The sequence below is a fragment of the Salmo salar genome, chromosome ssa22 (genome assembly GCF_905237065.1).
Source record: "Salmo salar chromosome ssa22, Ssal_v3.1, whole genome shotgun sequence".
NCBI classification, from domain to species: domain Eukaryota; kingdom Metazoa; phylum Chordata; class Actinopteri; order Salmoniformes; family Salmonidae; genus Salmo; species Salmo salar.
The window spans coordinates 40,340,669-40,484,847 of record NC_059463.1 but is presented as its reverse complement, the minus strand read 5'-3'; the positions used below and the strand labels follow the sequence as shown (position 1 = coordinate 40,484,847).

The window sequence follows — 144,179 nt, the reverse complement described above, 5'->3', positions numbered from 1 at the left end:
GTGTGTGGGGGGTTGAGGGTGTGTGTGGGGGGGGTGTTGGGGGGGATTGAGGGGTATGTGTTTCTGTGTGGGGGGGGGTTGAAGGGTGTTGGTGTCTGTGGGGGGTTGAGGGGTGTGTGTGTGTCTGTTTGTGTGTCCTGATGGGGGGTCCCTAGTAAGGGCTGTAATCTGAACAATCACCTCCTCACACACACATGAACACACAGAGACACACACACTACACAAACACACATCGATACACACATACCAGAAGCTGAGGTAGGTTCACTATACACCACACACACACAGACTGAGAGATAGAGACATGGAATGGAAAAGGGAGGAGATGGTGATTGATTGGTTGTGAGGTCTGGGGTCTGTTTACCAACCAAGAATTCACAAAATGGGACAAACACCAAATTGAGACTCTGCATGCAGAATTCTGTAAAAATATCCTCCGTGTACAACGTAGAACACCAAATAATGCATGCAGAGCAGAATTAGGCCGATACCCGCTAATTTCAAAATCTAGAAAAGAGCCGTTAAATTCTACAACCACCTAAAAGGAAGTGATTCCCAAACCTTCCATAACAAAGCCATCACCTACAGAGAGATGAACATGGAGAAGAGTCCCCTAAGCAAGCTGGTCCTGGCCCCACAGAGCCCCAGGACAGCAACACAATTAGACCCAACCAAATCATGAGAAAACAAAAAGACAATTACTTGACATATTGGAAAGAATTAACAAAAAAAACAGAGCTAACTAGAATGCTATTTGGCCCTAAACAGAGAGTACACTGTGGCAGAATACCTGGCCACTGTGACTGACCCAAACTTAAGGAAAGCTTTGACTATGTACAGACTCAGTGAGCATAGCCTTGCTATTGAGAAAGGCCGCCATAGGCAGACATGGCTCTCAAGAGAAGACAGGCTATGTGCACATTGCCCACAAAATGAGGTGGAAACTGAGCTGCACTTCCTAACCTACTGCCCAATGTATGACCATATTAGAGACACATATTTCCCTCAGATTACACAGATCCACAAAGAATTCGAAAACAAACCCAATTTTGATAAACTCCCATATCTACTGGGTGAAATACCACAGTGTGCCATCACAGCAGCAAGATTTGTGACCTGTTGCCACAAGAAAAGGGCAACCAGTGAAGAACAAACACCATTGTAAATACAACCCATATTTATGCTTATTTATTTTCCCTTTTGTACAGTAACCATTTGTACATTGTTACAACACTGTATATATAAATAATATGACATTTGTAATGTCTTTATTCTTTTGAAACTTCCGTATGTGTAATGTTTACTGTTCATTTTTATTGTTTATTTCACTTTTGTGTATTATCTACCTCACTTGCTTTGGCAATGTTAACACATCTTTCCCATGCCAATAAAGACCCTTGAATTGAATTGAATTGATTGAGAAAGGGAGAAAGAAAGATGGGATGGAGAGATTGTGAGCTAATAGATACAATAGAGACAACTAGACAAATAGAGAGGGAGAGACCAAATAAACATACTGTACTGCATACTAATGCAGAGAGAGAGAGAGAGAGAGAGAGAGAGAGAGAGAGAGAGAGAGAGAGAGAGAGAGAGAGAGAGAGAGAGAGAGCGAGAGAGACACGCAAAAACACACACACACACACACATGTGCACACGCATGATCAGTTAAATCTCTAGCAGACACATTTGGCTTTAGTGAGAAGAATACCTTAAAACAGCCAACTCATCTCCTGTTGCCTGACAGTAATCTGGTCATACCTTGTCAAAACTCTGTCCGCAGTCAACATATTCATCTCACTAACTCTCTCTTAGCTCACCCTCTCCATTCCATCTTTCTCTCCCCTTTCTCACTCTCCATCTTCAAGTAATGTTTAGACCCAGATTAACGATAAAGCAGTTGGAAGTGCAACATCCTTCTTTGACAGCCTCTCCGCTCCACTCCTCTCCCCTTCCCTCTCCGCTCCACTCCTCTCCCCTTCCCTCTCCGCTCCACTCCTCTCCCCTTCCCTCTCTGCTCCACTCCCCTCCTCTCCTCTCCCCTTCCCGCTCCACTCCCCTCCTCTCCTCTCCCCTCCTCTCCTCTCCTCTCCTCTCCTCTCCTCTCCTCTCCTCTCCTCTCCTCTCCTCTCCTCTCCTCTCCTCTCCTCTCCCCTTCCCTCTCCACTCCTCTCCCCTTCCCTCTCTGCTCCACACCCCTCTTCTCCACCCCTCGCCTCTCCCATTCCCTCTCCGCTCCACTCCTCTCCCCTTCCCTCTCTGTTCCACTCCCCTCCTCTCCTCTCCCCTTCCCTCTCCGCTCCACTCCTCTCCCCTTCCCTCTCCGCTCCACTCCAGTCCTCTCCCCTTCCCTCTCTGCTCCACTCCCCTCCTCTCCCCTTCCCTCTCTGCTCCACTCCCCTCCTCTCCTCTCCTCTCCCCTTCCCTCTCTGCTCCACTCCCCTCCTCTCCCCTTCCCTCTCTGCTCCACTCCCCTCCTCTCCTCTCCCCTTCCCTCTCTGCTCCACTCCTCTCCCCTTCCCTCTCTGCTCCTCTCCTCACCCATTCCCTCTCTGCTCTTCTCCTCACCAATTCCCTCTCTGCTCTTCTCCTCACCACTTCCCTCTCTGCCTTCCCTCTTATATCTTTAAGAGTTAATTTGGAAAATGGTAACTCGTTATACAAACTTTTTCCAAACTTTTCCCCTTCCCTCTCTGCTCCACTTCTCTCCCCTTCCCTCTCTGCTCCACTCCTCTCCGCTCTTCTCCTCTCCCCTTCCCTCTCTGCTCCACTCCTCTCCGCTCTTCTCCTCTCCCCTCCCCTCTCTAATCCTCTCCTCACCCATTCCCTCTCTGCTCTTCTCCTCTCCTCACCACTTCCCTCTCTGCCTTCCCTCTTATATCTTTAAGAGTTAATTTGGAAAATGGTAACTCGTTATACAAACTTTTTCCATGGTGCCCCAAGATTGCTAATGAGTTGCTTGTTACAGGATTAATTGAATCATCGTAATAATTAAACATAGTTAATCGATTTGATAAAGCAATCGTCATCACATTAATGATAGCCAAGACACGACATCCTTTCCCTCTCTTCTCCGCTCCTCTCCTCTCCCCTTCCCTCTCTGCTCCGCTCCTCTCCCCTTCCCTCTCTTCTCCGCTCCCCTCCTCTCCCCTTCCCTCTCCGCTCCTCTCCTCTCCCCTCCCCTTCCCTCTCTGCTCCTCTCCTCTCCCCTTCCCTCTCTGCTCCGCTCCTCTCCTCTCCCCTTCCCTCTCTGCTCCTCTCCCATTCCCTCTCCGCTCCTCTCCTCTCCCCTTCCCTCTCTAATCCTCTCCTCACCCATTCCCTCTCTGCTCTTCTCCTCTCCTCACCCCTTCCCTCTCTGATCTGCTCCGCTCCTCTCCCCTATCTGCTCCTCTCCTCTCCTACCTTCAGGAGTGATCTGTTCTGTTATGTCTCTCTCAGACAGAAAGCCGTGCTGTTTCATAACGATGGATCTCTTCCTGGCTCCAGGTATAATGAATCCAGACTAGTGAGGCTCTGTTGGTAGAGCATGGTGTTTGCCATGCCAGGGTTGTGGGTTCGATTCCCACGGGGGACCAGTACGGACATAATGTATGAAATGTATGCATTCACTACTGTAAGTCGCTCTAGATAAGAGAGTCTGCTAAATTACTAAAATGTAAATGTATTAGGGCCCGCGTCGCTAATGGAAACTATTAGCGTTAACTTCTAGCATTACATCAATATTTGTTCTCCACTGTTTCTACATGACTATATTACATCAATATCTGTTCTCCACTGTTTCTACATGACTATATTACATATCTGTTCCCCACTGTTTCTACATGACTATATTACATCAATATCTGTTCTCTACTGTTTCTACATGACTATATTACATCAATATCTGTTCTCCACTGTTTCTACATGACTATATTACATCAATATCTGTTCTCTACTGTTTCTACATGACTATATTACATCAATATCTGTTCTCCACTGTTTCTACATGACTATATTACATCAATATCTGTTCTCCACTGATTCTACATGACTATATTACATCCATATCTGTTCTCCACTGTTTCTACATGACTATATTACATCAATATCTGTTCTCCACTGTTTCTACATGACTATATTACATCCATATCTGTTCTCTACTGTTTCTACATGACTATATTACATCAATATCTGTTCTCCACTGTTTCTACATGACTATATTACATCAATATCTGTTCTCCACTGTTTCTACATGACTATATTACATAAATATCTGTTCTCCACTGTTTCTACATGACTATATTACATCAATATCTGTTCTCCACTGATTCTACATGACTATATTACATCAATATCTGTTCTCTACTGTTTCTACATGACTATATTACATCAATATCTGGTGCCATATTCTCATCTCTTTGAAGCCTTTTCTTGTTGTGGTAATCCCCCACCCCTCCCTGGGTCCCATGCTTCGACTTGTGTCCATGTAGATCTTGGGGATTAGGATTAGACCATATGAAAGGAGGTGTGTATTGTGTTTTATCAGTCAAAGAGGCTGTGTGTGATTAGGCTCCTCATGCTCCCATCGAAACAGTTCGGAACAGTTGGTAAATATTATTCTGACATTTTATGATGTTTTTCTTTGTTTTGGTCTAAGGAAAGGGTTTTTCCGGCTGTTCGTGCACAAATGTTTTCTCGAGGCAAGCCGAAGTCGGTAGCCTAAGTCTATGCTCCTTTGTCGGTGATTGGTCAACAGTAAGGATTCTTCAATGGAGTGTTTATTGTCATTCAATGAGAGATGAATTGTTTTCATGCACATTTTTTCCACTTGAGAAATACTGCCCCAAACATATTAGCTAGATGTAAAAATTAATAACAGATTTATTGAGTTATTTTAGATTAATTCTGATTATTCTGAGAAAGTGTATACTGGCTACGGTGTCTCAAGATGGACAAACAGTACAATTGCCGTTAAAAAATTTTTTTAGCGAAGGTCTTTTAAAGGAATATGTGAGCACACTCGTTCCGTTCGCCTAGACAAGTTCAGCTAGGCACCAGTTTTCTTTGCATGTTACACTAATGATGAAGTAGAAGTGTCTCGTTATCAAATTAAAGACATGTGAGACTCAATTCAGGAAAACACTACTCCTCTTCACACAGCTATGATGAATGTGTCTGAGAGTAAAATAATCCATCTATGGGCCAGTACATTGAGATAAGGCCAGACGCTGGGGCTTTCTGACTGGGTTTAGACGTAGTCCTGGGTGCAGCTGTGACAGACTGCCATCTAAAACAGGGGAGGAGCCAATAGAGAAAAGTGACAAACGAGTATTTGACTATTAAAGAGTCCTTAGAGACACAAGAGAGGAAAAGAAAGGTAGGAGTCTACTGGCACGATGCCCATACTACATCTGACCATGTCTTACCCAAGTCTGTCCTGATTAGATAAACCCCGAAGCCCAGCACAACCCAGGACCACTCGGGACAAGAGACTAGGGAGTCTGGAGAGTCTGTTGACTGTGACTCTATAGGGCTTTCTGGATCGAGCCAGGGGACACATCGGACAAGCTAATGAGAAGACTAATTGTGTGTGTGTGTGTGTGTGTGTGTGTGTGTGTGTGTGTGTGTGTGTGTGTGTGTGTGTGTGTGTGTGTGTGTGTGTGTGTGTGTGTGTGTGTGTGTGTGTGTGTGTGTGTGTGTGTGTGCGTGCGGCCGTGCGTGTGTGCGTGCGTGCGTGCGTGCGTGCGTGCGAGATCATTTTTTTATTTCACCTTTATTTAACCAGGTAGGAAAGTTGAGAACAAGTTCTCATTTACAATTGCGACCTGGCCAAGATAAAGCAAAGCAGTTCGACACATACAACAACACAGAGTTACACATGGAGTAAAACAAACAGTCAATAATACAGTAGAAAAATAAGTCTATATACAATGTGAGCAAATGAGCTGAGATAAGGGAGGTAAAGGCAAAAAAGTCCATGGTGGCGAAGTAAATACAATATAGCAAGTAAAACACTGGAATGGTAGATTTGTAGTGGAAGAAAGTGCAAAGTAGAAATAGAAATAATGGGGAAAGAGAAAAAGAAAGAGAACGAGAGAGAAATAAATAAATAATAGTTATAATCCTAGTTAGTGTGAGTTCTGTGAACCCTCTCCATCCTAGTTACAGTGTGAGTTCTGTGAACCCTCTCCATCCTAGTTAGTGTGATTTCTGTGAACCCTCTCCATCCTAGTGACAGTGTGAGTTCTGTGAACCCTCTCCATCCTAGTTAGTGTGAGTTCTGTGAACCCTCTCCATCCTAGTGACAGTGTTAGTTCTGTGAACCCTCTCCATCCTAGTGACAGTGTGAGTTCTGTGAACCCTCTCCACCCTAGTTAGTGTGAGTTCTGTGAACTCTCTCCATCCTAGTTACAGTGTGAGTTCTGTGAACCCTCTCCATCCTAGTTACAGTGTGAGTTCTGTGAACCCTCTCCATCCTAGTGACAGTGTGAGTTCTGTGAACCCTCTCCATCCTAGTGACAGTGTGAGTTCTGTGAACCCTCTCCATCCTAGTCAGTGTGAGTTCTGTGAACCCTCTCCATCCTAGTGACAGTGTGAGTTCTGTGAACTCTCCATCCTAGTGACAGTGTGAGTTCTGTGAACCCTCTTCATCCTAGTGACAGTGTGAGTTCTGTGAACCCTCTCCATCCTAGTTACAGTGTGAGTTCTGTGAACCCTCTCCATCCTAGTTAGTGTGAGTTCTGTGAACCCTCTCCATCCTAGTGACAGTGTGAGTTCTGTGAACCCTCTCCATCCTAGTTAGTGTGAGTTCTGTGAACCCTCTCCATCCTAGTTAGTGTGAGTTCTGTGAACCCTCTCCATCCTAGTTAGTGTGAGTTCTGTGAACCCTCTCCATCCTAGTTACAGTGTGAGTTCTGTGAACCCTCTCCATCCTAGTGACAGTGTGAGTTCTGTGAACCCTCTCCATCCTAGTTAGTGTGAGTTCTGTGAACCCTCTCCATCCTAGTTAGTGTGAGTTCTGTGAACCCTCTCCATCCTAGTTAGTGTGAGTTCTGTGAACCCTCTCCATCCTAGTTACAGTGTGAGTTCTGTGAACCCTCTCCATCCTAGTGACAGTGTGAGTTCTGTGAACCCTCTCCATCCTAGTTAGTGTGAGTTCTGTGAACCCTCTCCATCCTAGTTAGTGTGAGTTCTGTGAACCCTCTCCATCCTAGTGACAGTGTGAGTTCTGTGAACCCTCTCCATCCTAGTTAGTGTGAGTTCTGTGAACCCTCTCCATCCTAGTGACAGTGTGAGTTCTGTGAACCCTCTCCATCCTAGTTAGTGTGAGTTCTGTGAACCCTCTCCATCCTAGTTACAGTGTGAGTTCTGTGAACCCTCTCCATCCTAGTTACAATGTGAGTTCTGTGAACTCTCCATCCTAGTGACAGTGTGAGTTCTGTGAACCCTCTTCATCCTAGTGACAGTGTGAGTTCTGTGAACCCTCTCCATCCTAGTTACAGTGTGAGTTCTGTGAACCCTCTCCATCCTAGTTAGTGTGATTTCTGTGAACCCTCTCCATCCTAGTGACAGTGTGAGTTCTGTGAACCCTCTCCACCCTAGTTAGTGTGAGTTCTGTGAACCCTCTCCATCCTAGTGACAGTGTTAGTTCTGTGAACCCTCTCCATCCTAGTGACAGTGTGAGTTCTGTGAACCCTCTCCATCCTAGTTACAGTGTGAGTTCTGTGAACCCTCTCCATCCTAGTGACAGTGTGAGTTCTGTGAACCCTCTCCACCCTAGTTAGTGTGAGTTCTGTGAACCCTCTCCATCCTAGTTACAGTGTGAGTTCTGTGAACCCTCTCCATCCTAGTTACAGTGTGAGTTCTGTGAACCCTCTCCATCCTAGTGACAGTGTGAGTTCTGTGAACCCTCTCCACCCTAGTTAGTGTGAGTTCTGTGAACCCTCTCCATCCTAGTGACAGTGTTAGTTCTGTGAACCCTCTCCATCCTAGTTACAGTGTGAGTTCTGTGAACCCTCTCCATCCTAGTTACAGTGTGAGTTCTGTGAACCCTCTCCATCCTAGTTACAGCTCTCACAGTCTCACGTCAGAATTAGACATTCATCCATGTATCTCAAATGTCAAATTTCAAAAAGTTGTTCAAAATGTCAAATATGAAACTTTAAGTTTAAGATTAGGTATGTCGAATACTGACTTGTATCAAGGGTGACCTGGCTTGATTGAACTCAAAACGCTGATCTAACTACAATACGTCCTCCACATCAAAGGGATGGGTCTAATCCACTGCATCAAAGATGTGCCTATCCAACCCCATTATGAACATATCTGCTGGAGTCAGGGCCTTTGGCAGGATTATACTGAGCTCTAAACCTCAGCGCCTGCTGACGTGACATGATGTGGCTTTGAAATCCTCCTCAGAAACGGCACAGCATAAATTGCCACAGTCATTAAACGTCTACAGTCATTAAACGTCTACAGTCATTAAACGTCTACAGTCATTAAACGTCTACAGTCATTAAACTGCTACAGTCATTAAACTGCTACAGTCATTAAACTGCTACAGTCATTAAACTGCTACAGTCATTAAACTGCTAGTCATTAAACTGCTACAGTCATTAAACTGCTACAGTCATTAAACTGCAACAGCCGGAGGCGGGCAACATCAACCTGCCTCCATTCTACCACAATGTGACTATTCACTGTGGGCTTATTCACTGTGTACTTATTCACTATGCAAATAAGCTTAGGGTTAAGAAGGCTGGGGAAATCAAAGAGTGTTTGTACGAGCCCTCGCCACCCAGAAACTCAGAGGGAGCAGGCTTGTCAATGCCTCCCTATCTCCTAACCCACTCCCCTCTCTGGACAGACAGATGAAAGAGAGAGAAAGACTTTTCTCAGTGAAGACTGCAGCAGATTGTCTTCTACACACCCCGTCATTTACACACACACACACACACACACACACACACACACACACACACACACACACACACACACACACACACACACACACACACACACACACACACACAATACTCTCCTCGACTCGTCTCCTTCCTCTGCACTGTCTGAAAATATATGAAAGGTGCGTGTAATGCTTATCAATCTAATGATCGTTGAAATTGAATAATATAATATTAGTTTCATACCAGAGCAGATGAAGGAGGGGAGACAAGGATACACTTTTGAAATGCATTCTAGGTGGTGTCTTACTCTATTTTAGAGGTGTATATCCTGAGACTAGACTCTTGTGTAAAAACGAGAGAGGAAGGTGAGAGATGAACATACACAAGTACACACACTTTCTGTGTGCAGCCCGCTTCGCACTTGGCAGGTCCCCTGAAATACCACCCGCTCTGTCGCCGCACACCCCATTTCTTTCTCACTCACTCACTCACACACACACACACACACACACACACACACACACACACACACACACACACACACACACACACACACACACACACACACACACACACACACACACACACACACACACACACACACACACACACACACACACACAGAGCCTGCAGTCTGTTCCAGAATGAATAACACACACACAGCACATGGGAGGAGCAGACAAAAGACATGGATATAGACATACAGTAAACAAAGACACACACACACACACACACAGAGTGCATTGTGAGGGTCTAATTTCTCTCAGTAGGATGTATGGGGGGGGGGGCTTAACCCTCCAGAGTCTAAGCCCTGGGGGGGGGGGCAAAACTACTAAACTAACATATGGAATTGTTTTATGATGGTCATACCAAGGATTATTTAGCTATTTTATTTCTAATTTTAAGACCCCTTAATAATTAAAAAATTTGATGAAACATTGAATATGGCCTTACTGCTATTAGCCCATAGAAACACATTGAATAACAGATTTACTACATGGAACAACATATAGTCCTCCCAAAAAATCTTAAGGAAGTTTGTTCTGAAGTGTCTGTCCTATATCTGAGAGATATAAGAAAGATCAGGAAGCAAATGTATTTATTTTCTAAATGTATTTAGGCACAGAACCATCTCCATATACAGTACCAGTTAAAGTTTGGACACAGCTACTCATTCCAGGGTTTTTCTTTATTTTTACTATTTTCTTCTATTTTACTATTTTTACTAGTTTCTTCAAGTGCAGTCACAAAAACCATCAAGCGCTATGATTGAACTTTGCCATAACAAAGAGGTTTAATATTTATTGAATCAAGACATTTCAGCTTTTCATTTTTAATTAATTTGTAAAAACTTAGAAAAACATAATTCCACTTTGACATTATGGGGTATTCTGTGTAGGCCAGTGACAAAAAAAATCTACATTTATTCTATTTTAAATTCAGGCTGTAACACAACAAAATGTAGGGAAAAAGTCAAGTGGTGTAAATACTTAGTGAAGGTGCTGTATCTACCTCAATTACCTTGTACCGCTGCACATCGACTTGGTACTGCTACCCCGTGTATATAGCAAAGTTACCATTACTCATTGTGTATTTACTACTCCTGTTATTATTTTTCAATTATTTCTCTGCATTGTTGGGAAGGGCATGTAAGTAAGAATGTCACTGTTAGTCTACACCGATTGTTTACAAAGAATGTGACAAATATAATTTCATTGGTTTGGATGATCAACCCCTTCATCCCTCCCTCTATCTCGCTTCCTTTATCCCTCCCGTGGGGAAACCTTCCTTCTATCCTTATTCTTTCTTCATCTACGTCTTTATCTCTCTTCCCCCACAGGGGATATCTTCCCCATCTCTCATTTTTCTCTTTGCTCCTCACTCACCCTCCCCCATCCCCACTGTCCAGACACCTTCCCTCTCTCTTCACCTCTCCTTCTCTTTCCCTCTCTCTCTCTTCCCTGTCTCTTTTGTCCTTCCTTCCTCTCCCAAGATGGAGGGTTTGCCCGGCGTCACTTACTTAAAGGGTTGCTATGGTAACACCCGGGGGGGCTTCAGGTGAAGGATGAGGCTTAACCAACCCTTTAATCCCTACCGCCTGCTCGGAATTCATCAGAGAAATTAGATTCACACTTAACACACACACACACACACACACACACACACACACACACACACACACACACACACACACACACACACACACACACACACACACACACACACACACACACACACACACACACACACACACACACACAAAGATGTACAGATCTAGGAAGACATAAGTAGAATGCAGATTAATTAATTACATTAAGAGATATACCTTGACTCAGACACACACAGTCTAATGACATTAGATAGGAGGGGTGCTGACTGATAAGGACAGTAAATGTAAAGTTCACCAGACAGCTCCACTCAGACAGACGCCTGCTGGTGTGGATAACACATGCACACCAGTGGCGGTTGGTGCCGTTTAAGATTAGGGAGGACCTTATTTCTATTGCAGCATTAGATTAATATATTATTAGTAGATTTGGATAGAAAACACTCTGAAGTTTCTAAAACTGTTTGAATGATGTCTGTGAGTATAACAGAACTCATATGGCAGGCAAAAACCTGAGAAAAATCCAACCAGGAAGTGGGAAATCTGAGAATTGTAGTTCTTCTTTTGAATCCCTATCGAAACTACAGTGTCTGTGGGGTCACGTTGCACTTCCTAAGGCTTCCATTGGCTGTCAACAGCCTTTAGAAACGTGTTTCATCCTTCTCCTGTTACTGGGCAGAAAATAGGAGCTCAGTCAATGAGTGGACTGCCTATGGACAAAGGACTTGGTGATGTGTGAGCCCGCCAGCACGCCGTTCCTTCTTTTTCTTCTTGAATGAATACGCTATTGTCCGGATGGAATATTATCGACATTTTAGGTTAAAAAGACCCTAAGGATTGATTGTAAACAACGTTTGACATGTTTCTACGAACGGTAATGGAACTATTTGACTTTTCGTGTCTGGATTTATGCTCGCACGTTATGCCTTTGGATAGTGATCTGAACGCATGAACAAAACGGAGGTATTTGGACATAAATATGGAGTATTTCGAACAAAAATAACATTTCTTGTGGAAGTAGCAGTCCTGGGAGTGCATTCTGACGAAGATCAGCAAAGGTAAGAGAATATTTATAATACTAATTCTGAGTTTAGTTGACCCCAGAACTTGGCGGGTATCTGTATAGCTTGCTTTGATGGCGAGCTATGTACTCAGAATATTGAAAAATGTGCTTTCTCCGTAAAGCTATTTTAAAATCTGACACAGCGGTTGCATTAAAGAGAAGTATATCTATAATTCTTTCAATAACTGTTGTAAATTATATCAATGTTTATGATGAGTATTTTTGTAAATTGATGTGCACATTCACCGGAAGTTTTTGTGGGAATACATTTTCTGAACATCACGCGCCAATGTAAAATGGGGTTTTTGGATATAAATATGAACTTTATCGAACTAAACATACATGTATTGTGTAACATGAAGTCCTATGAGTGCCATCTGATGAAGATCATCAAAGGTTAGTGAATATTTTAGCTGTATTTTTGGTTTTTGTGATGCATGTCCTTGCTTGGAAAATGGCTGTGTGGTTTTTCTTGTGAAGTTTATGTCCTAACATAATCTAATGTTATGCTCTCGCCGTAAAGCCTTTTTGAAATCGGACAATGTGGTTAGATTAATGAGAAGTTTATCTTTAAAATGGTGTAAAATAGTTGATTGTTTGAGAAATTGAAATTATGACATTTTTGTTGTTTTGTATTTCGCACCATGCTATTTCACTGGCTGTTGAATAGTGTGTCCTGCAGAGGAGGACGGAAGCTAGCTGTCCTCCGGCTACACCATGGTGCTACCCTAGAGAGTGCTGTTGAGGCTACACACAATACCCCATGATGATAAAAGTGAAAACATATTTTTCGACATTTTCGCAAATGTATTAAAAATGAAATACAGAAATATCTCCTTTGCATAACTAATCACACCCCTGAGTCAATACTTTCTAGATGCACCTTCAGAAGTGATTACAGCTGTGTCTTTCTGGGTAAGTCTCTAAGAGCTTTGCACACCTGGATTGTACAATATATGCACATTATTATTTTCAAGCTCTGTCAAATTGATTGATGATCATTGCTAGACAATCATTTTCAGGTCTTGCCATAGATTTTCACAAAGATTAAGTCAACACTGTAACTCGGCCACTCAGGGACATTCACTGTATTCTTGGTAAGCAACTCTAGTGTAGATTTGGCCTTGCGTTTTCGGTTATTGTCCTGCTGAAAGGTGAATTCATCTCCCGAAGTCTGGTGGAAAGCAGACAACCAGGTTTTCCTCTAGGATTTTGCCTGTGCTTAGCTTTATTCCATAACATTTTTTATCCTGAAAAAGTCCCCAGTCCTTTACGATTACAAGCATACCTATAACATGATGCAGCCACCACTCTGCTTGAAAACATGCAGAGTGGTACTCAATAATGTGTTTTACTGGATTTGCCCCAAACATAACACTTTGTATTCAGGACTAAACATGTATTGCTTTACCAAATGTTTTGCTTTAGGATGCATGTTTTGGAATATGTTTATGCTGTACAGGCTTCCTTAGGTTAGTATTGTGGAGAAACTACAATGTTGTTGATCCATCCTTAGTTTTCTCCTATCACAGCCATTAAACTTTGTAATTGTTTTAAAGTCACCCTGAGCGCTTTCCTTTCTCTCTGATAACTGAGTTAGGAAGGACGCAAGTATCTTTGTAGTGACTGGGTGTATTGATACACCATTCAAAAGTGAAATTAATAACTTCATCATGCTCTAAGGGATATTCAATGTCTGCTTTTTTATTTTTACCCATCTACCAATAGGTCCCCTTCATTGCGAGGCATTGGAAAACCACCCTGGTCTTTGTGGTTGAATCTGTGTTTGAAATTCACTGCTCAACATAGGGACCAAATAATTGAACCACAACCATGAAACTCTGTAACTGTTTTAAAGTCACCATTGGCCTCATGGAGACATCTTTGAGCGGTTTCCTTCCCTTTCCGGCATTAGAAAAACATGATTCCAATTTGGCATTATGGGGTATAGTGTGTAGGCCAGTGACAAAAATCAATTGTAAATTCAGGTTGCGACAATGTAACGATGTGCGCTGAGAGTCGTGAAGCAAGTTCAGGGAGTGAGTGTTGTAATAAATAAACGTAACATAATATAAAACACAAACAACGCACGGACATGACACAGAAACAGAAACAATGATGCCTGGGGAAGGAACCAAAGGGAGTGGCATATATAGGGAAGTGATGGAGTCCAGGTGAGTCTGGTGACGCGCAGGTGCCCGTAACGATGGTGACAGGTGTGCGCCATAACGAGTAGCCTGGTGACCTAGAGGCCAGAGAGGGAGCACACGTGACATACAACAAAATGTGGAAAAAGTCAATATATATATATATATATATATAAGGAAGAGACCTACTTGGGCCAAGAAACACGAGCAATGGACACTAGACCAGCGGAAATCTGTCCTTTGGTGTGATGAGTCCAAATTGGACATTTTTGACTCCAACCGCCGTGTCTTTGTGAGACGCAGAGTAGGTGAACGGATGATCTCTGCATGTGTGGTTCCCACCGTGAAGCATGGAGGAGGAGGTGTGATGATGTGGGGGTGCTTTGCTGGTGACACTGTCAGTGATTTATTTAGAATTCATGGCACACGTAACCAGCATGGCTACCACAGCATTCTGCAGCGATTCGCCATCCCATCTGGTTTGCGCTTAATGCGACTATCATTTGTTTTTTAATAGCACAATGACCCTCCAGGCTGTGTAAGGGCTATATGACCAAGAAGGAGTGTGATGGAGTACTGCATCAGATGACCTGGCCTCCACAATCACCCAACCTCAACCCAATTGAGATGGTTTGGGATGAGTTGGACTGCAGAGTGAAGGAAAAGCAGCCAACAAGTGCTCAGCATATGTGGGACCTCCTTCAAAACTGTTGGAAAACATTACAGGAGAAGCTGGTTGAGAGAATGCCAAGAGTGTGCAAAGCAGTCATCAAGGCAAAGGGTGGCTACTTTGAAAAATATAAAATATGAAATATATTTTGAATTGTTTAAATTAATTTTGCTTACTTCATGATTCCATATGTGTTATTTCATAGTTCTGAAGTCCTCACTATTATTCTAATGTAGAAAACAGTCAAAATAAAGACACACACACACAAACTACACTACGTATGTGGACACCTACTCGTCGAACATCTCATTCCAAAATCATGGGCATTGATATGGAGTTGGTCCCCCCTGTTGCTACTATAACAGCCTCCACTCTTCTGGAACACTGCTGTGGGGATTTGCTTCCATTCAGCAACAAGAGCATTAGTGAGGTTGGTCACTGATGTTGGGCGATTAGGCCTCGTTTACAGTTGGCGTTCCAATTCATCCCAAAGGTGTTCAATGGGGTTGAGGTTATGGCTCTGTGCAGGGCAGTCAAGTTCTTCCACACCGATCTCGAACAAACAATTTCTGTATGGACCTCGCTTTGAGCACGGGGGTGAAATAGGGAAGGGCCTTCCCCAAACTGTTGCCACAAAGTTGAAAGCACAGAATTGTCTAGAATGTCATTGTATTCTGTAACGCTATGATTTCCCTTCACTGGAACTAAGGCACCTAGTCCGAAACATGAAAAACGGACCCAGACCATTATTCCTCCTCCACTAAACTTTACAGTTGGCACTATGCATTCAGACATTTAAAGTTCTTCTGGCATCCGCCAAACCCAGATTAGTCCGTCAGACTACCAAATGGTGAATCGTGATTCATCACTCCAGAGAACGCGTTTCCACTGCTCCAGAGTCCAATGACGGGGAGCTTTACACCACTCCATTAGACACTTGGCATTGTGCATGGTGATCTTAGGCTTGTGTCTGGCTGCTCAGCCATGGAAACCCATTTCATGAAGCTCCTGACGAACAGTTCTTGTGCTGACGTTGCTTCCAGAGGCAGTCTCGGTATTGCGTGTTGCTATGCGCTTCAGCACACAGCGGTCCCGTTCTGTGAGTTTGTGTGGCCTACCACTTCGTGACTGAACCGTTGTTGCTCCTAGACGTTTCCACATCACAATAACAGCACTTACAATTGACCGGGGCAGCTCTAGCAGGGCAGAAATGTGATGAATTGACTTGTTGGAAAGATGGCATCCTATGATGGTGCCACATTGAAAGTCACTGAGCTCTTCAGTATGGGACATTCTACTGCCAATGTTTGTCTATGGAGATTGCATGGTTGTGTGGTCTATCTTATACACCTGTAAGCAATGGGTGTGGCTGAAACAGCCATATCTACTAATTTGAGGGGGTGTCCACATACTTTTGTAAATACAATAATGTATATCCCACATCCCTCCAAACACATATACCACAACCTCTCAAATACATATACCACATCCCTCTCAAACACATAGACCACATCCCTCTCAAACACATAGACCACATCCCTCTCAAACACATAAACCACATCCCTCTCAAACACATAAACCACATCCCTCTCAAACACATAAACCACATCCCTCTCAAACACATATACCACAACCTCTCAAACACATATACCACAACCTCTCAAACACATATACCACAACCTCTCAAACACATATACCACAACCTCTCAAACACATATACCACATCGCTCAAACACAGAGAGAGAGAAAGAGAGAGAGGGAGAGAGGGGGAGAGAGGGTGAGGTAGCTGGCATTGTAGTTCTGCAGCAGTGCTCTGCAGAGAAACACTGTATTCACTCCACCCTGCTCAGTATTCTACTGAAACACTACAAACACGCAGTATGTGTGTGCATGTGCCTGCCTGTGTGTGTGTGTGTGTGTGTGTGTGTACACTGATACGTGCTTACATTTCTGATCACACCCTCTGCCAGTCTCCTTAGCTTAGCTCACTCTCCAAATCGGGTGCAGAAAGCAAGCACTGCGGCAATAACCCCACTCCCTGCTTAAACACACACACACGCACTCACAGTTCAGAACAACCATAACAAACAACATCTTGCAGTCATCATAGGGAAACAACACTCGGTCAACCAATAGGGATGCAGGATAACAGTTATATTTATCTACAAACCAATCAACACACAGCAAACAGCACACAGTAGGAGAGATAGAGGGAATGAAACAGTGAGAGGAGAGAGAGAGAGAGAGAGAGTGCAAGAGAGAGAGCAAGAGAGAGAGAGAGAAAGATAGATACAGTTGAAGTCGGAAGTTTACATACACCTTAGCCAAATACATTTAAACTCCGTTTTTCACAATTCCTGACATTTAATCCTAGTAAACATTCCTTGTCTTAGGTCAGTTAGGATCACCACTTTATTTTAAGAATGTATAGTAGAGAGAATGATTTATTTATTTCAGCGTTTATTTCTTTCATCACATTCCCAGTGGGTCAGAAGTTTACATACACTTAATTAGCATTTAGTAGCATTACCTTTAAATTGTTTAACTTGGGTCAAACATTTCGGGTAGCCTTCCACAAGCTTCCCACAATAAGTTTGGTGAATTTTGGCCCATTCCTCCTGACAGAGCTGGTGTAACTGAGTCAGGTTTGTAGGCCTCCTTGCACGCACATGCTTTTTCAGTCCTGCCAACACATTTTCTATGGGATTGAGGTCAGGGCTTTGTGATGGCTACTCCAATACCTTGACTTTGTTGTCCTTAAGCCATTTTGCCACAACTTTGGAAGTATGCTTGGGGTCATTGTCCATTTGGAAGACCCATTTGCGACCAAGCTTTAACTTCCTGACTGATGTCTTGAGATGTTGCTTCAATATATCTACATCATTTTCCTCATGATACCATCTATTTTGTGAAGTGCACCAGTCCCTCCTGCAGCAAGCTCCCCTAAAACATGATGCTGCCACCCCGTGCTTCACGGTTGGGATGGTGTTCTTCAGCTTGCAAGCCTCCCCCTGTTTCCTCCAAACATAACAATGGCCATTATGGCCAAACAGTTGTATTTTTTTTCATCAGACCAGAGGACATTTCTTCAAAAAGTACGATCTTTGTCCACATGTGCAGTTGCAAACCATAGTCTGGCTTTTTTATGGCGGTTTTGGAGCAGTGGCTTCTTCCGTGCTGATATAGGACTCGTTTGACTGTGGATATAGATACTTTGAACCTGTTCCTCCAGCATCTTCACAAGGTCCTTTGCTGTTGTTCTGGGATTGATTTGCACTTTTCGCACCAAAGAACGTTCATCTCTAAGAGACAGAATGCTTCTCATTCCTGAGCGGTATGATGGCGCCGTGGTCCCGTGATGTTTATACTTGGGTACTATTGTTTGTACAGATGAACGTGATACCTTCAGGCTTTTGGAAATTGCTCCCAAGGATGAACCAGACTTGTGGAGGTCTACAATTTTTTTCTGAGGTCTTGGCTGATTTCTTTTGTTTCAAGCAAAGTTTGAAGGTAGGCCTTGAAATACATCCACAGGTACACCTCCAATTGACTCAAATGATGTCAATTAGCCTATCAGAAGCTTCTAAAGCCATGACATAATTTACTGGAATTTCCCAAGCTGTTTAAAGGCACAGTCAACTTAGTGTATGTAAACTTCAGTCCCACTGGAATTGTGATACAGTGAATTATAAGTTAAATAATCTGTCTGTAAACAATTGTTGGAAATATTACTTGTGTCATGCACAAAGTAGATGTCCTAACCGACTTGCCAAAACTATAGTTTGTTAACAAGAAATTTGTGGTGGTTGAAAAACGATTTTTAATGACTCCAACCTAAGTGTATGTAAACTTCCGACTTCAACTGCAGATAGATAGATAGATAGATAGATAGATAGATAGATAGATAGATAGATAGATAGATAGATAGATAGATAGATAGATAGATAGATAGATAGATAGATAGATAGATAGATAGATAGATAGATAGATAGATAGATAGATAGATGAGTGAAGGGAAAGCCAAACAGAGGAGAGGGACATCAATCAAAATCATGGCTCTATTCTGGGCATCATTTCAGGCCACATGCTGGCAGAGGGCTAGGAATCACCCTCAGAACATAGTGTGACCTGCCAAGAGACAGGAAGACGTGTGTGTGAGTGTGTGTGTGATGACGTGTTTAACTATTCTTGTGGGGACCAGAATTCCCCACCAGAATAGTAACAAATAAAAATTTGACCAACTGGGGACATTTTGTTAGTCCCCACAAGGTTTTGGGGTTGGGGATAGGGTTCAGGTTAGGGTTCAGGTTAGGGTTAGAGTTCAGGTTAGGGTTACGGTTCAGGTTAAGGTTAGTGTTCAGGTTAAGGTAAGAGTACGGGTTAGGTTTAGGGTTAAGAGTTACGAAAAATAGGATTTTGAATTGTGTGAATTGTGTGTCCCCTCACGGTTAGCTGTACAAGACTGTGTGTGTACAGTCTGTGTGTGTGCGTGTGTGTGTGTTTGTGTGTGCGTGTGTGTGTGTGCGTGAGCATGTGTGTGTGTGTCCACATGCATTTATAGAAAAGCAAATCCAGTTTAATGCTTTAATCGGAAGCACCTCAATTGCCGGCAACTGCCAGGGTCTCATAAACAAAACACACACTACAATACCCTAACGCTAAGACAGGCATTACCGGGTCAGTCTAATTCCTCAGTCACTGTCAGGGTGTATTAATGCCAATGTTAATCAGACACCTGGAGCCTCACACACACACACACACACACACACACACACACACACACACACACACACACACACACACACACACACACACACACACACACACACACACACAGGAGGGACGCCTGTTGAAGTCAATCACGCTTATCCTCTGAATCAAAGTCCACCTCATCCCTCCTGCTTTGGCTCAGATTGGCCCTGCCTGGCTTGGTTGGGATTGGATGGGCTTAGTCCTGCCATGAGGCATTTAACATACAGCATAGCACTGCTAAATACCACATATTAACATATCAACATGCTGGAGACTGGTGGGAATCAGTACTGTGTTGTTGTTGGAGTGTTTAAGTATTTTGCATGTGTAAATGCATGTGCAGGTGTGTGTGTGTGTGTGTGTGTGTGTGTGTGTGTGTGTGTTTGTTAGCTAGCGTCCCTGACTGACAGACTATGCCCATCTGCAGTGGGGCTCCAACACTGGGACCAACAACCTGGCAACTGGCGCCACCCCAAAACATCTGAGCACCCAAACCTAGCCACAACCATAACTCAACCTCCACCCAACCACTACTTCAACCACCAGCCAACCTCTGCCCTCTCTGACCCAACCCTCTCTCTGCAATATGAGAGAGCATCGGTCTGTGTGCAGGAATAGAAACACAGTCAATGAACATCAACATTAACAAACAGCAACTGCACTGTATACTTAAAGGCAAATACACACAGACACACAGTCATACTAACACAGTCACAGGAACACAGTCACAATAACACAGACACTAGTGCTCCCTCTAACGTGCTTATTTACATAAAGTCAAGACATGTTGGAAATGCACTGGTGGTGCCTGCACATAGACACTATGAATCTGCGTGTCCCTTACCAGCCACCTGCTGAATTGATGTTTGCGGTGTCCTTCCTCCTTCCTCTTCTGTAGTCAGCCAGTCAACGAGGGTGTTAGACAGCCAAGCTAGAACCATGTACATCTATCTATCCATTCATCCATCTAGGAGACAGCAGAGAGCAGCAGACGGTCAGTCAGTCCGGTTAGACATCAGGAGATGGGAGAGAAACGAGGAATAACATACTGTCCATCTATCCCTCCACACCCTCACAGTACAGGGTAAAGACAGCTCTCTGTCAGCCAGAGAACCATAGAGAGAAAGAAACAGAGAGACAGCTAGAGACAGTAGCCCCAGTAACTACAGGCTCCAGTGTGACTGAGCAGGGATACAGGACAATAATAGGCATCCTCTCCTCAGGAAAGGATGAATAAAGGAGGGACAGATAGAGGGAGGAGTTGAAGAGGAGGAGGGGAAGCGGCCAAGTAATACAATGGAGCATGCCCAGTTGAAAATCCCAGGGTATTTAAATGTCACATGACCCCATCCAGGCTGGCAGTAATTCTGTATGCAGTGATGATGGAGAGAGAGGGAGATGATGGAGAGAGAGGGAGATGAAGAGAGAGCGAGGGAGGGGGAGAGAGAGGAAGGGGGGGAGGGAGGGGAGAGAGTGCTCTTTGGATTGGTGGTGGGTGGCAACGTCACAGCTGTTCAATTCCCCTTTCATTAGAGAGAGACATGCCTTTAATCTCCTCCTAGGCACCACCTCCAGGCATTCCATTCAGCCAATGAGATGACAGCATTGGCCAGTCCCAGATTCATTTTCCATGACCAGGACGTACCTGCAGGCGGAGGCCCGAATATCAGGAGAGGAATAGAGTTCTCAGACTTTGATCAGACTTTGCCACACAGGTCACATAAATGAGAAAATATAGACTAATCTCAACTGAACTGTTTGAGATTTGACTGGTTCTTCATATTTTTTATAATGCAACCACAAAAACTGTGAAAGCCACACACTGATTATATGGATTAAATCTGCATCCAGCAATCAACATTTGGTCCTATCCTACACCTTTTCAGTTTTCTACAAATAATAAATGTAACCACATCCTGTATGCTACTTGGTTTGCAAAAAGGCTACTGCAATGCATGTCAATTCATTAATAAGCAAATATCTCATGTTGTAACGCAGCAAATCGCAATTCTGATCATTTTGAGCAGAAAGCAGTTGCACAGTCCTCGGGAAGATCTCCTCGCGTCCTCTCTCCTCCTCAAAACTCATTACAGGAGAAGGTCGGAGGGGACGGATCTGACTTTCTCATCCAATAGGTTTTAAGGAGACGAGGGCGTGAGCAGTATGCAATTGAGATCTCCACCATCTCAGTCGATCGACTGGTCCGCTCCTGCTATGATAAGCAAGAGCGACCTCTATTGGTTGATAATGGAACATAAAAAAACGATGGGAATCAGATGACTGAATGTAATGTCAATGTTGAGCGGCTTCACTGTAGATTGTGTTTCAATATTCAATTAAAAAAAAATGTATTTTTACAAAAAATATATAACTTATAATATAGCTCCCTCTTGTGGGCATAAGTATCTTCAACAAATACCACTGACAAATCCAAGTGTTTGTATACGTATATCATTGGCTTTATCCTATTAAAATTATTGCCATGTATCCACTATCCATAATGATCTGTAGAAGAATTTGTTTATCGCTATATATTTAGCCACTCATCTCTTACCCGATTTTGAGTGCCTCTAGGATTGAGGCTGAAATCCCCCCAAAATAGGCTAATCTTTCTATAATCCTTTCTAGGCTGAGTATGCCTGTGGTGTTCTGGGGAGGCAGACCTGTTGGTCTCTGACAGCTGTTTGCATCTGTGCATGTTTTGACCTCCTACTGCACATTCACATTGCTGACTGGCTCCAGTGGCTAAGAACCGCTAGTAGAAAAGGTTTCCACTAGAGAGCACAGCCACAAAGTCCAAATTGGCTATATTGTAAAAATCAACAAATAAAAAAAGTGCTTTTTGGTCTTCATTTAAGGTTAGTGTTAGTGTTAAGGTTCAAATCTGATTTTAGGAAGATAAATTGTAGAAATAGGTGTTTTATAACTTTGTGTTTGGGGTAGCTAGTGAGGAACCTAGCTACACTGAGTGTACAAAACATTAGGAGCACCTGCTCTTTCCATGACAGACTGACCAGGTGAAAGCAATGATCCATTATTGATGCCACTTGTTAAATCCACTCCCATCAGTGTAGATGAAGGGGGAGGAGACCGGTTAAAGAAGGATTCATAAGCCTTGAGACATGGATTATGTATGTGTGTCATTCAGAGGGTGAATGTGTTTTTATTTAACAAGGCAAGCCAGTTAAGAATAAATTATTATTCACAATGACGGCCTACCAAAAGGCCTCCTGCGGGGACAGTGGCTGGGATTTAAAAATATAAATATAGGACAAAACAGACATCACAATAAGAGACACACCATAACACTACATAAAGAAACCTAAGACAACAGCATAGCATGGCGACAAGACAAAAGATTCAGCGTCTTTGAACGGGGTATTGTAGGTGCCAGGCACACCGGTTTGTGTCAACTGCAACTCCCCTGTTTCTGTTTTTGTATTTTTACGCTCAACAGTTTCCTGTTGATATCGAGAGAGAATAGTCCACCACCCAAAGTACATCCAACCACCTTGACACAACAGTGGGACGCATTGGAGCCAACATGGGCCAGCATCCTTGTAGAATGCTTTTAACGCCTTGTGGAGTCCATGCCGTCATGAATTGAGGCTGTTCTGAGGGCAAAAGAAAGGTGTTCTTAATGTTTTGTACACTGTTTAATGGTGCAGTACCAGTTTGGGGACAAGTGCCCTTTTATGACGATCATCACAACCCTCCCTCCAGTCCGGTGTTGCGCCCGAACCAGATTAAAAGAGATCATGAACAGTCAAACAAATTAAGACCTGTCAATTATTTGCTGGGAAATGTGGGGCAAGAAACAAGACAAACCTCATTCATAATTCAATATTGATTTATTTCCAATGAATATGAATTCAAAATGTATAAGTTATGCAGAGCAACTAACTCATCCTAAAATGTTTTACAAAAATAAAACAATTTCATGTTAATTGTACTGACTAAAATAACACCAAGTTAAAGAGTTCCATTCTTCAGATCCGAGCACAGCTTTCATATTGGATTTTTTTCATTCTGAGAATCACTTCAGAATAACGTGTGTTTCACATCCCTGCTTTCTTTCCACCTGGTCACAACAGAGGTTAACCCTTTATCCACAGCAGGGACACTAACCCCTCAACAATAGATACACAACACTGGGGCCGTACAAGCGTCACAGGGTTAAATAGTAGGGGTAAGAGGTTTATAAGTTCAGTGACTTTGGGTCTCACGAAAAGCACTTAAAATGTAAAATAACTAGAGGTCTTAGCTTCCTTAACACATCTCCTTTCCAAGATGACCATTGATGGATGCAAGCTTTACATTTGAGAAAGCATTATTGAAGGTCTATTGGTGCAAATTGTAGATAGATTAAAGCAATTGTTTATTCTAGGAACCACAATGAGGGAAGTAGATAGAGGAAAGGAGGCCATTTAAGACAAGGATCATGCACATACTTCCACTTAATCCTTATAGCCTTCACTTCAGCCCAGAAATAGTCAGAGGATCTCTACTGACTGTTCACTGGAAATACCTGCTTGTTTGGCAATAAATACCTGTAAGTCACTCTCAATAAGAGCGACTGCTCAATCAGGCTTTCCCAAACTCGGTCCTGCGAAATGATTGAAACCAGGAAGACACTACACCTACACAACACAAACACAGGCTTAGTTTTAACACTAACCACCAATACAGTTGAGGAGTGTTTTACACATCATACTGTAGGTTTACAACCCCTGCTTAGGATCAAATCAAATACAACACTGTCAATGTGTACTCTGCATGTCATGGTTTACAGGAAGATAACATATAAAAAAAAAAAAGGAGACAAAAAAACATTAAAAATAAAAGTTTGCTTTCCAAACAAAAGCTCTTAAACCCAATCCAGCTCCGGAGAGCAGTGTGAGATTTGGCTGTGGGTGCTGAGTAGGACTATACTGAACCTCTTAAATACTGACCATTCCTGGGTTCAGGAACTGAGAACACTACTGAGAGCAGAGACCCAGATGGATGTGTCAGAGAGAAGGACGGAGCAACACCAAAAGTGCAGTTTAAATCAACGGGACAAAATAATAAAACCAATTTTAAAATGAAATATAAAGACACTTTTGGCTGAAGTGTCTTGTGTAGAGTTCTGTTTTCCAGTCAGGTTACTGAGCAAACAGCTCAGCAGAATCGCTGCTCTGTGTTAGACTGGGTTTGTCCCACTGGAACCAGTAAGCCCTTCTACCTTTACCTGTATACCTCCTAGTTAGCAATATGCAGTCGCCCTTAATCATATCCTAAATTAGGTAATCACTCCACTGTGATTCAAACAAAACAGCAAACGATCAGGAAGCGGGCAGGAAGAAACTCTGTATTACCAGGTCTTCAACACCCCAGACTGACAGTAAGGGGTCAGGAGAGAGAGGGGTGTGAGGGGATGTCATCTAGTCCAGGGGTTCCCAAACTTTTACTTCCACAAATTGAGGTGTCTTGAACGGTGAAAAAAAACATGCACAGACCAAAGTAGAAGTAAAAATGTTGCAGTTTTAAAGCTTATTTCCTGTAACTACACATTTTTTTACTGAAGCTGAAATTCAAAATGATATTTCAAGCTAATTTATGAGAAGAAAAAAAATATAGGACCATTATCTTTTGTACGCACTTTCTATTTAGTTGTTTAAGGAAGAAAGCTTTTTTCCATCCCAAAAACACATCTAAAAAGTATATTTTTTTGTAACGCACAAGCAACCCACCTGAACCCCTGGTCCCGACCCACAGTTTGGAAACCACTGGTCTAGTCAACAGCTCTGATGTGGTCTTTCCTACACATCCAGTCTGAAGGTTTGGGAGTTGGGGGGGGGGTCACTGGGTAGGGGAGAAGACTAAGAAGTTCTGATGCAGTCTGTTGAAAATAGGATTTAGGGACAGTGAGGGCTGTTCGAGGGTCACAGAGAAACAGGATTTATGATCAGTTGTGTTGTAGGGGTCAGAGGTTAGGGGTCAGCTGTGGTGTTGTTGTCTCTGGCAGACAGTGAGGCGGAAGGTGGAGCTGAACACGTAGCCGATGCGCTCCTCCACCTCCTGAACACGGCGGAGGAAGCGACAGCGGTCTCTGGCTAGCTCCTCCCACGGCCCACGCCTGTCCTCATCGTCCTCGCTGGCGTAGAACTCATCCACCTCATCACGGAAACCCACCTGGAGAGAGAGAGAGAACTACATACATCACCAGGCTAGAACCTTCTCACTGAAACACCTGCAGGCCAGATGTAAAGTTCACTTCTGTGTACATTCTAACTCACAAGACTACATTTCAGCTTGACAAAACTAGGTCAACTCAATATTACCTCAATATTCTGAAAGGAGAAACTGCAGTGTATAAAGCATCCAAAATCAAACCTACAATTATGTCAAAAAAAAAAAGACTTCTATTTTAAACGGTAGTCCTAACCCTGACATTCACACACACAATGAAAAACACTTGCTCCACAGCTCTCTGCATTTTTCCCAAATTTCACTCAATCCATTGAAGAAACTCAACTAGGCCCTCTAAGCCTAATGATTGAGATTTATACCCATCGCTCATCACTGGGAGGCAACACTACACGTCTAGAGCTGCAACCGTTTGGGCAGAGACAAGCAGAGGCAAAGTAAAAAAAGAGGGGGGAAAATCAGCTGTGTGATGGATCATCACAGAGACAATAAATCTCCATAAGCAGCAGCATACTGAGGTTACCAGTACCATCATACACTATCAGAGTGGAGGTTATTACAGACGGAAGACACTGAAATCTGCTCAGCATGGGCAGAAGGGTTAGGAGAACGTTGTGGAAGCGTTGCAAGAACGTTATGAGCCAGCGCACCGAGCCAGAGAAATAAAAATATATAAGGCCTTCAGAGAAATTCGATTTCCTTCTCGCTCAGTTATCACCGTTGCTAAGTAACATGGTAGTTGTGTGCTCCTAATGGGGGATAATGTAATACAAAGGGCATGGAAAATACAGCTGGACTATATCAAAGACAGCCGTGGGATTGTGCTCATGGATGACTAGGTCTACACTCATAGTGATTATCTTCCATTCCACTGACTGGGACAGGCACGAGTCACAGCTCTAGCTGACAGCAATGTACTGCTACTGTATTACCACTGCTTTAGCTACAGCCTTCACTCACATCTGTCTAACAGCAGTCAATATGCTGCTTTAGCTACAGCCTTCACTCACATCTGTCTAACAGCAGTCAATATGCTGCTTTAGCTACAGCCTTCACTCACATCTGTCTAACAGCAGTCAATATGCTGCTTTAGCTACAGCCTTCACTCACATCTGTCTAACAGCGGTCAATATGCTGCTTTAGCTACAGCCCAATGAATGACTGGTCAGTCATAGCATTACAGCACATTTCAATGGGAATGTCTATAATGAAAAATGTTTTATTACATTATACAGAGCTGTAGAGGTTCACTAAGTGCACTCAGCCTCACAGACTCTGGTCTCCCTGGTACAAATATGGGACTCTAACACCAGCTGATCAAAGGAGAGTGGGGGAAAGGGTTGTTGCATAGGTTTCCATCACTCGCACAGTCAGACAGTAATAGTAACGCATAAAAACAGAACAGCTAATGCAAAGTCAGTCCCTCTTCCCCTTTCAGTACGCTGAGTGAGTAAGTAATAGACTCCAAAGTTCAAAATCCATCAGTTAGAGAACGTGGTAGAGTATGAATTTTCCCACAACAACCCAACTCAAAGATTGTGTGATAACCACGTCGGATAAGAAGTTTGAACGATGAGCTCCAATTATTATTGATTTTTTAATGAATGTACATGTCTTTCCAGACCACGTGAGCCGAAGTGATGTAGAAAAACTCTGGTCACATCCCGTCAGTCATGGGGTCAGGAAAACCCGCTGGCCCCGTCAGACTATGTCGATGCAGTATGTAAGTACACCACAGGAGAAAAAACAATGCTTCCTCTTCAGCTACTCATTAACAAACAGCCTCCAGCAGTTAACTGCTGAGTGGGAAGAGCAATCATTTTAGGGGTCATTGCCAGGTTCTCACATTTTACCACAGTCAGGTGAGTGACCAATGCCCATGGATGACAATGTGACTGATACTATGTAAGAATAGACCTACCATTTTAAAAAACAGAATGAGGAACATATGAATAACAAGGTGTGTGGCGCTTTCTTTAGGCCTACCAGAAAGTCGCCAATACTGACCTTTTTGACTGTGACGCAGCCCGTGGTGGTGATCTCTGGGGTGGGAAGGATCTCTGAGAAGCCACTGTCCAGTCTCTCCTCTGCCTCCTCCTTCCTGTACTGGGGGGGTGAGTGGCTCTGTCCCTGGCCCTGTCCATGACGGGGGGTTGTCTTGCTGCTCTTCTTACAGCGCGCCCCTGTCCCTGCTTTTGCCCTGGTCCAGACTGGTTCTCTAGTCCTGAGCAGGGCCTGGAAGTTGAATGGGCTGTAGGGGTCTGATGAGGTGCTGAAGGAGTCCCACAGCCTCAGGCTCTCAGCCTCATCCACCTCACTGCTGCTGGACTCTGAGCCAAACTCCTCCGCAGGAGAGGGGGAAGAAGAGGAGAGGGGAGAGGTAGGTTGCTCTGGGGGTGAGGTGTGAGGGGAGCAGGCTGTGGTGGCTGTAGAGGTGGAGGGGATGGTCCTGGGGGTGGTGTTAAGGAGGGCGGTGAAGTTTTGGGGGTTGTAGGGGTCCCTGTTTTGGCACAGTGAGTTCCACAGTCTCTCAGTCTCAGAGTCATCCTCCTCTTCATCGTCATCCAACAACTCGGAATTGGAGAATTCTGACGAGCCCTCGCTGTCGAAACCATCGTCATCCTCCTCGCTGAGTGAGTCGTCTGATTGGCTGTCGTCGCTGCAGGGGCTGCCCATGATGTAGGCGATGGCCTTGTTACTGCACTGGGGGGTGGAAGGGGGCAGAGCGGTGGTAGACACTGATGGACCCTCAGCCGCCGTTTCCTCTTCCTCAGAGTCCTCAATCTCTTCCTCCTCTAATTCCATCCCTCCAGTGGCAGCAGTCTCACCCACTTCTCTCTGATTGGATGCATCCCTCTCTGGCCCACTCTCTCCAGAGCTCCCCTGTGTTGGTGTGTCAGACGTGATCGTCTCTTCCTTCATCTCTGTGATCCCTTGTAGCTCTTCAATGGGAGGCCTTAACATGTACAGTCTGGAGGTGGAGTGTTCTTCTTCCAGACTGGAATAGCCATTATCCTGGTCAGGGGTAAAAACTGCCACCTCACTGCAGGCAGTGACAGCTCTAACTCTGACAAGATGATCACTGATACCGACTGTTTCCCGGTGAACTAAGGAGAGACTGTCAGGGAAAGAGAGAGACTCTGGCCAGGTGGCAGTTTGAAGGCTTCCATTGTCCTTTGGCTCCTCTTTGTTGCAGGAGGCGCCAGTGCTTTTGCCATCCATTGATTCGCCATCATCACACTGTACAAACAGCCCTGTTGGCTTGGTAACTGTAGCCTTTGTACCACACTCCGGTTGAAAACAATGACCATTACTGTTGTTTGCCCCAGTGCCCTCTTTCCTCCAAGACAAATTTGACAGCCACCCTTGAGCGCTACTGCTTCCCCAAAGCCCACCCCACCAGTTACCAGCGGTACTATTTTCCCTGGCTGATACCGCGTCAGATGACCAACCGTTCCCACCGAGGACATGCCCTTGCTCGGTGTGATTCATTTCCTGAGCCGACGCTGCGTTCAACAAAACATGACTGAGAAAACCTCTCGCGATTGCGAGGTATCCTACCGGAGTTTGTTGCCTTATATTTAAGTCCATTTCAGCAGCATTTTGAATCCCTAACTCGTAAAGAGAATCTGCTGTCAACCAACTCGGAGTACTATTACCTGACGTTGCTAGCCCAGGGCTACCATGCTGGTATTGCAGGTACGATAGGTGATGTGCATGGTTTTGAGTTCCAGGCAAGACGTCGTCCAGTTGTCCTAAAAATGTGCTTTCTGCCTCTACAAAGTTATCTTTGAAATCCCCACTGACCCACCCTGTCACATTGTCAGGCAGGGCAGGAGTACTTGGGCGCCATGGTATATACTTTTGCAGAAATGACAGGGCAGGCCTAGAAACCGCGGAGAACATGCCCATCCACGAGCGCTCCTGGTTTGGTAGCCGGAGAGAGGCCACTCCATGCCCGGCGGGAGTGGATGGAGGCGTCTTCACACCAGAGAAGTGTTCCTCGCGATTCATGTTTCTAAACATTCTCAATACTGGCTTGTGGCTAACAAATAGTCACTATGCAAGATACATTAGTAAAGTTTCGATCAAGAATACCGCTTGCTGCTGGGAAGTTTGTTAAAGCTTTTTGGTTAGTTAGCTAGCTAACGTACACGTGTAGGACAATTTAACACGCTGACATATAGTAGCTAGTTTACAATATATTAATAACTCGTATTAACTAGACTGCCAAAATAAAATATGCCAATCAAACTTTAGTCTGGCAATAAAGGATTACAAGAACTAACATTAGTTATCTAGCTAACTAGTGCTAATAATGCTAGTTTGAACAGCTGTTACCTGGCTAGCTAACGTAATCTTGATTTTGAGAGCTGTTCGTTTCGCTGGAAGTTGCTAGCGACACATTTGAGAATAACTTGGTGTGCACTCCAGAGCACTGTCCATAGTTGCAGGTGAAACATCCATTACTGTTGTCCCTTATCCATCATCTTACACCGAAAGGCTAGCAATAGCATACATACCGGTTAGCTCTCCTGTTCAAGCGAATACCATCGTCCATGTTGTCCGTGGTATGGGAGACATTTTCCTGAGAGTGGTGGTTAGACTTATTTCGCGCGGTAAGCATCGTACAAACAGGGGTAGTGAAGGTAGAAAGCGAGCAAAGCCTTGGCGAGTCATAGCATGTGGAGAAATCCAGGATAAACGAAGATATGCAATCCATTTTGGTCTTGGTTGGAGAAAAAAACGGGTTAGATTCTCGCACGTAGCACCCGGCGACAGCGCAGTTGCAAACCTTGATCCGAGACTTCAACGAAGCTCAACAATTCATTACAATAAAATCATGGAATGCAACCGCATGATAAATATAGTATTCAATAGAGAAGCTTGTTATAATACTTCAGTGCGATACTTCTCAGTTTTTTACAATCATGGTTGCGTTTCCTTGTACGGTCGGTCGACTACTCTGCCCACTTTTCAGAAGAGGATTTCATCAGAAAATGAAGGGGGCGTCGTGAAAGAGGTCTTGTAGAAATGTTTAGGGACCGTCGCAGAGTTACCATCGTCAGTAATCCACATGGCGATTATGCATGACATGACACAAAATGTCCCTGTCATATAATGAAAGTAAATATCTTGACTCCTGCAGCATACTGCAGTGTATGGAAAAAGCTCAGTGTGTCAGGTGTTGAGATGTTGATAGTTCACACAAAATAATATCACAATACTGGGTTTCAAGATAAACTCTCAATAGTTAGAAATATACATTTACATTTACGTCATTTAGCTATTGCAGTAGTCAATGAATGCATTTGGCAGTTTTTCTAAATACATATACATTATTAACCCTTGGGATCATATAGGCCTACTAGTGTGTTGAGAATCAAGTTCATGTTCCACTCTGTGTTGCTCTCCAGTTACAGGTTTTTGCATGGCTACCAGTGGTGGAAAAAGTACCCAATTGTCATACTTGAGTAAAAGTAAAGATGCGTGCTCAGTCCCCTCCTGTACTCCCTGTTCACGCATGACAGCACGTCCAAGCACGACTCCAACACCATCATTACGTTTGCTGATGACAACAGTGGTAGGCCTGATCACCAACAACGATGAGACAGCCTATAGGGAGGAGGTCAGAGACCTGACCGTGTGGCGCAAGGACAACAACCTCTCCCTCAATGTGATCAAGACAAAGGAGATGATTGTGGACTACAGGAAAAGGAGGACCGCGCACACCCCCATTCTCATCGATAGGGCTGCAGTGGAGCAGGTTGAGAGATTCAAGTTCCTTGGCGGCCACATCAACAAACTAACATGGTCCAAGCATACCAAGACAGTCGTGAAGAGGGCACGACAAAACCTATTCCCCCTCAGGAGACAAAGTATTTGGCATGGGTCCTCAAAAGGTTCTACAGCTGCACCATCGAGAGCATCCTGACGGGTTGCATCACTGCCTGGTATGGCAACTGCTCGGTCTCCGACCGCAAGGCACTACTTAGGGTAGTGCGTACGGCCCAGTACATCACCGGGGCCAAGCTTCCTGCCACCTCTATACCAGGCGGTGTCAGAGGAAGGCCCTAAAAATTGTCAAAGACTCCAGCCACCCTAGTCATAGACTGTTCTCTCTGCTACCGCACGGCAAGCGGTACTGGAGCACCAAGTCTAGGTCTAAGAGGTTCCTAAATAGCTTCTACCCCCAAGCCATAAGACTGCTGAACAGCTAATCAAATGGCTACCCACTATTTGCATTGTCCCCCTCCTCTGAAATGCTGCTGCTACTCTCTGTTATTATCTATGCATAGTCCCTTTAATAACTCTACCTACATGTACATATTACCTCAATTACCTCGACACCGGTACCCTCTGTATATAGCCCCGCTATTGTTATTTTACTGCTGCTCTTGAATTATTTGTTATTTTCATCTCTTACTTTTTTTAGGTATTTTCTTTAAACTACGTTGTTGGTTAAGGACTTGTAAGTAAGCATTTTTGTACCTGTTGTATTCGGCACATGTGACAAATTTCATCAATGGAAAAAGGATGCATCTCATCTTAATTACGAGTCTCATAGCAAAGGATCTGAATACTTATGTAAATAAGGCATTTTTTAAAATTTATTTTAATACACTTGCAAAATTGTCTAAAAACCTGTTTTTCGCATTGTCATTATGGGTTATTGCATGTTGATTGATGAGGAAAACGTTTTATTTAATCCATTTTAGAAAAAGGCTGTAACGTATCAAAATGTGGAAAAAGTCACGGGGTCTGAATACTTTCCGAATGCACTGTATACAGCAAAATTGTTGTGAGAGACTGTCCCTTTTGCTCCTGATTCCCCAAATACTTATGTTGTTAGTCATGATGTATAACATACAATGCCGCAGGTACTGTATGGACGTCCTTAAATTTCACTGTGCAATATTGTCCATATGATAACACAGACACTCCGTCTCCAAACATAGCTAACAGTAATAGCCTACGTACAGTGGCATGCGAAAGTACTCACCCCCTTGGCATTTTTACTATTTTGTTGCCTTACAACCTGTAATTAAAATAGATTTTTGGGGGGTTTGTATCATTTGATTTACACAACATGCCTACCACTTTGAAGATGCAAAATATTTTTTGTGAAACAAACAAGAAATAAGACAAAAAAAACAGAACTTGAGGGTGCAAAACTATTCACTCCCCCAAAGTCAATACTTTGTAGAGCCAACTTTTACAGCTATTACAGCTTGGGGTATGTCTCTATAAGCTTTGCACATCTAGCCACTGGGATTTTTGCCCATTCTTCAAGGCAAAACTGCTCCAGCTCCTTCAAGTTGGATGGGTTCCGCTGGTGTACAGCAATCTTTAAGTCATACCACAGATTCTCAATTGGATTGAGGTCTGGGCTTTGACTAGGCCATTCCAAGACATTTAAATGTTTCCCCTTAAACCACTCAAGTGTTGCTTTAGCAGTATGCTTAGGGCCATTGTCCTGCTGGAAGGTGAACCTCCATCATCAAATCTCTGGAAGACTGAAACAGGTTTCCCCTAAGAATTTCCCTGTATTTAGCGCCATCCATCATTCCTTCAATTCTGACCAGTTTCCCAGTGCATGCTGATGAAAAACAACCCGACAGCATGACGCTGCCACCACCATGCTTCACTGTGGAGATGGTGTTCTCGGGGTGATGAGAGGTGTTGGGTTTGCGCCAGACATAGCGTTTTCCTTGATGGCCAAAAAGCTCAATTTTAGTCTTATCTGACCAGAGTACCTTGTTCCATATGTTTGAGGAGTCTCCCACATGCCTTTTGGCGAACACCAAACGTGTTTGCAATTTTTTTTATTTAAGCGATGGCTTTTTTCTGGCCACTCTTCCGTTAAGCTCAGCTCTTTGGAGTGTACGGCTTAAAGTGGTCCTATGGACAGATACTCCAATCTCCCCTGTGGCGGCTTTGCAACTCCTTCAGGGTTATCTTTGGTCTCTTTGTTGCCTCTCTGATTAATGCCCTCCTTGCCTGGTCCGTGAGTTTTGGTGGGTGGCCCTCTCTTGGCAGGTTTGTTGTGGTGCCATATTCTTTCCATTTTTAATAATAGATTTAATTGTGCTCCGTGGGATGTTCAAAGTTTTGGATATTTTTTTATAACCCAACCCTAATCTGTACTTCTCCACAACTTTGTCCTTGACCTGTTTGGCGAGCTCCTTGATCTTCATGGTGCCGCTTACTTAGTGGTGTTGCAGACTGGGGCCTTTCAGAACAGGTATATATATACTGAAATCATGTGCCAATTATATTGCACACAGGTGGACTTTATTTAACTAATTATGTGACTTCTGAAGGTAATTGGTTGCACCAGATCTTATTTAGGGGCTTCATAGCAAAGGGAGTGAAAACACATGCACGTACCACTTTTCCATGTATTTATTTTTTGAATTTTTTGAAACAAGTAACTTTTTTCATTTCACTTCACCAATTTGGACTATTTTGTGTATGTCCATTACATTTTACACTGTATATCGTATAATGCATGGTTCAAATCGAAGGAGGTTGGTGGAACCTTAATTGGGGAGGACAGGCTTGTGGTAATGGCTGGAGTGAAATTAGTGGAATGGTATGAAATACATCAAAACACATGGTTTCCATGTGTTGATACCATTATGAGCCATCATCCCCTCAGCAGCCCCCACTGGTTCAAATGCACAACTCATGGGAATGTCTTAAGAATAGAAGATTGGACCAACTTGATTGTCAATGCTTTTGTGTGTGCCTCGTGCCTGGATTGAGCTTTTAATACTTATGAGAGTGTCTCATGCTAGGTTGTGTCATGACGTGGTCCTTTCTGGGTATAAATCATGGCTCCCCCCTCACTCTCTCCTACACCCAGGTTCTGTTATCTCAGGTCGTAAATTCCTGGAGGAGACTCTCTCCCCCTTTTCATGTAGAGAGACCACAGAGTGAACATAGGATTTCACATGGCCGAACTCCTATATCCCCAAAATGGGAAAATGATAGAAAATGTCCACTTGTGAGAAGGTGGGAATGGTCCGTGGACACTTAAGGGACGGGTATAACGAGCGTTTCATTTAGTGACCTCAGAGAGGACAGGAAACACACATAACTATATCTCTGAATGGGTACATTTCTCAATTATGAGGTTTGTTTCTAATTCTTGTATACAATCAATGAGTAAAGATCAAACTATTTGTGAAATGGTGTAATGTGATGTTGAACCTTTAATTTGAGAGAATTGTATTCCCTTTAAAGTTGAACTAAGTCATTGGCCCGCCTCCGTGAGCACAGACATGATCAGGCGTCATAGACCCACCTTTTCTACTGTTACGAATAAAAGCCCCTCCTGAGGAAATCCTCTTCAGACCACGCATACCTCGGCGTAAACTGAGGTAGCACAGGTTTGAGTTTAGACTAAGCAAACCAACAGCGTGAGCTGTGATTGTGAATAGTTATTGAATTCCTAACCATACCACATGGAGCATTGGCTACACGGCTGGAAATGGTTAAACTCTGAGACTATCGATCCCTTCAGAATAAGAGCAAATCTTAGATACTAATTACTAGTCTGCAGCTAGAAATTATGTAAACCTGAGACGAGATTACAGACAACTGCTGAAACATCTATTCTATGAGATCATTTCTGAATGGTAGTATCCATTCTCACCATGAAAAACTTTGATCTTCAGGGAAACAGAAAGAGAGAGAGAGACTCGGATGAACTGACTCTCCAGCAGACGGACCGGATTCCAACAGGAAAGATTAAGACACATGGGCGTAAATATATATTGGTTGCAATTATTCCCGAATGAGTGGGTGTTCATGTGCATAGGATTAGCATTTCAACTAATATAATTATCAACTGTGTGTAGTGATCCCTTTTGTCTTTCCCACTCTTTCTCAGTCCACACCCACTTCCCTTTGTCCACCAAGCCGTCATATCGGCTTAGCCCACTAGGGAATCTTACCTATCATTTGTTAGTAACATATCTGTTTGTTTGTTTATGCATTTCTGTGACTATTTAGTTAGTCAGTAAATAAATGATTAAGCCAATTGGTGTACGATTTATAGTAAAAGGCTGGGTTCAAGCAGACCAACAATTTACGACATTTGGAATGAGACTGACGTGAGGTAAAGAATAATTCAATAATAGAAGCCTAATTGATCAAATATTAAAATATCTGAATTTATATTCTGAAAATTATAACTTTGTAATCTGAAGATTTTCCGTGGTGCCCCGACTTCCTAGTTAATTACATTTACATGATTATTTTAATCACGTAATAATAATTACAGAGAATTGATTTCATAAAATAACAGTCTTCACTTTTAATGATGCCAAAGACACAACAGTTGGTTGGTTGGTTGGTTCAGTTGGGGGGCCCTAGTTTGTTATAAGAGTGCCTGGATACCAGACTGTAATTTGAATCTTTCACATATGTAGTATAACACTGGTATGAGGCATTGACTCCTAGTGGTCGAATTCCATACAGATGTAGGATCTTAATTTGACCACCCTGTTGCAGGAGAACTTTCCTGCAATGCAGGACATTTAAAACTTGTAGTGTATTTGAGGTTTATAATTAAAAGGCTTCTGAAGTTTGATTTTCCCTTACGAAAATATATCAACCCATACAAAAATGTCCATTAATTATAATCCACATAATTCATGTTTCCTGTTGATACAGGATCATTTTCCTGCTGTAGCTCAAATTAATATTCTACTTCTGTAGATTCTCATCATCCTATACTTATGTTTCTATGTGGTCATCTGTGGTCTCTCAGCTTTAGCCAGCAGATCTTGTCTGAGCAACACTCCTGTAATGATGAGCCTTGTTTCCCCACATAGAGGTTAACCCAGGGTGATTCACACTTAGCCTGATCTAATATAATTGTTACCTCAGTATGGGGACAGGATAGAGACCTGGGTGGATAGGTGTGATGGGACACAGAGGTACGCAGACTGACTGAGATAAATCAAAGTAAACATGATTATCAGGGTTCGGCCATTGAGCTACACTGAGATGAACAGATAAACCAAATAGTTAGGTTTCCATTGTAATTAGACATATTTCAATGTTATTTACATACAAACAAGATGGTGCAATGATTTGGAATGTTACTGACAAAAGCTTCTGAGTCAGTGGCTGTTTATTCTTACATGGTGCTTTCATCAAATGAAACACGCATCGGCTATGCTCACAAAAATACACAAACATCTTTTCAATTCAAGTTTATTTTGTTATTTAGTGCAAATTATATTACATAACATGGTCAAAAATTAAGAAAACAACAACTAGAACTATATACTGAATTAAAGAAATAGGTCACATTAATGATATTCTCAGTATTTACAGTACACAAGATCCAGTTCATTTTAAAAACGTACATTCTGTCCCATTGACCTGGAAGGATCCAGGTAAAACCCTTACCCAGTCCCAAATAGACCCCTACCCCTAGCCCCTACCAGATAGGCACTTCACATAGATCTAAAAGATCTAGACAGGTACCTCCTGGTAAACTTGGTGAAATGATCACCATATTGCTTCATGTCCTTTCAGATCTACACTTAGTATATAGCAGCTAGGTGCTAGGGGCTAGGTTTGGGAGTCCCAATGCCTTCAAATGAACCCCTGTCCCAGTCTCCTTCCATTCATAATCACTGGTCTGTATTTAAACATGAGAGGCAAGAGCAATATTTTTGATCCGATCCCTTTTACCCAGAGTACTTTACTGTATAGAGATCCAGAGCTATACGACTCTCCTCTTAGCTACAGTATCAAGACCAGAAAGGAAAAGAGACAAGGAGGAAGCTTCCTTTACCCCAAAGTGGTACAACTGACACACATAAAATAAATCAGACACTTTCACTTCAATGTCTGTCATCAGCTTTATAGCACACAACAAACACCTACACTCTCAACATGGAGAAGTAATCTTTCAATCATATAGTTTTCCTTGTAACTTCACACTGCAGAGCCTAAAGCTACAGTGCAGCCATCCAGACTGCTGTGAAACTCAGAGGAAATGTTGTTCATGTTCTAGAAATCAAACAGAAAGAGGCAGATATCCACCAGACACATTCAAAAGGCAGTCAAATAAAGTGTTGTTTTTGAATGAGTTCAGTGGTTAAACTGGTTGTTCCGGGTTAGGCGTATCAGTGCTCTTTGATTACTGCTCTTTAGCCCCAGAGAGGCTAACCTCTAGTCATTCAACACACACCTGTTCAGACTACCTATCCCTGTTTCTAAAACTGTGCTCTTTATGAATCATGAATGAACTGGAAAATAAACATGTTCAGAGATATCAATTCTTCATGTGCTAAATCAGACAAATTCATAAATAACTGTACAGGGCTGGTGAACTGGTCAGTAACTCCTAGGCAGAGTATGCTGAACAGTATGTGACGTTAAAGGAAACCAAACCAAATAGTATCTAAATATTCAATTTTACGTGTTACATTTCAGCACCTATGAAAGCCAGCCTTAACTTGTATTAGCCTGTCTGTAATTGTATTGTGATCTGAAAACATCAGACACCAAGATGTTATGATATCTTACCAATAACTGCTCTATTTGAAAAACTTCCTTCACAGCCATATATGACCAGAAGTTGTTTTTTTTCCCAGAACAAGTGACTTGGACCTGGAATAAACCTGGTCCTAGGTATTGGCAATTTTTCATGGTCAGGTCATTTCTTGGTCAGGTCAAAACTCCTAGCCCTAATTCATGAATTGATCTTGATCTTTCCCTCTCATCAGTGAATTAAGACATTGATTATGTGTGGATATAGTACGCTGCCCACAAGCAGTTTACTCCAATGAAAATTGACTCTTTACATTGCGAGAGGTCACAGTGTCTGTCTGCCAGAGTGAAACAGGGCCAGTGTGTAAGCCTCTTACAGAAGAAAATGAGAAATCACTGCCAAAAAAAAGACTGTGCAGCACACCCCAACATTTCCCAAAGACAAGATACAAATGGGTAGAGCGATGCTGCTGTAGGTGCATGTTGTTGAGTTTTTTTCCCCCTGGTATGTATGAAATCACACACACAATCCTTATTTTGCACTTATCCTGTGTGCTGTTGTGTTTTCTATTATAGCTACAGTACTGGATAATACATAGGCAGGATCCCTTTGTAGTTTGAAACAACATGAAAGTCCAATGTAAGTGAAAAATGGATGAGAAATAAATCCAAGTGCAATATGTCCACTGGATTCAGTTGAATGGTGCAGTTAAATGGTGTTTCAGTTTTGTGTTTGAAAGAGCATTTTCTTTGTGATATACAGTGCATCTCTGGCCCCAGCAAACAGTTAGATTCTCCCAACATCCACGTATGTGTTGTGTAGAAGCACTAATGCAAAAACATATTTGTGAAGGCATTGATAAAAGCAAAAAATAGAAACAAGCGATTCATATGAGGTTTCTCTCAATAAGAAATTTGAAATGCAAATAGCGATTATCAAATAGGCAAATGAAGCTTAGGTACAGCTTGGATAACAACAGCTATTCAACAATGGAAGACACAAACACACAGCGCACAGTCCTACAAGTTCTACAGCAGAGTAGCTACAGTCACTGACTGAGTGGACTAAAAAGAGTCTTTCATGTGTCTGGGTAGACCCATACCGTAATGTGCCAGGGTAGCCCCATACCGTAATGTGCCAGGGTAGTCCCATACCGTAATGTGCCAGGGTAGACCCATACCGTAATGTGCCAGGGTAGACCCATACCGTAATGTGCCAGGGCAGGTCCAGTGGGTACTGTACATCTTTACACCACAACAGTACAAAAGCATTCATTCCCTCTCTCAAATCAGAAAGAGTGACCCAACATAATTCACATATCACAATTTACATAAATCTGGGGTACACAGAAATGAAAATATACATATACCACACAACCAAACAGAGCTCAAAATGGAGCTGCATTAACAGAAGGGTCCCATTTGAAAAATAAATAACTTAGGGTTTTCTTTTAAAAGACATGACTTCCAAGGGAACTAAACCTGTTTCAAAGTCTTTTTCATCAGGCGATAAGACAGACGTCTATCTGTTGGCCCTAGATAAAGATGTGGTCCATGGGAGAATATCGATTGCATATTCCTCGCGTCCTCTTTCCTCACCTCCTTCTCAAAACCCATTGCAGGAGAAGGTCAGAGGGGTGGGACCTCTGGCTCTCTCATCCAATGGGTTTAGAGAAGGAGATGAGGAGAGAGGACAAGGAGTATGCAATTGAGATTCTCCCCATGTTTTCAATGAGTAGTAATGCCTTCTGCTTCCTCCCATGGTCCTTGTGACCTGGTCTTGGGAGGCCATGTTGTTACCAGAGAAAGGTATTCTGGTAGTCAGAGTCACCAGAGATACAGATTGGTAATCTTCCCTTCTGGTCACATGGTCCGTAGTTATCCCTTTTTATGGTGGTCAGAGGCCAGCCTGGCTAACAATAGGTCCATATAGTACAGTCCCATGGATACAGTGTCCAGTGATGATTGACCGTCGGTGAGTCTACAGACACCCACACAAACACACACCCCCACTGGGCATGATAGGGGTCAACACACACCCCCACTGGGCGTGATAGAGGTCAACACACACCCCCACTGGGCATGACAGGGGTCAACACACACCCCCACTGGGCATGACAGGGGTCAACACACACCCCCACTGGGCATGACAGGGGTCAACACACACACACCACCCCCCGGGCATGATAGAGGTCAACACACACCCCCCACTGGGGGAATAAACCAGACCAACTCTCACAACTGAACACACCTATGCGCGTGCACACACACATACACACCAACCTGATTAGTAATTTCTCGCCCTCTTTCTCACCCTCCACCTCTCTCTCACTTAGTGTGTGGAGTCGGTGCTGGGCGTGCCCAGTTGGTGCCAGTCTGCCCAGCACTGTCCGGGTGTCAGAGTCTTCAGAGGGATGAAGGCCTCGCCCAGCAGGGTGTTTTCCCAGAATGCACCATCCCCCAGTACCCGTAGGTGGATAACCCTCTGCTGCAGGTCTCCACGAGGGATGCGGTCATATACCAACTACAGGGAAAGAGAAGACACACAGAGTTATATACCAGCTACAGAGAGACAGACAGAGAGACAGAGTTATACACCAGCTACAGGGACAGTAGAGATACACAAAGTTACATGCACAGTCACATATCAACTAAGTCTCACCATCTCATTGTAGGTGGGATTGCAAGTGCGGCGCGCGGCCTTGGTCTTCCTCTTGCTGGTTTTCTGGGGGTCTGGGAGGAGGTACAGCTTGACATAGGGGTCAGGGTCTGTCCCTTCCTGCAAGGGTTGCTAGGAAATACACAAAAGGAAGGATAGTCAGTATATATCTAAAATAACAGTCTACAGTAGAAGTCTTCAACACCATTACATTCTCACCATTACATTCTCAAAGTACACATGCACACACAGAATGCATGCACACGCGCACACACACTCACCAGGCCTCGTATGTGCATGACCATAATGAAGAGCTTGTCACTCTTGTAGGAGATGGAGAGCTTGACCTCTCCTACCACTTTGCCTGAGACCGGAGCCCAACAGATCTCTGCAGGTGGGGAAAAATGACAAACAGAGACAGAACATGTGGTTATAGCAGAATTATTGTCTCAATGTAGGATTTTAATAAGGCTATACAGTATGAGTGTGTGTGTGTGTTTATAGTGGCAGGAGGTGTGTGTACATGTATTGTGTTTATGTGTGTGACGGCCCAGGGAGCAAGGAGGGCTGGATCTACAGAGATCGGTGACTGTATACCTATATACTATATGTGCAGTAGATACATCTTCATTAGAACACCAGTCAGCCAGATTGAAAGCTGGAGTTCCATTAACCGCTAAGCCCTAACTCATGAACGTTGCTAAATGACTAAAATGTAAAATGTCTATGATTGGTTACGTTATCACATCGGCTACTATTCCTGTGACCAAGGACACAGAGTGTGTCATGGACTCTGCTTGGTGTGGCTGTTTGTTTTAGAAAGTGATAAAGTTAACCCTGTAGCTATATGCTATGCATTACATCTCGTTAAAATCAGGCTTCCGATAGATAACCATCTCCTCTCAGCGAGTCACCTGATGCATCACACACTGTGGGTGGGTGGGTGGGTGGGTGTACCTGCAGGTTTGCTCTGCAGTGTGTTCACCACTGTTCCAGGTTTCTCGTCTCTTTGCAGAGGATGGAAGAAAGTGTAGATGAGGTCACACTGAGATAAAGAGAGACAGAAAGACAGAGAGAGACAAAAATAGACACAGAGACAGAAAGAGAGAGAAAGAGAGAGAGAAAGGGGAAGAGAGGAGGTACATTCAGTCAATGACAGAAAACAACATGACACCTCCACGAGACCCAATTCATTCCTAGGTGGAACGTCAACTCACACCAACGCTGTGGGCGGTATTTCCAAACTGAAAAACAGAAATGGGCGTGGTAGCAGTTCTAGCTTGTGTTTAAGTTTGACATGGAAGTTGAGCTGTGTGTGTGATGTCAAACTGTTCTATTACAGATACAGTAGAGGGAAGTTTGCCAGCAATCAGAGGCAGGACAGTTCTGGTAAGTGACTACAGTACCCGCCCTGACAGACTGTGTGTGTGTCTAAGGCTGTAACACTGATATGCGGCTTCTTCTAAAAGGGGCTGATTTCTAAGAAACTCTCCAGTCATACTGAAACCACAACCACGTTCAGTGACTCCACACAGATCATTCTGCCTCCACTTTAATGAGCCTGTGTCAGTGCACATAAATAACTGGCAGTTATATAAATAATACACTAACAATTACAGCAGTTTCACATACAGTTGAAGTCGGAAGTTTACATACACCTTAGCCAAATACATTTAAACACAGTTTCACAATCCCTGACATTTAATCCTAGGAAAAGTTCCCTGTTGTAGGCCAGTTAGGATCACCACTTTATTTTAAGAATGTGAAATGTCAGAATAATAGTAGAGAATTATTTATTTCAGCTTTTATTTCTTTCATCACATTCCCAGTGGGTCAGAAGTTTACGTACACTCAATTAGTATTTGGTAGCATTGCCTTTAAATTGTTCAACTTGGGTCAAACGTTTCGGGTGGCCTTCCACAACCTTCCCACAATAAGTTGGGTGAATTTTGGCCCATTCCTCCTGACAGAGCTGGTGTAACTGAGTCAGGTTTGTAGGCCTCCCTGCTCGCACACGCGTTTTCAGTTCTGCAGACAAATGTTCTATGGGATTGAGGTCAGGACTTTGTGATGGCCACTCCAATACCTTGACTTTGTTGTCCTTAAGCCATTTTGCCACAACTTTGGAAGTACACTTGGGGTCATTGTCCATTTGGAAGACCCATTTGCGACCAAGCTTTAACTTCCTGACTGATGTCTTGAGATGTTGCTTCAATATATTCACGTAATTTTCCTTTCTCATGATGCCATCTATTTTGTGAAGTGCACCAGTCCCTCCTGCAGCAAAGCACCCCCACAACAGGATGTTGCCACCCCCGTGCTTCAAGGTTGGGATGGTGTTCTTCGGCTTGCAAGCATCCCCCTGTTTCCTCCAAACATGATGATGGTCATTATGGTGAAACAGTTCTATTTTTGTTTAATCAGACCAGAGGACATTTCTCCAAAATGTATGCTCTTTGTCCCCATTTGCAGTTGCAAACCATAGTCTGGCTTTTTTTAATTGAAGTTTTGGAGCAGTGGCTTCTTCCTTGCTGAGCAGCCTTTCAGGTTATGTTGATATAGGACTCCTTTTACTGTGGATATAGATACTTTTGTACCCGTTTCCTCCAGCATCTTCACAATGTCCTTTGCTGTTGTTCTGGGATTGATTTGTACTTTTTGCACCAAGGTACATTCATCTCTAGGCGACAGAACGCGTCTCCTTCCTGAGCGGTATGACGGCTGCGTGGTCCCATTGTGTTTATACTTGCGTAATATTGTTTGTACAGATGAACGTGGTACCTTCAGGCGTTTGGAAATTGTTCCCAAGGATGAACCAGACCTGAGGTCTACCATTTTTCCCCCCCTGAGGTCTTGACTGATTTCTTTTGATTTTCCCATGATGTCAAGCAAAGAGGCACTGAGTTTGAAGGTAGGCCTTGAAATACATCCACAGGTATACCTCCAATTGACTCAAATGATGTCAATTAGCCTATCAGAAGCTTCTAAAGCCATGACATCATTTTCTGGAATTTTCCAAGCTGTTTAAAGGCACAGTCAACTTAGTAAACTTCTCACCCACTGGAATTGTGATACAGTGAATTATAAGTGAAATCATCTGTCTGTAAACAATTGTTGGAAAAATGACTTGTGTCATGCACAAAGTAGATGTCCTAACAGACTTGCCAAAACTATAGTTTGTTAACAAGAAGTTTGTAGAGTGGTTGAAAAACGAGTTTTAATGAGTCCAACCAGAGTGTATGTAAACTTCTGACTTCAACTGTAGTCATTTGCATTAACAATGAACTGTTAATATAGAATTAGGATGACATTCATGGTCAGTCTAGTGATTTTCAAACCTGTACTCTGGGACACCCAGTCATTCCATGTATTTGATCTATTCCAGAGTTAGCACACCTGATTGAACCGAGTCAACACCTGACGAGGTAAATCAGGTAAGGGAATCACGTCTGAGGGAACCAAGAGGTTTGAGAACCACTGGTCTAGTGAATATAGTGATAACACAGTGCTTTAAATAGACCTTTAAATAGAATGGCAGACACACAACAGGGGTCACTATGTGCCTGAACCAAAGGTCGGAGGTGACTGGTTACCTGGGCGACTTCGGGTGCAGCGTGCACCAGATGCCAGACGTATCCGTTGAGCTCGTCTTTTCTCCTATCAGCCATCGCCTCTCCCCGAGACCGCCCAATCAAAAACCGGCTGGGGAAACTGGAAGGGGCATCAAAGGCAGTGGTGTAAAGTAAGGAAAATACTTTAAAGTACTACTTAATTAAGTAATTTTTGGGGGTATCTGTACTTTACTCAACTATTTATATTTTTTATAACTTTTACTTCACTGCATTGCTAAAGAAGATAATGTACTTTTTACTACATACATTTTCCCTAACACCCAAAAGTACTCGTTACTTTTTGAATGCTTAGCAGGACAGGAAAATGGTAAAAATCCCTACTTCCTCTGATCAAGCGGATTTACTAAACACACATGCTTCATTTGTAAATGATGTCTGAGTGTTGGAGTGTGCCCCTGGCTATTCGTAAATGTAAAAAAATACAAGAGGGGCTCCCGGGTGGCACAGCGGTCTAAGGCATCACTACAGACCCTGGTTCTTTCCTGGGCTGTATCACAACCGGCCGTGATCAGGAGTCCCATAGGGCGGCGCACAATTGGCCCAGTATCGTCCGGATTAGGGGAGAGCTTGGCTAGAGGGGCTTTACTTGGCTCATGGCGCTCTAGTGACTCCTTGTGGTGACCCGGGAGCCTGTAGGCTGACCTTGTTTGTCAGGTGAACAGTGTTTCTTCTGACACATTGATGCGGCTGGCTTCCGGGTTAAGTAGGCACGGTTTGGCGGGTCATGTTTCGGGAAGACCCATGAGACAATATCGAAAATTGGGGAGAAAAAATTTAAATACAAGAAAATTGTGCCGTCTGGTTTGCTTAATATAAGGAATTTGAAATTATTTATACTTTTGACACTTAAGTATATTTTAGCAATTACATTTCCTTTTGATACTTAAGTATATTTAAAACCAAAACCAAATACTTTCACTTTTATTTGACTAATTTTCTATTAAGGTAACTTGCCAGCAGCATACCACCCTACGTCCCACTGCTGGCTTGCTTCCTTCTGAAGCTAAGCAAGGTAGGTCCTGGTCAGTCCCTGGATGGGAGACCAGATGCTACTGGAAGTGGTGTTGGATGGCCAGTAGGAGGCACCCTTTCCTCTGGTCTAAAAATAAATATCCCAACGCCCCAGGGCAGTGATTTGGGACATTGCCCTGTGTAGGGTGCTGTCCATCGGATGGGACGTTAAACGAGTGTCCTGACTCTCTGTGGTCACTAAAGAGCCCATGGCACTTATCGTAAGAGTAGGGGTGTTAACCCCAGTGTCCTGGCGAAATTCCCAATATGGCCCTCATACCATCATGGTTGTTAATGGGCATAATGCCAACCCAGAGATGGCACTAGTGGGGCACCTATCTAGGATATATAAACAGGTGCATTATGAGTGTCTGATTAGAATGTCGTGACCTGTAACATGTTATACCTGAGTAAAGGATTATGCTTGAACTTTACCAAACTCTCCGATGTGAGTTATTCACATAAAAACAACGGTCACCTAATAATCCCCAGCTTACAATTGGCACATTCATCTCCCATGTAACTATTCCCCAGGTCGTTGCTGTAAATGAGAATGTGTTCTCAGCCAACTTGCCTGGTAAAATAAGGGATAAATGAAATCTTTAAGTATGACAATTGGGTACGTTTTCCACCACTGATCAAAGGACATTGCTATGATTTCACTTTACAGTTACTACAGTTAGTATCCACCTCATTTTCAAACATTTCTATGGGCACAGCCAAATAACGGAAGTGATGGATTTCACTTCCGGTTTACTTCCCTACTGCAGCGCGCCGGTGGAAAACTTGCCAGAGGAAATGATTTGAAAGTCAATTCCTTTAGTATAAAAATAAAATAAACAAGTATAAGTGTAATTTGATTTAATTTAAGATCGCTATCGTTTGCTAGTCCTACTGGTAGGCTAGTTCTGTTGTGATAATAACGTTAGTTATATTGTCAGAGTTAAGGCCCGGGCAATACACCAAGCCAATAACTATAACCATAATTGTAATGATAAACTATAGGCTACATAACTATAAAACGCTGGTGAGCATCCACACAAGAGGAAATGTCATAGTTGATCATTCTGCAGTCCTACACCTGTCAATCAACTGATCCACACATGCCACTGCTTATAATAAGGTGGTAACAAGACCATTCATGGAGTCTCTAACAGAGAGATACAGGTTCAGACAATTCCGTGTGTTCATTGTCATAGTCATAGTGAATTTTTCTATGCTGTAGGCCTGTTCTACATTCAGCAAGACCAAGCCTGCTTCTTTCCCCAAATAGGCTATTAGGCCTAGCATAAAAAATGAAATGTCCTACTGTATCTTTTGTAGCTATTCCTGAGATTTTACGAGAAGAGAAATGGCCTATTGTGGAGAGGCTTGCATAGCCAATAGCCTGTTGTACACGGAAATAGCTGGAAGAGAGTCTAGTGATGTGTAGCCAAAGTAAGAAGCTAAATATTAGGGCTATAGGCTAAATATTTACCTGTCAAAGTGCAAGACAAATAATTTGACAGATTATGAAATGGCAGATCTGTAGTGGGTTCCTCCAGGCTGTGCTCTGTGGCCTACGTTTTTAGACAATACAATTATTATACCTGGGCTACAACAACACAGTGCAATGAGGAACGTATTATTGTTATCAAGTGAGTACACAATTATTGTCCATATGCTGTAAACTGATGTGATGTAGGCTAATTTGAATAACTGCTCATGCCGAAATAACTGCATAGGCCAACAGCCTAGGCCTGAGTATGCAACTATTTGGGTCTATTCTTGACAGTTTAGAAGGTCTAGAAAGGTACATTAGCAGGTGACTCATACGGTGTATTTTGTCAGGATGTAGCCTGGTGTTAAGATAGGCCTACTGTAGTAAAATATGAACTTCTCCTTTCCAACTCCCTACCCGTGAATGCTGTAGCCTATTTTACAGTCAGCCAGCAAGAGTGCATCTCTCCTCCAACAGACTATTAGTAGGCTAAAGAAAATACGTTGAAATGTGTCCAACAAGCTTTTGTAGTCTGGCTTTTCCTGGGACTCTACAATAATTCAAAGGAATAGCTGTGGCAGTGAAAAGGCCAGGTGCATAATTGCACAGCAAAACAGTGAAGACAGACAGGCTGTAGACTAAGTTAGAAGTGGATGCATATTAGCCAATAATTCATTAGCTCAATGTTAGGCTTCACACTGCAAGTGAATATATCCAGTCAATTTACACAGCGAAAGTAAAAAAGGTTTATCAGATAAAGAAATCCTAGGTAGCTGCCTATACTATGTGTGCTCCTGAGGCTGTGCTGAGCGCTCCTTCCCAGTCCCCAGCTAACGGCTAGAAAACACACCATATTGTTTCAGTTTTTTAAGGGACAAGAAATGTATCCTACTGAGGCTACAACACAATGTAATGAAGAATGTTATTATTGTTCTCAAGTGAGTAACAAAACTCTAGTCTAGGATGTAAACGGCAGTGAATAGCCTGTCATTTGAACAACTGCTCAAAAGCCTGGCTTTTTGAATTGTGGTGGAAATTCTAACCAAGTGAGAGAGACTTTGTTATTTCTTCAAACAATCAACCTTTATTATCGATTAAGAATTGCAATAATTGAGCTGGTCAACGACCACCCATGGATAATCGTTGAGAGCCCAACGAGCAGATTTGGGTTACAGCTCTTTATAGCAAAGTGCATCCTCCTGAATGTTCATGACAAACAACATGTGTAGAATTATACAAAGGTTCATTATGCTATCAAGCAACAGACAGCAAGATTTACATTGTGCCAGGTTTCTGTCTCTAGGTCATTTACTGCTTGTTTATACAGGGTTATTTTCTCAGTTTCACACTCCTTAACACACAGATACTAATGCAACAAGTCCAGTGTTCATCTGCATGTGAGAGAAACTGGAGGGAGGGTTCACCTGGTCCTGGCACACAGGCCAGCATTTCACAGACACTAATCATTCAATGGACTGCAGGCTGTAGGTTCTATCACCAAGCCATCATAAATCAATTGCTAGCGCCACCCCCAGAGGCCCAACTCAGTCCCACAGACACAGATGAGACAGTACTGAGAAACCTTATTCCATGTATAAACAGTATTAAAACATCATCTTGCCATTTTCTACCATAGAATGCATGTTCATTTAGAAATAACTCCATCTAGCCTGCCTGATTGGAAAAACCATTTGGATCAGTTCTGGGTTTTTTCGCTGCAGTTTACAAGGTCCAGACACATTAGCAGGACAATAATATGGTGTATTCTGTCATGATGTATCAGCTAACAGAAACAGGTAAATACAGGGATTTCTAGTGGCGCACATATGAATTACGATAATGTGCGAGCGCAGAGGAAGTTGTATCCATAGTTGCCGCGTTTGGCTTCCGTGTTTTAAAAGTGTTGGAAAATGAGGTGGATAGTTACAGATAGATACCAGTGACATTTCCTACAGTCATTTAGATTCCAATGATTATCACTAAAATTACTATTCCTCTATTACTAGTTACTGTTGTTGTTGTTGTTTCAAGAGAAGGGTGATGTTCTGTACATGATCAATGTGTGTGTGTGTGGTGTGTGTTACCTGGGTAGTTTGGATGAGGGGAAGACGAGGCGTAGTTTACTGTGTAGTTCATAGAACTCCTCAAAGCTCCTCTGGACCAACACTGACCCCTGCTGGCCCTCTCGCTCCACCTTCACCACAAACGCCTGGGGGGAGAGACACACACACTATACAGTTGATCTTACATGACTCCAGCTTTACGTGATGCATCCTTTACAGGCTGTGGGTTAGGATTTGGGAGAGACAGTTTGTCTTTTGTATTTGTTGCTGGGCTTATACTAAAGTGTAGGTGCATGTGTGTGTAGCTAACTGTAGACTTACATAGCATTCATTTTCTGGGGCTGTGTGTGTATACGTAGTATATTGTATGACTAGACTTATGTATTCTTGTATCATTTGCTGGGGCTGTATGTGCGTATGTAGTATAGTGGACATATCACTTGCTGGGCCTATATGAACATGTAACTGTAGATATTCACATAGGTTTAATTTACGAGGACTGTAGGTGTATATGACTGTAGACTTACGTATCCTTTGCTGGAGCTGTACGTTCGTATGTGTCGGCAGACAAAGAGGTTGCGGATGAGTCCATCCGTCTTGAGGGTGTAAACCCGAGGGGCAAAGGAGAGGACAGGATGCTCCTCGGATGAGGCAAACTTCATCTGGGCCAAGTTATGGATGAAGAAGTTCAACTTAGTTGCAACACTGCCCAGACTGGACTCTATCAACCTAGAGAGGGACAGAGGAGGGACAGAGAGAAAGTGAGAGATGAGTCAGACAAGAGACCAGTCTATGACTGTACGGTTTATACTGTAAGTCTATATAGGGGCAGCGGGTAGCCAAGTGGTTAGAGCGTTGGGCCAGTAATCCCCGAGCTGACAAGGTAAAAATCTGTCTAACAAGGCAGTTAACCCACTGTTCCTAGGCTGTCATTATAAATAAGAATTTGTTCTTAACTGACTTGCCTAATTAAAGAAAAAAACTATAGAATATACTGTGTGCGTGTACCTGGTGAAGTACATTGTAGCGTCAGCCTCAGACTCGTGAGGTCTCAAGGCGTCGTAGACATACTTCAGATCATCCAGGTCTGACAGCTCAGGAATGCCACACGACAACATCTATACAGGACACAAAGGAAGACATCAGTGTGTGTGCGTTCATACACACACACACGTGTGTGTGTGTGTGTGTGTGTGTGTGTGTGTGTGTGTGTGTGTATGTATACGTACCAGTCCCAGTAGATTGAGGAAGAGGTGTGTGTGTTTGCGGATGAGGTTGTAGGCCTCACAGCACAGGTCCACAAAGTCATGGAAACGACTGGAAGGTTTGTCTCCTCCGTTGATGACATAGGCCATGTCAGAGGTGAACACAAACGGAGCACGGTCCCTGCCAATCACAAATACACACAGATAAATACCAATCAGAACACAGGGCCATTGGTCTCTTCCAACAGGAACAGAACCAGCTGTCTGCCTGCCAATCAGAAAAAGACTAAACCAAAACCAAAGACAGTGGTAAAAGTTGCGTTCCTCTGTCCTCGCAATAGGGACTACATCTAGATTAGAAATTGAAGTTGGGCATACATTTCCTAGGGCCCTCCCGGGCTCACCGTTTGATGTTGCCAAACATCTGGGCGTGTCCTAAAAACTTGCCAAAGTCAATGTGGAACATGTGACCGCTGGTTTTTAGCATGATGTTGTCGTTGTGGCGGTCACAGATACCCAGGATGTAGGTGGCCACGCAGCAGCCTGCGCACGAGTAGATAAAGTTCTCAACAGCCTAGCAGGACACAGCACAGGGTCAGAGGTTACAGGTCAAAGTGTGTACGACGAGAGAGTGTTGGTGTGAGGTTGAGAGAGTGGGCGAGTGGGTGTGTGTGCATGAGTGAGTGAAAGCTTGTGCATGCGTGCACATGTGTCTGACCTTCTCATACTCGTCCTCTGTGGGGTTGTGTTTCTGTAGCCAGTCAGCCAGGGGGCGGTCCTTAAAGGAACCAGTCACTCCATGTTCCCCCTGGATCTTCCTCAGAGTCTCAGCCTGGGGAATCATCTCCACCATACCTGAGAGAGAGAGAGGAGAGAAGAGAGAGACGAGAAAGAGAGAGAGCGAGAGAGGAGAAAGAGGGCGAGAGAGACACATACGCTACATAACCAAAAAGTATGTGGACACCTGCTCGTCGAACTTCTCATTTCAAAATCATGGGCATTGATATGGAGTTGGTTATCCCTATGCTGCTATAACAGCCTCCACTCTTCTGGGAAGGCTTTCCACTAGATGTTGGAATATTGCTGCGGGGACTTGCTTCCATTTAGCCACTAGTGAGGTCAGGGACTGATGTTGGCCGAGTAATCCTGGCTCGCAGTCGGTGTTCCAATTCATCCCAAAAGTGATCAATGGGGTTGAGGTCAGAGCTCAATGCAGGCCAATCAAGTTCTTCCACACCGACAAACCATTTCTCTATGGACCTCGCTTTGTGGAAAAGGGGCATTGTCATGCTGAAGCAAGAAAGGGCCTTCCCCAAACTTTTGCCACAAAGTTGGAAGCACAGAATCACCTAGAATGTCATTGTACGCTATAACGTTAAGATTTCCTTTCACTGGCACAAAGGGGCCTAGCCTGAACTATGAAAAACAGCCCCAGACCATTATTCCTCCTCCACCAAACTTTACAGTTGGCACCATGCATTGGTGCAGGTAGCGTTCTCCTGGCATCTGCCAAACCGAGATTCGTCAGTCGGACTGCCAAATGGTGAATCGTGATTCATCACTCCAGAGAACGTGTTTCCATTGATACAGAGTCCAATGGTGGCAAGCTTTACACCACTCCAGCTAACGCTTGGCATTGCGCAAGGTGATCTTAGGCTTGTGTGCGGCTGCTCGGCCATGGAAACCCATTTTATGAAGCTCCCAACGAACAGTTATTGTGCTGACTTTGCTTCCAGAGGCAGTTTGGAACTTGGTAGTGAGTGTTGCAAACGAGGACAGACGATTTTTTACACGCTACTCGCTTCAGCACTCGGGGCTCCCGTTCTGTGAGCTTGTGTGGCCTACCACTTTGTGGCTGAGCAATTGTTGCTCCTAGGCGTTTCCACTTCCCAATAACAGCACTTACAGTTGACCGGAGCAGCTCTAGCAGGGCAGAAATTTAACGAACTGACTTGGTGCCACGTTGAAAGTCACTGAGCTCTTCAGTAATGCCATTCTATCTATTAGGATTGCATGGCTGTGTGCTCGATTTTATACACACCTATCAGGTGTGGCTGAAATAGACAAACCCACTAATTTGAAGGCATGTCCACATACCTTTGTATATATAGTGTATTTCCCCACAGATCAAACATACCCACAAAGAACTTGAAAACAAATCAAACATTGATAAACTACTGCAGTGTGCAGTCACATCAGCTAGATGTGTGGCCCGTTGCCATGAGAAAAGGGCAAGCAGAGGAGCACAAACATTGTAAATACAACCTATATTTATCGGTTTATTTATTTTCCCTTTCATACTTCAACTACTTGCACATTACAACACTGTACATAGCCAATAATACAACATTTGAAATGTCAAAAAACTTTTGAGAGTGTAATGTTTCCCTTTGTTTATTGTCAATTTCATTTGCGTTGGCAATGTAAACACATGTTTCCCATGCCAATAAATCCCTTTGAATTGAGAGAGAGAGACTTTTTCAGATTTTTTTTTTTTTTTACAAAGAGATAGATTTAGAGTTGGATAAACTTTGATTTTTTCACAAGGACATAAACAGGTTACTACCCTCCACAACATAACCTTCACTCCAAATCAAAACTCCAAACCTACAACCTGATTTTGGACCAAATTACAACCAAAGATTCTTATCGCAAGGACTATACAGCAAATGCTCTGGCAAACTAATGACCAGCAAAAGAAGAACAACAGAAACCTGAAAATAATGTTTAGCCTGAAGATAATTTTTCTTCTTGGCTTTAAAAGTAATTATAAATAAATTATACAAAAATAAATCTGAGCACCAACTCTGGTCAACCAGCCACATAATCTCAATCGCACTCCACACTGCCCTTTCTCACCTGGACAAAAGGAATACCTATGTGAGAATGCTGTTCATTGACTACAACTCAGCGTTCAACACCATAGTGCCCACAAAGCTCATCACTAAGCTAAGGACTCTGGGACTAAACACTTCCCTCTGCAACTGGATCCTGGACTTCCTGACAGGCCGCCCCCAGGTGGTAAGAGTACGCAACAACACGTCTGCCACGCTGATCCTTAACACTGGGATCCCTCAGGGGTGTGTACTTAGTCCCCTCCTGTAATCCCTGTTCACCCACGACTGTGTGGCCAAACACAACTCCAACACCATCATTAAATTCACTGACGACCAACAACAATGAGACAGCTATTTTTTTATTTATTCATTATTTTACCAGGTAAGTTGACTGAAAACACATTCTCACTTACAGCAACAACCTGGGGAATAGTTACAGGGGAGAAATGAGCCAATTGTAAACTGGGGATTATTAGGTGACCGTGATGGTTTTGAGGGCCAGATTGAGAATTTAGCCAGGACACCAAGGTTAACACCCCTACTCTTACAATAAGTGCCATGGGATCTTTAATGACCTCAGAGAGTCAGGACACCCGTTTAACATCCCATCCGAAAGACGGCACCCTACACAGGGCAGTGTCCTGGGGCATTGGGATATTTTTTAGACCAGAGGAAAGAGTGCCTCCTGCTGGCCCTCCGACACCACCTCCAGCAGCATCTGGTCTCCCATCCAGGGACTGACCAGGACTAACCCTGCTTAGCTTCAGAAGCAAGCCAGCAGTGGTATGCAGGGTGGTATGCATGGTGGTATGCTGCTCCTATAGGGAGGTGGTCAGAGAACTGGCAGTGTGGTGCCAGGACAACAACCTCTCCCTCAATGTGAGCAAGACAAAGGAGCTGATCGTGGACTACAGCAAAAGGTGGGCCGAACAACCCCATTAACATCGACGGGGCTGTAGTGGAGCAGGTCGAGAGTTTCAAGTTCCTTGGTGTCCATATCACTAACGAACTATCATGGTCAAAACATACCAAGACAGTCGTGAAGAGGGCACGACAAAACCTTTTCCCCCTCAGGAGACTGAAAAGATTTGGCATGGGTTCCCAGATCCTCAAAAGGTTCTACAGCTGCACCACTGAGAGGATCCTGACCGGTTGTATCACTGCCTGGTATGGTGTTAGAAGTTCACCTACGGGTCATGATTGGGGCTGTACCAAATGATTGATGTATTAGAATAATTGATTATGCTTATGTTGTATTAATAGAAGGGGAGGGCTAATAAGACCCCTCCCTCTTTACATGTATAGGGTCCTAGACCACAGATTAACAATATATATACATTATGAGGTTTTAATATTGTTCCACAGTTGTTTTCTAGTTCTCTCTCTCTCTCTCATAAAGAGACCCCTCTGAGAAATGTGTGACTGAGACAGAACTCTGCAGGGGAGTGTAGGAGATAAGACTACTCAGACAATCCACTATAAATCACTTTGGACATTTACTGCTAAGCTTTTAGATAACACACTAAGAGCCTTGTTTATATAGCTGTGTAGGCATGGTTTTGGTCTCATGAGTAAAAGATAATGACGTAGGCAATGTCATCACGAGGGCTGGATTTTGGGTTTGATAAAATAACATGGGACCTTTTCATTGATGCAGAACTTACTTGGAAACATGCGTTATGTTTCTGTTGTCAACTTCTGTCTGCAATTGCATTAATCAAGGTTTTTGAATTATTTAATTAAAGATATTGTCATAATGCTAATTTCACCAATGATTGACAAGGATCAAGGAAATGAACCCCAACAATGGCAACTGCTCGGCATCTGACAGTAAGGCGCTACAGAGGATAGTGCAATTGGCCCAATACATCACTGGGGCCTAGCTTCCTGCCATCCAAGACCTACAGTTGAAGTCGGAAGTTTACATACACTTAGGTTGGAGTCATTAAAACTCTTTTTTCAACCACTCCACACATTTCTTGTTAACAAACTATAGTTTTGGCAAGTCAGTTAAGACATCTACTTTGTGCATGACACAAGTAATCTTTCCAACAATTGCTTACAGACAGATTATTTCACTTAATCACAATTCCAGTGGATCAGAAGTTTACATACACTAAGTTGACTGTGCCTTTGAACAACTGGGAAAATTCCAGAAAATGATGTCATGGCTTTAGAAGCTTCTTCTGAGGCTAATTGACATAATTTGAGTCAATTGGAGGTGTACCTGTTGATGTATTTCAAGGCCTACCTCAAGGCCTACCAAACTCAGTGCCTCTCTGCTTGACATAATGGGAAACTCAAAAGAAATCAGCCAAGACCTCAGAAAAAAAAATTGTAGACCTCCATAAGTCTGGTACATCCTTGGGAGCAATTTCGCCTGAAGGTACCACGTTCATCTGTACAAACAATAGTACGCAAGTATAAACACCATGGGACCACGCAGCCGTCATACCGCTCAGGAAGGAGACGCGTTCTGTCTCCTAGAGATGAACGTACCTTGGTGCAAATAGTGCAAATCAATCCCAGAACAACAGCAAAGGACATTGTGAAGATGCTGGAGGAAACAGGTACAAAAGTATCTATATCCACAGTAAAACGAGTCCTATATCGACATAACCTGAAAGGCTGCTCAGCAAGGAAGAAGCCACTGCTCTAAAACCACCATAAAAAAGCCAGACTATGGTTTGCAACTGCACATGGGGACAAAGACTGTACTTTCTGGAGAAATGTCCTCTGGTCTGATGAAACAAAAATAGAACTGTTTGGCCATAATGACCATCGTTATGTTAGAAGGAAAAATGGGAGGCTTGCAAGCCAAAGAACACCATCCCAACCGTGAAGCACAGGGGTGGCAGCATCATGTTGTGGGGGTGCTTTGCTGCAGGAGGGACTGGTGCACTTCACAAAATAGATGGCATCATGAGAAAGGAAAATGACGTGGATATATTGAAGCAACATCTCAAGACATCAGTCAGGAAGTTAAAGCTTAGTCGCAAATGGGTCTTCCACATGGACAATGACCCCAAGCATACTTCCAAAGTTGTGGCAAAATGGCTTAAGGACAACAAAGTCAAGGTATTGGAGTGGCCATCACAAAGCCCTGACCTCAATCCTATAGAAAATGTGTGGGCAGAACTGAAAAGGTGTGTGCGAGCAAGGAGGCCTACAAACCTGAGTCAGTTACACCAGCTCTGTCAGGAGGAATGGGCCAAAATTCACCCAACTTATTGTGGGAAGGTTGTGGAAGGCTACCTGAAACGTTTGACCCAAATTAAACAATGTAAAGTCAATGCTACCAACTACTAATTGAGAGTATGTACATTTCTGACCCACTGGGAATGTGATGAAAGAAATAAAAGCTGAAATAAATCATTCTCTCTACTATTATTCTGACATTTCACATTCTTAAAATAAAAGTGGTGATCCTAACTGACCTAAGACAGGGAATGTTTACTAGGATTAAATGTCAGGAATTGTGAATAAATGTTTTAAATGTATTTATATAAATGTATTTGGCTAAGGTGTATGTAAACTTCCGACTTCAACTGTATATAATAGGCGGTGTCAGAGGAAAGCCCATAAAATTGTCACAGACTCCAGTCACCCAAGTTATAGACTGTTTTCTCTGCTACCGCACGGCAAGCTGTACCGGAGCGCCAAGTCTAGGACCAAAAGGCTCCTCAACAACTTCTACCCGCAAGCCATAAGACTGCTGAACAATTAATAAAATCGCCACCAGAAAATGTACATTGACACCCCCCCCCTCCCTTTTGTACACTCGCTGTTTGTTACCTATGCATAGTCACTTCGCCCCCACCTACACACAGATTACCTCAACTAGCCTGTACCCCCGCACAATGACTCGGTACCAGTGCCCCCTGTATATAACCTCATTATTCTTACTGTGTTACTTTTATTATGACTTTTTATTTTAGTCTACTTGGTAAATATTTTATTTTTGAACTGCACTGTTGTTTAAGGGCTTGTAAGTAAACATTTCACGGTAAAGTCTACACTTGTTGTATTCGACGCATGTGACAAATAAAATTTGATTTGATAATAATACACACAGGCAAAAATGACGTGAGAGCACAGCAGGAAAGGCAGGCCACAGCACTCAATGAGGTGACTGAAAAAGCTTCTTCTACTTTCCCCAAAGAAATCAGAAATACACACATTGTCATCCTATAGACATTGTCAACCTACAAGAAACATGGTAAAGAGGATATGTAAGTCGCTCTGGATAAGAGCGTCTGCTAAATGACGTAAATGTAAATGTAATATGGACCCACTGGTTGCCCTCTAAGTTACAGAGAGCTAGTAGTCCCATCCACCAAACTACCAGAGGTAAAACAGGGAAGAGACTCAGGGGGTATGCTAATTTGGTATAGAGCAGACGTAAATCACTTTATTAAATCAATCAAAACAAGAACCTCTCGCTCTCTCCCCCTCCCTCCTTACCTCTGCCTCGTCCGGTAGAAAAACATCTGAAGATCACCATCCTCATGTCCAGCCCCTCCTGGATCCAGATCTTGTTCATGATGCGGATGATCTGCAGGGTCAGCATGTCCTGGCGCAGGTCGTCACCTGACTTGAGAGCAGAGGTCAGAAGATACAGCAGTCAGAGGTCAAAGGTCAACAAGGTTTCAGAAAGGCACATTTAAGTGGTTTGTTGATTCAGTAGAGTAAAATGTGCACAACTGTGGCTGCATCTCAGTAGTCTTAAGTGGCTCTCTGATTCAGCGGTGTTTGAAATGTTTACCTTGAAGATGACATTGATGTTGTCTCCCAGAGGATCCAGGTTCTGGAAGGACAGTTTGAGGGGCACGGCGTTGGAGTTGAAGTAGGAACACAACTGCAGACAAAGATCGCACACAGACAGGAATAAAACACACACACACACACACACACACACACACACACACACACACACACACACACACACACACACACACACACACACACACACACACACCTGTATGTTGATGGCTTTGACCAGCATGCCAGGGTTGAGGGGGAGACGGCAGCTGCTACTGACTGAGAAGAACTGCCCGACCTCCTCCAGTCCCTCCCGAAGGATGGCCTGTCTGCTGGAGGGAGAGGTGTCCCGGACACGTTGGGCTACTTTAGCCAGGATGGTGACCAGCCAGCACTGTCTGTCAAACTCCTCTCGGAAACCCCGACCCACACAGCACAGCAGGCCTGCTAACAGGTGCTGGTACCTCCCACTGAACTGACTGTCCTGCAGAGTGTCCTTCAACAACCTGGGAGAGAGAGGAAATGTATTTGACTATTGTTCATGTGGTCCACTGTGCAGTACTGTGTACATTTATAAATGTGAGTATTTAACAAAGGTGTACTTTGTGTTCAGGGCCCGTATTCATGAAGCATCTCAGAGTACTCCTCTAGCATCAGTTTAGCCTTTAAATCATAATGGTTAACAGGGTGGACCTGATCCTAGATCAGCAATCCTACTTCTTATGAATATGGGCCCTGATGTAATCGTGTTAACTCATTTTTAAGAATATTTGTTTATGCATCATCCAGTAAGTTTGTTTAAGTATTTCCCAATCTGTCCAGCAGGTGGAAACATGTTTTACCTACTGAAGACAACGCATCAATGACATTGTCCTACATTACAGCATTGTCATGTATGGAATGCTGTACTTCACTTTTTATTGGGTGTTTCTGTGAGCGAATGTGAGTGATGAATTGCCTCATGTCTATGTTAAGAGGTGGTGTGTCTGTGAGCCTACATCAGGTTGTGTGTGTCTGTGAGCCTACATCAGGTTGTGTGTCTGTGAGCCTACATCAGGTTGTGTGTGTCTGTGAGCCTACATCAGGTTGTGTGTGTCTGTGAGCCTACATCAGGTTGTGTGTGTCTGTGAGCCTACATCAGGTTGTGTGTGAAGACAAAAGGAAGGCCGAGTGTGTCTTGATGCATGAGCTGATATGTGTGTAAGTTTCACCAGAAGAGATAGTGTGCGATGCGCATGTCCCCTATGGCTCTCCGTAGCAGGAAACGCACCAACGGGCTGTCCAGGTAACACTCATATTTCAGAGCCTGCGAGAGAGCGAGAGAGACCGATTGAGAGAGTTGGTTAGATGCTCCACATAGCCCTCTAATGAGGTGTTTGTATGGTAATCATAAGGCATTGGTACAGTGTTACCTGCACCAGCTGTGGTAGGAAGTCCAGCAGCTCAGGGTCAGAGATAGAGTCCATCCACTGTACTGCAGTATGCCTCAGCTCCTGATCAGGGAACCTAATACACATTCAATACATTTGGCATTATATTGTTTCAATCCAAAATAAATAAATATTTCAGAGATCAAACAAATGCTTGGACCTCATTAATCATTGAACTGTCATGTTTAAAAGAGGATGATGCATGTGATGTCATGCATGTTGCCCTGCTGGTTGTGAACTCATGGTATTTATGTTCCAGAACAGGATTCTAAGCCTGTCAGGTCCACTCCCATCTCTGACCATGACCCCAAACTGACAGCATGTCTGTGGTCCACACGAACACCTCCAGTCTGAACACATCACGACAAGGTTGAATTGTGACCACAGGTCTTCTGGCGACAATTGCCCAGTGACTGTTTCCCTGGCAAGTGTTGCCCCAGAAACCATTGCCTGGCAACCACATACACACATGCAAACACACCGTCCCCTTACGCGGCATGCAGCAGGCCCAGTGCGTGGTGGTGGTTGAGACATGCCCACTGGCGGAGCAGGGCATAGATGTCTGACAGACATGCCCACTCCCAGCAGGGGGCACTAGCCAGCACCAGGGGCAGGGCACCACTCTCTGACTGGCAGAACGAACGCTTCTCCCACAACAGACGCTTGTCCTCTGGAGTCAACCTGGACACACAGAGACAGAAAGAGACAAAGAGACACAGAGAGAGAGACAGCGAGAATAAATATAAGCTCACATAATATTTAGCTTGAGAGTGGGGGAAAGAGGGGGATATGGAGAGAAGGGAGGGGTAAAAGGTTGGAAATAAAGGGGGAAATACTGGGTATTTTGGTGTTGATCTCAGCAGCATTAGATGGCCTCTCTCCACTGTAATAAAGAGATAGATAATCTTGGTTACCCAGAAGTAAAATTATTTTGCGAAAGTTTGTAATTTCCTGTTTAACTTCTGGGGGAATACTGTTAACAATTGTGATTACCTTTGTGTGAATAAAGGAAGTGAAGTCTCCTCTCTCGTGAACGGAAACTATCGGCCAAACCCCTCTGTTTCGCTAATTTCACCCGTGTTTATCATGGCCAAAGTTTATGCTTTCAGGAATTTTTACAATACAGCCTATTTTGACTTCGTGGCTGTGGAATCTAGTGGAAAGCGTTTATCATCCGCACACAGGCTTGAAAATCACCGCACCAGTTTAAGCACAGCCTTCTCCCAATCCTGATTTTCCAAATGATCAACGACGAAATCCAAAAACCAGGAACTACTGCTGCTTGTAATCACATTCTACGTGGGCCTTGGCATATTCTTACCGTTTCATCAATCCTATCTACTACAGATTAAGAGATAGATAACCCTCGTATAAATGTGGCCAACACGTATCAATGCCCTCTTTGTTCTGTCACGATAACACTGCTCTGTTTCTCTTTGCTTTGGCAATACTCACTCTAACATGGTTACGCCAATAAAGAACAATCGTTAAATTTGAAATAGGCAAACACAAAAAAAGACAATGTTTGGAAGGTGTGTAAGGGAGAGAGTGACAGACAGTAAAAAGGGAGTAAAGGAGAGGGAGAGAGAGAGAGAGAGAGAGAGAGAGAGAGATAAAGGGAGTAAAGGAGAGAGAGAGAGAGAGAGAGAGAGAGAGAGAGAGAGAGAGAGATAAAGGGAGTAAAGGAGAGAGAGAGAGAGAGAGAGAGAGAGAGAGAGATAAAGGGAGTAAAGGAGAGAGAGAGAGAGAGAGAGAGGCAGAAAAAGGGAGTAAAGGAGAGAGAGAGAGAGAGACAGAAAAAGGGAGTAAAGGAGAGAGAGTGACAGACAGAAAAGGGGAGTAAAGGAGAGAGAGATAATGAGGGAGAAAAATAAAGGGAGATCAAGTGACTGGTAGAAGGGAGAATAAACAGTATCAATTCATATAGTAGATTCATAGTCATCACATACACGCACAGGTTCATATGTGTATGTTTGTATCCCTGTCTCAATCAACAGACACATGTTCATATGTGTATGTTTGTATCCCTGTCTCAATCAACAGACACATGTTCATATGTGTATGTTTGTATCCCTGTCTCAATCAACAGACACAGGTTCATATGTGTATGTTTGTATCCCTGTCTCAATCAACAGACACAAGTGCATATGTGTATGTTTGTATCCCTGTCTCAATCAACAGACAGGTTCATATGTGTATGTTTGTATCCCTGTCTCAATCAACAGACAGGTTCATATGTGTATGTTTGTATCCCTGTCTCAATCAACAGACAGGTTCATATGTGTATGTTTGAATCCCTGGCTCAATCAACAGACTCAGTCTGTTCTCTAACAGACACACACAGAGCAGAGGGCTGGAAAAAGATTTGTCTTTGTTACTATTGGATGGGTTATCCTTGGTACGGTTGTTTCCATTGGCTGAATATACTGTGTCACTGTCGGGATTGGTTGATCCAGCTGGACAACAGTTGTTGCTATTGGATGAGCTCATCTGATCAACTTCCCACTTGGAGCCTGATATTGGAAGGTACTGAAGCCAGTACACTTATGTGGAAATACTTTTCTTTAATGAATTATTCATCAACAATGATAAATCTAGTGTTTTTCCATGTAATATTAAACTGATCCTGACCATTAATCATCATTTGTTGAAGTTTTGAATGTGTGCACATTGGGGCTGGGAGGTATACCGGATTTTCCTTTATACCGGTATTGATGCAGGGACCAGTTTTGGTTTTTACTTTGCCTTCTATAACGGTATTTGAATGTTTCACTTGTTAAATGTGATACGCTGTGTGGAATGTCCATTTTTATAGCTTACTCCGCTACTTAAGTCACCTCTCTCTGCCCTCTCTCTCACGCTCCATGCCGCTTTTGACCTAGTCCCGCCCCACAGGCCTAGTCCCGCCCCACAGGCCTAGTCCCGCCCCACAGGCTAACACTATTAGTTTGTGTTTCTTACATCTGCAAACAGTTAGTTTGTCTTTTGTAAGCAAATTGTGGCTAAACTGCAACATTTGGTAAAAAATAAGACCTAGATTTTTAGCCCATATCGCACAGCCCTACGTGGCAGTGTGGAAATGATCTTAAGTTAGCGTAGGAAATGCAGAAATTTATGAAAATGCTGAAAAAGTTGGTTGAAGTTTAATTGAACAGTATAAAACAACCAGAATGGAGAAATACATTTTAAGTGATATCGATGGGTCTGTGTTGCCACCCTTGGGTCACACACAAGCACATTTAAAACTTGTATTATTCAAAAACATGAAAAACTGTGAAAAATACTGTGATATGATATTTTGGCCATATCGTCCAGCCCTAGTGCACATTCTAGTCAAAAGCCTCATAGGTTGACATTAAGACATTCCTGGTTATTTAGAGGTCAAGAGAGTGGAGGGAAAGGCACAAGGTAAACATTGAACAAACATCAAAACACAAACAGCACATTCCCCCTTCCTTCCATCTTTCAAAGGCACGCTCCAAAGCCCCATTTACAGAATCCTGCTTGGAAGTAAACATCAAAACCCACTCTGGTCCAAGATAAACATGCTTCTGCTCATCTCTTTTACAACACACAAGAAAGATCATAAACTATGACAACGTCTAATGGACTAAACACTATACTGTGGGGACCAAACAACTGATTCCCATTCAAAATCCTATTTCCCTAACCCTTAACCCTAACCTTAAACCCAAACCCATAACTTAAACAGAACTCCTAACTCGAATTGTAACCCTAAAATAGCTTTTTTCCTTGTGGGGACTGGCAAAATATCCCCACTTCTGTTTTTTCCTTGTGGGGACTGGCAAAATATCCCCACTTCTGTTTCTTCCTTGTGGGGACTGGCAAAATATCCCCACTTCTGTTTCTTCCTTGTGGGGACTGGCAAAATATCCCCACTTCTGTTTCTTCCTTGTGGGGACTGGCGAAATATCCCCACTTCTGTTTCTTCCTTGTGGGGACTGGCAAAATATCCCCACTTCTGTTTCTTCCTTGTGGGGACTGGCAAAATATCCCCACTTCTGTTTCTTCCTTGTGGGGACTGGCAAAATATCCCCACTTCTGTTTCTTCCTTGTGGGGACTGGCAAAATATCCCCACTTCTGTTTCTTCCTTGTGGGGACTGGCGAAATATCCCCACTTCTGTTTTTTCCTTGTTTTCTATCCTTTTAAGGACTCTGATACCCACAAGGATAGTAAACCCCCCCCCCAAAACAAACCCACACAGACACACATGGAAAAGAGAGGAAAAGGGGGGAGAGAATAGAGGGGAGAGGAAAAAGGATGGGGGTATAATATCATCTGGGGCAGATTCACCACCAGCTGCTGCTATGACATCAACTAAAATCCACTCCTCTCTTTCCCCATCCCCCCTCCCAATACCATCCCCAGAGCACCACACTGCCCATATATCTCCTGTCTCTCTTCCTGTTCTGTCCACTACCAACCCATTAACACCCTTTAAGAACTTATACAGCTGAACGCTACGATGCTGGGTTTGTACACTTGCACAGGAACATACAGTACACAACAACTCTTACTGCTCTAATGCAGTGTAAGAGTGACTTTATAATGATGCAGTGGATGACTATGTTAGTCTGACAGGGCTGTTCTGTCATCCCATGGAGAGAATGAGTAGAAAGGTAGTGTGATAGAGAGCGAGACTGATGGACAGACAGCCAGTCAGCCAAACAGACAGCCAGACAGCCAACCATTCAGACAGACGGCCAGCCAGAATAATTGTCTCACCAGAAAAGTGACTTCTTGTGCAGAACGTCCTGTAGTTGTCTCTGGCTGTGCTGGTCCAGTCTGGAGAAGTCATACTGGGGGCTGAACTCTGCAGGAGGGGGGGTACTGAAGCCCACCTCAAATGACGACGTTGGGAAGTCCACCTAGAGAAAGAGGTCAGAGGTCACACTAACAACAACACCAAGAATCTGCATGAAGTGTTGTGATGAGGCAAACGTACTTCAATAACTAAATATGGTTTGATTTATAATCATTGTTACTCTCACAGATATGTATACACAATACACACTCATCGAGTATGGAGAGTAAAAATACTGACTGTTATAGAGCAACTGGACAAGGTAACGGGTGTATGGAGAGTAAAAATACTGACTGTTATAGAGCAACTGGACAAGGTAACGGGTGTATGGAGAGTAAAAATACTGACTGTTATAGAGCAACTGGACAAGGTAACGGGTGTATGGAGAGTAAAAATACTGTTAGCAACGGACAGGGAGGGGAGGAGGTACTGTTATAGAGCAACTGGACAAGGTAATGGGTGTATGGAGAGTAAAAATACTGTTATAGAGCAACTGGACAAGGTAACGGGTGTATGGAGAGTAAAAATACTGACTGTTATAGAGCAACTGGACAAGGTAACGGGTGTATGGAGAGTAAAAATACTGACTGTTATAGAGCAACTGGACAAGGTAACGGGTGTATGGAGAGTAAAAATACTGTTATAGAGCAACTGGACAAGGTAATGGGTGTATGGAGAGTAAAAATACTGTTATAGAGCAACTGGACAAGGTAATGGGTGTATGGGAGAAATGGAAGGGGGGATTGGGGGAGAGGAGAGGAACAGAATTAAGTGAGGAATTAACAAGGAAAGTAGGAGGGGAAAAAATAACATGAAAAGCCAAGAGAGAAGAAATGTAAAGTCATGGCAGGCCACTGAGGGAAAGCCTTTAGGAAGAAGGAAGACAGAGGAATATAACCAAAATTAGGTCAGATAGAAAATCAATTCTTATGTATTATCGAGTCAGTTTGTTTTGGCATTGAAATGTTTGACGGTGTGCAGAAGAAAATGTGTGTGTGAGAAAGAGGGGGTTACATTTGGATTAATGAGTGACAGATGAATGCCAGGCCCCAGATGTGTCTTATGTGATGTTGGGGCAGTGGGTGTGTGTGAGAGTGAGTGAGTGAGTGAGTGAGTGAGTGAGTGAGTGAGTGAGTGAGTGAGTGAGTGAGTGAGTGAGTGAGTGAGTGAGTGAGAGAGAGAGATTCGGATTAATGAGTGACAGATGTATGCCAGGCCCCAGATATGTCTTATGCGATGCTGGGGGAGTGTGTGTGTGTGTGTAAGCATATGTTGTTCTGCCATCAGTGATGAAGTATGAAGCCTCAAATGATGTCGCCACATTAACGAGGAGACCGATTGCAATAGAACACACACACAGATCCCATTTTAACGCAGCCCACAGCACTGAGACAAAGAGCCACTGGGAACCAGCGTCACAGGCCAACTGGCACTGCCACACACTGGGCTGGCACTGCCACCCACTGGGCTGGCACTGCCACACACTGGGCTGGCACTGCCACACACTGGGCTGGCACTGCATGAGGGAATGGGTTTACAATACAATACTGCTGGGAAGAAACACTGTGTCTACGTGCATGAGAGAGAGAGAGAGAGAATGAGTGAGTGAGAGCGAGGAGAACGTGTGTGTCAGAAAGGAGGGCAGACAGCAGGGCACTAATATCCAGGGTGAGTTTTTTGGCCAGAGCAGATCCAACTGACCTACTTTCAGGTCCCTTCTGCAGATAGCAGTTGTAGTGTGTGTGTGTGTGTGTGTGTGTGTGTGTGTGTACTACATGCATGACTACCAATGTGTGTGAGAGTCCCTCTGCCTATGCTTTAACATGTGTGGAGAGTATTCTGGTCATAGAGACAGACAGAGCACTTTGGAAGTCCAAACCCCCATCTGCTCCACAGCTCTAAAACGGGTCAAAAGACAGCCAACGTTCATGTTACACACGGAGGCAGGAAACCTACTGTACCTGTAGCGTGTGAATAAGCCTTTTATAGGCTGGTCTTTTGACCAGGAGCAACGGTGTATGTTTTATTGAAACAGGCCAGTCTGGAGAGGAAAGAGGGCGGAGAGAGTGAGGAAGAGGGAGGGCGGAGAGGAAAGGAAGGAAAGCTGTAAAAGAGGGATATAGAGAAAAAGAGAGGGAGCGAAAAAGGAGGACACTAAGGTAATAGGGAACTACACCTTGTGTGTGTGTGTGTGTGTGTGTGTGTGTGTGTGTGTGTGTGAGTGAGTGAGTGAGTGAGTGAGTGAGTGAGTGAGTGAGTGAGGAGTGAGTGAGTGAGTGTGTGAGAGAGAGAGAGAGAGAGAGAGAGAGACTAGGTCAGTTACCTGCAGGATGACGCTGTCAGGCTGGCTGAAGTTGGGGAAGCTGGAGCGAGCGTTACTTCCTGGGGTGGAAGGCCACAGGCCCAGTAGCTTCCTCCCACATGTCAGGATGCTGAGGGAGAGGGTGATGGTCATAATCTCAGACACACGCACCCACCCACCCTCCTGTGGACTAATACTCACTGTCTGAAGTTGAAGAGGGGCATGGTGACCCAGCCCAGGGATTCGATGCTGCGCCGCTGCTTACTACCCTTCTCTTCCACTCCTCCAGGGGGTGGTAGAGCACTGGCATACAGAGTCACTGTCAGCTGGGTCTCCCTTGGCAACTGGTTGATCTGCACTGGGAAACACACCCTGCAGGGTAGAGAGAGGAAGGAAGGAAGGAAGGAAGGAAGGAAGGAAGGAAGGAAGGAAGGAAGGAAGGAAGGAAGGAAGGAAGGAAGGAAGGAAGGAAGGAAGGAAGGAAGGAAGGAAGGAAGGAAGGAAGGAAGGAAGGAAGGAAGGAGAAATGCAATGAGAGAGGAGGATATAGAGAAGGATTGAAGGGGAAGAGAGGAATAGAGAAGGAAAGAAAGCGTGGGGGGTTGAGAGAGTGGGAGAGAGCGATTCAGTTGTAGTTGAATTGTGAAATGCAGTAGCTATAATATAAATACAAATTGTCCTAGAAGAGAGAAGTCTGGGAGTGGCACTGTAACTGCTAGTGAACAGCAGAATACTGTTATAGAGCTAGTAAACGATCCCTCACTGTAACTGAACAGCAGAATACTGTTATAGAGCTAGTAAACTATCCCTCACTGTAACTGAACAGCAGAGTAAAGTTAGAGCTAGTAAACTATCCCTCACTGTAACTGAACAGCAGAATACTGTTATAGAGCTAGTAAACTATCCCTCACTGTAACTGAACAGCAGAATACTGTTATAGAGCTAGTAAACTATCCCTCACTGTAAATGAACAGCAGAATACTGTTATAGAGCTAGTAAACTATCCCTCACTGTAACTGAACAGCAGAATACTGTTATAGAGCTAGTAAACGATCCCTCACTGTAACTGAACAGCAGAGTAAAGTTAGAGCTAGTAAAGGAGCCCTCCATTTATATTTAGCCCTCTGCTTTCAACACGTCTCCCACATGAAAGAGAATAACACATTAAGAACTCTGTTGGAATCCTAAAACTTCAAAGACTTGTTAGCATGAAAGAAGCTAGCATCGAGCCAACTAAAAATAGTAGTGTGATGAACAAACACCATTGGTTCTGAGTTAAACCCCACTGGTGGATCTGCTAGCATGCTTCGCTAACTAAGACAACATGTTCAGTTACGGGGTCTGTATGTACACTATGGGCGGAAGTCCCGGAATAGATACTTGAGGAACAATAGAGAACAAAAGAGGAATGGCTCACCCCCCAACTTGTGCCATGTCATTTTTTTGAACCTTCATTTAACTAGGCAAGTCAGTTAAGAACAAATTCTTATTTACAATGAAGGGGTACCCTGGCCAAACCCTAACGACGCTGGGCCAATTGTGCGCCACCATATGGGACTCCCAATCACGGCCGGTTGTGATACAGCCTGGAATCGAACCAAGGTCTGTAGTGACGCCTCTAGCACTGACATGCAGTGCCTTAGACCTCTGTGCCACTTGGGAGCCCAAAGGACACATGAGGTTATGAGGACACATGGACCACCTATTGAGAAGTGCCTTTTGTTAAAGAAATCAGGTGATAAATTAGGTGAAAAGGAGAATGGAGTAGGACTTTAAGATGAGTCGTCCAGCCAAAAAGACAAAAATGTACATTGAAGACTTACACACAACCAACAAACCAAGAACAGTTCGAGGAAGGCTACCTTACAAGGCTGTAGCCTGCTGCACTCCCTGTCCAAACTCCAATGTACTCCAACCATAATGAAACATGACCTATTTGGTATTTGTGCCAGGCCTATGTGTTTATTCCATCTCAAGAAGCTTCAACAAGCTGGACACTGTCAAGCAGTCTTCTCGGGAAGTGGTGTTTTAGGGTCAAGGTTTTGCAAAATTGTTGTCACATCTGAAGGAACCATTAGGCAGGCCTACACGGGTTGACAAAATCATGTTTCTCTACAACACTTTATAAATCCACCCGGATACCGGAGGACTAAAAATATTATTACAATAGAGGCAAAAATAATATTGCAACAATAGTATCTTTAAAATAACCCCAGGGACAACACATCAAGAACAGGAGGTACAGAGATCAGTAAATAGATACCGGATGCTGCATACATAGCCAAGGATACTAGTTACAACCCACAAATAACAACACAATGTAAACACTTTCCATCTGCTTCAATAAGTACACACATGTCCACCCACATGCATGACCAACAGCTCTTTCCAGTAGACACATATAGGGGAAAGTAGGTGGACAAACAGAACACCTGGTACTAGAATGGGATGGCTTGAACACTAACATGCTTTAGGAAGCCTATGTGTATGTTATGAGTACATGTTGTTAGAAGTGGTTGTTTGGATAGCAAATATCTATATTGCTTTTAAATGATAAGCATCAAGTAATATAAGGATACATAGACTCACTGAGTGGTGAACATCTCTGTGAGGTTGGTTAAGGTGCCTATAAGGTCTGTTGTGACAGGCTGTGATTGGGTACATACCTCTGGTCCCAGACTACCAGGTGAAACAGGTACTTGCTGACCTGCTGTTTGCTGGTGTGCTGGGGGGCACAAAGCTCCGCCCCTCCATGGGTCAGAGAGCACGACAGGAAAAAGCCCTCGTAGCTGATAGGAAGAGGAAGTGGAAATCAGCCAATGGGATAACAGGGTGACAAGGTGAATCTAGGTGAAAGCTATGATCCTTTAGTGGCGTCACTTGTTAAATCTACTTAAATCAGTGTAGATGAAGGGGAGGAGACCGGTTAAATGCAAACTCAATATTATGAAGGTGTTTTTAATGTTTTGTACACTCAGTGTAGATGATAGGCCAATGGGGTTTCATAATGACTACGCCTGGAAATGCTAATGTTACAAGTAACTGAGTACCGAGTCAAGTGAACTGAAAAACAAGTAAAGACATTTCTTCATTGGTCTTCTGACCGTATATTCTGATGTGAGTGTGTGTTAGTGTGTATGTTGAATAGCATGTATTAGTCGCTCTCTCAACCTCTGAATGCTCGGCTAAGAAAAGCCAAAAGGTGCTCACATAACATTTTGTAACAATGTTACCGTGTAATTTGTCTTACAGTAGAGTGCTATTGCTACTAGGGAAGTAACGATTACCCGACCCCCATCAGCGCCCGTTCTAAATGTTTAAGACAGGACTCCATCGGACCCTAAACTGATTAAAATTTTGCGCATATGACTTTTTTTCTACCTTCCAAAAATACCTCATAGTTTGACAACTGATGTGGCCTTTCCTTCAGTGTGGAACTAAGCATGTAACTGTGTTGAGTCATTGATCTACAAGTCATTTTGCATGCCGAACAACCCTAGGGAATATCAGTAGCCTAGTCAAACTGAGCACTGTGCACAGCTTTGCGCACTGACCAACGCAAGGTAGGCGGCCTGCTCCAGATCTTGCGCATCTGCACCTTCAGCATTCAAATGCAAAAATGGCTTGCGTGATATTAGGCTTATTAGGTTATTGTTATCTCTGCCATGTTGAAAATGGTGTTTTACCGGAATAAAAGTTAAGCTACTGGAAACAACTCTGATCTGGCTATAGCCTGTGAGTGTGGGGGAATGGGTAGGGTAAGGACTTATGTAAAATGAATGTGTTTATGCAAAAAAAACGTTAGTGCATCGAATCGTATCAAACAACATTGCATTGATTCATTCTGTAATCAAACCAAATTGCACTGAATCGATTCAAACTAAAACGTATCGTTCCTGTATCGTGTCGGAGCCCATGTATCTAGATACATATCGAATCGTCTTGAAAGGGAAATATGCACATTCCTAACTGCTACCTAAATCCCTATCTGAAAACCTTATCAATACAGAGGATATCTATTGTGTGGGAGATTAGCTGATATTTTGGTATCAATTGATCTGTCTTCCTGCATACAAAGACACACCTTCACACACACAGATGGCATGTGAAACCGCCAGACAGGTGCCGAGTGACCAGCCAGAGCTCTGCCCCGCCCCTTCGGGTCAAAGGTTAGGCAGGGTTCCCAGGCTGTCAATCAATCACGTGCCAGCATCAGTTTCAGGGGGAGACAAAGGAGTCAGCCAACTGGGGTCTGGAGAGGGGAGTGGGTGGAGCAGAGCGGACCATTCATGTGGCTGGAAGGGGGTGGGGGAGTGAAGGAGGGCCATAGACGGCGGTGGGGATAGGGAGGGTACAGGGGAAAGTCTAGGAGCAGAGACAATGGTAATGGCAATAGGGCTGCAGGGTGAGTGTGGGGGAATGGGTAGGGTAAGGAGTAAAGTATAGAATGTATGGGAATGGTGGGATGGCAGTGCATATACCCCTGCATATGTGGCAGTGCCAGAGGAGAATTGAGGAAAGGGCAGGTGCTGAGAGAAGACAGATTCATGGAGATTCAGGGGGAGGGTTTGGCCTGAACTGAATTCACTCAGGTCAATATAGAGGGAGGGATGTGATGGGTAGGGAAAAGGGAGGAAAAAGGGTAGAAGATGGAAGAGAGGATGGGAAAAGTAAGAGAAGTGAAAATGGGATGGAGGGTGATGGAAAGAGAGAAGGAGAAGAGGATATGGAGAAGGGGAGAGGATATGGAGAAGGGGAGAGGGAGAAGGGGATGGAGAGAGAGAAGGGAAAGAGAATGAGATAGAAAGTGGAGAGGGAATGGGAGGGAGAAGGAAAGAGAAATAGAAGGACAGAGAATGAGAGAGGGAGAATAAGAGAGAGAGGGAGAGGGATAAGGAGAAGCAGTGGTGTAAAGTACTTAAGTCGTTTTTTGGAGTATCTGTACTTTACTATTTATATTTGACACCTTTTACTTCACTACATTCCGAAAGAAAATGATGTACTTTTTACTTCATACATTTTCCCTGACACCCTAAAGTACTCGTTACACTTTGGATGCTTAGCAGGACAATTTTTTTTTATTATTCACACACTTATCAGAACATCCCTGGTCATCCCTACTTCCTCTTATCTGGTGGACTTACTAAACACATGCTTAGTGTTGGACCATGCCCCTGGCTATCCGTAAATTTAAAAAACAAGAAAATGATGCCATCTGGTTTGCTTTATATAAGGAATTTAAAATGATTTATACTTCTACTTTTGATACTTAAGTATATTTAAGCAATTACATTTATTTAAAACCAAATACTTTTAGACTTGTACTCAAGTAGTATTTTACTGGGTGACTTTCCTTTTACTTCTCTTCTCTTTCACTTTTACTTCTCTTCTCTTTCACTTTTACTTCTCTTCTCTTTCACTTTTACTTCTCTAAGGTATGTTTACTTTCACTCAAGTATGAAAATTGGGTACTTTTTCCACCACTGGGGAGAATGAGAGGGAGGGAGAAGGAGAGGGATAACACAATGGTCCATAACACAATGGCATCCTCATAGATTATACTAGGGAAATCCAGCCTGAACAGCTGCCTGTGTGTGTGTGTGTGTGTTACCTGGCCGCCCATGTGATGGGGATGCGGTGAGCAGCGTAGACACTAAAGGATAGGACGGTGGTGACCAGGCCTGCTTCCTGTGTGGGCGCCGTGTGCTGGTTGCTCTGCACCGTGGTGTGGAAGTTAGCGTTGAATGTGCTGCAGTACAGCTCCACCAGATCTAAAATGGCCACCGTCAGCTTCTCCACCACTTTCTCTGCAACATTTTCAGAAAACATTTAGATTCACATCACCTTCATTTAGCAGACGCTCTTATCCAGACAGACTTATACTAAGTGCATTCAATTAAGGATGGCTAAACAACCACTTAACACAAGCATTAAAAGTTAAACTTTCTGAATGTTAGTAATAATCAGGGTGCAGAATTGAGCACCCATGACTGCGCGGTCACACACGTCTCCAAATCATTCATCAAGTTTGCTGATGACAACAGAGTGGTGCCAGGAAAATAACCTCTCCCTCAACGTCAACTCATTGTATATACTGTATTCTAGTCATGGTTCATCCTATATAAAACTTATTTTTTGGATTATGTATGTATTGTTTTGTATTGCAAGGCCATCAGGCCATCAGACTTAAATAGCCATCACTAGCCGGCTTCCACCTGGTTACGCAACCCTGCACCTTAGAGACTGCTGCCCTATTTACATACTCTACCGTTTAAAAGTTTGGGGTCACTTAGAAAGGTCCTTGTTTTTGAAAGAAAAGCACATTTTTTTCTCCATTAAAATAACATCAAATTGATCAGAAATACAGTGTAGACATTGTTAATGTTTTAAATGACTATTGTAGCTGGAAACGGCTGATTTTTTATGGAATATCTACATAGGCGTACAGAGGCCCATTATCAGCAACCATCACTCCTGTGTTCCAACGGCACGTTGTGTTAGCTAATCCAAGTTTATAATTTTAAAAGGCTAATTTATGATTAGAAAACCCTTTGCAATTATGTTAGCACAGCTGAAAACTGTTGTGCTGATTAAAGAGACAATAAAACTGGCCTTCTTTAAACTAGTTGAGTATCTGGAGCATCAGCATTTGTGGGTTCGATTACAGGCTCGAAATGGCTAGAAACAAATAACTTTCTTCTGAAACTGTCTATTCTTGTTCTGAGAAATAAAGGCTATTCCATGCGAGAAATTTCCAAGAAACTGAAGCTCTCGTACAACGCGGTGTACTACTCCCCTCACAGAACAGCGCAAACTGGCTCTAACCAGAATAGAAAGAGTGGGAGGCCCCGGTGCACAACTGAGCAAGAGGACAAGTACATTAGAGTGTCTAGTTTGAGAAACAGACGCCTCACAAGTCCTCAACTGACAGCTTCATTAAATAGTACCCGCAAAACACCAGTCTCAACATCAACAGTGAAGAGGCGATTCCGGGATGCTGACCTTCTAGGCAGAGTTGCAAAGAAAAAGCCATATCTCAGACTAGCCAATAAAAATGTAATATTAAGATGGTGAAAAGAACACAGACACTGGACAGAGGAACTCTGCCTAGAAGGCCAGCAGCCCGGAGTCGCCTCTTCACTGTTGACGTTGAGACTGGTGTTTTGCGGGTACTATTTTAATGAAGCTGCCAATTGAGGACTTGTGAGGCGTCTGTTTCTCAAACCAGAGGAATGTCAAACATCAAACATTAGTTATTGTCATCATTCCATGGTTGTGCCCCAAATGGCACCCTATTCCCTATATACTGCACTACTTTTGACCAAGGCTCTTAGGGGTGCCATTTGGGACACAGAACATGGCTGCTCCATGTCAACACAGCTCAGCTGACTGGGCTCCACTGTTTACATTGTGTCTCTTTCTACATCCAGTGGAGCAGCAGCTCAGCCCTACACGGGAAACAACATCCCAACTCTCTGAAATGTTATCCCTCTCTTTTCAAGGGCGGACGGACAGATAGAGCACGGCGGATGGATGGAGGTGGTGCTTGCTGTATCCTGTACGAAGCTAGCCATCCTTCTTGTTTGTTTGAGTGTGACAGGGAGGTAGAGAGTGGGGATATCCTCTATCACGGATGTGCTTCACAACAAGTCAAGGACACTTCCGCTCTGACATGAGGTAGTGCTACTGTGACGGACCAGTGTGCCTGCTTAGCAGTATAGCTTCCTCCCTATCCGGGTACACTGTACAATGGCTCGACCCAGGTTCCTCTGCCTTGCAAACACACGTGACCGCCCACTTGACAACGTACTAGTCAGTTGTGCCGCCGAAAAGCTAGCAACTCAGCTGTGGAGCTTACGGTAGGATCTTTATTGCGTTACACTACTGTACAGACCTGACCTGGACCCCATAACCAAGTGTCCCTCCTCTCTCACTTCTCTCCATCTGTACTCTTATAGTATCTCATCACACCTCTTTTTCTATCCTCAGTTCTCTTCTGTCCTGTCCTTTCTGTCTGTCTGTCTGTCTCCTATCCTCCTTCCCCTCTTCTGTCTGTCCTCTCTGTCATCCCCTACCAGCCAGTATCTCTGTGTGGATTACTCAGTGCTATTGTAGGACATTCAATTAGTGAGGAACTTACCTCTGTTCTCTCTGATGGCCAGCACTGACGAATCCTGTGAAGAGACACACACAGTTACAGAATCCAATCAACCAACCTTCGGTCCTGGAGTTACAGGAGTAGAGTAATTCATGAAGTTATCCTTGTGTACCGGTCTAAGATCAGTTTTGTATTTAGACCATAATGTTTAAGACTATGATTGGGGGAGGGTAAACTGATCCTAGATTTGTGTATCTGAAGCATGGTAGATGTGATTGTGAGTGTGTGTGTTTACCTTCTGGACTCTGGGCTGCAGACGACAGGGGCATGCTGGAAGCTGGTTGAGGGCGGATGTGATGTCAGGCGTTTCCACAGCAGCCAGGGAACTGCAGAGAGCCTTCACTGATTGGACGAGCCGTTCCACGTGCAACACAAGCTCCACCTACAGAGGGCGGGAGGGAAAGAACATAGAGAATTCAACCTTACACATCAATTTTAAGAATAAAAAAACCTAAAATGTTTGTGTTCCTTCTTGTGTGTTTTTATGTGCGTGTATGTACAAGGTTACCTCTGATAGAAGGAAGGACTCAGACTCGTTGTGAAAGGTGTCCAGGAGCAGAGTCAAAGCCTCCCTGTTCAAACAAGGAAATATCAACAACACAGTTAAGGATATCAAAGTCCCAGCTTAAGGCCTTCTATTGCTTGTTAAAGAAGTTTTCACATATTCCAAAAAGACTTGACTAATCCGTCCAAGTTGGTAGCCAGATCACATTTATTTTACTTCCATTCATCCAAGTTATCCAATCAGATTAGGAATCACCTTGATAAAGGTTGCATCTGTAATGTGATCAGTGGCGTGAGAGTGCTATGCCCCTCCCCCTCACCTAGTAACTGTCTGTTTGATTGGTCGCTCCTGCAGCAGGATGCTGTGGTTCATCATAGAGGCCGTCTCATCATCCTCCTCCTGTCAAGCACAACACAACCACATAATCAAACAAGAGTGTGTGTGTGTCTCTGCTACTGCATGCGTATGTGGTGTAGTGTGAGTGTACATGTGTGTGTTTTCACCGTGCGGCACAGTTCTGTGTTGACAGAGCCTCTCTTGGTGAGGAAGAGACGAATGTCCCAGTCAAACTTCACACACAGCTGGATATGCTCCAACCCTGTCAACGTCTGGGAACTGACAGAGACAGAGAGAGAGAGAGAGAGAGAGAGAAGAGAGAGAGAGAGAGAGAGAAAGAGACACACAGAGAGAGAGAGAAACAGAGACAGAGAGACAAACAGAGACAGACAGAGACAGAGACACACACAAAGAGAGACAGACAGACACACAAAGAGAGACAGACAGAGATTTTATTGTAAAGATTTCCCCCCAAAAAATACAAATAACAAAGCATTGAAAAACAAAGACATTATTCATAAAAATAAAACATTTGTCGGACAAGTATGCCATTCAAGTGGATAAGCCATGTCCCTACACAATGATGTGATGCAGCTGTACTTAGTGAATACACACAGAGGAGAAAACCCACTACAATATGGGCCTGGGGGTTCATTGTGAGGTGATTGTTTTGCTCCATAAATAAGAGCGAGAGACGGGAGGGAAAATAAAAAGAGAGAGCTAAAACCCTACTACTGTCCAGCCTTGTGATTGACAGCTTAGTAACAAGCAATGACCTCAGCACACAGAGCAAGTCCCGGCCACTTTTAACAGCAGCAGGTTATCAGGGGAAAACACACTTTCTGCTGCAGGCTGGAAATGCACACAAACACAGCTGCTCTGGGCCTGAAAAACAAACAAACAGAAAGACTGACACACACTCTTGCATGTACAGTCGTGGCCAAAAGTTTTGAGAATGACACAAATATTGATTTCCAAAGTCTGCTGCTTCAGTGTCTTTAGATATTTTTGTCAGATGTTACTATGGAATACCGAAGTATAATTACAAGCATTTCATAAGTGTCAAAGGCTTTTATTGACAATTACATGAAGTTGATGCAAAAAGTGAACTTTTGCAGTGTTGACCCTTCTTTTTCAAGACCTCTGCAATCCACCCTGGCATGCTGTCAATTAACTTCTGGGCCACATCCTGACTGATGGCAGCCCATTCTTGCATAATCAATGCTTGGAGTTTGTCAGAATTTGTGGGGTTTTGTTTTTCCACCCGCCTCTTGAGGATTCAAGTTCTCAATGGGATTAAGGTCTGGGGAGTTTCCTGGCCATGGACCCAAAATATCGTTGTTTTGTTCTCCGAGCCACTTAGTTATCACTTTTGCCTTAAGGCAAGGTGCTCCATCATGTTGGAAAAGGCATTGTTCGTCACCAAACTGTTCCTGGATGGTTGGGAGAAGGTGCTCTCGGAGGATGTGTTGGTACCATTCTTTATTCATGGCTGTGTTCTTAGGCAAAATTGTGAGTGAGCCCACTCCCTTGGCTGAGAAGCAACCCCACACATGAATGGTCTCAGGATGTTTTACTGTTGGCATGACACGGGACTGATGGTAGCGCTCACCTTTTCTTCAGACAAGCTTTTTTCCGGATGCCCCAAACAATCGGAAAGGGGATTCAGAGAAAATGACTTTACCCCAGTCCTCAGCAGTCCAATCCCTGTACCTTTTGCAGAATATCAGTCTGTCCCTGATGTTTTTCCTGGAGAGAAGTGGGTTCTTTGCTGCCCTTCTTGGCACCAGGCTTTCCTCCAAAAGTCTTCGCCTCACTGTGCGTGCAGATGCACTCACACCTGCCTGCTGCCATTCCTGAGCAAGCTCTGTACTGGTGGTGCCCCGATCCCGCAGCTGAATCAACTTTAAGAGACGGTCCTGGCGCTTGCTGGAATTTCTTGGGCGCCCAAAAGCCTTCTTCACAACAATTGAACCGCTCTCCTTGAAGTTCTTGATGATCCGATAAATGGTTAATTGAGGTGCAATCTTACTGGCAGCAATATCCTTGCCTGTGAAGCCCTTTTTGTGCAAAGCAACAGCACATGTTTCCTCACAGGTAACCACGGCTGACAGAGGAAGAACAATGATTCCAAGCACCACCCTCCTTTTGAAACTTCCAGTCTGTTATTCGAACTCAATCAGCATGACAGAGTGATATCCAGCCTTGTCCACGTCAACACTCACTCCTGTGTTAACGAGAGAATCACTGACATGATGTCAGCTGGTCCTTTTGTGGCAGGGCTGAAATGCAGTGGAAATGTTTTTTGGGGGATTCAGTTCATCTCTTCACTCTTCATAACATTTTGGAGTATATGCAAATTGCCATCATACAAACTGAGGCAGCAGACTTTGTGAAAATTAATATGTGTGTCATTCTCAAAACCTTTGGCCACGACTGTATATGTGCCGATGCTCTGAGACAGAAATTAAAACACACAGGTGCACAGAGCCAGAAAACATGCGCGCACACACACACACACACACACACACACACACACACACACACACACACACACACACACACACACACACACACACACACACACACACACACACACACACACACACACACACACACACACACACACACACACACACACACACACACACACTGGACCGGAATAAAGCTTGCTGTAAACTACATTTCAACCCTGTCTGGCTGTATTCCTCTGAAAGAAGACTTCATAGGGGAGTGGGAGGGAGGGTGTGATCGTGTCAGGGTGTGTGTGTGGTGCGGGGGGAAAGGACATGTTTTAGGGGAAACCCACGGCTAAGCTGGCCCACAGACATACCATTTCTGTCTGTGAGTTTGTGAGTGTGTGTATGTGTGGAAAAAGGGTCTAGAAGAGTCTGTGTTTTAGGGGTGGTTTAGGTCAGCCCACAGACATCAGCAGAGCTTGTTAAAAACTACCACAATTGAGTCCTTCAGTTAAATTTGTGTATATCTGGACCACAAACCACACACACACACACACACACACTCCAGCTCTCTCCCTCCCACAGTCTACCCCCAACTCACTGCCCTGTCATTCATGACAAAGCCTAAACAAACACATTCCTATAGCCTGGGCCTCTAACATACACACACACACCAAGGTAAGGCTGAGACATGCATACACACACACACACACACACACACACACACACACACACACACACACACACACACACACACACACACACACACACAAACACAGGGCTGAGACTATGAGCTGAGACTTCAGAAGGCGAGGTCAGTACAGGTGCATCAAAGCTGGGACCGAGAGACTGAAAAACAGCTTCTATCTCAAGGCCATCAGACTGTTAAACAGCCATCACTAACACTGAGTGGCTGCTGCCAACATACTGACTCAAATCTCTAGCCACTTTAATAATTAAAAATTCTATGTAATAAATGTATCACCAGTCACTTTAAACAATGCCACTTTATATAATGTTTACATACCCTACATTACTCATCTCATATGTATATACTGTACTCTATACCATCTACTGCATCTTGCCTATGCCGTTTGGCCATCGCTCATCCATATATTTATATATACATATTCTTATTCATTCCTTTACACTTGTTGTAGAAGGTAGTTGTTGTGAAATTGTTAGATTACTTGTTAGATATTACTGCATGGTCGGAACTAGAAGCACAAGCATTTCGCTACACTGGCATTAACATCTGCTAACCATGTGTATGTGACAAATAACATTTGATTTGAGTGTATAGCCAAAGTCTAGGAGTGTGTAGCCAAAGTCTAGGAGTGTGTAGCCAAAGTCTAGGAGTGTGTAGCCAAAGTCTAGATGGTCGTCTTTACTTTTGTAGGAACTCGGCCTGACCGCAGACTTTGAGGAGGTAGTGGTCGACGGCAATGTGATCGAGGTCTTCATTAGCATAACACAACGTCTGGTAGATCAAAAGGTCTACCGTAGACGACCCTGAGAGAGAAAGAAAGAGAGAGAGAGACCGAAGAATGAGGCAATAGAGTGACTGTTTATTTGGCCAGTTTGATCTCTCCGAGTGAGATCAAACATACTCTCTGCCCCCATCATGAGTCATGACCTGACGGTACCCACAGCACATAGTCTTACACACTAATGGTGAAAGGGTGAGCTGGAGAGAGAAACAGAGAGAGAAACATCCCTTAAATCTCTCTCTCCCTCGCTCAGACAGATGAATGAGAGTCGGTCATGTTAAATTGAGAGGTCAGCGTAATTACATTAAGGGAACTCCAACAACAGGCTTTTCCTAATCCCTTATCCCTTTTCCCAGATCCCTTATCCCAGATCCCTGATCTTGAAGAACCACAGTGGTCTGGACAAGACTGAGGCCAGCAAACATTACATTCACTGAGGGTGTGTATGAGAATAGGGATGAGATCTCTGTGCTGTTGAACCTGTGGTGTCTGCATTGTGTGTGTGATTGTCTTACCGTCGCAGGTGAAGGTGAGTGGTTCTCTAAAGTGGTCGCTGATAACCGTAACCTTGACGCTGACCCCTAACCCCTGTTGCAGCTCTTCAGGCCCCACTGAGGGTGACCACACAAACCCTGTGTTCTTAGACTGGTCACTGCACGGATATGCTGACCGCAATCTGAACACAACACACAGTCATGATTATTAACAGGTAATAAATAGCCTGACAACACACAGTCATGGTGATAATTGCATATAGACAGCCTGACCACAACCTGACCACAATTCAACCACAACACAGAAATGTTTCTAAACAGCTTGACTGAGGGTGAGAGAATAACATTTGGGCACAATCCCAAATCAACCCCTAAACAATAGGCCCTATGTGGAGTTCTGAGAGGATTTGACAGTTGTAGGCAATAGCTCCATCTTGCCTTCTAATACTGTGGGTGGAAGTTTCACCATGTGGCTTATATCAATCAAATCCTACACAAGTACATAGGGTTCGATTTGGGATTGGGCCATACACTTACACATCGAGCATATGGCAGAAGGCGGCCACCTCCTCATCTCTCTCCTCTGACACCTGGAAGAGCTCATAGCCAAAACCATTGAGCCTGGTGCCTAGGGACACCTGTCAATCACACACAGAGACGCCTGTCAATCACACACAGAGACGCCTGTCAATCACACACAGAGACACAGGAACGATCAGAGTCACAACTGAAGGTAATGGAACTTTCAGAGTCACAGAACTCAAAGTAACGGAAAACAGCTGGGCTGGAGTAAACGGGATAAAACAAAACTAGACATTTCAAGGCCTCTTTATTTGTTTCTAGGTTTCCCTAGAAACATGGAATGAGGGTATAAGGTAACAACGTTAGATGGGGATTAATGCTATGTCATGCTAAGTCACGTAATGAAGCTGTCGTGAACCTGTCGTAACCCTGTCACAGGGTGAGTAGTTACCGGGTCGGCCGACACTCTGTGCTGGTTCTTGTTGCTCTTCTGGATAGATACGTAGGTGCGGGGGGGCACCTGAGGGGGGAGGGTCATGCTTCGACCCAAGGGCTTCCCTGATTGGTCCCCGTTGGCCCGCCTACACCTTGGCGATGGCAAATCCCCATTGAGCTTGGCGAGAGCGTCGTTGAGGCTCTCGTAGTTTAGCGTCTCCCCTGACGACAGTTTGGGCTGGTCCACCTCGGGGGTGAACAGGTTGATATCTCGGGGAGTCGTAGTGGGTCGGGGGGGCAGGAAGGGCTCAGAGGAGGGGAGTAGAGGGGTCCTGGGGGGTACAGCAGGAGGAGGGTCATCATGAGAAGGGGGGAAGCCTTTAGGCAGAGTCAGAGAAGAACCAAAGCTAGACCCAGACTCCCCATAGCTGGAACTCAAGTAGTCTCCCTTCCCTGGACTCTCCAGAATATAGATGGGCTCCCTGGCCCTGGCTGGGGAGGGCTGTGGGGAGTGGGACCCCCCAGGCGGGAGGTGGTGGAGGGAGAGGTGCGAGCCAGATAACCCTCTTAGCAAACTCCTTCCAGGAGGACTAAGGCTGGGGCGGGGTGGGAGGGGGCGATCGACCTGCCTCTGGCCCTCCCAGGGGGGTAGCGTTGGTACCTTCCCACCACCCTGGCTGCTGGTCCCCTGGCTGTCCCCCCCCTTGTCCTGTTTGAGTCTGGACAGGGCATCATACTCCATCTGTAGGGCTTCAGCCAGTACCAGCTCTCTCTGGCTCAAGCCCAGGGAGTCCACTCCCCAGGGACCCTCGCTATCCTTCTGAGTTTGTGCTGCCGACATGCTCATACAGGGGACGCCACCACTGACAGGAGAGGAAGACACCGGTGCTAGGGCTTCCAGAGAAGAGACATTGGGCTTAGAATACGCTCTGTGGAGAGAGAGAGAGAGAGTTTATCAGAAAGAGTAAAAAAAAAAGCTATTAAAGTCAAAGGGAGAATGACGGATGTGTTTCTCTTCTGCCAAAGACACCAAATACTCTCAGTTCAATGTGTAATCCACAGCTATTACCCACCCTCTTTAATTTAATCTTCAATTGTCTTTGTAACATTAAAGTTGCAATATGCAGAAATCGCTCTGCCATTTCCTGGTTGCTAAAATTCTAATAGTTTGCCTAATTTCAGTTGATGTGACAAAAGAAGCAAGTACAGTGTAGAGAATCATTGTACCATCTAAACCGCTGTGAAATATACACTGCTCAAAAAAATAAAGGGAACACTTAAACAACACAATGTAACTCCAAGTCAATCACACTTCTGTGAAATCAAACTGTCCACTTAGGAAGCAACACTGATTGACAATAAATGTCACATGCTGTTGTGCAAATGGAATAGACAACAGGTGGAAATTATAGACAATTAGCAAGACACCCCCAATAAAGGAGTGGTTCTGCAGGTGGTGACCACAGACCACTTCTCAGTTCCTATGCTTCCTGGCTGATGTTTTGGTCACTTTTGAATGCTGGCGGTGCTTTCACTCTAGTGGTAGCATGAGACGGAGTCTACAACCCACACAAGTGGCTCAGGTAGTGCAGCTCATCCATGATGGCACATCAATGCAAGCTGTGGCAAGAAGGTTTGCTGTGTCTGTCAGCGTAGTGTCCAGAGCATGGAGGCACTACCAGGAGACAGGCCAGTATATCAGGAGACGTGGAGGAGGCTGTAGGAGGGCAACAACCCAGCAGCAGGACAGCTACCTCCGCCTTTGTGCAAGGAGGAGCAGGAGGAGCACTGCCAGAGCCCTGCAAAATGACCTCCAGCAGGCCACAAATGTGCATGTGTCTGCTCAAACGGTCAGAAAGACTCCATGAAGGTGGTATGAGGGCCCGACGTCCACAGGTGGGGGTTGTGCTTACAGCCCAACACCGTGCAGGACGTTTGGCATTTGCCAGAGAACACCAAGATTGGCAAATTCGCCACTGGCGCCCTGTGTTCTTCACAGATGAAAGCAGGTTCACACTGAGCACATGTGACAGACGTGACAGAGTCTGGAGACGCCGTGGAGAACGTTCAAGCTGCCTGCAACATCCTCCAGCATGACCGGTTTGGCGGTGGGTCAGTCATGGTGTGGGGTGGCATTTTTTGGGGGGCCGCACAGCCCTCCATGTGCTCGCCAGAGGTAGCCTGACTGCCATTAGGTACCGAGATGAGATCCTCAGACCCCTTGTGAGACCATATGCTGGTGCGGTTGGCCCTGGGTTCCTCCTAATGCAAGACAATGCTAGACCTCATGTGGCTGGAGTGTGTCAGCAGTTCCTGCAAGAGGAAGGCATTGATGCTATGGACTGGCCCGCCCGTTCGCCAGACCTGAATCCAATTGAGCACATCTGGGACATCATGTCTCGCTCCATCCACCAACGCCACGTTGCACCACAGACTGTCCAGGAGTTGGCAGATGCTTTAGTCCAGGTCTGTGAGGAGATCCCTCAGGAGACCATCCGCCACCTCATCAGGAGCATGCCCAGGCGTTGTAGGGAGGTCATACAGGCACGTGGAGGCCACACACACACACACACACACACTACTGAGCCTCATTTTGACTTGTTTTAAGGACATTACATCAAAGTTGGATCAGCCTGTAGTGTGGTTTTCCACTTTAATTTTGAGTGTGACTCCAAATCCAGACCTCCATGGGTTGATAAATTGGATTTCTTAACCAAGGCCCAGGGAGAGAATATGCTGACGCATATAAGAACCCAGATAATTAACAATACAGTGTGTTTCCTCCCACCTGTTTCAACAAAGTGTGTGTGTGTGAGTGAGTGAAAGAGAGAGAAAGAGGGTGAAAAGGGCAAGTTGAGAGGTATGGAGAAAGAAAAAAACATTCTGATCACATCAATCAGCATCTTTGTCACGCAGCTTCCATTTCAACACCCTGTCCATTCTAAGCTTCTGGGTTGTGGTGAGATGTCAGGAACACATTAGAGAGACAGAACATCACAACTTTAATGAACAAGACTGCCGAGGCGTGAGACTGTGTGTGTCTCCTCTAATAAATTAGCCAGCCAAGACCCAGACATGTTTATAAACACAGGCTCAGCTCCAGACGCCAACAGATTAATATTATTATTAGACCTTTATTTAACTAGGCAAGTCAGTTAAGAACAAATTATTATTTACAATGACGGCCTACCAGATGAAGAGTCACACACACACACACACTAGGAAAGACAGATGTATTGGCTCTCTCTGTAACCAGGCAACACTATCCATACATTGACTGTTCTTCAATCTCCTTTAGTGTCAGCCATTTGGTTGCTACGGTGAGGAAGCTCCAGTGCAGGAGGGATGGCAGGGCCTGGCCAGTAGCCCGGGGGGAGCAACCCAGAGTGGGGCCGAGGAGAGGGGAGGGAAGAGGTGGAAATGGAGGAGGGGCCACATTGTTGGAGAGGGATGAAGTGGGGGTGGTTAGGGGAGGTGGGGACCAAGGCTAGATCCAACCCCCTGGAATCTGTCCCCCAGAGGCATATAATCCCATTCATTTGAGGAGGGGTTCACAGATTGAAAGAACAAAGGATGGGGAGGGGGGCTGTGTGTGTCATGTGAGGAGGGTCAGACTCAGATTTGTTCACACAGCTAGGCAGTCCAGAGACAAAGGGGATGCTGTCATCACCACACCCACCCCCCTCCCCCACCAACCCAACCCACACACACACACACACTAAACTGCTGAAGTATGCCACAACAGTTGCAGCGCCCCTTTCTGCTACAGCCAGCTGATGCCAGAGTAATGACACCACAGAGATGTCACACGTCCCTCTCTCATCCCCCGTCATCCCTCACATCCTCCACCTCTCCCACAGAATGAACGTCATGACATCCCACTCACTCTTTTCTGTATGCATAGACACAAACGTTAACACAGATGGAAATACACACACAGACACGAGACTACAGACATCCTAGTCTTATAAACTGTTTGAGTTTTATATGAACTGTAAATCAGTAAAATCTTTGAAATTGTTGCATGTCGTGTTTACATTTTTGTTCAGTTAAATATTTTTTTTGATAACTTTCAATTCTCCCTGACTGTCTTTTATTTTGGTGATTGTAAATTCTCAAAGATAATATTATTAAAAAAATTATATAGCTCCATTATCTTTTCTACCTACTTTATATCGCCCAAGGATGTCAATGGCCGAAAAATCTCTGCCATCTAACCAGTTCCATTCTGGGATCAACTGTCCTATTGTTTTGCTCAGCCTCAGTGCAGAGGAAGGAATGCTTTTATCATTTATATTATATCTTATAACTGTACTCTGATGATTATACAGTTGCTGTACTGGAGATCATGACATAAAAATGGCATAACAGGACATGATCCTTGGCAGAGTCAAAAAAAATCTGTTCAGAGAATTTTGAAATGATCCACACCTTCCAATTCATAAATAATCCCTTTCCTATTCTCTGTTGGTTCTCTGCAGTGTATACCTAGATTAGTAGTAATGGTCCTATATCCACAGTCGATAACACAACAACCTAACCACAACCAGACTAACTGGTCTGACAGCTGATCCTAAATCCTACTGGATGTGTCAACAACATTACAGCAATGTTTGCTAATGTTAAGTCCTAACCTCTCTGGTTAATTGTTTGGTTAATTGGAAGGGTAGCCCTCAGTGATCTAACATCAGTGACAGTGATGTCTGTCAATCACATGGTATACCACATAAGCTTTATAATAGAGGATCTAGCAATGAAGTAACCTGCACTACACATTGTAACAAACTAGGAAGTACTTGCATTATGGTGTACTTGACACTTAGGTAGTGATGTATCGATATGACATTTTTGGACGATATCCGATATTTTCCTTGACCCCCCCCTCAAAAAAAGATACTGATAACCGATATTACATTTTTTGCGGCTTTTTAAGCATTCTAGTACAGTTAACACACACACGTGGACACAGCGGTCTAAGGCACTGCATGTCACTACAGTCCCTGGTTCGAATCCAGGCTGTATCACATCCGATTGGGAGTCCCTTAGGGCGGTGCACAATTGGCCCAGCGTTGTCCGGGTTTGGCCGTCATTGTAAATAAGAATTTGTCCTTAACCGACTTGCCTAGTTAAATAAAGGTTACAAACACACACACACACACACACACACACACACACACACACACACACACACACACACACACACACACACACACACACACACGTTACTTTGTTGGCATTTACATATGTCCCCATTACCAGTAAAACGTAATCAAAACCTATTTCTTTCACTTACTTGCTGTGTTGTTTCGTTGTTCAGTCATTTCATTCTCAACCAAGATTTCTATGGAACGCCGTTTGGGTCTTTGCATGTAAAAAAATATACTATTTAAAACTATTTGGCATGTCAAATAAGTTTGTTGACCAATCAGGACCTCAATATGACTGCACGTCACTTAAAAAATTATTGAACGCGTTAAATTATTATGTAGTTATTACACATTGATTACACTATCACTCGTATTTCATATGTCACAACGATTCATCAATACGAATGCTATGATGCTGGTAAAGTTGTCTTGTGCACCTACAGTGCTGGTCATAAAAAAGCTAGCTAGCTCATGGATGCAAACAATGTTCTTCCCCAAAAACATAGCAAAACGACAATCTGTTTCAGTAGCTATAGTTAGCTAGCTATCTATATAGCTAGGGGTCATCATCTAAAATAACCCTAATTTATAAGCCAGTTCATATTTGATTAATGGTGGACGGACTCATCTATGTGAAGCTAGCCAAAACAGTGGACTTTGCGGTTAGCTTTCAAAATAAGAGTATGGCATAATTCTACTATTTGTATTCATTTGCATCACTGTCAATTACATACTTTTATTTTGAAGGCAAACCGCAAATTTCACTATTTGCCTAATCCTTATTGTGGCTAGCTTCACAACACATAACCCGGTCCGGTCGAGCATCACTAGACAGATGAAGCTAGCTGGCTGCTTATAACTTTAGCTTTGGGCAACAGGGTTAAGTAGCTGGCTAGCTATTTATTTTCATGAACTGAAGTTCAATTTCAATAGGCGAACAACAAGTGGCAACCTAGCTAATACTTACAAGGATTCCTAAATCAGTTTTTGCTAAGAATAATGAAAATGACTGCAGTTTCTATGGGTCATCGTTTTCAGGCTGGTTGTATTGGTGCTAGCTAGGTACCAAGCTAAAGCTAGCTACCCCAGAAGTTGTGGTCGAACAAATGATGCTTTATTACCAACGCGGTATTGTAAACACATTGTTCGTGGCCGGTGTTTGCAGACTTTTTTTGTACAGCTTTGACAGTGCTACTGTCTCTTTTTTGACATGCAAAGACCCAAACGACGTTCCATAGTATGTATGTCGTGAAGCTAATAGCAGTGACGATATTACTGTGTAACTCCGGTAGGAAACATCGGAAAAATAGCGCACTTGGTAGTGTTAATTGGTGCTCGACCAGTCGGCGAAAGCCAACATCACCCACGACAGAGAACGGTTGATTGTCAAGGGCAATGAATTCTATTGTTTTGGCTTAAATGGATTTCGCCTTTGAGTTGTCTCGCTGATATTTTGTTATTCTTTCAAATGACTGCTTGACTTGTTGACCGCTCGATCCACACAGCAGACATTGTAGGCTAGTTTAGGAATGCTGTGTTGCACGTATAGCACAACATTTTACGTGGCGTCATTACGTCATGTACCTTCGTTATATAGGTATGCACGTCCGCTTTGACATCGGTTTTGCACATCAGGCGTTAAACAAGACATCGGCCGATACCAATATTTCCGATATGTTCACCGATGGAATCTTCCGGCGCCGACAGAGATGGCCGCCTCGCTTCGCGTTCCTAGGAAACTATGCAGTATTTTGTTTTTTTATGTGTTATTTCTTACATTGTTACCCCAGGAAATCTTAGGTTTTATTACATACAGTCGGGAGGAACTATTGGATATAAGAGCGACGTCAACTCACCAACATTACGACCAGAAATATAACTTTTCCGAAGCGGATCCTCTGTTTGGCCTACCAGCCAGGACAATGGATCGGATCCCAGCCGGTGACCCAGAACTACGACGCCGTAGAAGAAGGGGCAGACGGAGCGGTCTTCTGGTCAGGCTCCGTAGACGGGCACATCGCGCACCGCTCCCGAGCATACTACTCGCCAAAGTCCAGTCTCTTGACAACAAGGTAGACGAAATCCGAGCAAGGGTAGCATTCCAGAGAGACATCCGAGACTAACGTTCTTTGTTTCACGGAAACATGGCTCACTCGAGACACGCTATCTGAGTCGGTACAGGCACCTGGTTTCTTCACGCATCGCGCCGACAGAAACAAGCATCTCTCTGGTAAGAAGAAGGGCGGGGGTGAATGCCTTATGATTAACGAGACGTGGTGTGATCATATCAATATACAGGAACTCTAGTCCTTTTGTTCACCTGACTTAGAATTCCTCACTATCAAATGCCGACCGCATTATCTACCAAGAGAATTCTCTTACAAGCATTTCGCTACACTTGCATTAACACCTGCTAACCATGTGTATGTGACAAATAAATTTGATATATCGTGCATCCCTACACTTAGGCTCTCATTTTGTTTGATGTTTTGAAAACCAAAGCTAAGTAGTAGCATAGTTACCCTTGACTAGGACTATTGCGGTGACCGTGTTACACGAGTTATCACCGCAGTAAAATTCTATGTGACTGTTGAGTCATGGTAATCTCCTGTTATGCACTGTGGACATGCATTAGTAGTAGTAGCCAACTCGCTAATGATCATCAGGTCGCTAATGGCCTGGTACTTAGGGCTCTATTGTCCCTCTAACATCAACGCATGGTAGAGAAATTAACATTCAATTCTCTGACAACAGCTCTGATGGCAGTCAGCATGCTAATTTCACACTCCCTCAAAATTTGAGACATCTGTGGCGTTGTGTGACAAAACTGCACATTTTAGAGTGGCCTTTTATTGTCGCCAGTTCAAGGTGCACCTGTGTAATGATCATGCTGTTTAATCAGCTTCTTGATATGCCACACCTGTCAGGTGGCTGGATTATCTTGGCAAAGAATAAATGCTCACTAACAGGTATGTAAACAAATTTGTGCACACAATTTTAGAGAAATAAGCTATTGGTGCATATGGAACATTTCTGAGATCTTTTATTTCAACTCATGAAACCAACACTTTACATGTTGCGTTTATATTTTTAAATCAGTATACTAGGGCCAGGGTGATACCAGTTTCGCAATACTCTATTTTACATACAGCAGGTTTATAAAATACCAAGAGTTTGGTCTGGTTCATGTTTTAAAATATCGCAATACTGGTATTATCACAGACCTAGAATTTAGCAGTAATGATTTTGTTATTATGTTTGAGCAAAAGAACACAGCATTAGCCATGTCAGAATATGTAGAATTGCAGGAAATTAGCTTTAAAACTGCAATATTTTATCTCGGCTGCATGTAAAAATGTGTAGAATTGCAAGAAATTTGCTTTAACCTCTAGGGGGTGTGGGACGGTAGCGTCCCACCTGGCCAACATCTGGTGAAATTGCAGAGCTACAAATTCAATTACTATAAATATTTAAATTTCATGAAAACACAAGTGTAATACATCAAAATAAAGCTTAACTTGTTGTTAATCCAGCCGCTGTGTCAGATTTCAAAAAGGCTTTACAGCGAAAGCAAATCATGAGATTATCTGAGGACAGCGCTCAGCACACAAAATATTACATACAATCTAATCTACCAGACAAGTAGATTAGTCACGAAAGTCAGAAATAGCAATAAAAGTAATCACTTACCTTTGATGATCTTCATATGGTTGCACTCACAACACTCCCAGTTACACAATAAATGTTCATTTTGTTCGATAAAGTCCCTCTTTATATCCAAAAACCTCCATTATGTTGGCGTGTTTTGTTCAGTAATCCAATGGCTCAAATGCGGTCAGAAGAGGCAGACGAAAATTCCAAATAGTATCCGTAAAGTTCGTAGAAACATGTCAAACGATGTTTATAATCAATCCTCAGGTTGTTTTTAGCCTAAATAAATCGATAATATTTCAAACCGGACAATAGTGTCGTCAATATAAAAGAAAAACAAGAAAGGTGCGCTCTCGGGTGAGCTCAGAAAACAGCTCTGGGGACATCCCACTATCCACTGACTCAAAGTTGTCATTCTCAATAATTTTTCAGAATAAAAGCCTGAAACAATGTCTAAAGACTGTTCACAACTAGTGGAAGCCATAGGGAATGGAATCTGGGTCCTATCCCTTTATATGGTGGATAAGCTTTCATTGGAAAAACAGCCATTTCTAAATAATGACACTTCCTGGATGGATTCTCCTCTGGTTTTCGCCTACCATCACAGTTCTGTTAACCTGTTGGGGATAGGGGGCAGTATTTGCACGGCCGGATAAAAAACGTACCCGATTTAAACTGGTTACTACTCTTGCCCAGAAACGAGAATATGCATATAATTAGTAGATTTGGATAGAAAACACTCTAAAGTTTCTAAAACTGTTTGAATGGTGTCTGTGAGTATAACAGAACTCATTTGGCAGGCAAAAACCTGAGAAGATTCCATACAGGAAGTGCCCTGTCTGACAATTTGTTCTCCTTCTGTGGCATCTCTATCGAAAATACAGCATCTCTGCTGTAACGTGACATTTTCTAAGGCTTCCATTGGCTCTCAGAAGGCGCCAGAAAGTGGAATGACGTCTCTCCTGTCTCTGGGCGAAAAACAGCAGGAGATTTTGTGAGTGGTCAGGCTGAGAACAGTGACACTGGAGATGCGCGTTCATGTGAATTCTCCATTTTTTTCTTTCAGCCTTTGAATGAATACGTCGTCGCCCGGTTGGAATATTATCGCTATTTTACGAGAAATATAGCATAAAAATTGATTTTAAACAGCGTTTGACATGCTTCAAAGCACGGTAATGGAATATTTTGAAATTTTTGGTAACGAAATGCGCTCGCGCGTCACCCTTCGGATACTGACCTGAACGCATGAACAAAACGGAGGTATTTGGATGCAACTATGGATTATTTGGAACCAAAACAACATTTGTTGTTGAAGTAGAAGTCCTGGGAGTGCATTCTGACGAAGAACAGCAAAGGTAATCCAATTTTTCTTATAGTAAATCTGAGTTTGGTGAGGGCCAAACTTGGTGGGTGTCAAATTAGCTAGCCGTGATGGCCGAGCTATCTACTCAGAATATTGCAAAATGTGCTTTCACCGAAAAGCTATTTTAAAATCTGACACCGCGATTGCATAAAGGAGTTCTGTATCTATAATTCTTAAAATAATTGTTATGTATTTTGTGAACGTTAATCGTGAGTAATTTAGTAAATTCACCGGAAGTTTGCGGTGGGTATGCTAGTTCTGAACATCACATGCTAATGTAAAAAGCTGGTTTTTGATATAAATATGAACTTGATTGAACAAAACAGGCATGTATTGTATAACATAATGTCCTAGGAGTGTCATCTGATGAAGATCAAAGGTTAGTGCTGCATTTAGCTGTGGTTTTGGTGACATATATGCTTGCTTTGAAAATGGCTGTGTGATTATTTTTGGCAGGGTACTCTCCTGACATAATCTAATGTTTTGCGTTCGCTGTAAAGCCTTTTTGAAATTGGACAATGTGGTTAGATTAACGAGAGTCTTGTCTTTAAAATGGTGTAAAATAGTTGTGTTTGAGAAATTCAAGTTATAGCATTTTTGAGGTATTTGTATTTCGCGCCATGCGATTCCACTGGCTGTTGACTAGGTAGGACGCAAACGTCCCACCTTGCCCAGGGAGGTTAAACTCACAGTCATTATTTTAACAGTTTTAGAAACTTTGGAGTGTTTCCTATCCAAATCTACTAATTATATGCATATCCTAGCTTCTGGGCATGAGTAGCAAGCAGTTTACTTTGGGCACGCATTTCATCCAGAGGTGAAAATAGTGCCCCCTACCCTAGTGAGGTTAAACTAGAGGTCGACCGATGAATCGGCATGGCCGATTAATTAGAGTCGATTTGAAGTTTTCATAACAATCGGTATTTTTGGACGCCGATTATGGCTGATTACATTGCATTCCACAAAGAAACTGCGTGGTAGGTTGATCACCTGTTACGCGAGTGCAGCAAGGAGCCAAGGTAAGTTGCTAGCGAACATTAAACTTATCTTATAAAAAAAAATGTAATCTTCACATAATCACTAGTTAACTACACATGGTTGATGATATTACCAGGCTAACTAGCTTGACGTGCGTTGCATATAATCAATGCGATGCCTGTTCATTTATCATCGAATCACAGCCTACTTCACCAAATGGGTGATGATTTAACTTGGGTAGGGGGCAGTATTTTCACGTCCGGATGAAAAGCGTGCCCAAAGTAAATTGCCTGTTACTCAGGCCCAGAAGCGAGGATATGCATATAATTAGTAGATTTGGATAGAAACCACTCTAAAGTTTCTAAAACAGTTAAATTATGTCTGTGAGTATAACAGAAATGATATGGCAGGCGAAACCCAGAGGACAGACCATCCCCCCCCCCCCCCCCCCAAAGAAAATCTGCCTACCACTGTTTTCAATGGCTGTTACTTTTATAAGGCAAAATCCTCCCAGATTGCAGTTCCTAGGGCTTCCACTAGATGTCAACAGTCTTCAGAAAGAGTTTCATGCTGTTTTTTGGAAAAATGAACCAGAAATGGAAGTTTTTCTAGGTGGCTCCCATTTTGGCTGTAGTGTTTCCAAGCGCGTTCTTTGGTATTTTTCTCCTGTAAAGAAAATAACGATTCTCTGTCTTAAGTTTTATCATTTATTTATGTATTAGGGTACCTAAGGTGTGATTATAAATGTTGTTTGACTTGTTTGGAAAAGTTTATTAGTAACGTTTATGTTTGGAAAAGTTTATTAGTAACGTTTGGGATTCATTTTGATTGCATTTTGATGGAGGGAAACTGGGTGGATTATTGACTGAAGCGCCAGCTAAACCGAGTTATGGATATAAAGAAGGACATTATCGAACAAAAGGACAATTTGTAATGTAGGTGGGACCTTTTGGAGTGCCAACAGAAGAAGATCAAAGGTAAGGCATTTATTATATCGCCATTTCTGACTTTCGTGGCGCACCTGCCTGGTTGAAATATGTTTTTCATACTTTTATATGCGGGGCGCTGTCATCAGATAAATCGCATGGTGTGCTTTCGCCGTAAAGCCTTTTTGAAATCTGACACAGCGGCTGGATTAGCAAGAAGTTAAGCTTTATTTTGATGTATTACACTTGTGATTTTATGAAAAGCTTTATTTTGATGTATTACACTTGTGATTTTATGAAAGTTAAATATTTATAATTCTATAGTTTGAATTTCGCACTCTGCAATTTTACCGGATGTTGGCCAGGTGGGACGACCATCCCACCTGCCCATAAGAAGTTAACAAAAGCACAATAGATGCATGAATGTACCTAACCATAAACAGCAATGCCTTTCTTAAAATCAATACACAGAAGTAAAATTTTTTTAAAGCTGTGTATTTAGTTAAAAGAAATTCATGATAGCAGGCAATATTAACTAGGGAAATTGTGTCATTCTCTTGCGTTGATTGCACACAGATTCAGGGTATATGCAACAGTTTGGGCCGCCTGGCTCGTTGCAAACTAATTTGCCAGAATTGTACATAATTATGACATAACAATGAAGGTTGTACAATGTAACAGCAATATTTAGACTTAGGGTTGCCACCAGTTCGATAAAATACAGAATGGTTCTGTATTTCACTGAAAGAATAAAGATTTTGTTTTCGAAATGATAGTTTCCGGATTTTACCATATTAATGATCAAAGGCTCGTATTTCTGTGTTTATTATTTTATAATTAAGTCTATGATTTGATAGAGCAATCTGACTGAGCGGTGGTAGGCAGCAGCAGGCTCGTAAGCATTCATTCAAACTTTACTGCATTTGCCAGCAGGTCTTAGCAATGCTTGAAGCACAGCGCTGTTATGACTCAAGCCTATCAACTCCTGAGATTAGGCTGGCAATACTAAAGTGCCTATTAGAACATCCAATAGTCAAAGGTATATGAAATACAAATGGTATAGTGAGAAATAGTCGACACGTAATAATTCCTATAATAACTACAACCTAAAACTTCTTAACTGGGAATATTGAACCACCAGCTTTCATATGTTCTGAGCAAGGAACTTAAATGTTAGCTTTTTTACATGGCACATATTGCACTTTTACTTTATTCTCCAACACTGTTTTTGCATTATTTAAACCAAATTGAACATGTTCCATTATTTATTTGAGGTTAAATAGATTTTATTGATGTATTATATTCAGTTAAAAATAAGTGTTTATTCAGTATTGTTGTAATTGTCATTATTACAAATAAAAAATAAATAAATAAAAAAATCAGCCGATTAATCGGTATCGGATTTTTTTGGTCCTCCAATAAATCGGTATTGGCGTTGAAAAATCATAAAATCGGTCGACCTCTACTTTAAACTGCTAAAATATTTCTACACCACCACGATGGGGGCCTCAAACTCTGCAGTACAGCTCAACAGCGGAGGTGTCATAATACCCGTAAAACCTAGCGGTCAAACAGGGAAATGATTCCGATCGTCTTACCACCATACATTTTTTCCATAGGACATTTTCATGAAAATATACGGACCACAAATTCCAATTGGCTAAACTTAAACTCTCATCATTGTTAGCTCTGGCATCTTACCCAAACCAAGGACCCAAACCAAGGACTGATCACCCCAATCCACAAAAGTGGAGACAAATTTGACCCCAATAAATACCGTGGGATATGCGTCAACAGCAACCTTGGGAAAATTCTCTGCGTTATCACTAACAGCAGACTCGTACATTTCCTCAGTGACAACAATGTACAGAGCAAATGTCAAATTGTCTTTTTACCAAAATTACCATACGACAGACCACGTATTCACCATGCACAACCTAATTGACAAACAAAACAAAGTCTCATGCTTTAAGGATTTCAAAAAAGCTTTGACTCAATTTGGAATGAGGTCTGCTATACAAATTGTTGGAAAGTGGTGTTGGGAGAAAAACATATGACAATATAAAATCCATGTACACAAATAACAAGGGTGCAGTTAAATGAGCAAAAATTACATTTATTTCCACAGGGAGGCAGCTTGAGCCCCACCCTATTCAACATATATATCAACGAATTGGCGAGGGCACTAGAACAGTCTGCAGTACCCGGCCTCACCCTACTAGAATCTGAAGTCAAATGTCTACTGTTTGCTGATGATCTGGTGCTTCTGTCCCCAACCAAGGAAGTCCTACAGCAGAACCTAGATCTTATCCACAGATTTAGTCAGACCTGGGTCCTGACAGTAAATCTCAGTAAGACAAAAATAATGTTGTTTAAAAAAAAGTCAGTGTCCAGGACCACAAATACAAATTCTTTCTAGACACCATTGCCCTAGAGCAGACAAAACAATTATATATACACCTTGGCCTAAGCATCAGTGCCAAAGGTAACTTCCACAAAGCTGTGAACGTTCTGAGAGACAAGGCAAGAAAGGCCTTCTATGCCATCAAAAGGAACATAACACTTGACGTACCAATTAGGATCTGGCTAAAAATACTTGAATCAGTTATAGAACCCATTGCCCTTTATGGTTGTGAGGTCTGGGGTCCGCTCACTAACCAAGAATTTACAAAATGCGACAAACACCAAATTGAGACTCTGCATGCAGAATTCTGCAAAAATATCCTCTGTGTACAATGTAAAACACCAAATAATGCATGCAGCGCAGAATTAAGCCGATACCCGCTAATTATCAAAATCCAGAAAAGAGCCACTAAATTCTACAACGACCTAAAAGGAAGAAATACCCAACCTTCTATAACAAAGGCATCACCTACAGAGAGATGAACCTAGAGAAGAGTCACCTAAGCAAGCTGGTCCTGTCCCCACAGAGCCCCAGGACAGCAACACAATTAGACCCAACCAAATCATGAAAAAACAAAAAGATAATTACTTGACAAATTGGAAAGAATTATCCAAAAAACAGAGGAAAATAGAACACTATTTGGCCCTCAACAGAGAGTATACAGTGGCAGAATACCTGACCACTGTGACTGAAAGGAAAGCTTTGACTATGTACAGACTCAGTGAGCATAGCCTTGCTATTGAGAAAGGCCGCTGTATGCAGACTTGGCTCTCTTGAGAAGATGGGCTATGTGCACACTGCCCACAAAATGTGGTGGAAACTGAGCTGCACTTCCTAACCTGCTGCCAAATGTTTGACCATATTAGAGACACATATTTCCCTCAGATTACACAGATCCACAAAGAATTCGAAAACAAATCCAATTTTGATAAACTCCCAAGATTTGTGACCTGTCGCCACAAGAAAAGGGCAACCAGTGAATAACAAACACCATTGCAAATTCAACCTATATTTATGTTCATTTATTTTCCCTTTTGTACATCATTACAACACTGTATATAGTAGAGGTCGACCGATTAATCGGAATGGCCAATTAATTAGGGCCGATTTCAAGTTTTCATAACAATCGGTATTTTTGGCCACCGATTTGCCAATATTTAATTTTTTTTATAAATATTTTTTTAACTAGGCAAGTCAGTTAATGACGGCCTAGGAACGGTGGGTTAACTGCCTTGTTCAGGGGCAGAATGACAGATTTGTACCTTGTCAGCTTGGGGATTCAATCTTGCAACCTTACGGTTAACTAGCCCAACGCTCTAACTGCTTTACATTGCACTCCACGAGGAGCCTGCCTGTTACGCGAATGCAGTAAGAAGCCAAGGTAAGTTGCTAGCTAGCATTAAACTTATCTTATAAAAACAATCAATCATAATCACTAGTTAAACTAGTAATATCATCAACCATGTGTAGTTATCTAGCCTGTCCTGCATTGCATATAATCGATGCGGTGCGCATTCGCGAAAAAGGACTGTCATTGCTCCAAATTGTACCTAACCATAAACATCAATGTCTTTCTTAAAATCAATACACAAGTATATATTTTTAAACCTGCATATTTAGTTAATATTGCCTGCTAACATGAATTTCTTTTAACGAGGGAAAATGTGTCACCTCTGCAACAGAGTCAGGGTATATGCAGCAGTTTGGGCCACCTGGCTCGTTGCGAACTGTGAAGACTATTTCTTCCTAACAAAGACAGCCGACTTCGCCAAACGGGGGATGATTTAACAAAAGCGCATTTGCGAAAAAGCACAATCATTACACGACTGTACCTAACCATAAACATCAATGCCTTTCTTAAAATCAATACACATTAGTATATATTTTTAAACCTGCATATTTAGCTAAAAGAAATCCAGGTTAGCAGGCACTATTAACCAGGTGAAATTGTGTCACTTCTCTTCCGTTCATTGCATGCAGAGTCAGGGTATATGCAACAGTTTGGGCCGCCTGGCTCGTTGCGAACTAATTTGCCAGAATTTTACGTAATTATGACATAACATTGAAGGTTGTGCAATGTAACAGGAATATTTAGACTTATGGATGTCACCGTTAGATAAAATACGGAACGGTTCCGTATTTCACTGAAAGAATAAACGTGATAGGTAATTAATATGGTCAAATCCGGAAACTAAGGCTCATCTTTCTGTGTGTTATTATGTTATAATTAAGTCTATGATTTGATAGAGCAGTCTGACTGAGCGGTGGTAGGCAGCAGCAGGCTCGTAAGCATTCATTCAAACAGCACTTTCGTGCGTTTTGCCAGCAGCCCTCCGCAATGCATTGCGCTGTTTATGACTTCAAGCCTGTCAACTCCCAAGATTAGGCTGGTGTAACCGATGTGAAATGGCTAGCTAGTTAACGGGTGCGCGCTAATAGCGTTTCAAACGTCACTCGCTCTGAGACTTGGAGTAGTTGTTCCCCTTGCTCTGCATAGGTAACGCTGCTTCGAGGGTGGCTGTTGTCGATGTGTTCCTGGTTCGAGCGAGGAGAGGTACGGAAGCTATACTGATACACTGGCAATACTAAAGTGCCTATAAGAACATCCAATAGTCAAAGGTATATGAAATACAAATCGTATAGAGAGAAATAGTCCTATAATAACTACAACCTAAAACTTCTTACCTGGGAATATTGAAGACTCTTTCATATGTTCCCATGTTCTGAGCAAGGCACTTAAACGTTAGCTTTTTTACATGGCACATATTGCACTTTTACTTTCTTCTCCAACACTTTGTTTTTGCATTATTTAAACCAAATTGAACATGTTTCATTATTTATTTGAGGCTAAATTGATTTTATTGATGTATTATATTCAGTTAAAATAAGTGTTCATTCAGTATTGTTGTAATTGTCATTATTACAAATAAAAAAATAATAATAATAATCAGCCGATTAATCGGTGTCGGATTTTTTTGGTCCTCCAATAAATCGGTATCGGCGTTGAAAAATCATAAATCGGTCGACCTCTAGTATATAGACATAGTGACATTTGAAATGTCTTTATTCTTTTGGAACATTTGTGAGTGTAATGTTTACTGTACATGTTTTATCTATTTCACTTGCTTTGGCAATGTTAACATGTTTCCCATGCCAATAAAGCCCCTTAAATTGAGAGACAGAGAGAGAGACGGAGAGAGTGTGTGTGTTCTGGGATCTGGTTCCCATATTCCAAAAGTCAAATGGATTACAGTATGGATAGAAGGAAAACACCAGCCTCCATAAAGTTTATTGCAAAAGTAGCTGCAGCGCATGGTCATATAGCTCTGAGACAAGTATAGGCAGCCAGACTGTCAGGGACATGTGTTCATGAGTATACTAAAGACAGGAGAATATTATAAAAGGTGTGTGAGATTGACAACGTTTCTTTTGCTATCTTTTTCCCTCTTTGTCTCTCTAATTTACAACTTGATGACAACTTGGCAGATTTTCTAAATTGTTTATACTTGGTTAATTGCTTGCTATAAGCCCACCATGTGCACATCGTTGTCACATGTGCCATGCCCTTTTCTCAAGAATGTCACTTGCCTGGAAACCCGACATTGAATTGCATTGAGCTCTACATCAGGCAGAAATTAGCATTTTAATCATAAAGGTTTCCTCTCACGATCTCTACAAGCCAGAATGTTGAATAAAAGTATAATTTAATGTACTTAACCAGTTGTCCATGAGGTTGGTCCTGTTGGCGGTAGGAATGTGAGACAATATATCCAGTCTAATTACATAAACTTTTCAAAGGGCTGGTAGTGCGTTCAGATTTAGATCACCTGAAGCATGCACAGGACCATGTAAATATATGCAAGAGCTCAGGAAGTTATGTTGTGATCATGCTTCAGGTTATATAAATCTGAAGCACTACCAGAGCTTTGAAAAATGTATGTAATTATTACATTCCTGTGGATATAACGTTATTGTCTCACATTTCTACCGCCAAAAGGCCACTGACAACCGGTAAAGTACGTTAACATATCATTTTATTCAACATTGGCTAGTACAGGTCATGATTCAAACGCTGATTTCTGCCCGACATAGAATTAAATGCAATTCAACGTCGGGTTTCTAGGCAAGAATGTCACCTGCTTAAAACCCTACTACTATACATTTCCACCATTAGCCCAGCAACCTAGCTGTTTGATGTCACGGTTTGTTGGCTATTTCATGACATGGCCGACTGAACACAACCTACCAACCTGACAGCTTTTGACTTCAAAACAATGCCACAGCAAATACTTCACTGGTGCAACCACGACATGGTTGGTTACACTGTACCGCCTATCTAAACGGTCACACTGTCAGAAAGGTAACCATGGCATGACCGAGGTTTGATTAGGATACATTCTAACAACATATAAAGCGATAGCCTATTCTGAATAGTGATTTGTTGCCCACATTCTGGGCCTATTTCTTATTTCCTATTATCAGATAATTAGAAAAGTATAAAATAGACGTGGGCTATCCGCCTGTGCCTCGGTCTGCCACCGAACAGCGTCATTCTGTTCAGACGACCAGCAATAGCGCAATCGGTATTTTACTGCAAGTAGACACGAGCGAGCTACCAACTTCACCGCTCACTAACTTCATTTGAAATGCAACAAAACACAATATTCCATCTGATATGTAACATATGTTTGGACATTGATTATTAATTCCTGGTGAAAACCCCCCTTACCTGCTTTATGGCCGCCAACGAGCTGGTGCCATAATATCCGAATTATTCTGCTTTCAGGCTGCTCAAATATTGATTCAAAATATTGTTGATTCCAAACTGTATCCAACAATTTCCGGTGTCTGATATTGTTGATATATCACGCATTAACGTGATTAAAGTCGAAAATCCGTACCCGCGTTCCTAATTGTTGGCCCTCTCGTCACTATAAACCGGTTATTTCGCCTTTTTTTTTGTTTTGCTGATCGGTTGCTCATCGCCTTCTCATCCGCGTGTGTGGGGCCGGAGCGGCAAGTGAGAATAACTTGGAGAAACGTGACCTCTGGCGGACAGTTTATGTAACAACACCCTATTTGCTTGTTTCTATTTTGCCTGACAGCAGGGTGCGATTCGGGGCGTTCCTGCATGTGGGCGTTCTTCTTCTTCTTCTTCTTCTTCTTCTTCTTCTTCTTCTTCTTCTTCTTCTTCTTCTTCTTCTTCTTCTTTGGTGGGGTTTATCGGTGGTTGACCTCCAACGTTATGATGCATTACCGCAACCTACTGTACTGGAGTATGGGCCAGACAGGAAGAAACTAAATACTACCTGCCAGCCCCTTTGCTCTTAGAAAAGATAACAACATATTTGAGACTATATCTAATGACGTTCTACTCAATATACTCTTTAAACTAATTTCCTGTATCCCCTTCTCCCTCATACTAGATCTCGTCCTCTCTCTTTCCTTCCAATAATGTCCACACTGTATCAACACATGCTCCACTCTCTCTGTTTCCTGGCAATACTCACATTTTCCTGTTGGAAGCTTTACAATCACATGTAAGGTCTTATTCAACTGGCTGTGTCCCACCCTTATGCTTGTAAATATAGCCTCCTCTCTTCTGTACCTTCCTGCCGTTCTCCCCTCCCCAACTTTCCTCAGTACTTAAAATAAATGCCTGCCCTTAGTGTCTCTATTCCACTCCTTCTGCCATTTCTCCACCATCACTGTTCATATCATGCTTTTTTTCCTCTGCCTTGCTCATTGAAACTACCACATCAACATCCCCACTACTTAGTGGCTGATGTTGTCTCATTCTGACATTACATCAAATCAGCTAATAAAAGCTTGGTTATTATGGATTTGACAAGAAATATGTTACCCTAAAAAAGGCTTTTTTGTTGCCTCCTTATCAATACATTATGCGGCTACTTACTGTGCAAGACACAGACAGCTGAGTACTGCCAAAGCAGGGATCATCAACTAGATTCAGTCGCAGGACGATTTTTTCTTGAGTGGAAGTTCGGGGGTCCGGAACATAATTACAAATCATTTGTAGACTGCAAATTGACTGCAAGAAGCCCAAACAGATATAATATTTGACTAAAACATAACCATTTCAAACCTTGCTTACATTTGTATATGATCACGTTGTGTCTCTCTATTATGCATGGTCATACTTGGGAACAGATGTCTTAAATAAAAATCACTTGGTGCTGATTCCCTAGTGTTTTTTTACAGTCTTTTATGCCCAACATTCTTTTACTTTGAGATTTGTTTGTATTGTTGTGAATTCTTAGATACTACTGTACTTTTGGAGCTAGGAACACAAGCATTTTGCTGCACCCGCAATAACATCTGCTAAATATGTGTATGTGACCAATAAAATGTGATTTGATTTGATTGGAACAATGAAAATTCTACACAAATGTATTTTTTTACTTAGTCATTTTTTTCCTTCTCATAAAATCCACCTGGCCTTTGAGCCACCAGTTGAGGAACCCTGGCCTAAAATGTGACATCATTATTGGTTGGCAAATTCATCCCTGCATTTACACTTTAGGACCGGTAGGTGGCAGAAGAGGATAGTTTCTCCCTCACTCACACACAAAGGCAGTGCACTTTGTCTCCTCTCTGCAGTTAGGTCTTCTGACCTGCTGTATCCATGGCGACCTTGGCTGATGACCGAGCCCAAGGCTGACTATTGGATAACAATCCCACAGCCACAAACAGTGACTCTATGTACCATAGATTACAATTTGCATACCACAGATCCACGGATGACACAATTGCCATTGCATTACACACTACCCTATCCCACCTGTTTTTTTAATCTCATGAGACACTTTATTCCGTCTTATTCTGAAATTGCTTTATAGAATTGACGAAAGGGAGGAGGGGTCCTCATGAGAAATTAGAGTGGAGATAATATTGTGAGGAATTGTTTGTAGAGTTAAAGAAACAATTGTAATTGTAGAGTTTAAAAAAGCAATTCTGTCAAGCACCAGCATTGGGGTTACCAAACCTAAAATTACCTTTATAAATGTTGTTCATGAGTAAGAAGGGCATTGTAGTGCAGTGGTTATGCAAAATCATTAGACTCTGTGGCGAGAGAAATGACGCCGTGTCTGAGGGTGGTACAGGCTAAATAAATGGGTTTGCATAACACTGCTTCCACTACAATGGGCCAAAAAAGTTGATCTGTCCTGATTCACTGCATATTAATCTTAAAATAGTAGACATTAAGGAATTGTGAAGCAAATAGGGAATGTCCAACGGAGATTGGTAATAGAATATGCAGTAAACATTGGGACGGATTAAAACACAAATGATTAATGAGTGGAGGGAGGACAGTGGACTCCCAGTGAACAGAATTGATCATGTTTTGTTTTATCTGTAATTAAAACTTTTGTGTTACTGATTAAGATTTAGCGTAGTGAAAACTAACAAAATGTACATTTTCTCTTCCAGAAGAGGATGGGGTGTCCCTACAGTGGTTGCTCCACTGCAATTATGCTGCGAGACTTAGAGGTAATTTGTGGTTTTGTACAGTACCCTGAGTCACTACTTCATTGCTCCAGACCAGCGCAAGGGATGTTAGAGCACTAATTATCCTTTTGTGTCCCAAGGCACTACTGTGTCTCTGTAGTACTGTAACCTACTCTTGACCGGTCACATTGATGCGGTCTGAGACACTGCATCACAGCAGCAAGCTGTGTTGCTACAGATCCTGGTTCAATATCCATGCCAGGCCTCAACTGGGAAACCCATGAGATGACTGGAGGTTTTTGGATTCTCTCCCTCTAAAAACATAAATGAATAATTCTAAATAACAAACTGGCTTTATTTACAAATTAGTAACAATATCTCACCCCATGTTCAAGAATGGTCTTTTTCTTGCTCATTTTACTTCATTTGAAAACAAAATAATGTTCAAAATATTGTTACTTTTTAAACAAAGAGATTATTATTAGAATTAATTTAGTATAATATTAAAGACCCTTGGATATTCACACAGATATATTATTAATCCTGTTATTAGCAGGACAATATATAATGGTCATATCGGTCAAGGCTCCCGAGTGGCACACAATGGGATTGCCTTGCAGTTCGCCAGCTGTATCCACTGAAATAGCGGTGGGCGCGTGAGGTTCAAGGTAGGAGGGCAGGGGGCACGGGATGGGCCACAGAGCCACGCACAGAAGATGGACCTAGCCCATGGGAAAGGGAGGAGGAGGAAGGGGGAGCCAGGAAGGGGGATCCCCACTGGGTAGCACAGAGCAACACTTTAAGGGGTGTTGCACTAATAATGGCGCTTACTAAGGAAACGTTCTCACAGTTCTTAGTGCCTGTCTGCACGTTCAAACTAAAACAATATAACTAATAACGGTGCAAAAAAATGCCCTTTAGATATGAATTCGGAGGGCAGATATTATTAAATATTAAAGCATTAGACCTCTCACTACAGGGGTCACTTAAAAGTTACGTGAAAAATTACAATTACAAGTCAATTAAAAATTACATGAAAATCCCAAACTCTAAAAGTAATTGGAAAAGTAGATACAAATTATTTGTGACATTGTGGTTACAATAAAGAATGTAAACAAGATGTAAACAAGATGCTGTGTTTTTATTTACAGTAGTGATGGACAGCTGGGGGCATTTTGAAAACAGGTTTTCAAACACTTGTAGCCCGATTAACAGGAAAATAGACTCTTTATAGCCCGGCTACCATAGGTGTGAAAGTCATACCTTTCCAGTACTCCTCACCTGCCCCAAATTCCAACCTTAACGCAGTTAAACAAAAACGAGCTGTTTATCAAAAAAAATGACACTGCGAACAAAGAGAACAGACGAAATGGACATTGTTTTCATCAAGCCAGCTTCTGTCTATGGTGCTACCCGTTCCAGGGTTAGGACCATAACCATGAGAGGACTTGAAAATGAGCCGGAGCTGAGAGGATCACCAAAACTAAAGATATTTTGGTTTCAGTGCATTTTCTAAAATAAAAATGTATATAGCCTATCAATGTGTAGGCATACTGTGTAATAAAATTGATAATTAAATAAAGATGAATTAAAAATGAAAATAATTGTGTACTAAAAACATGAATGTGTTTCTGCAGAGCATACAGTACAACCATGCCGACAACCATCTGTGGAGATCAGTGTACAAAGGGCTGGACAACGGACCGCACAGACAAAATGCACGGTTGCCAAGAAAGCGGTTAGTTTTGCTAGATTCTTAAAATGTGTACGCAGCATTTGCGTGTTGGAGTCAATTTTAATTCTTAATTGATCTACTGTTTCTATCATAGGCCACTCTAATCCAAGATGGCGTAGCAGTCAGACGTGTGTTTTGTCCCATCTTGTCCCGTGTAAATAATCATTATCCTCATTTTTTCACGTATATATTTCGTATATATTTTAATCTCACTTTCCAGCTACGGACTGAATATACTCTCCTGCAACCTGCCTCTCACAATGTGGTACGGATCTGCTATTTTTATACTTTAGAACCGGAACCTCCATCAGAGGCTAGCCAGCTAACTAGCTACTAGCTAGTAGTCAGTTAGCCACTGCTAGCGGTCTTCATCGTTAACTCAGACACCAGCCAGCCTCAGCTCGATCAATACCTGCCAGTCTGCACAGCGCGATATCAACCCAGAGCATATTGGACTGCTTTTTCTCTACCACATCTCCGGATTCCTACCGCAAGCTCTGGACCTTTACACCGGATCATCACAGCTAGCTAGCTGCAATCCGAGTGGCTACTCCTGGCTAACGTCTCTGTCCCGAAGCAAGCACCAGTTAGCCTTGAGCTAGCCTCGCGCTAGGCCCACGTAATCGTCAGAGGTGGTTTCAACAGGCTTTTCCATTGCGACGTCGCCGAAGAGCCATCTGCTGGCCATAGCCCACTAGCTTCTGAATTGCCGTGTCTCCAGCTCGCCTAGCGTAGTAGCGACTTCCGAACGGCCCCCTGACTCACCTATTGCTGCTCATTGGGCCCTGTGATCACTCGGCTACTCATGTCTCTCCCTAATGTCAATATGCCTTTTCTACTGCTGTTTAGGTCATTTATATTTGTTTTATTTCACTATAGAGCCCCCAGCCCCACCCTAAATGCCTTAGATAGCTCTTTTGTTGCACCCTCCACACATGCGGAGATCTCACCTGGCTTAACTGCTGCCTCCAGAGACGCAACCTCTCTCCTCATCACTCAATGCCTAGGTTTACCTCCACTGTACTCACATCCTACCATACCCTTGTCTGTACATTATGCCCTGAATCTATTCTACCATGCCCAGAAATCCGCTCTTTTTATTCTCTGTCCCCAACGCACTAGATGACCAGTTTTTATAGCCTTTAGCTGTACTCTTATCCTACTCCTCCTCTGTTCCTTTGGTGATGTAGAGGTTAACCCAGGCCCTGCAGCCCCCAGCACCATACCTATTCCAAAGGTGCTCTCATTTGTTGACTTCTGTAACCGTAAAAGCCTTGGTTTCACTCATGTTAACATCAGAAGCCTCCTCCCTAAGTTTGTTTTATTCACTGCTTTAGCACACTCTGCCAACCCTGATGTCCTAGCCGTGTCTGAATCCTGGCTTAAGAAGACCACCAAAAATTCAGAAATTTCCATCCCCAACTACAACATTTTCCAACAAGATAGAACTGCCAAAGGGGGCAGAGTTGCAATCTACTGCAGAGATAGCCTGCAGAGTTCTGTCATACAGCTCTGTGCCCAATCAATTCGAGCTTCTACTTTTAAAAATCCACCTTTCCAGAAATAAGTCTCTCACCGTTGCCGCTTGTTATAGACCCCCTTCAGCCCCCAGCTGTGCCCTGGACACCATATGTGAATTGATTGCCCCCCATCTATCTTCAGAGTTCGTACTGTTAGGTGACCTAAACTGGGATATGCTTAATTAACACCCCGGCCATCCTACAATCTAAGCTAGATGCCCTCAATCTCACACAAATTATCAAGGAACCTACCAGGTACATTATCTGAAGGCAGAGATACGAGCGACAGCTGATGCATTGGTTCAGAGCCAGATATCACTGCCGGAGAGTCAGGCGGAGAATGATGTGTTGAAGAGGGCGAGGAACGAGATGGAGTCACAATCCATGCCAGGCACACCTGTGAGCTCTGGAACTCCACCTCCGACAGGCAGAATCAACATACCTGGGATGGATCCCGAGGCAAATGTGGCTTACCAGTGAACCTCCAGTTGTTCATCATTAATACTGTGTCTCAGAAGTTTCTGTCCATGACTGATGCAACCCAAAAAAGCATTAAAGACAAAGTTAATGAGTACTTGAGGTCACTGAGAAAGTCTGGACATGGCCTGCTCTCCCTTATGTAAGGAATTAGGCACTTTACCATGTTAACTACAGTATGTACTGTAGGCTATGTTTACTTGTCAGACTGCACAGTAGCCTAATAAACATATACTGTACAGTACTGTATTTCTTCATCAGCATCTTTATGCTTCCGTTAATACAATAATGATAAAAATACTCTTTCAAAATTCCGATGTTTATTTAGTTATGGATCCATAACGAATTACTTTGAGAATAAATATCACTGAATTACAGAAATATTGGAACAAAGTTGTCTAATGAAGGTAAAAAAATAGTTGCTTACTGGAAAATACTCTTTCAAACACACACGGTCACGTTGTACAGCGCCGTTATGGCTATTAGCAGGCAGCTGGAAAATAGACTTGCCTAGAAGGAGGGTTGGGGGAGAATTCTTTCGTCAAATGTATTTCTTAGTTAGGTTGGCTGTATCACAACCGGCCGTGATTGGTTGCAATTTCAGTTTAATCCACCAGAAAATACAAAACAAATAATACAACAAAAAGTATTATTATTATTATTACTATGTATCACATCTGACCATGATTGGGAGTCCCATAGGGCGGCGCACAATTGGCCCAGTGTTTCTCTCCCTCTAAAAACAGAAATAAATGTTTTGGACTTTACAAATATTATTTTGGCCTTTATTCAGATTACAATTGCTCACTTTCATTTAAAAAACAACGAAATAACCTCCAAAATATTGTTATATATTATCAAGTTGATGGCACAGTCATATAGCCCGCCACCTACATAAAGCTGAGTGATGAAATCATTCAAGCCTTTGGATCAAAATAAATAAGTACCAACATTCTTTCTGATAGTCTTTAATAAAGAAATGTTTTGGTTATCCTGACCTGGACACCATGTACAGTATTATAATAGCCCATTATGGGCTATTAGCAGGACAATATACCTTTACCAACACCTCTCTGTATTTTGATACTTTGTGGATGGGGCCTCCCCAGTGGTGCAGTGCAAAATGTGTTGCTACAGATGTAGGTTCGATAACCATGCTGGCCGCCACCGGGAGACCCATGAGGCGGCTTTTGGTTTTAATTTAGAATCCTCTATATGTAATTATTGTTGGAGAGTCACATCATATTTTTTGATATACTGTAGGCCTACCGTAGGCAACATGAGTCTCACTAGTGTTGAGTAATGTGCTGTTAAAAGTGGAGTAGGTCTTATTTATTTAAATAACATATTGAAGTTAGAAGCTATAGGATTTGACGCAATTGCCTACAACTATTTTAGCAGGACAATATACCTTTACCAACACCTCTCTGTATTTGATACTTTGTGGATGGGGCCTCCTGAGTGGCGCAGTGCAAAATGCGTTGCTACAGATGTAGGTTCGATAACCATGCTGGCCGCCACCGGGAGACCCATGAGGCGGCTTTTGGTTTTAATTTAGAATCCTCTATATGTAATTATTGTCGGAGAGTCTGTCACGTCTGCTCCCACTCTTCCCTTCCACTGGCGCTTGAGGGAGCCAGATTACCCTTCATCACACGCTCCTGCCATCCATCACCCACACCGTCACTCACATCAGTGTTATTGGACTCACTTATCACTTATCACACCTGGACTCACTTATCACATGTTCATTTCCTCCCCTATATTTGTATGTTCCCTTGCTCTGTTCCCTGCTGCTGCATTGATTGTTTTTTGTCTTTAGTTTTAGTTCTGACGCTGTTCCTGTCTCGTCTATGTCAGTTGTTTATTAAATGTTTACTCCCCGTACCTCCTTCGTCCCTCCAGCGTCATTCCGCGTGACAGAGTCATGTCATATTTTTCTATATATATATTCACTTGAGTATGAATGGGTCGCTTATTCTCAAATAGCTCTTTGTGTATGAGTCCGGATAATTAATAATAGACTGAGGAAAGATGCAAGAATGTATACTCCCTACTGCTAAGAAGAACGTTATGGAGTATCTGAAAGATTCAGTCCTAGATCTACTGGTGAACCACAAGGGCAATGGGAGATCAGGAGCAGGAGAAAGATTCAATGACGGGGACGAAGAGAGGTTGATATGGTGTGGGAACACCTTTTGTAACCTGCAGACCGACAGGAGAAGTCTGGGTGATGAGGAGGTGTCTTAGAGCCTTCATTGTTGTGGACCCCAGCAAAACAGAATCCCTAAGGTATAGAGTCAGGCTAAGGGAAACTGGGTATCATCATATGTATAGCTTAACGCATTACTAATACTTGTCATATTTTGTGTTTTCATTTTCTTTTAATGAAAAAAAAATCTACTGAGAATATTGTTTGCTTTTCTGTTCATTCATCACTAATTTCAAAGTTTATATAATGTTGAACAGTTTGGAGTTACTATTCAAAAAGGAGGGACTGTTGGATTCTAGATTGAAATATACTTATTCATGCTACCAGACTAGAACTTATTGATTACTTTACATGTAAAATAATGTATATGTTGGGGTCAATGGAGGGCGGATAAGAACTAGGTGTATGGAAAGTTACTGATTGAGGAATGGGGAGTGCAAAAAGTTTACATTGTCAAAACATGGAATTGTTAAATCTTATGGCTCTTAAGGTGGGAGGCAAAGGGCAACAGTCTGGTTTCAGTCACTGATAAGGTAGGACAGTCATGGATTAGGGAGGAGTGAGGAATTCAGCCCGAGGTCAGGTCAGATGAAGTGAGAAGGAACAGTCCTATTACACACACATATACTTCCATGCCCACGAAGGTTCTAGCGTCAGGCAGAGCCATGAATACACCAGTGAGAGGAACCAATGAAGTTCCTGACCTTACAACAGAGATGTATTGGCTGTCTAGATGTGCAAGGAGTTGACTCCGTCTAGTAGGAGGGTATAAATATACATTTATGTGCTTGTATAAACATGTCTTTGTCTTTGCAGCTGTATGACCCAGTGGGTGAATAAACTTGGTTTGAACTTTTTGGAGTTGTCCATGAGTTTTTACTCTGTTTGTTCAGAACCTAACAATAGACACCGCATATTTATTTCTATACTTGATTCTTTACATACTGTAACTTCCTCTAATATACAGTGACTTGAAAAAGTATTCAGACCAGTGGATTTCTTCATATTTTATTGTGTCACAAAGGATTAAAATGTATATATATATACTGCTCAAAAAAATAAAGGGAACACTTAAACAACACAATGTAACTCCAAGTCAATCACACTTCTGTGAAATCAAACTGTCCACTTAGGAAGCAACACTGATTGACAATACATTTCACATGCTCTTGTGCAAATGGAATAGACAACAGGTGGAAATTATAGGCAATTAGCAAGACACCCCCAATAAAGGAGTGGTTCTGCAGGTGAGGACCACAGACCACTTCTCAGTTCCTATGCTTCCTGGCTGATGTTTTGGTCACTTTTGAATGCTGGCGGTGCTTTCACTCTAGTAGTAGCATGAGACGGAGTCTACAACGCACACAAGTGGCTCAGGTAGTGCAGCTCATCCAGGATGGCACATCAATGCGAGCTGTGGCAAGAAAGTTTGCTGTGTCTGTCAGCATAGTGTCCAGAGCATGGAGGCGCTACCAGGAGACAGGCCAGTACATCAGGAGACGTGGAGGAGGCCGTAGGAGGGCAACAACCCAGCAGCATGACCGCTACCTCCGCCTTTGTGCAAGGAGGAGCAGGAGGAGCACTGCCAGAGCCCTGCAAAATGACCTCCAGCAGGCCACAAATGTGCATGTGTCTGCTCAAACGGTCAGAAACAGACACCATGAGGGTGGTATGAGGGCCCGACGTCCACAGGTGGGGGTTGTGCTTACAGCCCAACACCGTGCAGGACGTTTGGCATTTGCCAGAGAACACCAAGATTGGCAAATTCGCCACTGGCGCCCTGTGCTCTTCACAGATGAAAGCAGGTTCACACTGAGCACATGTGACAGACGTGACAGAGTCTGGAGACGCCGTGGAGAACGTTCTGCTGCCTGCAACATCCTCCAGCATGACCGGTTTGGCGGTGGGTCAGTCATGGTGTGGGGTGGCACTTCTTTGGGGGGCCGCACAGCCCTCCATGTGCTCGCCAGAGGTAGCCTGACTGCCATTAGGTACCGAGATGAGATCCTCAGACCCCTTGTGAGACCATATGCTGGTGCGGTTGGCCCTGGGTTCCTCCTAATGCAAGACAATGCTAGACCTCATGTGGCTGGAGTGTGTCAGCAGTTCCTGCAAGAGGAAGGCATTGATGCTATGGACTGGCCCACCCGTTCCCCAGACCTGAATCCAATTGAGCACATCTGGGACATCATGTCTCGCTCCATCCACCAACGCCACGTTGCACCACAGACTGTCCAGGAGTTGGCGGATGCTTTAGTCCAGGTCTGGGAGGAGATCCCTCAGGAGACCATCCGCCATCTCATCAGGAGCATCCCCAGGCGTTGTAGGGAGGTCATACAGGCAAAAAAATGCTCAAAAAAATAAAGGGAACACTTAAACAACACATCCTAGATCTGAATGAAATAAATAATCTTATTAAATACTTTTTTCTTTACATAGTTGAATGTGCTGAAAACAAAATCACACAAAAATAATCAATGGAAATCCAATTTATCAACCCATGGAGGTCTGGATTTGGAGTCACACTCAAAATTAAAGTGGAAAACCACACTACAGGCTGATCCAACTTTGATGTAATGTCCTTAAAACAAGTCAAAATGAGGCTCAGTAGTGTGTGTGGCCTCCATGTGCCTGTATGACCTCCCTACAATGCCTGGGCATGCTCCTGATGAGGTGACGGATGGTCTCCTGAGGAATCTCCTCCCAGACCTGGACTAAAGCATCCGCCAACTCCTGGACAATCTGTGGTGCAACGTGGCGTTGGTGGATGGAGCGAGACATGATGTCCCAGATGTGCTCAATTGGATTCAGGTCTGGGGAACGGGCGGGCCAGTCCATAGCATCAATGCCATCCTCTTGCAGGAACTGCTGACACACTCCAGCCACATGAGGTCTAGCATTGTCTTGCATTAGGAGGAACCCAGGGCCAACTGCACCAGCATATGGTCTCACAAGGGGTCTGAGGATCTCATCTCGGTACCTAATGGCAGTCAGGCTACCTCTGGCGAGCACATGGAGGGCTGTGTGGCCCCCCAAAGAAATGCCACCCCACACCATGACTGACCCACCGCCAAACCGGTCATGCTGGAGGATGTTGCAGGCAGCAGAACGTTCTCCACGGCATCTCCAGACTCTGTCACGTCTGTCATGTGCTCAGTGTGAACCTGCTTTCATCTGTGAAGAGCACAGGGCGCCAGTGGCGAATTTGCTAATCTTGGTGTTCTCTGGCAAATGCCAAACGTCCTGCACGGTGTTGGGCTATAAGCACAACCCCCACCTGTGGACGTCGGGCCCTCATACCACCCTTATGGAGTCTGTTTCTGACTGTTTGAGCAGACACATGCACATTTGTGGCCTGCTGGAGGTCATTTTGCCTGCTCCTCCTTGCACAAAGGCGGAGGTAGCGGTCCTGCTGCTGGGTTGTTGCCTTCCTACGGCCTCCTCTACGTCTCCTGATGTACTGGCCTGTCTCCTGGTAGCACCTCCATGCTCTGGACACTACGCTGACAGACACAGCAAACCTTCTTGCCACAGCTCGCATTGATGTGCCATCCTGGATGAGCTGCACTACCTCATGCTACCACTAGAGTGAAAGCACCACCAGCATTAAAAAGTGACCAAAACATCAGCCAGGAAGCATAGGAACTGAGAAGTGGTCTGTGGTCCTCACCTGCAGAACCACTCCTTTATTGGGGGTGTCTTGCTAATTGCCTATAATTTCCACCTGTTGTCTATTCCATTTGCACAAGAGCATGTGAAATGTATTGTCAATCAGTGTTGCTTCCTAAGTGGACAGTTTGATTTCACAGAAGTGTGATTGACTTGGAGTTACATTGTGTTGTTTAAGTGTTCCCTTTATTTTTTGGAGCAGTGTATTTCTCCCCAATTTTGTGGTATCCAATTGGTAGTTACAGTCTTGTCCCATCACTGCAACTCCCGTACGAACTCGGGAGAGGTGAAGGTCGAGAGCCGCGCGTCCTCCGAAACACAACCCAGCCAAGCCGCACTGCTTCAAATAAATCAAATCAAATCAAGTCAAATTTTATTTGTCACATACACATGGTTAGCAGATGTTAATGCGAGCGTAGCGGAATGCTTGTGCTTCTAGTTCCGAGCATGCAGTAATATCTAACAAGTAATCTAACAATTGCACAACAACTACCTTATACACACAAGTGTAAAGGAATGAATAAGAATATGTACATAAAAATACATGGATGAGCGATGGCCAAACGGCATTGGCAAGATGGTATAGAGTACAGTATATACATATGAGATGAGTAATGTAGGGTATGTAAACATTATATAAAGTGGCATTGTTTATAGTGGCTAGTGATACATTTATTACATCCAATATTTAATTATTAAAGTGGCTAGAGATGAGTCAGTATGTTGGCAGCAGCCACTCAATGTTAGTGATGGCTGTTTAACAGTCTAATGGCCTTGAGATAGAAGATGTTTTTCAGTCTCTCGGTCCCAGCTTTGATGCACCTGTACTGACCTCGCCTTCTTGATGATAGGGGTGAACAGGCAGTGGCTCAGGTGGTTGTTGTCCTTGATGATCTTTTTGGCCTTCCTGTGACATCGGGTGGTGTAGGTGTCCTGGAGGGCAGGTAGTTTGCCCCCGGTGATGCGTTGTGCAGACCTCACTACCCTCTGGAGAGCCTTACGGTTGTGGGCAGAGCAGTTGCCGTACCAGGCGGTGATACAGCCCGACAGGATGCTCTCGATTGTGCATCTGTAAAAGTTTGTGAGTGTTTTTGGTGACAAGCCAAATTTCTTCAGCCTCCTGAGGTTGAAGAGGCGCTGCTGTGCCTTCTTCACCATGCTGTCTGTGTGGGTGGACCATTTCAGTTTGTCTGTGATGTATACGGTAAGGAACTTAAAACTTTCCACCTTTTCCACTACTGTCCCGTCGATGTGGATAGGTGGCTGCTCCCTCTGTTGTTTCCTGGAGTCCACAATCATCTCCTTTGTTTTGTTGACATTGAGTGTGAGGTTATTTTCCTGACATCACACTCCGAGGGCCCTCACCTCCTCCCTGTAGGCTGTCTCGTCGTTGTTGGTAATCTAGCCTACCACTGTAGTGTCGTCTGCATACTTGATGATTGAGTTGGAGACGTGCATGGCCACGCAGTCATTGGTGAACAGGGAGTACAGGAGAGGGCTGAGAATGCACCCTTGTGGGGCCCCAGTATTGAGGAACAGCGAGGTGGAGATGTTGTTTCCTACCCTCACCACCTGGGGGCGGCCCGTCAGGAAGTCCAGGACCCAGTTGCACAGGGTGGGGTCGAGTTTGGAGGGTACTATGGTGTTAAATGCTGAGCTGTAGTCAATGAACAGAATTCTTACATAGATTCCTCTCGTCAAGATGGGTTAGGGCAGTGTGCAGTGTGATGGCGATTGCGTCATCTGTGGACCTATTGGGGCGGTAAGTGATATGGTCCTTGACTAGTCTCTCAAAGCACTTCATGGTGACGGAATTGAGTGCTACGCGGCGATAGTCATTTAGCTCAGTTACCTTAGCTTTCTTGGGAACAGGAACAATGGTGGCCCTCTTGAAGCATGTGGGAACAGCAGACTGGGATAAGGATTGATTGAATATGTCCGTAAACACACCAGCCAGCTGGTCTTAGCATGCTCTGAGGACGTGGCTAGGGATGCCGTCTGGGTTGGCAGCCTTGCGAAGGTTAACACGTTTAAATGTTTTATTCACATTGGCTGCAGTGAAGGAGAGCCCGCAGGTTTTAGTAGCAGGCCGTGTCGGTGGCACTGTATCGTCCTAAAAGCGAGCAAAGAAGTTGTTTAGTTTGTTTGGAGACAAGACATCGTGGTCCACGATGGGGCTGGTTTTCTTTTTGAAGTCCGTGATTGACTGTAGACCCTGCCACATACCTCTCGTATCTGAGCAGTTGAATTGTGACTCTACTTTGTCTCTATACTGACGCTTAGCTTGTTTGATTGCCTTGCGGAGGGAATAGCTACACTGTTTGTATTCGGTCATGTTTCCGGTCGCCTTGCCCTGATTAAAAGCAATGGATCGCGCTTTCAGTTTTGTGCGAATGCTACCATCAATCCACGGTTTCTGGTTGGGGAAAGTTTTAATAGTCGCTGTGGGTACAACATCACCGATGCACTTGCTAATAAACTCGCTTACTGAATCAGCGTATTCATCAATGTTATTGTCCGACGCTATGCGGAACTTATCCCAGTCCACGTGATCGAAGCAATCTTGAAGCGTGGAATCCGATTGGTTGGACCAGCGTTGAACAGACCTGAGCACGGGCATTTCCTGTTTTAGTTTCTGTCTATAGGCTGGGAGCAACAAAATGGAGTCGTGGACACACATTTTCCGAAAGGAGGGTGGGGGAGGGTTTTGTATGCGTTGTGGAAGTTAGAATAACAATGATCCAGGGTTTTGCCAGCCCGGGTCGCGCATTCGATATGCTGATACATTTTAGGGAGCCTTGTTTTCAGATTAGCCTTGTTAAAATCTCTAGCTACAATAAATGCAGCCTCAGGATATGTGGTTTCCAGTTCACATAGACTCCAATGAAGTTCTTTCAGGGCCGTCGATGTGTCTGCTTGGGGGGGGGGGATATACATGACTGTGATTATAATCGAAGAGAATTCTCTTGGTAGATAATACGGTTGGCATTTGACTGTAAGGAATTCTAGGTCAGGTGAACAAAAGGACTAGAGTTCCTGTATGTTGTTATGATCACCCCTCGTCTCGTTAATCATAAGGCATACACCCCTGCCCTTCTTCTTACCAGAGAGATTTTTGTTTCTATTAGCGTGATGCATGAAGAAACCAGGTGGCTGTACCGACTCTGATAACGTTTCCCGAGTGAGCCATGTTTCCGTGAAACCAAGAACGTTAGAATCTCTGATGTCTCTCTGGAAGGCAAACCTTGCTCGGATTTCGTCTACCTTGTTGTCAAGAGACTGGACATTGGCGAGTAGTATACTCGGGAGCGGTGCGTCATGTGCCCGTCTACGGAGCCTGACCAGAAGACCGCTCCTTCTGCCTCTTCTGCGGCGCCTTTGTTTTGGGTCGCCGGCTGGGATCCGATCCATTGTCCTGGGTGGTGGCCCAAACGAGTTGACGTTGCTCTTATATCCAATAGTTCCTCCCTACTGTATGTAATAAAACTTAAGATTTCCTGGGGTAACAATGTAAGAAACAATACATAAAAAAACAAAATACTGCATAGTTTCCTAGGAACGCGAAACGAGGCAGCCGTCTCTGTCGGCACCAGAAGTTTTTTTTGCTTCTTGATACAATGCCCACTTAACCCAGAAGCCAGCCGTGTTAGGAGTGTGTATCGGAGACGAAGTCACGTGCAGGTGAGCAGAGTGTAGTGAACAGGCACACTTTTTATTCCGGTCAAAATGACAGCACAAAAATAACATAAAATGTGCCCAAAACACAGAACATAGATAAAAAGTAATGCACGTAACAACATCCACAATATCAAAATACACGTAACACAAAAAATCCTACACAAAGACATGATGGGGAACAGAGGAATAAATACATATGAATTGATTGGGGAATGAAAACCAGGTGTGCAGGGAACAAGACAAAACAAATGGATACATGAAAAATGGAGCGGCGATGGCTAGAAAGCCGGTGACGTCGACCGCAGAACGCCGCCCGAACAAGGAGAGGAGCCGACTTCGGCGGAAGTCGTGACAAGCAGCACCGTACACCTGGCGACCACGTCAGCGTGCATTGCTGCTGTAGGTTGCTTTGAATGGAATCATACGCTAAATGGCATATATTATTATGAATCGTGACCTTCCAGCTGTCAATATGGAGTTGATAAGTCTGAAAGTGATTCAAAAACATTCTGTAGTATGTATCTCTATTCATACTGTTCAGATGGATTCAGACAAAATATTAGGCTGGTCACTGGTTGCTTGGGAAAATGAGTCTACGATGATGAAATTATCCATTCATGGTATGTCTGTGGATTTTCTAAAGAATGGACAAATGGAAATTGCTCATCTTTCAAGTTCATGGTTATCAACATAAAATACAGTGCCTTGCGAAAGTATTCGGCCCCCTTGAACTTTTCGACCTTTTGCCACATTTCAGGCTTCAAACATAAAGATATAAAACTGTAATTTTTTGTGAAGAATCAACAACAAGTGGGACACAATCATGAAGTGGAACGAAATGTATTGGATATTTCAAACTTTTTTAACAAATAAAAAACTGAAAAATTGGCCGTGCAAAATTATTCAGCCCCTTTAATTTCAGTGCAGCAAACTCTCTCCAGAAGTTCAGTGAATGATCCAATGTTGACCTAAATGACTAATGATGATAAATAGAATCCACCTGTGTGTAATCAAGTCTCCGTATAAATGCACCTGCTCTGTGATAGTCTCAGAGGTCCGTTTAAAGCGCAGAGAGCATCATGAAGAACAAGGAACACACCAGGCAGGTCCGAGATACTGTTGTGGAGAAGTTTAAAGCCGGATTTGGATACAAAAAGATTTCCCAAGCTTTAAACATCCCAAGGAGCACTGTGCAAGTGATAATATTGAAATGGAAGGAGTATCAGACCACTGCAAATCTACGAAGACCCGGCCGTCCCTCTAAACTTTCAGCTCATACAAGGAGAAGACTGATCAGAGATGCAGCCAAGAGGCCCATGATCACTCTGGATGAACTGCAGAGATCTACAGCTGAGGTGGGAGACTCTGTCCATAGGACAACAATCAGTCGTATACTGCACAAATCTGGCCTTTATGGAAGAGTGGCAAGGAGAAAGCCATTTCTTAAAGATATCCATAAAAAGTGTCGTTTAAAGTTTGCCACTAGCCACCTGGGAGACACAAACATGTGGAAGAAGGTGCTCTGGTCAGATGAAACCAAAATCGAACTTTTTGGCAACAATGCAAAACGTTATGTTTGGCGTAAAAGCAACACAGCTCATCACCCTGAACACACCATCCCCACTGTCAAACATGGTGGTGGCAGCATCATGGTTTGGGCCTGCTTTTCTTCAGCAGGGGCCTGGAAGATGGTTTAAATTGATGGGAAGATGGATGGAGCCAAATACAGGACCATTCTGGAGGAAAACCTGATGGAGTCTGCAAAAGACCTGAGACTGGGACGGAGATTTGTCTTCCAACAAGACAATGATCCAAAACATAAAGCAAAATCTACAATGGAATGGTTCACAAATAAACATATCCAGGTGTTAGAATGGCCAAGTCAAAGTCCAGACCTGAATCCAATCGAGAATCTGTGGAAAGAACTGAAAACTGCTGTTCACAAACGCTCTCCATCCAACCTCACTGAGCTCGAGCTGTTTTGCAAGGAGGAATGGGCAAAAATGTCAGTCTCTCGATGTGCAAAACTGATAGAGACATACCCCAAGCGACTTACAGCTGTAATCGCAGCAAAAGGTGGCGCTACAAAGTATTAACTTAAGGGGGCTGAATAATTTTGCACGCCCAATATTTCAGTTTTTTATTTGTTAAAAAAGTTTGAAATATCCAATAAATTTCGTTCCACTTCATGATCGTGTCCCACTTGTTGTTGATTCTTCACAAAAAATTACAGTTTTATATCTTTATGTTTGAAGCCTGAAATGTGGCAAAAGGTCGAAAAGTTCAAGGGGGCCGAATACTTTCGCAAGGCACTGTATATACTATTGTAATATTTGTTGTGGCTTGAGACAGTATGTGGAATCATCAATGTTGGACTTTCAAACAGCTGAATTATAATGACCAAATATTATAATTGAGTAACTTAAAACATACGGTATGTGTAAATATCCTAATCACTATGGTGCAGTAATAAATATACAACCCAATAATCAGATAGCCTTGGCCATTTCAACTTCCTGATGACCTACACAAGTACAGGAAGCTACAGGGAAGGGGTATGTACCATAGAAAGTCTATATGCTGGGAAGACATAATTATCATTATTAAAACCATCATACAGTTGTATCACATTACGCACCATATTTTAAAATCACAATAGAGATGCCTACAATGTGGCTGCCCACTGTGTCTCCCATAACAATGACGTCTCAAGGGGGTGTTTGTATGGCCAGGCGGCCCGGGTCTAAGTCGATGACAATGTCAACGGGCTATACCACTGGCGCCAGGGAACAGCCCCAACCCTGTCCTCTTCTCTATCCTCCAGCTTTACTAAAATAGTTTGGCCTTAGCATCCAACAACACATTTAAAGAGGTAAACAATCAATCATGACCAAAATCCTACTTCTGGGAGGCTGGGAGCCCTGAGCAGCGGGGGGATTTTCTGTGTTTTATGTTCGAAGCAATTAAAGGGAAAGATGTTTTTTTAAACAGCCGGCCATCTTAGAACAATAGAGTGTAGATCCCTTTCTAGTCTCCATCTCCATTCTGAGCCTGGTATTTGTAGGAAAGGGGTGGCACTTCAGAGGACACAGTTTACTTTAGTTTAACTCCAGGTTAAATGGTCAGGTATGTTCTCTGAAGACATCTCCTCACTGCAATAATGCTCCCAGTTATTGGACAAGACATTGTTGCTTGAGGACGGATTAACAAAGAGTTAATCGGTGACGAATAGTCTATGCTAATAGCAGTGAAAAATATGTCTTAGCATTTGTATTTTACAACTAATCCTGTCTGGAGTCAGACAGGCGAGGGGCAGAAAAAAAGCTAAATACTGTTGTAATCCCTTCAAGTACATGCTTTTATCTGAAAATGCATGAGCCACACAGTCCCGTGTGGCTCAGTTGGTAGAGCATGGTGTTTTCAATGCCAGGGTTGTGGGTTTGCTTCCCATGGGGGACCAGTACGGGGGGAAAAAGTGTATGAAATGTATGCATTCACCACTGTAAGTCACTCTGGATAAGAGCGTCTGCTAAATGACTAAAATGTAAAAAAGGAAAAGACAGACAGGGATATACTGTAGCGACCACAGAATTTTACAAATGCGTACAATTATTATTGTTTAATTCTTACTGTGAATGTATTAATAATATTAGTGGTAGTAGTAGTTGTAACCATTGTGTGCTTGAGAGTCATTCCACATTACCACAAAAACATCTACAATGTACGCATTTGAGATCATTTTTCTTCTCTAAATGCATTAGGTGGAGAATGATTACATCTCAGACATATTATGAGACATCTGTCTAAATCTGCAGTGATGTAATTGTATAATTTCCCATGTGGAGCTCTTTCCTGAAACATGCTATTTAGAGTTGGCAGGAGGGATCAGCAAGCCTCTCTGACCAGTGCTTGTACTCTCTAGTGGAGAGGAGAGGAACACATTAATATGAGGAGGTTTGAAAAATATTGTCCGTGCTAATCAAAAGACTGACTGGCCAATTAAGTCCTTCATGTTGTTGGAGAGAATGTCCTCCACTTACTGCATACAAGGCTCAGCGAAATATGTGAAATGCTATAGAGAATATCACAAAAATGCCTAAAATAAAAGCAAACCAAACTGACATGTTAACGTGTTTGGAGGGTTTAGATGAATCAGTCGAGGAGCCATAGTTTTCTTACATTCTACTGGAAAAAGGCAAGACAAAGAGTTTAATGCGTAAAGAGAAAACAGAACTCTTCTAACACACAACAATAAATACACAACCCAAACCAGTATATTGAACCACGACTTACTGCACTAAACAGGAGTCGCTAGTGCGCGATGGGACAAGAACATCCCTGCCGGCCAAACCCTCCCCTAACCCAGACGATGCTGGGCCAATTGTGCGCTGCCCCATGGCTCTCCCGGTTGCGGCCGGCTGCGACAGAGCCTGGACTCAAACCAGGATCTCTAGTAGTGCAGTGGTCTAAGGCACTGCATCACATTGCTAGCTGTGCCATTAGAGATTCTGGTTCGAGTCCAGGCTCTGTTGCGGGAGGCCCTAAAATTGATTTTATTGACATTTTTGGTCAACAATCCACACAAAATATTCAGTATTGTCAAAGTGGAAGAAAGATTATATGTATTTTTAAAGATAATAGTTTCTTCATAACTAAAATATATTTGCTGCATAAGTATTCTGCTCACCTGAGTCAATACATATTAGAAACATCTTTGGCATGTCTATTGTAAGGTTCTGTATTTATTTTCTTAGTCAACCTTGTGTTCTATTTCATTGTGTTCTTGAACATAGCCCTGTTTCATTGTGTTCTTGAACGTAGCCCTGTCTTTAATTTTTGTTCATTGATTTCACCTGTGTTAGTTACTCAACTGGTCTCAACAGCTCCTTATTTACTTCCTTCTGTATGTGCCTTTGTGAGGTATTGTTCGTTTTGACTCTACCAAGCCTTTTCCTAGCTCGTTTGTGACAACCAGTTATAGCCTTCAGCCCTAGTTTGATTCACCTGCCTGTTTGCCTTCCTGTGTATGACCATTGCCTGCCTGTGACCGCTTCTGCGAAGGCGAAATAACACCTGCCCAACTCTGCGTGTGAATCTACACATTTTTCTCCCTGAGTATTCATTACATCTATAAGAGCTTTGCACACCTGGATTGCGCAATATTTGCCCATTATTCTTTTCAAAATTCTTCAAGCTCTGTCAAGATGTTGGGGATCATGGCTAGACAGCAATTTTCAAGTTTTGCCATAGATTTCCAAGCAGATTTAAGTCAAAACTATAACTTGGCCACTCAGGAACATTCACGGTCGTCTTGGTAAGCAATTCCAGTGTAGATTTGGCCTCGTGTTGTAGGTTATTGTCATGCTAAAGGTGAATTCCTCTCCCAGTCTCTGGTGTAAAGCAGACTGAAGCAGGTTTTCCTTTAGGATTTTGCTGGTGCTTAGCTCCATCCCGTTTCTTTTTATCCTGTAAAAACTCCCCAGTATTTTCTGATGTCAAACATACCCATACCACGATGCAGCTATCACAATGCTTGAAAATAAGGAGGCAGTTACTCAGTGATGTGTTGTTTTGGATTTCCCCCAAACATAAGACTTAGCATTTAGGTCAAAATATCAAATTAAATGTTATTCATCAGATGCTTTGTAATCAACATGTGTGGACTAACAGTTGTTAGGTTCTATGTTCTGATACAATAATCCAGACGGACTCAAGTAAAGCTCATACTAGATTTATTACAACACACTGGGTCAGACAGCTGCAAAGACAAGACATGAAGTCACAAGCACATATTTAAACCTCCGACTAGGCTCCTCTTCCCAATCAGGGCTGGGTAGGTGGCGTTATTGTTCTATCTTGAGGCCGGAACCTTGGTACTCCTCCACGCATCTCACCGGCCTTCTTAACAGTCAGGAGAGGCCTTGAGGTTAGAGAGTCAGTCCACTACATCCTTTACATACACAGAGAGAACACTTTGTTCTATTCTAAGAAATGAGCCATCTATTCATACTAAGATAATATGATGATATACAACATATTAAGAGTATATAATGATATAAAACATATTGAGAAATATAAAGATATAAAACATATGAAGATATGAGTGTTATAGGACAGTAATTTAGCTCTAGCACATGGCTCCTATCCCACCCTTTATGGACAGGCTCCCTGTTTACTTTCACTTTTGCCAAATACCATTGCACATAGATCATTCCCTCTAACCCATAACACATTGAGCACTACTGCTAGGCCACTTATATAGTTACAAACATATAAAAACGTGCTCAAGTCAATTAGTCAGTTTCCAACACAGTGAGATGCTTACCTACAAGCCCTTCTCAACAATGCAGAGAGAAAGAAAATAGAGAAATAATAGAAAAGTAAAACACATAATAATACAAGTAATAGTAGATACACGATGAGTAACAATAACTTGGTTATATACCAGGGGTACCAGTACTGAGTCTGTGCAGGGGTGCAGGGGTATGAGGTAATTGAGGTAGATATAAAGGGACAGATAGTAAACAGTAGCAGCAGCGTATGTGATGAGTCAAAAAAGTTTGTGCAAAAAGGGTCAATGCAGAAAGTCCGAGTAGCTATTTGGTTAACTATGTAACTAACAATTTATCAGTCTTATGGCTTGAGGAGAGAAACTATTCAGGGTCCTGTTGGTTCCTGTAAGGGCTGTCGTCGTAATAAAACCAAGGTGCAGCGGAGGATGTGTATTCATTTTGAATATTTAATAAAATGAACCACTATAAACAAAACACTAAAAAGCAACGACAGCAAACAGTCCTGTCTGGTCAAAAATGAACAAAACAGAAAACACTAGACAGAAACAATCACCCACAAAAACCCAAAGGAAAAACAGGCTACTTATGTGTGACTCCCAATCAGCAACAACAAACTACAGCTGTGCCTGATTGGAAGCCACACGGCCAAAATCAACGAAACAAACCAACCTAGAAAAAGGAACATAGAACGCCCACGCAATGTAACACCCTGGCCTAACCAAAATAAAGAACAAAAACCCCTCTCTATGGCCAGGGCGTTACAGTACCCCCCCCCCCAAAAGTGCGGACTCTGGCCGCAAAACCTGACTCTGAAGGGGAGGGTCCGGGTGGGCCTTCTTACGGCGGCGGCTCAGGTGCGGGATGTGGCCTCCGCTCCACCCTCGGCGTCGCCCACTTAGGTGGTGCCCCTGGCCACGCCGGAGGACTGGTGGGCGACCCTGACTGTGCCCTGGCAGGCGGGCGACCCTGGCTGCGCCCGGTTGGCGGGCGACCCTGGCTGCGCCCGGCTGGCGGGCGATTCTGGGCGATTCTGGTTGCGCCCGGCTGGCGGGCGACCCTGGCGGCTCCGGCAGCTCCGGGCGGGCGGGCGGCTCTGGCGACTCTGGCCCAGGATTCACCAGGCTGGGGAGACATGAAGGAGGCCTGGCCCTGGGCGCAGGCACAGGACTCACCAGGCTGACGGGCGGCTCTGGTGGCTCCGGGCTGGCGGGCGGCTCTGGCGGCTCTGGCGGCTCTGGCCCAGGATTTACCAGGCTGGGGAGACATGAAGGAGGCCTGGCCCTGGGCACAGCCACAGGACTCACCAGGCTGGCGGGCGGCTCTGGCTGCTCTGGACAGGCGGGCGGCTCCGGACAGGCGGGCGGTTCCGGACAGGCGGGCGGCTCTGGCAGCTCCGGACTGGCGGGCGGCTCTGGCGGCTCCGGACTGGTGGGTGGCTCTGGCGGCTCCGGACTGGCGGGCGGCTCTGACGGCTCCGGACTGGCGGGCGTCTCTGACGGCTCCAGACTGGCGGGCGGCTCTGGCGGCTCTGGCCCAGGACTCACCAGGCTGGGGAGACATGAAGGAGGCCTGGCTCTGGGCGCAGGCACTGGACTCACCAGGCTGGGGAGACCCACTGGAGGCCTGGTCCGTGGAGGAGGTGCAGGCTTGACCAGGATGGGGAGACCCCCTGGAGGCCTGGTCCGTGGAGGAGGCACAGGATAAACCGGGCTGTGGAGGAGCACTGGAGTTCTGGTACGTAGGCTCTTTACCCACACTCCAGGCTGAATGCCCACTTTGGCCCGGCACGGGCGGAGCGCAGGCATTGGGCGAACTGGGCCCTCCCAGCGCCCTGGAGACACAGTGCGCAGAGCCGGTGCAGGATAACCTGGACCGAAAAGGCGCACTGGAGACCAGACGTGCTGAGCTGGCACAATCCGTCCTGGCTCGATGCCTGCACTCGCATGGCACTTGCGGGGGGCTGGCCTATAGCGCACTGGGCTTTGAACGCGCACTGGAGACACCGTGCGCTTCACAGCATAATACAGTGCTTTACCAGTACCACGCTGCTTTCGGTAAGCACGGGGAGTTGGCCCAGAATTAGATCCTGGCTCTGCCACACTCCCCGTGTGCCCCCCCCAAAATGTTTTGGGGCTGCCTCTCGTGCCTGTTGCGCTCCCTCGCTTCATACCAGCGCCTCTCAGCTATCGCCGCCTCGATCTCCCACTGTGGGCGGCGATACTCCGCAGCTTGAGCCCATGGTCCTTTACCTTCCAGCAATTCCTCCTAATTCCACGACTCCCGATAGCTCCTCTCCTGGTTCTTCTCCTTGCGCTACTCCTTCCTCCGCTGCTTGGTCCGTTTTTTGGTGGGTGATTCTGTAAGGGCTGTCGTCGTAATAAAACCAAGGTGCAGCGAAGGATGTGTATTCATTTTGAATATTTAATAAAATGAACCACTATAAACAAAACACCAATGAGCAACGACAGCAAACAGTCCTGTCTGGTCTAAAATGAACAAAACAGAAAACACTAGACAGACACAATCACCCAAAAAAACCCAAAGGAAAAACTGGCTACTTATGTGTGACTCCCAATCAGCAACAACAAACTACAGCTGTGCCTGATTGGAAGCCACACGGCCAAAATCAATGAAACAAACCAACCTAGAAAAAAGAACATAGAACGCCCACCCAATGTAACACCCTGGTCTAACCAAAATAAAGAACAAAAACCCCTCTCTATGGCCAGGGCGTTACAGTTCCACACTTGGTGCATCGGTAGCGCTTGCAGTACGGTAGCAGGAGGAACAGTCTATGACTTAGGTGGCAGGAGTCTATTTGTAGGGCTTTCCACTGACATTATTACTTTAGTGCCTTTTTGCATACAAGATGCATGTTTTGAAATATTTTTACTCTGTATACTTGTATTCTTCTTTTCATTCTGTAATTTAGGTCATTATTGTGGAGTCACTACAATGTTGTTGATCCATTTTCAGTTTCTCCCATCCCTCCCATCACAGCCATATTATTTCAGATAGAGTGAGTCCATGTAACTTATTATGTGATTTGTTAAGCCAAATTGTACTCCTGAACTAATTTAAGCTTGCCTAAACAAAGGGGCTGAATACTTATGCAACAACTATATTTTAGTTATGAATTTTTTATTTATCTTGAAAAAAAATAAGTTCTTCCACTTTGACATTACAGAGTATTTTATTTGGACTATTGACAACAAATATGACAATGAAATCCATTTAAATCCCAGTTTGTAAGACAATAAAATGTGAAGAAATCAAAGGGGTCTGAATACCAGGCACTGTATCTACTGCTGTATTCTTGGTAGATCTTGTGTAAATTCATCCGTCGTATATACATATAGGTTGTATTTGGATTACTGTTACAGTGCTATTTGGGTTGTTAATTAGATGTGTTCTGACGTAATATGAAGCAATTGAGGAAATTAATAGTCTTTATATCAATATTGCGTGACACAATATTTCTTCCTCTCTTATTAACACCCAATAAGAGAAGAACAGGATTGATCTGGGCCTCAGGATCAAAATAGTTATCCAATTAAAATCAGCAGGAGCGTGGTTGCCACGAGACCTAGAGCTGTGCAGCCCACTATTTTGGTCCAAACCTCACCCTCAAGCTGTTGGGCACAGCGTGAAGATAGAGTCTGGCATGCAATAATCTGTCATCTCTTGGGGGTAGAGATATACAGGAAAGATGGGAGAGAAGTTTGTGCCAGAAGAGCATGGGCCGGATATGAACCGACACGGTCTACAGTGCATTCGGAAAGTGTTCAGACCCCTTGACTTTTTCAACATTTTGTTACGTTACAGCCTTATTCTAAAATGGATTAAATAGTTTTTCCCTCCTCAATCTACACACAATACCCCATAATTATTTTTTTTATTTTTTTTTCTGAGGATGTTACATATTGACTGTAATTTGGATAATACTGTAACAAATTGGTCTGGATAAGATTGTGTATCAATCAGTTTTAAAATCAAAGCAAAGTTTATTGGTCACATGCACAGATTTTAAGATGTTATCGCAGGTGCAGCAAAATGCTTCTGTTTCTAGCAGCAACAGTGCAGTAATACCTAGCAATACAAAACAATCAACACATGATCCATTTTTTTTATTTTATTAATAGATATAGCTATGTTTTTCCTCAAATAAATCTGTATTTCTCAACAGATCTGTGGATATAATATAATCTCACACCCTGTGATTTGACAGCTAAAGTATACTGATTGTTTATGAAACATTTCTAAAGGACTTAATATGTTTACAATATCAAAGGGGCTGAATAGTAAATAGATGAGTGGGTTTAATTGATCTGCAGATGGATTCTACCTGTTTTTTTTCTCCACTCTGCCATCTACCATTCTGGTTCTAGATTAGGATGTGTGCATGTTAATCTCTGTTACTTTTGAACTTCATCACATAAACTCAGCAAAAAAAGAAACGTCCTCTCACTGTCACCTGCGTTTATTTTCAGCAAACTTAACATGAGTAAATATTTGTATGAACATAAGAAAATTCAATAACTGAGACATAAACTGAACAAGTTCCACAGACATGTGACTAAGAGAAATGGAATAATGTGTCCCTGAACAAAGGGGATGGGGGGATCAAAATCAAAAGTAACAGTCAGTATCTGGTGTGGCCACCAGCTGCATTAAGTACTGCAGTGCATCTCCTCCTCATGGACTGCACCAGATTTGCCAGTTCTTGCTGTGAGATGTTACCCCACTCTTCCACCAAGGTACCTGAAAGTTCCAGACATTTCTGGGGGGAATGGCCCTAGCCCTCACTCTCTGATCCAACAGGTCCCAGACGTGCTCAATGGGATTGAGATCCGGGCTCTTCGCTGGCCATGGCAGAACACTGACATTCCTATCTTGCAGGAAATCACGCACAGAATGAACAGTATGGCTGGTGGCATTGTCATGCTGGAGGATGAGCCTGCAGGAAGGGTACCACATGAGGGAGGAGGATGTCTTCCCTGTAACGCACAGCGTTGAGATTGCCTGCAATGACAACAAGCTCAGTCCGATGATGCTGTGACACACTGCCCCAGACCATGACGGACCCTCCACCTCCAAATCGATCCAGCTCCAGAGTACAGGCCTCGGTGTAACGCTCAGTCCTTTGACGATAAACGCAAATCTGACCATCACCCCTGGTGAGACAAAACCGCGACTCATCAGTGAAGAGCACTTTTTGCCAGTTCTGTCTGGTCCAGCGACGGTGGGTTTGTGCCCATAGGCGACGTTGTTGCTGGTGATGTTTGGTGAGGACCTGCCTTACAACAGGCCTACAAGCCCTCAGTCCAGCCTCTCTCAGCCTATTGCGGACAGTCTGAGCATTGATGGAGGGATTGTGCGTTCCTGGTGTAACTCAGGCAGTTGTTGTTGCCATCCTATACCTGTCCCGCAGGTGTGATGTTCGGATGTACGGATCCTGTGCAGGTGTTGATACACATGGTCTGCCACTGCGAGGACGATCATCTGTCTGTCTTGTCTCCCTGTAGCGCGGTCTTAGGCGTCTCACAGTACGGACATTGCAATTTATTGCCCTGGCCACATCTGCAGTCCTCATGCCTCCTTGCAGCATGCGTAAGGCACGTTCACGCAGATGACCAGGGACCTGCTCATCTTTCTTTTGGTGTTTTTCAGAGTCAGTAGAAAGGCCTCTTTAGTGACCTTAATTATCTACCATCTGTAAACTGTTAGTGTCTTAATGACCGTTCCACAGGTGCATGTTCATGAATTGTTTATGGTTCATTGAACAAGCTTGGGAAACAGTGTTTAAACCCTTTAAAATGAAAATCTGTGAAGTTATTTGGATTTTTACGAATTAACTTTGAAAGGCAGTGTCCTGAAAAAGGGACGTTTCTTTTTTGCTGAGTTTATTTAGCGCATTTATATAATATTTCTATATTTATCACATAGAGCATCACGACTATGTCAATGGCTGTTCAGCATGTTGAATGTCCTTTAGCTACAGTACTAACCATTTGAAAGTGTCACACCCTGATCTGTTTCACCTGTCCTTGTGATTGTCTCCACCCCCCTCCAGATGTCACCCATCTTCCCCATTATCCCCTGTGTATTTATACCTGTGTTCTCTGTTTGTCCGTTGCCAGTTCGTCTTGCTTGTCAAGTCAACCAGCGTTTTTGTTATCAGCTCCTGCTTTTCCCAGTCTCTCTTTTTCTCGCCCTCCTGGTTTTAACCTTAGCCTGTCCTGACCCTGAGCCCGCCTGCCTGACCACTCTGCCTGCCCCTGACCCTGAGCCTGCCTGCCAACCTGTACTTTTGCCCCACCTCTGGATTGTTGACCTCTGCTTACCCTGACCATGAGCCTGCCTGCCGTCTGGTACCGTTGCCCCACCTCAGGTTTACTGACCCCTTCTTGCCTTGACCTGTCTATTGCCTGCCCCTGTTGGAATATTAAACCATTGTCAATTCGACATGTCTGCATCTGGGTCTTACATTGATTCCTGATAGAATGCAGAGGTACTGTTAGAACTTCCAGTGAGCAGTAAAATGGTAACCGAAAGGAGTCAAATCTTCAACAGGAAACATGTACAGTGGGGGAATAAAAGTATTTGATCCCCTGCTGATTTTGTACGTTTTCCCACTGATAAAGAAAGGATCAGTCTATAATTTTAATGGTAGGTTTATTTGAACAGTGAGAGACAGAATAACAACAAAAATGTCCAGAAAAACGCATGTGAAAAATGTTATAAATTGATTTGCATTTTAATGAGGGAAAAACGTATTTGACCCCCTCTCAATCAGAAAGATTTCTGGCTCCCAGGTGTCTTTTATACAGGTAATGAGCTGAGATTAGGAGCACACTCTTAAAGGGAGTGCTCCTAACCGCAGCTTGTTACCTGAAAAAAAGACACCTGTCCACAGAAGCAATCAATCAATCAGATTCCAAACTCTCCACCATGGCCAAGACCAAAGAGCTCTCCAAGGATGTCAGGGACAACATTGTAGACCTACACAAGGCTGGAATGGGCTACAAGACCGTCGCCAAGCAGCTTGGTGAGAAGGTGACAACATTTGGTGCGATTATTCGCAAATGGAAGAAACACAAAAGAACTGTCAATATCGCTCGGCCTGGGGCTCCATGCAAGATCTCACCTCGTGGGGTTGCAATGATCATGAGAACGGTGAGGAATCAGCCCAGAACTACATGGGAGGATCTTGTCAATGATCTCAAGGCAGCTGGGACCATAGTCACCAAGAAAACAATTGGTAACACACTACGCCGTGAAGGACTGACATCCTGCAGCGCCCGCAAGGGCCCCCTGCTCAAGGATACATATACATGCCCGTCTGAAGTTTGCCAATGAACATCTGAATGATTCAGAGGACAACTGATGAAAGTTTTGTGGTCAGATGAGACCAAAATGGAGCTCTTTGGCATCAACTCATCTCGCCGTGTTTGGAGGAGGAGGAATGCTGCCTATGACCCCAAGAACACCATCTCCACCGTCAAACATGGAGGTGGAAACATTATGCTTTGGGGGTGTTTTTCTGATAAGGGGACAGGACAACTTCACCGCATCATTTGACGGGGCCATGTACAGTCAAATCTTGGGTGAGAACCTCCTTCCCTCAGCCAGGGCATTGAAAATGGGTTGTGGATGGGTATTCCAGCATGACAATGACCCAAAACACACGGCCAAGGCAACAAAGGAGTGGCTCAAGAAGAAGCACATTAAGGTCCTGGAGTGGCCTAGCCAGTCTCCAGACCTTAATCCCATAGAAAATCTGTGGAGGGAGCTGAAGGTTCGAGTTGTCAAACGTCAGCCTCGAAACCTTAATGACTTGGAGAAGATCTGCAAAGAGGAGTGGGACAAAATCCCTCCTGAGATGTGTGCAAACCTGGTGGCCAACTACAAGAAACGTCTGACCTCTGTGATTGCCAACAAGGGTTTTGCCACCAAGTACTAAGTCATGTTTTGCAGAGGGGTCAAATACTTATTTCCCTCATTAAAATGCAAATCATTTTATAACATTTTTGACATGCGTTTTTCTGGATATTTTTGTTGTTATTCTGTCTCTCACTGTTCAAATAAACCTACCATTAAAATTATAGACTGATCATTTCTTTGTAAATGGGCAAACGTACAAAATCAGCAGGGGATCAAATACTTTTTTCCCCCACTGTACACTAGATACAATATATTATTACGTATGTGTCCACTTAGTCCTCTACACATGCATTTGAAAGACAGACCTGGGTGTGTATAGCAAAGCCTATGGTAACATCTTCATTTAGATGAGCTCCCTTCTTCAACATATAGAGTTCACGTTTGAAATTACAATAAGACCCCCAAACACACACACACACACACACACACACACACACACACACACACACACACACACACACACACACACACACACACACACACACACACACACACTCATGTTTGCAAATATTTCTATTTTGGGTTTAGGATTTAGCAGTTTAAGTCAAGAAGCATGAGGGGGTGTAAACCCCATCACATATGGGGAGATAAGGAGACCACATACTGTTCTATAGCTACTGTACAGATGTTGGGGAAACCAGTGAGTAAAAGTAGGTCTTAAAGTCTGATCCAACAACTCCTCTCTGTCAGCTTTTCCTTTCACTCTCAATGTATCCCACCCATGACACCCTCTCTATCTCTCCCTCTCCTCCCCCTCTCTATCGCTCCTTCTCGCTACCTCTCCATCTCCTTTTCCTCACCTCCTCCTCTCTATTTCTCCCCATATACCTTTCTAACATTACCAGTTCAACATCAACATATAGCTCAGATGAACTTTGAGAATAATTAAACATCAGAACAGACTCTTTCTTCTGTGCCTCACTTTTTTAATTTGCATTCAGCTGGATTTCTTCACATTTTCCTATTTGAGGTGTCAGAATGATAGAGAGAGAAAGAGACTGAGATAGGAGAAAGATAGCAAGAGAGGGAGAAAGAAAAAGCAGGAGATAGATGAGAAAGAAAGAGAGAGAGAGAGAGAGAGAGAGAGAGAAACGTCTTTAATCTTTTTGAACTTTTGTGAATGTAATGTTTACTGTTCATTTCACTTTTGTTTATTATATATTTCACTTGCCTTGGCAATGTAAACATACGTTTCCCATGCCAATAAAGACCTTTGAATTGAAATTGGAGAGAGAGAGAGAGAGAGAGAGAGAGAGAGAGAGAGAGAGAGAGAGAGAGAGAGAGAGAGCGAAAGAGACCCATCCTTTGTAAGGGGTATCAAATTAATGACATACCAAAGGCCTCCAGTAGCGAAAGCTTTTAGGGCTTAAAGCTCCACCAGGAACCCCCCATGGCTGCCACCATAATCAAGAAAGGCAGATTTGGAATTCTTGAAAGATGGGGAGGATGGAGGGGAAGGGTAATTATCTGTCTGCCCCCAGCCACCGCTAACACTGTGTGTCAATGTCGGTTAGGCCATACAAAGTTGATTTACTGTTTAACGGATGACCCGCTTCACATCCACCAAAAAAAAGAGGAAAAAAATATTATTTTCGATGAAACGAACGATTCACTTTGTCATTGTAGTAATTGGGATTTGGTTTAATCACGGTGAATCGGATCATGTGAATCAAAATAATCATTTGTAAAATGCAAACAGTAATTTTAGGAAATAATATTAGCAAGTAGCCTTCCCTTTGATTTATGTGGCAGCAAAACCTGTTTTATAGATACTTCAAGTTGATTTGGGCAGTCAATTTATGGGACATCGCAACTCAATAGATGCTTGTTAGCCTGCAAAGTAAACACTTCTAAGGTAAGCTAAATATGACTAAACTAGAAAAGGTACATTTCCTGAAGAGAATTTGTGCACTTGCTTCAGCTGTCTAAAGTGATTTGTATTTTACTGCGATATGTGTTAACTGTAGAATTCAAGCTGAATATAAGCTAAAGCAGTTCATTACAGTAAGAACAGGTCTCATTACTTTAGTACACTGCTATATATTTCAGCTCGCACATAAATGATTAAAAATGACAGAACTATGCCTCTGAATAATATACCATGACCAGGATTCAAACTGAATTTACCATTATACTTAAAGTTCCAAATCTCTAGGTTGTACTAAGATTGTTTAGTACTTTTGCAAGGGGTTCAAATAAAAATTAAAAAGTCTAAATATTTTATTTTTATTAGCCCGCTCGCCTCACTTAAAAAAAGGAATGTCCTTAATGTAAAAATCGAAATATATAAATACATACTGTATGTAAATATATTCTGTGTACTGGAGTTGGTTAAGTGAACTGCGTCCGTGTGATGAGTACTAAGTCATGAAGAATTGTGTTAGTTCCCACTCTCAGAGCTAAGAGCTAACAGGTCAGTGGGCTAATGTGGTCCTGAGCTGAGGAGAAGACCCAAGTTTGAAACTTGTCATATCTGTGGTTTTCTCTCTCTCCTTCGAACGCACACACACACACTCACTCACACTCACTCACTCACGCACGCACGCACTCTCTCTCTCTCACACACACACACACACACACACACACACACTGAGATGTGCCACACTGTCTTTTTGATGGAGGAGCTTTGTGAGAGATAGAATGGGTTTGGGCCAATGAGGGAACAGATATGGCTGCATGGAGTAATCCACAGCTCTCTGTCTGTAACTCAATACATATTAGTTATTCCAGAAAACAATCAAATGAAAGAAAACAATAACTCCACTGTAACTTCCACCTCTCCTTAAATAGATAGCACCGCACCAGCAGTCTTTACTGTCACCAGTCAACCTCCTTTTTCCCCCTTCCCCGCCCCTCAACACCTGTCCCGCGCTACCCACTCACATCGACCCACTGACCGGGAGCGCGCACCAGCCGAAGATGTGATTGCGGCTTCACGGATAGCGAGAGAGGGAGTCCTGTACCGCATTACACGAAATAACGAGCACAGGCACACACTTACACACATGCTACTGCAGAGCTGACACACACAGCGGAGAAAAGAGAGGGAACAGCGAAATATCTGCGGTCACGCCACTGGCACGCAGGTAAGTAAACAACAGCATTCCTCTAACAGGCTTCTAATAATAGGTCATACCTTCGCATCGGGTAGTGTCATATTGCCTAGTGGCTAACGGGTTTATGAATATTTGAAGATGTCAAGATTAATTATGCTGTGAAGGGATGCCGCCGCTTCGGTAAAGATGGTAGATGTTTTCGGTAAAGCCATCTGCAATCGTTCTTGACCGGGTGTAGCCTTCTCACGTTGCCGAGCCGAGCCTAATGCGCTGCGCATGGATGGATGATGCTGCGGTGGGTTCTTTTTTTGCTGCTCTGCGCAAATTATAAACAGGGTCAGTATACAGCCGTTTATTTCCACACACCAGTCACATTTATGTCTTTATAGGTAGTTGTGATGTTTGATACAATATTGAAGGAGACAAACTAGCAATTGAATGGTTGTCAGCATGGTTGTTTTGTTAGGCCGGCAGATGCGGGCGGGATGGCTGGTGCTGTAAATTATGCTACAGATAGGGAGGCTGACAGCACTCCTCGAAGTGAATGTGAGTGTTGTCGCAACAGAGAGTCTTTTTTGGAGGTTGGTCATGCAGAGATAATTCAGGGGATCCGTTTGGTTATCTGAATCACGTTATGTCACCAAACGAGTTACGCGCGGCCCATAGCTCTTCTATTCAGCATTCTGTTTCTGATTCTGATTCATACATCCGCCAGGCCTCTCTGTAAAGACAAATTAGCTAGGCCTACACATTTAATGGTTATAGGCCTACATTGTGGAAGAAATCAACATAACTTTAGCCGAGTTTCATTCACCTGGTGTCAGTTAGAAGTGAAGAAAACAGATAGGCTTGATCTCTTGATTTGATCTTGTTGTCTTGGGTCTGTGCGTGTGTGTATCACTACCTGGGCTGTGGCCTTATGCAAGGGCTATAGAGGGGAATATCTGTCCTCTCAGTGGCAAAGGGGCAGACGTTCCGATCTATAGTCCTTACGTAAGGCTATCAACAGGCCACAGCCCAGGTAGTGATACACTTACACACACATACACTTCTCTATCTTAACAAATGATTTGCCACTTGTCTTACAAGAAGCTAAAATGACTATTATGATTGCACACTCTACACACCAGCACTGAGACTCTTAGCAAGGAGTTACAGTCAGGGTCAGAATGGGTAATTAACAACAAACGGGTCTTAAATACATCTTGATTAATGTCTGGTAATATGTTAAGGTACAGTAAAGAAAGACCTGGCAAAGCTGCAGCTGGCTCAAAACAAAGCAGCTGGCCTTGCCCTTAAAGGGGCAATCAGCAGTTACTACATCCCTTTTTGGACTTCTAAATTAATGATATGTACACATGGATTATTATAGTTTTGCCCCACTTTGTCTCCCCAATTTTGTCATATCCAATTTTGATCCTGTGTCATCGCTGTAACTCCCCAACTGGCTCGGGAGGCGAAGGTCGGGTCATGCGTCCTCCTAAACATGGCCCGCCAACCGCTTCTTAACACCCGCCTGCTTAACACCATTCACCTGACAACCGAGGTCAGCCTGCAGGCACCAGGCCCGCCACAAGGAGTCGCTAGAGCGCGATGAACAAAGTAAAGTCCCCCCGACCAAACCCTCCCCTCACCCGGACGCCGCCGGGCCAGTTGCACGCCGCCCTATGGGACTCCTGATCACGGCCGGTTGTGATACCGCCCGGGATCAGACCCGGGTCTGTAGTGACGCCTTTAGCACTGCGATGCAGTGCCATAGACCGCTGCTCCACTTGGGAGGCCATCCCCATTGATTCTTGAAGAATATTACTTAGAAATGCGTCAACTGTTGTACCCCATCAGAACCCCAAATATACGCTTGTTTACACCAATGTTTGTAAACAAAGAAAATATAAGCAAACACTATATAGCTTCAAAACATGGTTAAAACTATAATTTTGATATCATGGATGGTCAATCCTTGCATCCATTTCTCCAGCTCCATACCTCATCTTTTTACCAGGGGCAGGGAGGCCGCTTTGTTGTTGTTTCTACTGCTGATTGCTGCTTTATCTGCACACACAGAACTATACTGAGCAAAAATATAAATGCAACAATTTCAACAATTTGACTGAGTTACAGTTCATATAAGGGAATCAGTCAATTGAAATAAATTCATGAGGCCCTAATCTATGGATTTCACATGACTGGGCAGGGGCGCAGCCATGGGTGGGCCTGGGAGGCCCACCCACTGGGGAGCCAGGTCCAGCCAATCAGAATGAGTTTTTCCCCACAAAAGAGCTTTATTACAGACAGAAATACTCCTCAGTTTCGTCAGCTGTCTGGGTGACTGGTCTCTGACAATCTCGCAGGTGAAGAAGCCAGATGTGGAGGTCCTGGGCTGGTATGGTTACATGTGGTCTGCGGTTGTGAGGCCAGTTGGACATACTGCCAAATAAAACGACATTGGAGGCTACTTATGGTAGAGAAATTAACATTAAATACTCTGGTAACAGCTCTTTTGGACATTCCTGCAGTCAGCATGCCAATTGCACGCTCCCTCAACACTTGTGTAACGGCCGTCGTTGAAATGAGACCAAGGTGCAGCGGAGGATGTGTTCATCTTGTAAGGTTTAATGACCGAATGAACACTACACAAAACGAAACCAAAAAACGACCATCCACAGTTCTGTCAGGATACAAACTAAACAGAAAACATTCACCCACAAACCCCAAAGGAAAAACAGGCTGCCTATGTATGACTCTCAATCAGCAACAATGATCTACATCTGTTCCTGATTGAGAGCCATACACGGCCGAAACAAAGAAAACCACCAACATAGAAAAAGAAACCTAGAACTCCCACCCATGTCACACCCTGGCCTAACCAAAAATAGAGAACAAAAAACCCTCTCTATGGCCAGGGCGTTACAACTTGAGACATCTATATATAACTTTTTTTATTTATTTATTGTGAATTTAAGGATACGTTTCATTTTTTACAACCAAATCTATTTTTTTTTATGTAAATGGGATGTTATAGAAGGGTCCAGACACCTTTTTTGTGATTTCACATGTTTTTGAGAAACTTACCCCAAACAGCAAATTACTTCCTCATCCTCCTTGTGTAGCCAGCCAGCCAGCCAGGTCACCCATGATATAAGTCAGTATGCGGAGTCAATCACCACCTTCCGGAGACACCTGAAACCCCACCTCTTTAAGGAATACCTGGGATAGGATTAAGTAATCCTTCTAACCCACCCACCCCCCCCCCCCACCCTCCCCCCCCCAAAAGATATAGATGTACTATTGTAAAGTGGTTGTTCCACTGGATATCATAAGGTGAATGCACCAATTTGTAAGTCGCTCTGGATAAGAGCGTCTGCTAAATTACGTAAATGTAAATGTAAGTATTCGACTTCCATCCATGTCTGTGGCCGTCGGAAGATAATGTGGAAAACGGCCACTAGGGGAAACAGTGAGCGTTGTTATGTTCATGTAGGTTTGAGTTTTGCTAAGGATTTGGGGATGGCATATGGGTGTATAAATCTGCCTCAAGTGCCAAAGGTTGCAATATAATTTTTTTTTGTGATTTTATTTTTAAAGCCTGTTCCAAACCTTAACCCTTATCTTAACCATTCAGAGTTAATAATGCCAAAGCATAAGATTTTGAGTTAATGCCTAAACTTAACCCTAACCTTAAAAATGTCCTTTATTTTGACAGTTACCTGTAGCAGCAGGCTACACAATGGAACAGCTGGATAAGGGAAATGGCTAGAGTCGCGCAAAACGGAATATACCATTGGGGATAAAGTTCGGAATGTCACAATTTCATGTGTACAACATCTAAAGACCTGCATCACTATACTGAGAGCTTTGCCTTTCTAAAAGGATGTATTTGGGTGTTTTTGGAGCCTTTGTTCAAGTTTTTTCGGGGCCCCTACACAACGAGGACGAGGAAGTGATTTGCTGTTTGGAGTAGGTTTTTCAAAAATGTGAAATCACAAAAAGGTGTCTGGAACCTTCTATAACATGCCATTTACATCATAAGATTTGGTGGTAAAAATGAAAACGTATCCTTTGATGGAGTATCTTATATTGCTCTTGTCTATTACTGTTCTGTAATCTGTCATGTATCTGTTCATCTTATGTGGACCCCAGTAAGAGTAGCTGCTGCCTATGCAGTAGCTAATGGGGATCTTAATAAACTAAATTCCCAGCAGGCAGTCTCTGGGACAGCTTAAATACAGCAGCAGAACTGGGCAGATGTCATCTGGAACTATAACTAAGACCCCCTTCACATTCACTGACTGACTGGCGTACTGACAAATTCCTATTGAATAGAATTACTAGAGGAGCATGGATTTGGACCACAATGGAGATAGCAACATTAGTAGACAGATGTTTCCCTCTATAGCCCTTACAACAGACAGACAGACGGAATAAACATGATAATATCTTTATCTAATAAGATGCCAACATTTTGCTTTTGGTCTATTAAGGAAGGATCCTGGTCTGAATTGGGACTCAGAAAGTAAGGGACTAAGGATCCTGGTCTGAACTAACTGAATTACTTAGACATCAGTCCAGTAAAAAAGTCAGGAAGAGGTTTGAGTTCAACATTATGTCTGTAGGCTAGAGAAGATTCTGTCCCCACTAATTTCGTCTGACCACATACAAAGCTTCTAGTTTTGTGCAAACATACATACAGATCCATCAGAATAAGCCTATATTCCCTGCTTTTCAACTCAACTGATCTGCTGCCATATTATTTCTGTTATGAATGAAAGATGCCAGGTTTGAATGGTAGCCAGCCACGTACTGTGAACTGGAGCTTGGCTCTCTTCTAGCTGTGGAGAGACCGTCTTTAGTTTGGGGATATGGATCTGTCATCAACCCCTTTATGGATACATTCTGTCAGTCCTTCTCTTAGCCTATAGGCTAAAAGGACACTTGCACATATGAATACACACACACACACACACACACACACACAATGCCTCGTCATGAAGGGAAATCGAACCCTTGGATTCGGATGTCGTCTGTTTGGCGGCGGGCTGTGGGTTTCCTCTGATTAACAACAGAAGGAGAGATGCGTGTGATCATTTGGAGACAGTGGCAGATGTGCTGTCAGGCTTTAAAGACATGTAAGAGTCCAAATCAATCACACGTTCCTATATGTCATGTCAGTCTATAAACTCTGTAGCAACAGTAGCTCCACTTGGTTTGTCAGAGGGCAAGGGGGAGCTAACACCTACCAAATCAATTCAGATCTATACGCATAGTGAGTAGGGACTAGGAGTTCATTTGGAATTTGGCAACTACCAGGGTCGAGTGGTTGTTGGTCTTGTGATCTCATTGTGGATGGGGATTTCTCTCTGTGTTGCAGTACACATGTTTCACCACCATTTACATTTTTTACATTTTACATTTCACATTTTAGTCATTTAGCAGACGCTCTTATCCAGAGCGACTTACAGTAGTGAATGCATACATTTCATACATTTTTTAATAATTTTTTTGTACCACCAGGTGCTGCTGTTTCATTTTCTAAACAGTGTTGTTCTCTGCTGACGTGACTGGTGTCAGAACTTCTCTAGTCTCTGTGCTGAATGGCTTTTGGATGTTGATGGCTGACATCTGACCTCGAGCAAGTCCAACATTACAGCTTTGCTCCAATTGACCCTGCTCCCCAGGGTAGTGAGTAAGTACATCCTAGATGTTTCATCACCATTACCTCACATATCCTTTGTGTTTGATTCCAATCCGAGAGTCAAATCCAGAAACTGTGTTTACCACTTACACAAGCAGGTGCCCAAACCCAGTAGCATACTGGCTGTATATGTGCTTCTTTGTTTCTGTGAGTGTACATTATGTGTGCGTTGAACATACGCCTGTCTACCCGACCATCTTATCCCAGTCCCTCACAATGTTTTTGGGCCATATGGCCTCTTTTTCAGTGATCCCCTCGTATGCTAGCATGCTGTTAGCTGATTGGAGCACTGCATTGTGGTCAGTCTTGGCCTGGCCAGGTGGTTGTGGGGAGACCTGCGGAGGTGCGCAGCGATAGGTTAATGAAATCTGCATTAGAGAACCCTGCTGTCCTCTCAGTGGCTTATCTGGCACTGTGTGTGTGTGTGTGTGTGTGTGTGTGTGTGTGTGTGTGTGTGTGTGTGTGTGTGTGTGTGTGGCTTTCCTCTCCATAGCTTAGCTGGCATTGAACTGAGCCAGAGCGCTAGAAGAACTGCAGGTTTTAATTCAGACCTTGGCACTCAAGTCTCATTCTGTAGGTCAGGAGGATACAATCTCATTCAGACACACAATGAGTTGTTTATACCAGAAAGCATGCACACATGCATGAATCAGTCATCCTATCATGAGAAACGTGTCTTTCTCTTCCCTCCCTCCTCAGAGAAAGAGAGAGAGAAGCATTGTGTGCTCTCTGCTGCTTCACATCTCTGCACGTAGCACTGCAACATTAGGACATGCATATTTATCAAGGACAAATCCGACAGAGGACTTTTCAGTTTTGATAAGGACAAAAGCAGAGCGGGAAAACTCTGTTCAGATAAGTTACTAACACATTACATGAATGCCAAATAGATTTTTCTTTTAGATACTGTGTTTAACTTATGGTTTTTACCTATTCTATTATATTCTTAAACCAAGTATTACTAAGCGCGCACCACTAACTTATAGTGTTCTATTCGGTTTTCTTTTATCCTACTTCAACATGTTAGGAGACGCATATTTTGTGTGTGCCTGTATGTGTGTATGACTCTGTGTGTGCCTGTATGTGTGTATGACTCTGTGTGTGCCTGTATGTGTGTATTGCTCTGTGTGTGTCTGTATGTGTGTATTGCTCTGTGTGTGTCTGTATGTGTGTATTGCTCTGTGTGTGCCTGTATGTGTGTATGGCTCTGTGTGTGTATTGCTCTGTGTGTGCCTGTATGTGTGTATGGCTCTGTGTGTGCCTGTATGTGTGTATGGCTCTGTGTCTGCCTGTATGTGTGTATGGCTCTGTGTGTGTATGGCTCTGTGTGTGTATGGCTCTGTGTGTGCCTGTATGTGTGTATGGCTCTGTGTGTGCCTGTATGTGTGTATGGCTCTGTGTGTATATGGCTCTGTGTGTGCCTGTATGTGTGTATGGCTCTGTGTGTGCCTGTATGTGTGTATGGCTCTGTGTGTGTGTGTATGGCTCTGTGTATGGCTCTGTGTGTGTATGGCTCTGTGTGTGCCTGTATGTGTGTATGGCTCTGTGTGTGCCTGTATGTGTGTATGGCTCTGTGTGTGCATGTATGTGTGTATGGCTCTGTGTGTGTCTGTATGTGTGTATGGCTCTGTGTGTGTGTGTATGGCTCTGTGTGTGTCTGTATGTGTGTATGGCTCTGTGTGTATGTGTCTGTATGTGTGTATGGCTCTGTGTGTATGTGTATGTATGTGTGTATGGCTCTGTGTGTGCCTGTATGTGTGTATGGCTCTGTGTGTGTCTGTATGTGTGTATGGCGCTGTATGTGTGTATGGCTCTGTGTGTGTGTGTCTGTATGTGTGTATGGCTCTGTGTGTGCCTGTATGTGTGTATGGCTCTGTGTGTGCCTGTATGTGTGTGTGTGTGTGTGTGTGTGTGTGTGTGTGTGTGTGTGTGTGTGTGTGTGTGTGTGTGTGTGTGTGTGTGTGTGTGTATGGCTCTGTGTGTGTGTGTCTGTATGTGTGTATGGCTCTGTGTGGGTCTGTGTGCTGGTTTGTTTCATTAGGCTCATGTGTAGGTAGCATCTGGTGTTCTTCAGAGAGGAAATGAGCCTATAGTGAATCCTTTATAGTTCAGCATTACTAGTCTGTCTGTAGCCTCTTGGTGAGTGCAGGAAATCTGCTACACTAGCTACTGGTACAACAATTTACACTCCATTTCTATTGAGGTTAGAAAATATTTGGAAAATGATGAAAAGTAATGTTTTTATGATGCTGTTATTCTAAAAGCACTGTTTAATAGTTTTGAATTTCATGTCAAATCAATCAATTAATCAATTAAAGAAATACCTGCTTTTTGTCTAAGGTAGTTTTGTATAAAGACATTGACCACTTTCCTCACACTTTGGTGATGTTCATCATATTTTCTAAAATATTGTGCTATTTTGTGCCAAAGCATTATTTATTTAGTCTAGGTAGGGCATTTGAATGAGAGTGATCATTCATTTCATTGTATTTATTTAGCCAGGGTAGTCATCAGCAACAATTGCCGCTGTTTTCTAGGGACTTCTGGGTTCATCAGAACACAAAGCCCTAAACCGACCTTCCTTCCTGTTGAAGTCGGAAGTTTACATACACCTTAGCCAAATACATTTAAACTCAGTTTTTCACAATTCCTGACATTTAATCCTAGTAACAATTCCCTGTCTTAGGTCAGTTCGGATCACCACTTTTTTTTAAGAATGTGAAATGTCAGAATAATAGTAGAGAGAATTATTTATTTCAGCTTTTATTTATTTCATCACGTTCCCAGTGGGTCAGAAGTTTACATACACTCAGTTGGTATTTGGTAGCATTGCCTTTAAATTGTTTAACTTGGGTCAAACATTTCAAGTAGCCTTCCACAAGCTTCCCACAATAAGTTGGGTGAATTTTCGCCCATTCCTCCTAACAGAGCTGGTTTAACTGAGTCAGGTTTGTAGGCCTCCTTGCTTGCACACACTTTTTTAGTTCTGCCCACAAATGTTCTATGAGATTGAGGTCAGGGCTTTGTGATGGCCACTCCAATACCTTGACTTTGTTGTCCTTAAGCCATTTTGCCACAACTTTGGAAGTATGCTTGGAGTCATTGTCCACTTGTGAGACCCATTTGCGACCAAGCTTTTACTTCCTGACTGATGTCTTGAGATGTTGCTTCAATATATCCACATCATTTTCCATACTCATGATTCCATCTATGTTGTGAAGTGCACCAGTCCCTCCTGCAGCAAAGCACCCCCACAACATAATGCTGCCACCCCCGTGCTTCACAGTTGGGATGGTGTTCTTCGGCTTGCAAACCTCCCCGTTTCCTCCAAACATAACGATTTTCATTATGGCCAAACAGTTGTATTTTTTTTTCATCAGACCAGAGGACATTTCTCCAAAAAGTACGATCATGTGCAGTACCTGTTTCCTTCAGCATCTTCACAAGGTCCTTTGTTGTTTTTTGTTGTTGTTCTTGGATTGATTTGCACTATTCGCACCAAAGTATGTTCATCTCTAGGAGACAGAATGCGTCTCCTTCCTGAGCGGTATGCCGGCTGCGTGGTCCCATGGTGTTTATACTTGCGTACTATTGTTTGTACAGATGAACGTGGTACCTTCAGGCGTTTGGAAATTGCTCCCAAAGATGAACCAGACTTGTGGAGGTCTCCAAAATCTTTTCTGACGTCTTGGCTGATTTCATTGATTTTCTTATGATGTCAAGCAAATAGGCACTGAGTTTTCCAAGCTGTTTAAAGGCACAGTCAACTTAGTGTATGTAAACTTCTGATACAGTGAATTATAAGTGAAGTAATCTGTCTGTAAACAATTGTTGGAAAAATGACTTGTGTCATGCACAAAGTAGATGTCCTAACTGACTTGCCAAAACTATAGTTTGTTAACAAGACATTTGTGTAGTGGTTGAAAAATTAGTTTTATTGACTCCAACCTAAGTGTATGTAAACTTCTGACTTCAACTGTGTGTGTATATATATATATATACACTATATATTATATACACTATATATTATATATATATATCTATATTATATATATATCTATATCTATATAGATAGATAGATAGATATCACCAGTAGTACATTTACTGTTAATTCCCATCATTTCTTATCTACAATGTTTGTTTGGTTACGGTAATTTCTGTTGAATGCATGAATATATTATTATTACAGTCTTACCGTTGTCATTTTAGGAGTGGTGTTGTGGAAATTCTAATCAATAATGAGGAGAGACAAGGTGAATCACCAATCAGGATATTACTTTATTCAAAATGTATTAATAACATTGATTAATTATTGCAATAATGAAGCTTGTCAACGACCCACCTGTAGGTGATTCGTTGAGAGCCCAACGAGTGGATTTGAGCCACAGCATTTTATAGCAAAATCCATTCTCCTGAATGTTCATGACAAACATTAGATGTATGGACTGGGTCACAAGGTTAGGATTCGTATGAAAGATACTTTATAATTCACAGCAAACAGTATCTGCTGTAAAGACTGTTGTCATTGTGTAGAATGCATGGTCTGGCCCCCAAAACTAGTTACTAGCTGTGCGCCAGTAGTTCAAACAGACAGCTTGGTGCATTCAACATGTCAATACCTCTCAAAAGTTCAAGTATTGATGAAGTCAATCTCTCCTCCACTTTGAGTCAGGAGAGATTGATATGAATATGCAATTTTCACCTGACCACACAACTGAACAGTAGTCCAGATGCGAGTCCAGATGCGACAAAACTAGGACCTGCCTTGTTGATAGTGCTGTTAAGGTAGAGCAGCGCTTTATTGTGGACAAACTTCTCCACATCTTAGCTACTGGTGTATCAATAAGTTTTGACATGACAATTCACAATTCAGGGTCACTGGCTCCGGAAACTCTGAGGGCCCAGAATATTTTATACAATGTTGCAAGTTTGCTAGCATGAGCTTTGGGCCGGACCAAGTAAATAGATGATTCAATGTTTCAAGTTCCTTCCAGACAGGCCATGCCTAGCCAATGTGATTTATAGG

At 43.4% G+C, this 144,179-nt stretch overlaps 4 protein-coding genes across 12 annotated transcripts in view; 1 reads left to right on the top strand and 3 right to left on the bottom strand.

Annotated features, from left to right (window-relative positions):
• LOC106583501 (pleckstrin homology domain-containing family A member 6) overlaps positions 1 to 20,830 on the bottom strand; it is a 201,901-nt gene extending 181,071 nt beyond the window's left edge. The window contains exon 1 of the mRNA XM_014167754.2: positions 20,469 to 20,830. The gene's annotated coding sequence lies outside the window, so the exon portion shown is untranslated. The remainder of the gene's footprint in view (positions 1 to 20,468) is intronic.
• Positions 20,831 to 23,456: 2,626 nt separating this feature from the next.
• On the bottom strand, positions 23,457 to 30,828 carry ppp1r15b (protein phosphatase 1, regulatory subunit 15B). Its single transcript, XM_014167761.2, has 2 exons — positions 27,821 to 30,828; positions 23,457 to 25,798 (listed from the first exon to the last, which is right to left on the bottom strand). Exons 1-2 carry the CDS (start codon positions 29,837 to 29,839, stop codon positions 25,604 to 25,606), a joined length of 2,214 nt encoding a protein of 737 aa, XP_014023236.2. The 5' UTR covers positions 29,840 to 30,828; the 3' UTR covers positions 23,457 to 25,603.
• A 6,198-nt stretch (positions 30,829 to 37,026) lies between these two features.
• Positions 37,027 to 100,446, bottom strand: LOC106583503 (phosphatidylinositol 4-phosphate 3-kinase C2 domain-containing subunit beta). Of its 2 annotated transcripts, XM_014167762.2 has the most exons (32): positions 100,137 to 100,444; positions 80,955 to 81,867; positions 80,519 to 80,619; positions 80,003 to 80,163; positions 79,389 to 79,509; positions 75,706 to 75,817; positions 75,522 to 75,601; positions 75,206 to 75,269; positions 74,933 to 75,079; positions 74,680 to 74,713; positions 72,151 to 72,346; positions 69,206 to 69,328; positions 66,741 to 66,911; positions 66,561 to 66,669; positions 64,159 to 64,301; positions 59,903 to 60,091; positions 59,393 to 59,486; positions 59,192 to 59,286; positions 58,198 to 58,486; positions 57,985 to 58,077; positions 57,684 to 57,813; positions 51,101 to 51,237; positions 50,787 to 50,956; positions 50,407 to 50,563; positions 50,186 to 50,295; positions 49,705 to 49,906; positions 49,199 to 49,323; positions 44,585 to 44,702; positions 41,949 to 42,036; positions 41,273 to 41,379; positions 40,995 to 41,123; positions 37,027 to 40,856 (listed from the first exon to the last, which is right to left on the bottom strand). In XM_014167762.2, exons 2-32 carry the CDS (start codon positions 81,783 to 81,785, stop codon positions 40,665 to 40,667), a joined length of 4,818 nt encoding a protein of 1,605 aa, XP_014023237.2. In that variant the 5' UTR covers positions 81,786 to 81,867; positions 100,137 to 100,444; the 3' UTR covers positions 37,027 to 40,664. The 2 variants fall into 2 exon arrangements, 1 of the variants encoding a protein (XP_014023237.2); XR_006761310.1 differs by lacking the exon at positions 44,585 to 44,702 and having other exon boundaries at positions 40,838 to 40,856; positions 100,137 to 100,446.
• Positions 100,447 to 133,285: 32,839 nt separating this feature from the next.
• The window catches only part of LOC106583506 (neurofascin), a 161,095-nt gene continuing 150,201 nt past the window's right edge, over positions 133,286 to 144,179 (top strand). For 4 of the 8 annotated variants that reach the window (XM_045705764.1, XM_045705763.1, XM_045705761.1 and 1 more), the window contains exons 1-2: positions 133,287 to 133,491; positions 138,973 to 139,144. The gene's annotated coding sequence lies outside the window, so the exon portion shown is untranslated. Of the gene's footprint in view, positions 133,492 to 138,972; positions 139,145 to 144,179 lie in introns of all 8 variants that reach the window. The other 4 variants (XM_045705760.1, XM_045705757.1, XM_045705762.1 and 1 more) reach the window with 2 other exon arrangements.

What these genes read in the sequence shown, in the direction of transcription:
- ppp1r15b (XM_014167761.2), bottom strand. Translation starts at nt 29,839, where the DNA reads ATGTTTAGAAACATGAATCGCGAGGAACACTTCTCTGGTGTGAAGACG. An exon ending in GCTGCGTCACAGTCAAAAAG is followed by an intron (nt 25,799 to 27,820) that starts GTCAGTATTGGC and finishes CTCTCTCTCCAG; the next exon opens with GTGGGTTTCCGTGATGAGGT.
- LOC106583503 (XM_014167762.2), bottom strand. Translation starts at nt 81,785, where the DNA reads ATGAGCATGTCGGCAGCACAAACTCAGAAGGATAGCGAGGGTCCCTGG. An exon ending in CCCATCACATGGGCGGCCAG is followed by an intron (nt 69,329 to 72,150) that starts GTAACACACACA and finishes TCTTCCTATCAG; the next exon opens with CTACGAGGGCTTTTTCCTGT. An exon ending in TCAAAGCCATCAACATACAG is followed by an intron (nt 58,078 to 58,197) that starts GTGTGTGTGTGT and finishes CTTTGTCTGCAG; the next exon opens with TTGTGTTCCTACTTCAACTC.